General features: G+C 38.2%; 1 protein-coding gene across 1 annotated transcript; it reads left to right on the plus strand.

Annotated features, from left to right (window-relative positions):
• The first annotated feature begins 11337 nt into the window (after positions 1 to 11337).
• On the plus strand, positions 11338 to 81996 carry LOC149233051 (autophagy-related protein 18g-like). The gene is made up of 10 exons (XM_089379662.1): positions 11338 to 12185; positions 13978 to 14442; positions 14530 to 14976; positions 15233 to 15472; positions 15584 to 16435; positions 16518 to 16681; positions 80020 to 80046; positions 80132 to 80337; positions 80447 to 81166; positions 81280 to 81996. Exons 1-10 carry the CDS (start codon positions 11985 to 11987, stop codon positions 81282 to 81284), a joined length of 3327 nt encoding a protein of 1108 aa, XP_089235788.1. The 5' UTR covers positions 11338 to 11984; the 3' UTR covers positions 81285 to 81996.
• The last annotated feature ends 62183 nt before the right edge of the window (positions 81997 to 144179 follow it).

A 144179-nucleotide genomic window follows, 5' to 3' on the forward strand; every position in this document is an offset into this window, starting at 1 on the left:
TAGTCTCTTTCAAGGAACTTTGTATAGTATTGACTTCCTTGGAACTGTATATGTGGTATTTGTGGGACTTCGTGCATCGATGGAAATTCATGACTAGTAAAAACTTCGCCTTCTGGAGTCTTGGGACTTTGTGGCAATTCTTGAGTGATTAAGGGATTAAAAGATGGATTGACTCCTCCCATTAACTGGCTCATCATGTTCTCTGTTTTTTTTATTATTATTTGCCATTTGGTCTTGATTACTAATTATCCTTCTACTAATGATGTTGTCGGGTCTATTGCTGGGTAAATTGATCGTTCTGGTGCGTATGTATCTTGGCCTTTTCCAAATTCATCCTACTTCTTTTCGATATTGTCAAAGAGTTGCCGCATTCTATCGAGTTCTTCCTAAAATTTCCTTGAATTCACATTGTCATTGCTACTCCCCATTTTGTTCTTCTTTTTCTTAGTAGACCATTTTTATTTATTTTTAATAAATTTAATATAGTTATATTAACTATATAAAATAGTTAAATTATAACTTATGATTATAACTATATTTTTTGTTATAATTATTAATTTTATAATTTAAACAAGGAACCAACGTCAACCAATGGTCGAGTGACATCATATGATGGTTCGAACGATGCAATTGTTTTGGACGGCCCACGTACAATGATGATAAGACCGACATCAGATAACAATTTGATTGTGACAAGGATTGGTTGTCAAGAGTGTCGGTTTACGAGATGCGACAATAGGATACGAGAATATTTAAATTAATGGAAATACCTGTGAGCAATTTTGAAACCGACGTTTCGGACTAGCTAGGTGAGTCCATCATCAGGGTAATTTGATTGTGACAAGGATTGGTTGTCAAGAGTGTCGGTTTACGGGATGCGACAATAGGATACGAGAATGCCGGCAACAGGAATATGTGGATGCGACTATCATAAAGAAACAACAATGTATGGCTCGAGCAGGGAGAAAGAGGTGGGGTGTTGATCGATGGACATGGACAATGCTGGCATGATCGGGGTGGGTTTTGTCGGTTGTCAAACAAAAAGGAATGGCAGATCGGGTGAGAAACGAATGATGCAGGGAGAATGGTAGTTGTAAGACGATGTCCAAGATTTGTCGGGATGCAGATGAGAGACAATGAGCAACGAAGGGGTAAATAACGAACCAAAAGGGGATGAACATCGTCTTTGTACAACAACTTTCCCAGGAAGGAACAGTTTGGTACCACTAGAACAATTTAACTTTTGTTCACTAAAATTTACCAGTTGCAGACACATTAATGTGCACAAACAATTTACATATTTATTATTCAATATTCAGATGATGTGTTACAGGTCCTTGGGCAGTTCTACTTTATAGGAGTTGACTGGCCACAAGGGTTAAAGTACATGTCTTTTGGCATAAGTGCCCTTTCATAATTAATTGGGCAACTTAATTTAATTAATTATTAATATTTATTATTATATATATATATATATATATATATTTTTTTTTTTTTTTTTTTTTCATAACACAATATCTGTAGACATTGGATCTGTATTGACATATGAAGACCTCACTGGGCAAAGTGTTTCTAGATAGGCATGAGATTAAGGAGGAGATTCTTCTGATGCTTAATGAGCTCCAACCTTATATGAAGACCTTAGATCAATGAATGTAGAGGATTTAGGACATATGGGACTCCCATTAGACCCCATAAGCTCTCTTGGTAGCGACAAAGAGCCAATAGAGGTGGAGACCTCCAACTCATCTTGGTCCTCGTGAGTTGTTTATGTTTCTTGGATTTACTCTCTTGGTTTTTTTATTATTAAGATGTATTAGCTAATTGGTCAGATAGTATTGGTCTTTGGACTTGAACGTTAATATATATTGGTTTATCTTTTGAACACCTTGTTTGGATGACTAAGAGTTTATGGTTCTACCATTGGTATAGTTTCCTAGTTGCAGACCGGCGCTGACCAAGACCATATATTTTTGTACTACTTTAAATGCTAAATAGAATTTTTTTACCTTACAAAAAAGGAAAAGAAATAGAAGATACATTTTGTATAGTAATTATTTAATATATGTGACTATTCCAAATCTAAGGCATGCAAGTTATGATGACAAAAGGTATGCTTAATATAATAATTCCTTAATATAAGCATCAATTTCAAATCATTATTTTGTCCTAGTTATCATGTGGTAGAAATAAAGGAAAAAATAAGACACACAAGACTTGGATGAAAGCTCACCTCTTTTAGTGAGAATAGTGATTGATCTCATCACAAAGATTGTACATTTTATCTACAAATATACTTTGAGTGCATTTAGAAAATCTTTGTTGGTATCAAAGCTCGTATGGGCTCGGGTCTTTCCACCCTCATGCGAGGGACGGGGAAATAAGAATAGCATTGTGTGATGTTTTTTTTTTTGGCTTGTCCAACATCTTGTTGAACTTGTGGTTGATAGAACACTATGTTGATTGCGTATGGTGATCGAGTGTTGTGGGTGATCGAGCGACTGTTGTATTGAACGTGTGAATAATCCAATGCCTTGGGGATTGTGTTGACTATTGTTTGTGTGAATTTGGAGAGATTCGGTGAGAGCTCGTAAGGAAGTTGTATGTCGCCTGTGTGGAGGAGCATACCTCAGCTGAGATTTGTGTAAAGACCAATTTGTGGATAATAAGGGAGGATGAATTGTTTAGTGAGAGGTCGTTGTTTATGGATCAGATTCCAGAGGGTAAAGACCAAATTGTGGATAATAAGGGAGGATGAATTGTTTAGTGAGAGGTCGTTGTTTATGGATCGAATTCCAGAGGGTAAAGACCAAATTATGGATAATGAGGGAGGATGAATTGTTTAGTGAGAGGTTGTTGTTTATGGATCGAATTCTAGAGGTTCATTTTGTTGCCTGTATGATATTGTTGAGACTGATTTGTAGTTGTTATTGTTCGATTGAGGTTGATTGTGAAGGCTGAATTACTACTTAGAGGTTGTGTGAAGGTTGATTCCTACTCAGAGGTCATGAGAAGGTCAATTGTTGTGAAGTCACTGTAGTGCTGAGACATGACTGTAGGCTGATTTTCGAGCTCAAGGTACTAGGCTCATGAAATAAGTTGTGTCTGTGTGGCCTCTTTAAATTTTTGCGTTGTTGGACTGTTGGAGTGTTGTTGCATTGGCCCCAACATACACCTTCTTGAGTGTGGAAGGTAGTGCCAAGCATGGATTATATAAAATAGTGGAAGTGTATTTATGCTCCAAATATTTAAAGGACTTAGGATTGCGTGAAGAGAGTACTTGCATGCCACCATCACCACTAGAGAGTCGTGGATTGGTGAGGTGGAGGAGTGATTCCAGTCGTGATGGGTGGAGTCAACCATGTGGCTCACACTGTACATTCAACTGGTGATGCACGTGGGAGTGAAGATAAAGCAATGGAAATCTCACAAGCTTAGAGTCAAGGTCAACTGCAAGGGAGTCTTTGCTACAATTGATTCCCCGGTGAAGGGTACTACCTTTTATAGCAAAGCTGACTCAAATTTGAAATGCAAGTTTAAGGTCAGGATTAAGGTCTTGATATGGTATTTGTAAAGATTTAAAAAACATAGTTCTGTACTTTTAGATTTGACTGAGATCAATGATGAGCTAAAATTCATCTCCATATCGATCTAACTGGGTTTGATTTTGATCTCAAAGCCAATACTGAGGATGATTTGGTGCACAAGATCACAAACTCTACTACTGAGTTTGGGAGCTTTCAGCTGATAAACCATGCTTATTTCCTATGTTCGAAGCGTACACCAGTCATATCCAGTGCCTAAGTTAACAACAAATCATATTTTCTACAACTCGTCTTCCTTGTAGAAGAAGTACGACTCATATATCTTGGTTGTGTATTCGAATTTCGCTATAGATCTTATCAAATGGACTTATGTGATCAAGCTTTGGACATTCGTGGAAGTTTGGTAGAAAATAGTGTGATCTTTTTGTTCTTGATTTGTCTTTGACAAGGGATGATTTGGTTACCCTCGGAGACATAATGAAGGGAAGAGGACATAAGTTGTGGAATTGCGGTATAATAGCTCAAGCTATGTAGGAAACTATAACATACTAGATTGGAGTTGTTGAAGGGTTGTTGTGTTAGTGTCATTTGAATTCAAATTTGATTTCAGTGTTAAAAATATTGTCATGTCATTAATTTAAATTTGATTGAAGAATTGCATATTGTATTGTTGTGACATTTAATTTGGCCAACTATTGTCACAAGTATGAGTCTATGTTGGAACTGGCCACTCCAACAAGACATGACATTTATTTGCAAGATTTATTGACCACGAGATATGATAAAGACATGGCGGTGAAGATGACATCAAACCATAGTGGTTGGAGGAAGGATGTTGGACAATCAAGTTAAGTTTTAGAATAAACTCATGACCGTGATAAAGTATGAGTCACACATTGTAATTATAGCAAATCTACATGTCATATATTGCTTTGTAATGATCCTTTGTGGTCCTTGAGATGTTTTATGTATCTAGTAGCTTCTTAAGCTTGGAGTGTATTAAAAGAGCATATTGTTATAAGACCCAAAGAGGCATGCATACCCCTTTGTTATGTGTTTCCTCTGTTAGAGAGTTTTTAAAACCCTGAAAGAGTGTGTCATGTGGGATGGATACACTTGGGCAAACTGTATTGGTTGTAGACTCCACGATGTGAAACTTTTATATTCAGGGGGAGTTCATCGAGAGGTTGAATGGACCATGTATGTGAAGGAATTCTTAGTAGACTGGCGGTTGTAGCGGTTGGGCACCCATGCATTCTGGTAGCTGCTTGTTCCTTTATATGGACATTGGCAATTTGATGATGTCTGCATGAACAAGGTACAAGGTGTAATTGCTAGATTGGACCAGATGTAGATCTTGCTGATTGAGATCGAGACAAGTAGTCATTAAGGGGGTGGCTTGGAAATATAATTCCTACTTGTCTTTGATGTGATTCATTCTATGCATAGGAGTCTATTCCTGATGTTTAGGAGTTGTTGAGATCTAGATGTTTCCTAGATTGGTGTGTGGTTGAGATATTCTCTCAACAAAGTGATTGTGTGTCCAAAACAATTTTTCTATCTTGAAACAACACTTGTATATATATGTAATATTATTTAAAGCATTGAGCATAATTCTAAAAGTAAGGCCAAAAATACATGGAACATAGCTAGGCATACATGGAGCATGACAATTCTTTTAACGTAATAAGTGTTACATGTACAAATGCAATCAAGAAGATGAAGAGATAAGTACGTATAAAATATTTATCTCATAGTACATAAAATATTAAAGATCAAAAACAAACATTTTAAACTTAAAAATAATATTAAATTATTTTCTAACATGATTTGATTAAAAATATCGAACTTCGCAATAAATATCTATATTTAAATTAACTTAAGATGTTTATAAAAAAATATCATACTTCGCAATAAAACTAAATAAACATAATAAATAAAAATTTTAATTGATATATTTAAAATAAATTTAATTAATATATTAAAAATAATTTAATTTTTATTTAAAGAAATTCAAACTAATAGATCGAAGACATTGTAATTTTAATATAAAATTATTAAAATATAATAAACTGATTACTATTTATAACGCAAATGGCAATAACTAACAAAAATAAATAACCTTTTTCAAATATAATAATAAAGCCATACTCCCCCATGGTAAGCACACAACATTCGACATTACAAATGTGGTGGATATCACGCTAAATTTTTGTAAAGGTTTTACAATGTCTTAGTGATCAAAATTCACATTTTGTGACAATGATTTTTCATGTTGTCCCTAATACGGAGAGTATGATATCAAGGCGACTCTTATTTCGTAGAACATAACAATATTAATGCGGTCTGATATGGGGCCGATATAACACGATACAACACGCTGTGTGGTGATGAGAGAGAAAAAAAATAGTGGCGTGTTATATCGTCTTATATCGGCCCCATGTCAAACCGCATTAATATTGCTATGGTCTACGAAATAGGAGTCGCCATGATATCAACTAACAAAAAGGATAAGATAACAAAAATAATTCCTAGAAATATTGTAATCAGATTGGGAAGAGTCGGTGATTTTGTTTCATTGAATTTGTTTTTACCTTTCTACGTGCTTAAATTTTTAGAGTTTTGATAAAATTATTTTATCATGCAATGAAAATCATTATTGATGATGACAAATATTGGCAATTTATTTTTATAAAGGTTTTGGTAGTTATGATAACCGAATCATTTTGTTTTTTTTATTATATACATTGTTTATTATTATTTTTTTTTAATTTGTTTTTAAAATTAATATAGATCTATTTTAATATATGGATTTAATACGAGTGGAGAGGGATCTAATTTTTTCATATGTAATTTTTTTAATAATTTGATGTTATTTACATGTTTTGTATATATATATATATATATCTTTTTAGATTTTTTTTTTTAATTTCTATTTGGGCTGACAATTTTAACTTTGATGACGGACAGATACCATTACATATTAGGTTGTAGAATGAGTCTCTCGGCTTTAATTTGTTTTTTTTCAATAGTTGTCATTGCCTTATTACCATTTAAGATAGATTATGTAGTTTTACTTATTTCTTAAAGGTTTTTTTTTTTTTTTTTTTTTTTATAAACAAATAAAAGTTATAATTAATAACAATAATCATATATAATAGTTGAATCATTATGTTAATTTAGTTTAAGTTGGCAAAAAGGAAGGTACATGATGTAACTACATTTTAGATTCAAATTAAACAAGGCACGAGAAAGAGAAAAATGTACATTCGAATAATGAATTTGAAGATAATTAAACAAACAAGTGGATCACAAAAATTGTGGTATTGGAGAAGATCTTCTCCATACTAATATGTATTTGCCACAAAAACTGTCAAAAAAGAAAGCAAGGTATACATTAAACTATGACCCTTTGGAGTTACATAAAATAGAGTTAATTTATTTTATAATTTAAAAAGTAAAAGAGAAATTTAATAAATTGTAATATAGAGAGAAAAAACAAATAAAAAATTGTAAAATTTCCATGTAATTTTCAATTCATGCTCCTGAAAAGCCACTTTTCGATTTTGATATTCATTTTTTAAGATGATTTAGTAAGTGCAAATGACTAATTATAATTAATCACGTCTTTTTCCATCTTTAATTCAATAATTGTACATTTTTTAAAGATGAGCATTTTGTTATTGCACCTCCTATTTAGGAGCCTCAAGATGCAAGAAACTTTCAATTATTTTTCCATTTAATGAAGGGATTTAACATTTATAATGTAATAATTTACTGTCGAGTTTTCTTGATGCCTCTATTTTTTACGAGGACTTTATTTACTTTTCTAGATATTGATTATTACTCATGATACATCCTCCTTCTATGAGAGGTGTCTATAGTTGTAAATATGTTCATTGGAGGGAAAGACATCGAGGCCATATCTACTCCCAAAAGGAGGTTTTGCGTACTCAAGCTAACATTATTAGTCTAAAGATTTGATATTTGCATTGATGTGTTGCTTTCAATTGTTATACATGTAGTTTTACATTGTCTCTAGAGGTTTTTTCATTAGTGATTATCATCTTCTTGATTTACAGTTTTTAGAGTTTCTCCTCTTTGGAATCCCCCTTAGGAAGACACACATTGTTGCACATATTCCTTGCAAGAGCTTTATATGTTGTTAGGCCTTGCACTGGAAAGTTGTGTTGTCATAATCTAATCCTTGGACCCAATGTTGAAATTCAACGATCAACCTTGCTTGTCAAACACAAAATTCACAATGACTAAATATTTTCATTGCTCTTTAATTTATGTTCAACAAATTTATCAGGTGTCAATTTTACATGATGCTTATAAAGATTGTTTGGTCTATGGTTAAAAGTGGATACATTTGGTGAATTACTAACTTATATGCAACATTTAGTGATGTCGAAATTGAGGTGCTTGGTAGACCCAAAAATACAACACAACAATGATAATAATTGATAATATTGGACAAAAAGTTGAAAACATGGCAGAAAATTGGTACTTAGATGCCATTGAACATTAACATTGAGAAATAAATACAATGACGTAGTAGGTTGAAACTTTTGTCTCTTCTTCAAGTTCACATCATGTTTACTCTCTAATATTTTAACTTCTCATCCTTGAGCAAACAATGTCTTGTAATAGAATTAAAATTTTATGACATGCTAACAATTGAAACTATAGTGTTAGTGAAAACAAGAGACACAATGCTACTAGAGTTAAATCCTCAAAAAGGTGGTTGGCACACTTTGCAAGGGGGTTGTTGTGTGAATGGCATTGTCATGGTTGTTTATGTGAGGCTAGGTGGACATTTGACCATATAAGTAGCATCCCACCTCTTGATTGAAGACGAATGCTCACCATTGTAGTGCACTATAGAATCATTTTGAATATAAAAGAGAAAATGGAAGCATTACATTTTGGAGAAGTATATGGTATGCATAAGAGTTGGTGATAATCTCAGAACAACATGCTATTGATGCAATAAAGGTGATATCCCTATACATGTTATGGTTCAACATTTATAAGGGAAAATTATAAAACACAACTCATCTACAAAACAAAACGACTTCTTGCTCTCTTGTAAAATGACTGGGTAATTTGCTCCATGTTAATTTGACAACCACTTCCCTAAAAATACCTATACAAAAATTCAAATTGTGTGTAACATTTCACAATGATAAATCATAAAACACAATACATCTATACGACAAAACCTAGAAAAAAATTCAAATTAAAAGTACTCTTTCATCATTGTCTAAGTCGAAAGAAAATGGTTCAAACTCTAAAATAATGGTCCATACATCTACATTGAAATAAAGAACAACACAATGAGATTCTAGATGTAGCTCAATTGGTTTCCTAACCTTATTTGGTTTAGAAAACTTCAGGAGGTCACATGCTCAAACATGTTAGTATCCACAATGGGTGCCTTGTGTGCCTCGAGGGTGTGTGGTCTCACAAATTAACTATGACATGTCTCATTTTCGGTTATAAGTATAAAAACAATGGGTCTCCCAATCGGTAACTGATGTGTAATGTATCATTATTTAGGGGACTTGATTGTGAAGGTTAATTTTTTAACATGAAAAAATGGAAAGAAGAAGGAAAAGATTAACATAAAAATATTAAAATCAAATTATCTTATAAATTAAATGCTTTTGATCTCTCTGTATGAAAAGTGTATGAAAAGTTTGATAAACAAAATATGATGTTCTCTATATTTGATCTAGATAGATAAATTTTATTTATTTATTATTAGAATTTATCACAAAGACACACACATATTATAAACAAAACGGTTACATTTCCATTATATTATTTCTATTAGATTTTTATTATATAGGCTAGATTGCATGCACAAAACCATTTACATTTATGATTACAAAACTCGCTTATGTCATGTCTGCAACTTTAACAGTCTAATGTATCCATAACAAAGTCTTTTTGCCTTTACAGACTCTTTGCACTATAATTTTGCATTGAAACCTTTCATAGACTCTAAAAAACTGACCCCAAAACAAAACAAATCTGTGATACATTAACACACAAAAATTTAAACAGGGTTAGAAGGCTCGACTTCATACGCTCTAGTCCAAATTACCTTTTTTTCCTTGCTTGTTCCAACGTTCGAGGAAGTGCTACCCGCTTGCTCTCGTCGCTCCTCAACACCAGGTCTTGCTTTGCCTATCACTAGCTCCTAAACATCTGCAGAAAGGTCAAAGCTTAAAACCTCCATGTTGCCAGAAAGCAACTCTACCTCCAACCTTACAAATTTTATTTCAACTTTAGCTTCAAGCCCTTTAAACTTCCCCTCTGTTAGGTTAGCTCTTGCTTCCCTTTTGCTCTCCATGAGATCCAGTCTTCTGGAGAGTAGGTCACTTGACCTATGTACAATTTAAACAACAACTCCACAATTTTATTCCAACACACCATCTCAAGCTTTGAGACTTGAACCTCTTATGACGCCATAACCAAACGCTCCAAGCTTGAACAAATTTGATGAATGCACCAAGATAGATGAGAAGATAATGCTGAGACTCCAAAAACTACACACTTAAATAGCCCCTATCTCCATTAAAAAATCCACAATTATATTAAAAACTTAGTAACCATTAAACCAACATTCATTCCTCAACATAAAACCATCAAAATAAATAAATAAATAAATAAATAAATATATAATTGGTTTAAAACCACTCTATTTTTTATACACTTCATTTTTCCATATTATATTAATTTATCTATAAACAAAACTTCCAACTTCCGAGAACAAAGTTTTAAAATCCAACTTTTAATCAGTTAAGAAAAGTATAAAACACTTTGTTTACTTATTAATTTAAAAAAATGTTAAATTGATTTAATAAAAAACATATGTAAATTTATGATAAGATTAAAAAAAGTATAAAATTGTTTACATATTAATTAATATTATATTTAAGAAATTTTAATAAGGAACACTTTTAAACTGATTTAAAAGTATTAAAAACTTAGAAAACATTGTGAGAAAATCACTATTTTAAATGAAATTATTATTAATTATTAAATTATAATGATAAGATGGTTGAAAAATTACAATTTTAAAATAAATTTTAACAAAACACCAATTTAAAATTAAACGTATAAACTTAATCTTTTGTTCATAAAATTATTTTCTAATTTATTAAGGATGGTGTAAAAGCTATACTTGAACTTGTCTTGACGATGAACCACACTGATTGGTTCGAAACGCGTCGTCTTTCTATATGTGATTTAGGCCGAAGTTCTACTTGGTTCGAAACGCGTCGACAAAAGTCTTTCTATATGTGATTTAGGCCGAAGTTCTACTTATAACTATTATAGATCACAAAAGCCTCAATTCAACAACTGTTTTGATTTTTGATTTTTATATTGATTTGGGTTTAGCATCATTTTCAAAAATGATCTTGGAAATTTTAATATATTAATATCTATATATTTTAATTACTGGGAATTTTAATATTTATATATTTTAATAAATGGGAATTTTAATATCTATATGTTTAAATTTATTATTTATTTTAAAATCATTAATCTTGTAAAAAGTTTTTAATCATAATTTAATTAACATGTAATAAATCTCAAAAGAAAAAAACATAAAAATAAATTTATACACTTATCAAGTCACTCCATTAAAGTCCAACATAAAAGCAGCGCCACGTCAACTAATTGTTGAGCTTGCCACGTGTCAACGCCCAATGCAGATAAATTCTGTCCAAATTATTTGCTTCAGTAATTCAATGGAGAACCGTGTCTCTGCTCTGCGGAACTTTACGTCATACTGTTCCGGATTTACCGCAAGTCTCCACCCCCGGCGAACGACGGTGTCGGGTAACGGCGCTCCGGCGCCCTCGATTCTGCCGAAACTTCACCGTCACAACAGAACGGAGGAGAATAACATTGGGGTGAAAAAGCGTTTTTCACTATTCTAGGGGGCGGAATTACTGTGAAGCTCGCCGTAATTTTGACGACTGCTTAAGCAAAGAGGGAGAGAAGGCAGGCAGACAGGCAGCGTGCTCTATTAATTATCGTCCGATCCAGATCAAGGAAAGGACCAGCAGTATGTAGAAATCTTTCGGCCCTAAGGTCCCGGGTTCGAATTCCACTGCACTTAATTTTCCCTTAAAGGCTCCAGGCCGATATTTTTATTTCCAGGCTGTATGCTTTGTTTTGTGCGATTCATTTGTCACGAGGAACCTCAAGACCCTGGCGCTGATGGCCATAGTTTTGTTATTATGATTCTTTAACTCTGTTTTTTTTTTCCCCTGTTTATTTTCGGTGGATTTGGGATTTTTTCTTCTTCTTGAATGGAGGACGGAGCTGGGGTCTCTGTAAGGGCTGCTGTCCAAGGCCAATAATTCTAGGGCTGATATAAGCAGTCCTGGGGCACATGCGAGGGTTTCTGAGGGGATGAGGAACGATGGCAACAATAAATTGCAGGGCGGGCGAGGTCAGAGATCGAATCGCAGCAGCGGATTTTTTCCGACTTCGTTTAAGGCGATATCGAGTTATATAAAGAGCGCCACTAGCGTGGCCTCCACTCTTCGCTCTGCCGGAGCCTCCGTTGCCTCTTCCATATCCCATGCCGAAGACGACAGCCCTCGTGACCAGGTAGTTAATATTTATTAGCTCTATTTTGATGAGTTTTCTGGCCTTTGTTTTTCTCCTTAGAGGAATTGTTTACGAGGTCGTTGAATTTGTGCTTCTTTAGAATTAAGTCCACAAATTTAGGTCCTTGAGCAGGTTGCCGGTAAATTTGCAGCGGATTTGTGTAAAGATGTCTGAAGATTTAAGAAATTAGCCTGAATTTGAGCACGTAATCATTTACAGGGGTGCCAAACTTGTGTTTCTTTAAAATTAAGTCGAGGAATATTGGTCTGTGAACTGAATTTCAGTAAATTTGCGTCTGGTGTTGCTTTGACTGAATAATTAATAATTTAGCATGAATTTAAGCATGTAATGATTATGGGGTTGTCAAATTTGCGTTTCTTTAAAATCATGCGGAGGAATATAGGTCCGTGCACTGGATTTCAGTAAATTTGCAGCTAATTTGCGTTAACTGAAGAATTAATAGATTGCATAAACTTAAGCATGTAATTATTTATGAGGTTTAAAATTTGCGTTTTTAAAAAATTAAGTCGAAGAAGTTAGGTCTGTGAACTGGACTGCGGTCAATTTTTAGCGGATTGGTAGTGATAAACGACAAGATGACCAAAAAAATTGCATGAATTAAGTCCGTAATCATATATGAGATTGTTTAATTTATGTTTGTTTAAAATTGAGCGGAGGGATTTAGGTCCGGGAACTGTATTCTAATAAATTTCCAGCTGATCGGTGTTCATAAATGCGAAGATGTAATAAATTAGCTTGAAATTAAGCGCGTATTGAAATATGCAGTGATGCAATAGGTCATCTCAAAATCTCTCTGGTGAAATAGTTCAAGGTGCCTTTTAAGAAGTAGTAACGGTGATTAACCTGTTGAGTATGCATACAGCTGATTATTGTCAAATTAACTAAATTGGAATTTCCGACACCCAGGGAGCTTGGCCTACTATGGTTTCCTTTTTCATTCTTTTCTATTCTTATTATAATGAGCTTCTCACATTTCACCAGAATTTCAATCATATTTTTTGCTAGTGAAATCTCTTATTCCAACTATATGCCTGTGAACATTTAATATTCTGCGAGTGATCTTTAAAAAAAGAAAGTGAAAGGCGATTCAATTATCGGAAAAGGCACTCTTTCCTTTTTCTGGACTAATTGTTGTAAACATGGTTTTGAAAGTAGCAAGAGTTTATATGGCACTTTTGTGTTCCATTGGTTACGGTTGAACTTTCAATTCAAGCACCATTAAAGGTTTTGTCCTTGCAATGTAAAATATAGATTTGGACGATGGTGTCCAGTCTGATATGTTGGGTCTTCTAGCATGTATTGGCAGGGGATGTAATGTTGTATTGTATTTGATGTAATTTTTGCAATTCTGTGTGGTATCCGAATACCATGATTGACACTGTCAGAATTACTTTAATGTGAAGAAATCTGTAGTTTGCACTACTTTGAAAAATACTGTAATGGGTGTTGACTATGGCTTGCGTCATAAGCTTGAAATGGCCCTTAACATAATTGAAGGTGAAAAATAATATGCGGGAAAAGGAAGTACAAAGTAGAAATAAATCAATGTCTGTGCTTGATAAGGAATATAGATAGGTCAGGTCAGGATATTAAATTTAAGCTTTGGGTTTACCTGGAGCTGCCATTACCTTTTCTGTTCTCTTTCAAAATTTCTGTGGATATTTGAGAGTCTAATAGAGGTGGTGTTATGGGCACAAGGTTAGTTTAAGGCATGAAGTGCCGTGGTAGTTGAAAAAAACTGACATATATTTCAACTTATTTTGTGGCACAGGTTCAGTGGGCAGGATTCGATAAGCTAGAACTTGGCGAAAATATTTCCCATCATGTTCTCCTGCTTGGCTATGTGAATGGTTTCCAAGTTTGGGATGTTGAGGAAACTAATGATGTGAGGGAGCTGATCTCGAAGCAGGATGGTCCTGTTTCATTCCTGCAAATGCAACCAAGGCCAATCACCTCTGGGAGTGCGGATGAGGGTTTCAATGCTGTTCGGCCTCTATTGTTGGTTGTTACAGGAGATGGAACTCTCAATGGAGGTACTGTTCAAGGTGGATTTGGCTCTGGATATGGGGGAGTCGTTGGCAGCCCTCCTCAGTCAGGGAGCAGTGGTTTTGTTCCCATGGCTGTTCGATTTTACTCCTTAAGGTCACACAGTTATGTACATGTATTAAGGTTCAGGTCAGCTGTTTATACAGTTCGTTGCAGTTCTCGAATTATAGCTGTTGCCCTTGCTGCCCAAGTAAGCAATTTGTGTTCATTTACTGTTTTGTTTTTGTTTTTGTTAGTTCACATTCTATAATCTAACCTCCTCACTCTTATTTGGTAGATATACTGTTTTGATGCGGCTACTCTCCAGAACACTTTCAGTGTTCTCACTTACCCTATCCCTCAAGGGGGACAAGCTACAGGAAGCATAAATATAGGCTATGGTCCTTTGGCTGTAGGGTCAAGATGGCTGGCCTATGCTGCAAACCATGCTTTGGTTTCCAATAGCTTCCGAGCCAGTCCTCAACATCTGACTCCATCTCCAGGTGTTAGTCCATCTACATCACCTGCAAGTGGCAGTTTAGTTGCACATTATGCAAAAGAATCTAGCAGGCAAATTGCAGCTGGAATTGTAACCCTTGGAGACAAGGGATACAAGACATTGACAAAGTATTATTCGGAGCTTCTTCCTGATGGAACCAATTCTCCGAGATCAGGAAGCCCAAGCTGGAAAAACAATTGTAATGGTTCACCTGGACATACCTGTGAGCTGGAGCATGCAGGAACAGTATGTTCTTCCTATAGCACATTTTCTTAAAAAATGTATAAGAATATAGTTGTCTAAGTTATTATCTGTACACTGAGGAAGTATCATCCATTTTCCCTTGAAAACATTGATATCTGATCCTCCTTCTGATGCTTTTCTATCTTATTTTTCTGACTGATAAAGTATGCCACAGCTTAATGTTTGAGGAAAATGTAGGTATGCACATCATGTCATGATGGAGTTTTGAATTTTTGAAGAGGCGGATATGTTTTTGCAGGTGATTGTGAGGGATTTTGTTGGCAAATCAATTGTTGCACAATTTAGAGCACATACCAGCCCCCTCTCAGCATTATGCTTTGACCCCAGTGGTACTCTTCTTGTGACTGCATCTGTGCGTGGGCATAACCTCAATGTTTTTCGCATCATGCCAGGGAGAAATGGCTCCAGTTCTGCAGGATTGGAGGCAAATGCATCATATGTTCATCTGTACAAGCTCATTCGGGGGCTTACAAATGCGGTAAATAAGTAATTACATCTTGAGCATCTCTTGACCTCTGTCTTATGCATAATGTTCTGTTCTTTTCATACAGCAAGTTTCTTTAGCTCTAAATATTCTCATCACAAACAGGTGATACAGGATATAAGTTTTAGCAATGACAGTCATTGGATCGCCATTAGTTCATCTAGGGGAACTAGCCATTTGTTTGCAATCTCGCCTTTCGGTGGGGCTGTTGGCTTGCATACCCATGAGGGAACACTTATGGATGGAAGCAGGGTATCCTCCCATGTACGGAGTCCTACAGTATGTTGGTGGTCATGCTCCGGGCTGTTGAGGGCCAATCAGCAACCTCTTCCACCACCTTCACCTCCCATCACTCTATCTGTTGTGAGCAGGATAAAGAATGGTAATGTTGGTTGGCGGGGTACTGTGAGTGGTGCTGCAGCTGCTGCAACAGGCAGGACAAATTCTTCTGCTGGTGCTATTGCTGCTGTTTTCCGTAATGGGGGTGCCCAGACCATACAATCTGATCTTGGAAATTTCAGCTCAAAAAACCAGCTATGGGTTTTCTTTCCTTCTGGACATTTGGTACAATATTCTTTCCATGTGTATAATGGAGCGGACACTGTGTACTCTGGTAATGTTGCTTCCGGAATAGGTGGTGGCCCTTGTGAGCTGAGCCAAGAACAAGATTTGAGAGCTGTGGTTGAGACACATCAAAAGTGGGATGTTTGTCAAATTCCAAACAGGACAGAGAGCGAAGAGGACATAGATAATCTTTGTAAACAGGGAACCCGAAGTGGGAAGACAGGAAAACAGGCTTTGGGAGGCTATAGAAATGGAACTATTATTCCTCATTCTACTGGTAGTGGAGGGACAGGAAAAGAAGGGAATAACTCTGAAGAGAAGCGCCGCTGGTATCTTTCAAATGCTGAAGTGCAGATGTATCGTGCAAGGACCCCAATATGGGCAAAATCCGAGGTATGGTTGTAATCTTGAACCCATATGTTATTTTGTAATTTAGAATTTGATCTAAATTTAGATTATTCTAATGGAATCTCAGATCTATTTCCAAGTTATGATGCCTGATGTTATGAACACGGAACATTCAAATAAAGATACATCATCTGGAGAAATTGATACATCATTTGGGGAAATTGAAATTGAAAGAATTCCTGTGCCTGTATTTGATCATCTTCAGGATTTTAAAGAAGTCCAAGAGGCAAGGTATATATTTTCACTTATACAGCAAATACATATTTCTGGTTTTGCAATGCTGAGGTTGTGCTTTCCATGTGTGACACACTTATTAATTGAGGGCAAAACATCATACATTTTTCACATGCCACTTGTTGGGTGTTCACGATAATAAAATGCTAAAACTAAACAAATTAAGTTTGTCTTTATTTCCCCTGAAAAGCAGAGGGGACATGTATTGGATTTGATTATAGAAAGAAACTATTCCTAGGCATGTGGTAGAGTGCATTCCATTATATGCTGTTTGGTTAAATACTGCAGTCTTATGAGGTTGAAGGGATGATAATTGCTTCATTACTAGATTGAATTGTTTCATAAATATGCCTAAGTGTTTTTGAAGATGATTTGGCAGAAGAGAATGATGACACCTTAGGAATAGAAGAATTTTCAACTTCCATCTTCTTTTTTAACATCTTTACTGGTACAGTTGATGGCTTTAAAGTTTAATGCCATGAATGTTAGAATGTTTAACTAGCAAAACTATGGTTTAAGAATTTGAAAGGAATGCCTATTTTTTACTGAAATGGTTAGTTTCAAGTTCAGGCAATAGAAGATATAAAGCTGTCTTTAAAAGAATCCAGACAGTGGAGTTTTAAGCATATCTATCATAGGTTATGGCAATCATGCTGTACACAAATAATATTAACTTTGTTGCTTAGAGTAGTGCAACCATCTAGCATTGCGATTCTTTTGATCATAGATTCAGCTTATATCTTTCATTGAGAAATATACGAGTATTTGAAGATTGCTTTATGGATGCTATTTTACTAGAGACTAGAAATGGGAAATAATTACAAAACGAGAAACATAGGTCAACCGTCAGAGGGTTTAAACTTGAGTATAAGAAATGATATTCTGTAGAACCCGGGGCTGTCAAGCTTGTTGAATATAAAAGAAATAACTATATTCATATTATGCAATATTTCAATAAAAAGGTGGCATAGATAAAGAAGCTATAGTCATGATTCAAATCAACTCCACAAGAGATATACTATATATAGTATGTAGTTTACATTGTACACTCTACATTTTTCTTTTCCAGGTTAGATACATGGGGAAAACCTTCATTTCAAGGATGATACCCAGGGTAAACCCTAGAATCTTCAGGGTACAAGGCTGGTCAACAACAAGGCTTGAAGCCATTACAATGTATACTCTTTAAGAGCTCAACATGTCGCTTGTAGGAATTGAACCTGGGTGGGGAGGATAACAATCTTCCTCCCAACCACCCGGGCTAAACCCAAGTGGCACATTGTACCCTTTATATACTACAGGATATATCAGTTTTATCAAGGGTACTTGGGGTTTTTGGCAAGATATTGAGAAAGAGGAGAGATGCAGCTGAATTTTTTTTCCACATAATTCCCCTAAAGGGGAAAATCACCGCAGTCCAGCCCCAAACCAAGAATTTTACACTTTATTTGTTAGCAAATGAGGAATTGCAGGCTCCAAGCTTCAATCCCTCTTCAAAGGCCCTCTTGCTGGGAACTATTGTTTTCCTTACACCCTTTTTCAATTTCAAACCCTTATCTGAAATCACTTTATGCCCCTTCTGAGAATTATGCCTATATATGGCAACTTTAACCCTAAAATATTGCATTTTCACCTGCCGTTTTTTGCGATTTGGATGAAGGACACTCTTCTCGCAGGTTTTGAAGGGGCAAACGTGGATTTTTTTGCCATAAGCTACTCTTCTATGGAATGAACATCAATTTTCATTGGCAGTATCTAGACTCCCAGGTATGTTGAAATGTTTATTATCTTTTATTTTTGTTACCCTTTTTTCCTTCAATTAGATTAATGCAAAATTTTGCAATGAGTACAATCTTTGTCTCTTGTTTTTGTGTCCTTAGAGTTTTGCGGATTTCCATGGTTTGATATTTTTTTGCAATTTTTTTTAGTGTTGTTTTGTTTTTAGTTTTGGTCCCTGTTTCATTAGTTGGATACCAACATTCAATAGGCTTTGGATCAATTATGGGAATATGGGGAAATTTCTTACACAACATATCAACAAATTGCAAGCTTTGTTGAAATCTTATTGTTGGAGAAATTAACAGTTCAATACCACCTCGCAAGAATCACAGGGCATGAGGTTGACCTTATCCAGAGGTTAGCCTGGAAATCCAACATTAAGCTGTTATAGATATTTGTGACATGGTAGAGAAGAAGGAAGAAAATATTCCATGCAGCTTAAAATTGCAGTTGGAGGAATAAAAAGAACTACATGCCTACACCACTTGGGGGGAGTGAGAGGGGTTTTGTTGATTAACCTCTTCCAAGAACATCACTTTTCTTTGTTTCTAGATCAAGAGTTGCAGCATAGCATTCACTCAAATCAATAATCAAAAAAATAAAAAGGAAGATGCAGATAAGATTATGGGCAATGTGTTTCTTATCCTCATTTCCCTACTCATTGGCCAGAAGAGAGGTACTTCCCATGAGTCCCAGACTACATGGGTAGGATGTATCGGCAGGAGAAGGTGAACCACTCATCCTGCTCATATGCCATAGAAGGTGAACCACTCATCCTATGCATATATCGACCATCATGGGGTATCACAGGGGAAGGTGGACCACTCACCTTGTACACAACGCACCACTAGGGGAAGGTGAACCACTCATCCTATGGTCGCTTATCGCTCCAAGAAGTACCCAAGCCCTCCAGAGCTCCTAGAGCTCAATATCCAACTCAAACAGGACCCTCATAAGAGGGTCTCTTCGTGACTCCAAGTCGTTCACGGAAGGTTAAGAATTTGACCTTCCCCAGGGGCTTCGTAAGAATATCTGCGACCTATTCATCAGTCCCAATGTGATGAAGCTTTATTGCTCTCCGTTGTACCATATCTTGGATAAAGTGGCACCTGATATCAATATGCTTGGAGCGATCATGAAACACGAGATTCTCAGAAAGACAAATCTCACTTTGATTGTCGTAGTAGATTACAGTGGTATCTAACACATGTCCACACAACTCACTAAAGAGCTTGCTCAACCAAACAACTTCACATGAGGCCATAGTAGTAGCAATATATTTAGCCTCAACGGTGCTCAAGGCAACCGATTTCTACTTCGTGCTCATTGAGGATATCGAAGCAGAACCTAGTGAGAAGCAACATCCTGATGTGCTCTTACGATCCACCACACTGCTAGCCCAGTCAACATCAGAATAACTTGGAGCCTTAGTTCATAGGTGATTGTGCCCCGAAGATATCTCAGAAGATTCTTGGTAGCAATCCAATGTATGTGATGAGGCTCGACCATAAATTTATTCAACATATTTACTGCAAAGCATATGTTCGGACGAGAGTTCACCAAGAATATCAGGCCCCCCACAAGTTGACGATACTCTGAATGATTTCCGAGATCGGGCCCATCAACACTTCCACATAGCTTCTTGAATTTGAGTTCCATTGGAGTAGTCACGGACTTACAATCCACCATCCCAAATCTTTCAAGTAGCTTCACAATGTATTTTCCTTGGGAAAGGAAAATCTCATTTGGCTTTTGCCGGACCTCCAAGCTTAGGAAGTAGTGCATCAATCCTAGGTCCTTCATCTCGAATTTGGAAGCCAACTCCCTCTTGCATTAATAAATACGAGGGTCTGCATCTGTCAGAAAGAGATCGTCCACATAAAGTACCAAGATGAGAGGTCTATCATTTTCAACCTTGAAATAAAGGTTCAGATCAACGTCACTTCTTGTAAAACTCAACTTCATTAGATAGCTGTCGATCCTCTCATACCAAGCTCGAGGAGCTTGCTTCAACCCATAAAGGGCTTTCTTCAACCTGCATATATTTGTCTCCCGATCTTGAACTTCGAACCCCTTGGGTTTTTCTACATAGACTTCCTCCTTAAGTGAACCATGCAAGAAGGCGGTCTTGACATCCATTTGATGTAAATTCCATCCTTGAGAGGCAGTAGGGGCAATGATCGAATAGATGATGGTATATCAGGAAACTGGTGCAAATATCTCATCATAGTCCACTCCTTCCTTTTGAGAGAAGCCTCGAGCAACAAACCTGGCATTGAACTTTTCAGCACTTCCATCAACTCCATAGATTTGCCCTTGGGTCTAGGGACATCATTCTTCATAATCGACACATACTCTTTGTTCATAACATCCTTCCATACTTGGTGCTACACAGCTTCTTCAAATGTGCACGACTCAGTTTGAATGATGGTGCTCATGGCAACCCTTGGTACCTATTCAGCTTCTTACTTTCACGAAGTGTGTTGATTTGTGGTAGCATCGAATGTGCTCTAGCCATGAAAATTGGTGGAGAGGATAAAGCACATGAGATCTTCAAGACCCAGAAATGGTTTGGGGAAATTCCACCCATTTAGAGAGATATTAAAATAATTAATATTTTTAATGGAGTTCCTAAATCTAAACTTAGGAAAATTAAAATATTAATGGGTATTAATATAAATGTGGGTGAGAATGTTCTAAATGACATGGATCAAGCCAAATCTAATCTTAGTCGTTCATTAGAGACTTAATCTCGGCCGTTGAAGACTCAACAGGAAAAGTATAAGAGGAGGCTTGAGGGTTAGTTGGAGATACACCAAGATTGATCAATCAGTTCGATTTTCTGGAGTGGGGTTTGCTGAGAAAATTAGAACAAGTGATCTGAGTTGCAGCGAGGGGCAGTGAGTACATAGCGGAGAGGCAAAGATAGTGCCAGAGGGTCAGCGCAGTGTTTGAGGTGGCTACGTGGACTTCGAAGGCAGAAGGAGCCACGCATAGGCAACGAGAGGCTGTGTAGAGGCTGAGGGGCCTGCGTGGGTGACGCAGAAGGCCAGAGAGCTAACACAGAGAGGTAGAAGGCTGACGTAGAGGTTTTAGAGCTACACAGAGGCTAGCAGGGATGATGTACAACCTTGGAGAAGTGCCAGAAGGATTTTCGTGGGGCAGAGTAGTGCCGAGAAGCTGAATATCTGCTTCCGAGAAGAGGTATTATAGTCGTGTAAAATCCTCTGTTGGGTGAGCCAGTTTGGCACCCTAGTTGTACTCAAGAAATTTGCATAATAATCAAACCCTCATAACTGCTGCACTGATTTTCCTGCATTGGGTTTTTCCGGGGACGATTGTCCAAAAATAACGGTGTCCCTTGTGTGTTTGTCTAGTATTTCAGTTGTTGATCTGTATATGAGTTAAGGCTGCATTTGTGTTTATTTTCAGTATTTATATGAATAAATAACTTGTTAAGGAATAAACAAGTAGGTGAAATAAACCAGATAATGCAGTAGGGATTTCTAATGGGTAATATTTAGAAATTTCAACAAAATGTCCCCCTTGGTGCAATATGTCTCTCGGCATCTTTGGGAGCTCCCCTAAGCCATGAGGGTCTCCTTTTTGAGGAGGAGGGCTCATGAGGAGGTGGATCAATGGGATCCATTGGTCCTTCAACATCGGGCATTGACTCATCATGCGGTTCTCCCTGGTTTCCTGTATTTGCTTCTTTGTCCTTCCTTGGAATAGGAAGGTTCTTAATCTTCCCAAGGGCAGCATCTTCATTGAAGATGGCATCATGACTTATCTTCACTTCTCTTTGACTAGGAACATAGATTCTATATGCCTTAGAAGTTTCACTGTAGCCCACAAATCTTCCTTTCTTCCTAGATGCATCCAATTTGCTTATCTTTTCTTTCGGCACATGAAAATACACGGGGCTACCAAAAATTCTAAAATGAGAAACATCTGGTTTCTTATCGGTAAAAACTTCTTTGGGAGTTTTGGAGTCCAACGCTTGATGAGGGCATCTATTTTGAACGTACACGACAGTGTTGGTAGCTTCTTCCCATAGGAACTTCGGGAGGCTTTGATCATGTAGCATGGCACGAGTGGCTTCTATAATGGAACGGTTCTTCCTTTCGGTAACACCATTTTGCTTAGGAGTATATGCGGTAGTAGTTTCCTTCTTAATGCCAGCTTCTCTACAATAGTCATTGAACTCATTTGATTCATATTCGGTTCCATAATCGATCCTAAATATTTTAATCTTTTTCCTTGTTTGATTTTCGACCAAGGCTTTGAAAGAGCGGAACCATGTGAACACTTCGCACTTCTTCTTCAAGAAATAAATCCAAGTTTTGCGAGAGAAGTCATCCACAAAGATAGCATAATATAAATATCCTCCCAAATATGTCACGGGAAACATACTAGATAGATTAGAATGAACCAATTGCAAAATGTCGGTAGTCTTGCTATCACTTGATGGGAATGGTCCCCTTGTGTGTTTTCCTTCGGCACATCCCTGACAAACACCTTCATGTTCTACTTTAAATTTGGGCATACCTGTCACCATCTTCCTTGCATCCAGTAGGGCTTTATAATATAGATGAGCAAATGTCCAGTGCCATAATTCGGATTGAAGAGATGTGTCGCAAGACATAACTCCCAATGGACTTCCTCCAACTTGATATAGGTTGTCAACCTTGAATCCAAGAGTAATTGCTTCTTTGAAATTTCTTTTCCAAACAAGTACCTTTCCATCAATGAATGCCACCTTGAATCGTTTGTCCTCCATCGCCGAGATAGATACTAGGTTCTTCTTTAGATCAGGTACATATAGTACATCTTAAGAAAGAAAAGTCTGAAGTTACATCCCAGGTCTGTGATAAAGAAATTGTTTTTATAAAAAATCAGGATCATTAATCAAGCAGGAAAGGGTGGGTTTCCTTGTTTCTATTATGAAACATATTCCCTAGGATCCCATTCAGAAAAGGCATATGTACACCAGTTGAGTCAATATTTCCTCCATATTGCATTAAGGTGATGATCTGAACTAGTCCATTTCCTGTAGCAGATTTTATTGTGAATTCTGAGCAGTCTGTCCCAGATAAGTGACTTGTCGGTGATTTATAAAGAGCTTCCATTGCACCTCTCATACAGCCGTTGCGGAAGATACATGCAAAAAATCTCAGTATTGGTACACTCTTAAATGACGGCCACTGCATCAAATCTGAATAAGGGATGATAAATGGCAGCAAGGTATTTTAAATTTTTCAAGGCATTCCATGAGCCCTTAAAGTCTTATTTTGAGGAAACACCCAGCATGGAAAGAAGGAACGGATTATTTATAAAAAAGGGCCTCCTTGAAAATGGTCTTATATCTCCACTAGCTCTTAAAAAACCCAAGTATGAAGGCACCTGTTCAGTAACAGTACAGTCTACAAAATTTGAAGAAAAGTTCCAGGCTGACCTATTCCAAGCAAAAATATTGGGTCCGACTTTTCTCCAATTACAAAAAGAACAAAGAGGGCCGACTTATCTATAATTTATAAAAACATCAGTATTTAATACAAGTTGGGCTCATTTTTGTTCATTCACTGACAGAAATGTTTTTGGCGTTAAGTGTCTGAGTTTTTTTAAACTTCTAAGACAGCAGTAGGAGGGATATGGTGTGTTATCAATTGTAGCTATTAGAAGATTGTTAATCAACCAGCACACGGTTTGGATTTGAAGCACAATTTTTCTGATGTCTTTTGTACTTATGAAGAAATCCACTATGTCTAAATCAACTCAGAGTATAGCACCCATCTGCAAAACAATGAAATGACAAAGCAGCTGCGAAAAATTTCTGGGAAAAAGGGGTCCAATTTGGACTGCCTTTGTATTCTGGTAATTGGAAAAAACAGGGATTTGATTGCAAGCCGTTTGTGAGAAGATCCTCTGAAATCAATGTTGAATCTGAGCAAGGATTAAAATGAACCTGTCTGTTTGACTCCTCCAGGAATGATCTAACCATAAGCGTATTTCCAGAACATCTTGGCCTGCAGAATCCACATCCACAACCTTTGGAATCAGTTACAAACATGATGTGATACATAGATCGGGAAAACAAAGAAAGAGAAGAGATAAAATGACTACTTACACAAAGAATCTGTGGCAGGCATGTTGTTTTCTGTAGCTGCGGAAGGTCTTCTTCTAGTTTTGTGTCTTAGCATGGAGAAGACTACGATTTGCATCTTTGGGTGCTTGCGTGCGATGTGTAGGTGATTTTTTGATTTCTTGCCAAAGTTTAACTTAGGAAAAGTTCAATAATTAATTATTGGGAACTATTAAGCCAAAGTCTAATGATAAGTAACTTACTTTATTTAAGTGACTTAGACGATATAATCTCAACCGTTGATCTCAAATGATCTTAGGATTTAATCCTTGCCATTGATCACTTAGAAGATTAGGGCTAAGGATTTGGCCAAATGAAATCATTAAATAAGCCTAATGATGAGTTGAAACACATTAATTGATTGAGTGCTTGAGCTAGTGATTTTGCCCAAGAGGTTGGCTTGACTTCACTCAGGAGAGAGAAAGGAATTCAGAGGGCTGAGTTGGAGAGAGAGGGAGGCTGAGACAGCAAAGAGGAGGCTGAAAGGAGGCTGCGGCTCATATGTGCAACTGAGAGGAGGCTGCGGCTCACATGTGTGGCAACAGAGGTAGGCTGCAGCTCACACATGCGGCTGAGACAGTATGCACAACAGCGCAGGGGTCAAGTTTGGTCAGCAGGCCAATTTTTTTATTTCCAGCAGCAGGCTGAGTCTTCTGAGTGGATTTTTTTCCTTGGGAAACATGTGATAGGTTTGAAGAACAACTGATAATTTCTCTGTGTATTTCTCTGTGGGTCTTACCCAGTATTTTCCCATGTTGCATGTCATTGATTTCTCATTTTTATTCCACGGCAAATTAATTTACTGAGTTAGAATATCAGTGTTTTTTTTTTTACAACAATTTCAAAATTTGCATGCGAGAAATATTTTTTGGGTTTGTATTAGTTGTTGAGATAAAATAGATCAGGGTTGATATTAAGAATCTAATAAGGCACAAGGAACACTTTTTAACACATGGAGAATACTCCTGAAGAGAAAAATATGTTCTTATGAGTCCAAAAATATGACAGAGATGTCATGGATACATGGTCAATTGCTAAGACTAGAAGATATATGGTCAAGTGCTTTATATGGAATGTAAGGTCGAAATCTAAAGGGATGCTTATCTGTTATGGTTTACTGAGCACAAAGGAGTGCTACAAGAGAAAGGGGTATGGACACGGTCAACAACCAAATCTCAAAACAGGAAGAGGATAAATACATAACAACTATCACGAGAACGAAGGTTGATATGATCAAAGAGCTACATATTGAGACTTGATTCATACACTTGAAGGGATCCATCTGTCCATTTGGAGCTCTTATTGCAGAATCTATGGAGGTTAGTTACAACATATATCCTCCATCACATGAGTGCGCCACCTTTTATTGCATTTATTCACTGGAAAAAGACTATTAGCACTTGATCCTGTGCATTTATTTGGAGATGTCCAGCTAGGGACGTTGAGAAGTCGACTTATTCATGCTTTTAAGGATGAGCTTACCTTGGATGGTGTCTATTTGGTTCTCCAACACACCAATTACTTTGGACCATGTCACATGTGACACTTGGGCATCTATTAACCTTATTTACATGCCACATGTGTTTACGGATTTGTTACATCACTTGATTGAGGTTGTTACACCTCTTACACACTGATCGTACATGTGCGCATGCTTTTAGAAGGGTGCACTTGTCTATTTGCTATCTTTGGAAGTTTAGACTTGGTCTAGCCTCAAACCAAGGAGGCACCCTCATGCCTTTGCTCTATTTTTAGAGATTATTATATAACTAACTCCATTATTTATGCTTTGTTGACATATCTGTTGGAGTTAATTAGTTATGAGCTTCATTTTTTTTTCTAAGTAAGAGTAATCTATTGATAAAATAAAAAGGGTATTTACAGAGTGTCTTGGCCGGAAAGGGATTCGGCCTATATCAGCGTGTTGCCCATTAACAAAATCTGAGACTGCCCCAACAGAGGGGAAACTAGTCTGAAAGAGAGAAAGAGATACAAAAAGACACCGGATTTATCCACAGTTTTTTGAAGAGAACCAAAAAACAACATTGCAAACCCACCCAGAAACCAGCAATGCGTCCACACTGGACCGCCAACCTGGACAAAAACAAGACAGAATAGACCAAGAACTAGGTGAAGTGCCACCTGGTAGATGTGACGCACGCAACGAGTTCCTATGTGGTGGATTCCTCCACAATTGGGCAAGCCCAGTCATCTGGGTTGTCCGACTCAGCATTGCCCACCGCCTGCTGAGCTCCTTCACTGCTGTCGGCTTCCAGCTGCGGGCCCGACGTGTCCGCCATGCGGCTTTCCATTACCTGCGTGTCACTCTGCAGGCCCAAGTCCTCATGCGAGCTGCCAGCAACGACCTTCCCATGCCTTCTGTTCCGACCACCATTACCACCTTGTTCTTCGTCGTTGCCTCTGTTTCGACTTGGACCAGCTCTGTGCGTCTCCTCCATGGAAATTGTCATAGGGATGTTCTGCTCAGCTTCTTCAGTAATGGAGATGGAGATGGTGGCGACAATGACCGGGCAGTTCAGAGAGCTGCGGAACCGGAATTGCATGGTATGGGGGACCTGGTGCAGGGGCAGAGGGAAGGGAGCAGTGCGCATAGCCGCCTCATCGCGACCAGAGCAGTGGAGGCCTGCTCTGCCCCGGCTGCTTCTGGTGTTCGGATAGTGGGGATTTTCCGCCGAGGAAGTCGGGGAATCCGAAATACTTCGATGCCGAGCCTGAGACCGAGAGCTACCACCTCGCGTGCCACCACGTCTGCTAAGCATACGGTGGCGAACCATGGTGGAAAGAGGAGCAGAGAATGAGTCAGGGTAAGCGGAAGGGGAATAGACAGGGGAATTTTGCACAGAGGAATCAGAATGCTGGAGAACAGGAGCTGAATTGCAGAGAATTGTTTGGGAATGGTGGTAACCATTGCCCGAATCAAGGCAACAAACAATCCAGCAACGTCGCCCCGTGCTGGTTCTCTCAGTTGGCTCTGCCGCCTACGGAGGGCAAGCGCAATGGAACAGGGGTAGAATGCCTGGATTGTGATCGGGCGCCATGGTTAAACAGGGCATGGCTCTGCCTCGACTGTAGTGGGCATTTAATGCCGCCTGCGAGGTGCCCTGAGGATTATTAACTCTGGTCTTGGGAAGATTGCTGAGGGCCAAGTGGCCAGCCTATCCGTCGTCGTCCTGTCTCCTCACCATTAACGCATTAATGGTCACCCGCATCCGGGGAATTATGAGCTTCATTGAAAATTGTTTCCTAGATTATTTTCTTGTAAGCTCCAAGAAGATATTATAGATTTCAACAAACTTTTTCTACTTTTAGTAGAATGTTATTTTATCATTATTCTTAGGAGAAGTAATGGATTTAAGGAAACATTCATTGTTTATTATATGAGGGAGATGGAGCTAATATGTATATAAGGGTTTGCTCTCTCCATTTGTAACTTGGATTAGATCTTAATGATTAATGGAAGAAATTGTGAGCAAGCTTGTTCCAAGCTTTGGAGGATAAAGTGTTCTATATATGCAAGTGTTGATTTTTTTTTGGAGTCAATTTCTATGTTCGAGATATATGTTCTAGGCTGCCATTTAGAGGTTATATTTTGCAAGGTATGGATTACAAGGCAAATGAGGCCATAAGAGGAGCACCATGCCATTGGAGTAACATGTAATGGCGAGTTTTAAATTTTCACTATAACCATAGTCCTTCTTTTACATCTACCTTCAAGTCCACAACATTATACTTGTTATAATTGTTGATTAGGTTTGTTTGTGGACAGTCTCTGGTATGGGCCACCTCATTGTTGCTTTGAGTTGCGGATCTAGATAGATTGTCTCCCTCATATCTCTAAGTTGATTGTTGAAACTGTTGAATTTTGTAACTATGGCCAGTCTTCATAATGTATGTTCGTCATTTGTTAAGCATATTTTACGTGCTTTGTTCAAAAAGAATTTTATTGGAAGCATGGATTTCATGCTCAAGAAAAAGATACTATGTATATTTGCGAAAGGAAAGAAAATTGAATTTTTTAAAGTCTTTTTTTGTGTCTCCAAGTGACCAAGTTGGAGCTCCAAGAAGTCATGTCAATTTGCCTATATAGGCACCCATCCACCCTTGGTGGAGGCTATATATAGCACCCATTCGTCACCCTCCAAGATGACCTTGCAAGAACAATATATATTTCTATGGAACCATGTGAAGTCTGAGGCTATATCTCTGTGGAACTTTGTGAAGGTTTGAGGCACATTACTCTGTGGAACCATGCGAAGTCTAAGGTTATATCTCTGTGGAGTTGTGCGAAGGTCTGAGGCACATTACTGAGTGGAACCATAAAGTCCGAGGCTATATCTCTGTGGAACTGTGCGAAGCTCTGAGGTACATTACTTTGTGGAACCATGCGAAGTCTGAGGCTATATCTCTATGGAACTGTGCAAAGGTCCAAGGCACATTACTCTGTGGAACCATACAAAGTCTGAGGCTCATATTTTGCGGTATAATGTGAATCTCTATGGCATCATTTGACGCTGAGGCAAAAGGAAAAATTTGGCCCTCTTGGAGAACTGAAGCAGACCCCTTTGCAAACTTATTTGTGGATAGTTTGAGGCATCTTATCTTGGAAATCTTGGAGGGTTGGCTTGGCACATGGAGAATGGTCATCTTGGTACGATGTTGTTTAGTTTGTCTATGACTTTGGATTTCTCTCTTGTTGACTTGATTCTATAAGGAAAGGATTGTTGGGCTTTTCCCCCATGTGGGTTTTCCTAGGGTGAAATGTTGTGTTATTGTGTCTTTATGATCCTTATGACATTTTATTTTATTGTTGAGCTATTCTGTATAATTGCTTTATGATGAAAATAACACAAGAAATGGATTAACTTAATTAAATTCATAAGAAGTAATTATTATTTAGAGGATGCCCTTAAAATCAACATGGTATCAGAGCTATGGTGAAAGAGCAACCCTTGAAATAGAAGTCTTCTATGGTTCAAGACATCATCTAGGGCTTAATTTTTCAACTAGCCCTAGATGCCCTAGTTTCAATATCTCATCATATTAGAAGGGTCAAGGTTTAACTTCATGTTTGAAGGAAATTTATTCTACAAGTTTGAATGTCTGAGGCATGTTTTTATTTGTTGGAAGTGGACCGAAGTCCAATCTCAAATCCTCAATATACCAAATACCTCAAGAAGGCCGAAATTATCTGAGGATAGGCCTTAGATTGAATTGCCTTAGTAGCTTGAAAAAAAGCCTCCATGTAGTTTCAGGAGGACTGAGAGCCTTAGGAAAGCCATCAGGTCTTATGCCTTAGTCTTGAAAAAGAGATCAAAATTTTTTTGAGCCCTAATCCTAAATTGATAGTAGTGCGAATATCTTAGAGCAAATCAATCATAATGCATCCTTAAAACTGAAATTTTGCTGAAAAATGTTTTTTAATCTTGGTCAAGATTATGGAGTCTGAAGTTTGAATGAGACCTGATTAATGTCACTTATTATATTTTCAAGAAGGTCGAATTGTTGAAGCAGAAGATGCTATATGCCATCACAATATACTCAAATGAAATATGAGTTGAATTGATTAACTCATGAGATTTCAATTCTGATCGTACAAAGTCTGCAATGCTATATACTACCACATACCTTCTTGTGTAAAATATGGGTCATGTGTGAATATGATCCTGAGATAGGATATTGTTACAAAGTATTGCCACTAAGGTATGATTCATGATGTAATGGAGAAGCTAAATTTCCCTTTGAGGATGAGACCAAAAGGCCTCTCAAGAAATATGAGAGATTAGTAGAACTTGATCAACTAAATTGCTAACGATTTTGAAGCAATAATCAAGTATAGTTGGGAGCTGAAAAGGAGACCTAGTTTCTCAATACAAAATTGCTGCTACATGATTATAAGAAAGCAAAGTTACTTGGAGCCAAGGGGTTTGAAGGCAAAAGCCTAGGATTGGACGTTTCTGCTGAAAGAAGGAACCCTAGCTTTTGCAAGGAAGGAATGTCATTAGGATTATGGCATGGACAAAGTTGCAAATGGATGCAAGAAGTCTAAAGATCAAGAGGGAGCTCACCCCGCTCTCACATGATAAGTATTTTATCTCTCTTGTTTGATTATTGCTATTTCATTAGTGGATAGTCTCTTGTCTTTATATTTTGTGATTAGTCGTAATTATCCTTCCATGGCCTCCTAGTGAGAATTGCAGGTACATAGTGAAAGATACAGATGGAAAAAGTGGAAGAATGAAGTAAAGTGTGTGATAATAAGATTTTTCCTAAATCATGAGTTGAGTTGACAGATATTATTCGAGCTCAGAGGGAGCCAAAAGATCAACAAGGTTAAAGCATAACGAGAATTGAATAGAAGATTCCCCCAGTAGGAGGGAGAGGACCATGACAAGACATTTTCCAGTTGGAAGGTACACTTCTATTATTTTTGTTTTGGAAATTACATCAGGTTGATCCAGAGGTTGCTTCTCTCATTAAAAGGGAGGAAGTGTACATAAAGCTACCTCAAGATTTTGAGGTACATGAGAAGAAGTCTCATGATTAAAGAAGGATATCACAAAAAAACACGTTGGGCTTGGTTAATCTTATTTTATCTGTCTCTGATGGAGGATGAAGGAATTGTGTTAGAGAGAGCAGTGAGAGAGCCCTGTTTTAGCTTCAGAGGGAGTTGACCTCTAAGTTTGAGATGATGTACTATCTTTGGCATTGTCAAACTAGATAGTTGATATGATGAAAGACCATAGTGGCAGAGGGAGCAACCTGAGCAAGATATGTCTCAGCCTGAGAGGGAGAACCTAGTTAGGGTGTGACCCGAAAGCATCTGAGATCCAATGAAGGGAGAATAACTGTTTATGGCTGAGCTAAGATGTTTTGCTCAACATTTGTTAGAGTACTAGCATTGTGCAGTTGGTCATGGATGATTTGAGAAGTACAACTGTAGATTTAGTTTGGGCAGAGAGTGCTGAAGATAGAAAGAATTCATCAAGATGTTGCTTCAGTTTGGGCTTTGTTATAATTTCTTGGATGAGCATGAAGCAGTCATCTATTAAACTCAGTATGTCAGAGGCCGAGTATATTGCAGCTGGATTGGCAAGTTGAGAAGCAGTATGGCTTCAAAGGTTACTTGCAGGATTATCTTGATCGAGTGCTGGTGATGATCATGATGACAATACAAAAGCACATTGGGATCATATACCACTTCATTTGAGACATGGTGCTGAAGGGAGTTGTGAAACTCCTGTAAGTCTCCATTGATGAGCAAATCGTTGACATTCTTACAAAGCCTCTTTCTAGAGGGAAGTTTGTGTACTTTCGGGATAAGCTTGGGTTCATGGAGAATACCTCTCCTATTGAGAGGGAGAGCTAATGAGACACCATTATGAATGGACATTCTCCCTATGTCTTTACAACCCTGGTTGGAGAATGGTCCAATATTCTTTCTGTCATTATGACCTTGGTTGGAGAAGTTCCCCTTATGTCATTATGACCTTGGTTGGAGAATGGTTTGACAGATTAGATAACATCATGGATTGACATTCTTCTTATGTCATGTACTTTGACTTTATTAGGGAGGTTATCCCTATGTCAAGTACATAGACCTTGGTTGAAGAATGGTTTGACGGACTAACATTCTTCCTGTGTCACTTTGACCTTGGTTGGAGAATGATTTGGTAGAAGACATTCTCCTTGTGTCACTTTGACCTTGGTTTGAAGAATGGTCCGACAGAGGATATTCTCCCTGTGTCAGTTAGACCTTGGTTGGAGAATAGTCCTAGAGGCTGCTCATATCTCTTTCTAGAGTGAGCAGGAGCCTCCCAGCATCATGCTCAGATCTCTTTCTAAAGTGAGCTTGTTTTGGCATTCAGCTTGGGTTGAAGCCGTTTGGAGTTTCTCCTAAACTATGTGCACTAGTCGTGTGATGGTGAACAAAGACTTAGTTTGGATACCATGAGGTTGAGGCACCAAATGGATCATGGTGACTAGTTGATATTGATGTTGTACCATAGGTATTGAGTGGGTGCCATGATTGTTGTAGTTCAAGAGGCTTGACCTAGATGATAGTGATGATAGTGATGATGATGCTTATCTTAATCTTGATCCTTCCTTGTAGAATCTTTTGGCTTGAGAACATCGTGATAAGTCATTTTGAATACCTCCCTAGTTAAGGGGGAGTGCTGAATTTTGTAACTGTGGTTGGTCTTCATAATGTATATGTGTCATTTGTTAAGCATATTTTACATGCTTTGGTCAAAAAGAATTTTATTGGAAGCATGGATTTCATGCTCAAGAAAAATATATTATTTATATTTGCTAAAAGAAAGAAAACTGATTTTTTTAAAGTATATTTTTGTGTCTTTAAGTGACCAAGTCGGTCCTCCAAGAAGTCATGTCGTCCTACCTATATAAGCACCCATTTGCCCTTGGTGGAGTATATATATGTAGCCCATTCATCTCCCTCCAAGATGACCATGCAAGAACAATATATATCTCTGTGGAACCATGCGAAACCTGTGGCGATATCTTTGTGGAATTGTTCGAATGCTTGAGGCACATTACTCTGTGGAACCATGTGAGCTTTGAGGCTCTATCTCTGTGGAATTGTGTGAAGCTTCGAGGCACATTACGTTGTGGAACCATGCGAAGTTTGAGGCTATATCTCTGTGGAATTGTGCGAAGGTCCGAGGCACATTACTTTGTGGAACCATGCGAAGTTTGAGGCTCATGTTTTGTGGTATAATGCGAAGCTTTGTGGCATAATCTGAGGTTGAGGCAGAAGGAGAAATTTGACCCTCTTGAAGAACTGAAGCAAACCTCTTTGCATACTCATTTGTGGAGAGTTTGAGGCATCTTAGCTTGAAAATCTTGGAGGGTTGGCTTGGCACTCCGAGAATGGACATCTTGCTACTATGCTGGTCAGTTTGTCTATGACTCTGTATGTATCTTGTTGACTTGATTCTATAAGGAAAGGATTGCTACTTTTTTCCCCCATGTGGGTTTTCCCAGGGTAAAATGTTGTGTTCTTGTGTGATTGTCTCTTTGTGATTCTTTTGGCATTTTATTTTGCTGTCAAGCTCCTTTGTATAATTGCTTTATGATGAAAGAAACACAAGAAATGGATTAACTTAATTAATTTCATAAGAAGTAATTATCGGTTTAGAGGATGCCCTAAAAATCAATAAAAACAAGTAAAGGAATGCAATTTCATCTGAGCAAAAATATTGCAAAATTTGTAAAGATTATTTTGGGAGATCATGCTCTTGCTTCACCTTTGCTTTCAGGCTATGCAATTGCACTAGTTCATTGTCCACTATAATAGGATTAGAGGGAGAACCTTCATACATATGGCGAGATCAAAGATTCCATGGGGAAATTGGAGGGTTTGTTGGAGATGCAACTGAAAACTCAAAGTTGAAAAGTTCCTTACACATAATGTCAAACTTTAGTTCCATCCTAAGTAGCTTATCTTAGATGGTAGTTTGAAGTAGTTTATCCTAGATGGTAGTTTGAAGGCTGCCCTTTTCCTTGACAATTTGAGCAATGAAGGACTTGTTGAGCTAGTAGAGCTCACTAAGTTTGGCAATCTCAATATCCCTTTCTTGTGAGTAATTAGCGTGATAAATCCACTCTTTTAACTTCACCGATTGTTTCTCCTTAGGGAGTTGTTGTCGCTTTCATCTGGCTTTCTTTTCGATATCCTTAATTTCTCTTTTAGTTTCCTTAGGGAATCGGAGTTTGTTGAAATTTGGTACCGGAGGACAGGTGGTTCCCTTAGGCTTTGATCTTTGGCCTAGGGAAAAGTGTCCAAAAGAATTTAATTTTTCTCCTAAAGTGACTTTATAATTTTATAAAGTTAAATCTAATTTAAAAGTGACTTTAAGTGATAAAGTTATTAAGTCTAATTTTAAAGTGACTTTTATAAAGTCAATGAAAAATTAGAAAGGAAAAGTGACTTTGGAAATAAATGACTAAGTGGGTCTTTATTAAAGTGGGGTGAATTAAAAAATAGAAAGTGAGATTTAAATGAACATTTAATCTCAACCATTGATCTAAATCTATTTCAGCCATTGGATTTAGAGATCACCCAAAAGTCACTTGGATCACCCAAAAGTCACTTGGAGTTATATTAAAGGAGGAAAATGAGGAAAAGGTCATTCATTCTTTCATGAGCAGATTGGGAGAAGGAGAGCAAGAGAGCAAGAGAGATTTCTGAGCAGGGAGGAGAAGGAGACAGCAGCTTGGCACACATTCCAAGGCAGCAGTTGAGCAGATTTGTACAGCTGATTCAGCACATAGTGAAAGGCAGATTTTTGCACAAAAATCGAGGAGCAGTTTGCTGATTTTTCTGCACACAAAACGGAGGTCGTACAACATTTATTGCTGTCCTGTTTGCTGTAATTTCCAGATTGCTGTGAGGCACGGGAAAGGAGATAAGTTGTAAATTTGCTTGCTGATTTTTTGCTGAATAATTCTCATTGTAAAAAGGCAATTTTCAGAAATAAAGAAGAGCTCTCAAACTGGTTTTCCCCAAGAGTTGTAGGGGGTTTTTCCAGGGTCAAGTTGACCAAAAATATCAGTTTTTTAATGTGTTTTAATGGCTGTTTTTGATTGCTGATTTTTAATTCTGCAATTTCCAGCATTCTGAAAAATTTCCAGAATTGTGTTTTCAGCAATATTTATTTTTTTCAGTCTGTTAAATGTATGGTTATGGGAATGGGCATTTAACTACATGGGAGAAATAAGGAGAAACTGAAAACCGGGGTGGAAAAACAGAAATTTTTACATGGTATCAGAGCTTGAGTGCTGAAGGGCAGTTTGGGACAGCAAAAGGAAAAATTACAGTTGCTGATTTTTCACTCAGAAAATTCCAGCAAGCTGATTTTTTCATAAACAGCAGTTTTATCTTTACTACAACAGTGTTATTTTTCAGTTTTAGGACAGCAGGATGTCATTGGGATTGAGGGTGGAGGATAGGCTGGATGGGCATATAAATTACAGCGTTTGGAAGGAGAGAATGCAGAGTATCTTTGAGGAGGCAGAAGTCTGGGATATCATGGTGCATACCGCACAGAACCCTGTTGTTGTGCCCACTGATGTTACTCAGTTGGCTGAGTATAAAAAGAAGAACAATAAGGGTAAGAGGCTGATTCTAGACGGAATCAAAGACCATTGCATTCCTCATGTGAGAGGAAAGAGCAATGCCCATGAGATGTGGACAGCATTGTCCAATCTCTACCAGAGTACCAATGAGAACCGGAAGATGGTCCTGAAGGAGAAGCTGAAGAACATTAAGATGGGGAATGATAGTGCAGCTGGATATCTCACAAAGATTACCAATGTGAGAGATGAGTTGGCAGTGATTGGAGAGGCCATTCCACCCACTGAGTTGGTGCGGATTGCAGTGAATGGCCTCCCCCGTTCATGGTTGAATTTTGCTGATGGGGTTTGTGCACGTGAGACCCTTCCCACATGGGAGAGGTTTTGGGATGATTGCATTCAGACAGAGATCAGGAAAGGACAGCTTGGGGCAGCCAAGCCAGTTGAGCAGGATGAGGACGTAGCACTGGTGGCAGGAGGCAAGAAAGGCAAAGGGAAGAAGCAAGCTTCCACAAGCAGTGGTGGGGGCAAAGGCAAAGGTAAAGGTAAACAGGGGAACACACAGAAGGACTATTCCAAGGTGAAGTGTTGGAATTGTCAGAAGATGGGACACTATGCAGTTGTGTGTCCGGAGAAGAAGAAGAAGAAGGGGAAGAACCAGGACGTGGCAGCTTCAGCAGAGATTGAGGACTTTGCAGGTCGTTTTGACCGGGAGTTTGCGTTCACTATGTGTGAGTCCTCTAGTGCAGGATCACCTGCCACACAGGTTCAGAGGGAGCATGCTTTTTCCTCGATTAGCGGAGCATCTTCAGGTATCTGGTATGTGGACAGTGGGGCTTCACGTCATATGACAGGAGTCCGTGAGTACTTCTCAGAGCTTTCAGAGAGTGGCACTGATATTGAGGTAGTACTTGGTGATGACAGAGTTGTTAGAGCAGTCGGGGTGGGGACAGTGACATTTCAGAGGGAGTCCAAACCTCCCTTGAAGGTGTCAGAGGTTCTTTATGTGCCAGGGATGAGGAAGAACCTCATATCCGTCTCAGCTTTGGAGGACAGAGGATATGAGGTACTGTTCAGGGGAGGACAGGTGTTGATGTATCCCAGGGGCACTCCAGCTGATTCAGCTAGAGTGATAGGTGTACGCCATGCAAAGGTGTACAAGTTTGCATTCCAACCCCTTTTGGCATTGAGCAGTAGTACCGACAGCAGAGCTAGCAGTTCTGAGCTGTGTGAGATTTGGCACCGCAGGATGGGACATATGTATCATGGAGCCTTGAGGACATTGCGGGAGATCACTACAGGTGTGCCAGATTTCAGTACTGATCACTTTGATACTTGCAGAGGTTGTGCGATGGGCAAGTTTGCCAAATCCCCTTTTCCCAGCAGTGACAGCAGAGCGACGGGGATACTTGATTTGATTCATTCCGATGTGAGCGGTCGGATGTCTCATGTTTCCTTGAGTGGATATGAGTACTATGTTTTATTCATTGATGATCACTCCAGGAGGACCTGGATTTATTTTTTGAAGACCAAGAGTGAGGTCTTCAAGCGGTTTCAGGAGTTCAGAGCTCTTGTGGAGACTCAGACAGGTCGAAAGATCAAGTCCTTGAGGTCGGACAATGGAGGAGAGTACACCCTTGGAGAGTTTGTTGACTATTGTGCGGAGGCAGGCATTAGGAGGGAGTTCACTGTTCCTTACAACCCCCAGCAGAACGGGGTTGCGGAGAGGAAGAACAGATCCATCATAGAGGCTGCCAAAGCCATGATACATGATCAGGGGTTACCATTGTTCTTGTGGGCAGAGGCCTGCAACACAGCTGTTTACTTGCAGAACAGGAGTCCGCATCGTGCTTTGGGGCACATGACTCCGGAGGAGGCTTTCTCTGGGAAGAAGCCTGATATTGGTCATCTTCACATCTTTGGATGCATTACATACTCCTATATACCCAAAGAGAAGAGGACCAAACTAGAGCCCACCGCAGAGAAGGGTATCTTTGTGGGCTACAGTGAGACCTCAAAGGCCTTTCGGATTTACATTCCTGCACAGAGGAGAGTTGTTGTCAGACGGGATGTGAAGTTCGAGGAGGACAGGTCCTTTAGGAGGTCACGGGAGTTAGAGTATCTGGATCAGCCAGACCCTCAGCAGCAGTTGAGTCAGTCGCAAGGATCCAGTGGGCAGGGATCAGGAGGATCCGGAGGTACATCTATGAGGATGTCAGGTCCATCAGTGAGCAGTGGCTCGCCGAGCCAGAGGGGTGGTGCTCTGGGCAGCATGCAGAGCAGTTCACTAGGGAGTCCACTGATGGACAGTTCACACGGTACCTCAGCTTCTACAGGTTCAGGTGCAGGCAGGAGGACAGCAGACAAACAGTCAGGAGTTCAGGCTACTGATGGTGATGAGGAGGAGGAGTTTCATTCTCCTATGGGAGAAGCATGCTCAGGGAAGAGGAAGCCCAAGTGGCTTCAGGACACCTTGAGAGATGCCACATCTGTTGCTGAGCCGAAGAGGCCGGTCAGAGAGAGTAGACCACCTGAGAGGTTTTGTAGTTATATGGCGATGGTTACCAGCATCCTTGACTCTGAGCCTTCTAGCTATGAGGAGGCAGCTAGCCAGCAGGTCTGGAGAGAGGCCATGCAGGAGGAGTATTCTTCTATCATGAAGAATGATGTTTGGGAGGTGGTGCCGAGGCCTGAGGGCAAATCCGTGGTTACTTCCAGATGGCTTTACAAGGTAAAGCATGCTGCAGATGGCAGCATTGAGAAATTCAAAGCGAGGTTTGTGGCTAGAGGGTTCTCCCAGGTAGAGGGAGTTGATTATGAGGAGACCTTCGCTCCCGTGGCTCGATATACTTCGATCCGCTCCATTATATCGATAGCAGCAGAGATGGGTTGGAAGATCCACCAGATGGATGTGAAGACCGCATTTCTCAATGGCTTCATACAGGAGGAGGTGTACATTGAGCAGCCACAGGGCTTTGAGGTGCATGGGAAGGAGTCCCATGTGTGCAGATTGAAGAAGGCCCTTTATGGCCTGAAGCAAGCTCCCAGAGCTTGGTACTCCAGGATAGATGCATACTTGCAGGGGATGGGTTTCACAAAGAGTGAGGCAGATCCGAACCTTTACTTTATTGTGATTGGTGAGGAGCCTCTCATTCTGGTGCTGTATGTGGATGACTTGATCATTACAGGTGCAGAGAGACTCATAGAGCACTGCAAGAGAGATCTTGCGGCGGAGTTTGAGATGAAGGACATCGGCTTGATGCATTACTTTTTGGGTTTGGAGGTGTGGCAGGAGGAGGGGCATTTCTTCCTGGGGCAGGGGAAGTATATTGTGGACATCCTTAGCAGATTCCACATGGAGGATTGTAGACCCATGTCGACACCGATGATCACCAACTGGAAGAAGCTTCATGCTTCGGATTCCAAGTTGGTGGATCCCACATTGTACAGGCAGCTGATTGGTTCCTTGATGTATTTGGTCAACACTAGACCAGATATCTGTTTTGCAGTCAACACGATGAGTCAGTTTATGTGTGAGCCTAGGAAGGTTCACTGGGTGGCTGCAAAACACATTTTGCGGTACTTGCAGGGGACAATGGATTATGGTCTGGACTACAGGCAGGGAGATGGAGTGAGATTGGCAGGATACACTGATTCTGATTGGGCAGGTTGTGCTTCTGATAGGAAGAGCACTTCAGGGTGTTGTTTTGGGTTGGGTTCAGCAGTAGTGTCATGGTTCAGCCGGAAGCAGCAGTCAGTAGCACTGAGTTCAGCGGAAGCAGAGTATATGGCAGCCAGTCTAGCTAGTTGTGAGGCTATCTGGCTTCGCAAGATGTTGTTTGGCTTATTTGGTCAGCCGTTGAGACCTTCAGTGATTTACTGTGATAATCAGAGTTGCATTAAACTCACGGAGAATCCAGTATTTCATGACAGGTCAAAGCATATCGGGATCAGATATCATTTCATCAGAGACTATGTTCAGAAGGGAGCTGTGAAGCTTGAGTATATTTCCACTGATGAGCAGGTTGCAGATATCCTTACCAAAGCCTTACCACGGGGCAAGCATGTCTACTTCAGAGACAAGATGGGTGTGGTGAGGAACACCTTCCTCGGTAAGAGGGAGTGTTGAAATTTGGTACCGGAGGACAGGTGGTTCCCTTAGGCTTTGATCTTTGGCCTAGGGAAAAGTGTCCAAAAGAATTTAATTTTTCTCCTAAAGTGACTTTATAATTTTATAAAGTTAAATCTAATTTAAAAGTGACTTTAAGTGATAAAGTTATTAAGTCTAATTTTAAAGTGACTTTTATAAAGTCAATGAAAAATTAGAAAGGAAAAGTGACTTTGGAAATAAATGACTAAGTGGGTCTTTATTAAAGTGGGGTGAATTAAAAAATAGAAAGTGAGATTTAAATGAGCATTTAATCTCAACCATTGATCTAAATCTATTTCAGCCATTGGATTTAGAGATCACCCAAAAGTCACTTGGATCACCCAAAAGTCACTTGGAGTTATATTAAAGGAGGAAAATGAGGAAAAGGTCATTCATTCTTTCATGAGCAGATTGGGAGAAGGAGAGCAAGAGAGCAAGAGAGATTTCTGAGCAGGGAGGAGAAGGAGACAGCAGCTTGGCACACATTCCAAGGCAGCAGTTGAGCAGATTTGTACAGCTGATTCAGCACATAGTGAAAGGCAGATTTTTGCACAAAAATCGAGGAGCAGTTTGCTGATTTTTCTGCACACAAAACGGAGGTCGTACAACATTTATTGCTGTCCTGTTTGCTGTAATTTCCAGATTGCTGTGAGGCACGGGAAAGGAGATAAGTTGTAAATTTGCTTGCTGATTTTTTGCTGAATAATTCTCATTGTAAAAAGGCAATTTTCAGAAATAAAGAAGAGCTCTCAAACTGGTTTTTCCCAAGAGTTGTAGGGGGTTTTTCCAGGGTCAAGTTGACCAAAAATATCAGTTTTTTAATGTGTTTTAATGGCTGTTTTTGATTGCTGATTTTTAATTCTGCAATTTCCAGCATTCTGAAAAATTTCCAGAATTTGTGTTTTCAGCAATATTTATTTTTTTCAGTCTGTTAAATGTATGGTTATGGGAATGGGCATTTAACTACATGGGAGAAATAAGGAGAAACTGAAAACCGGGGTGGAAAAACAGAAATTTTTACAGAGTTGGAAGGCTGTGGTTGCTCAAAGAGCATCCATTTTGAGCATGAGTGGTGGTTTGCGCAAACGGGGCTAAAAGGGAGCGCTTGCACGTGTTCCTTTGTTTAAAAAGCATAGACACAGGGTGGGTTGCTCGTTTTCATTATCATACAATATAAGAGATCACGGTGAGCCACCCACTGGCACCCAAGTAAATGCGAATCGTGTAGGAGATGGAGCTTGTGAATCAAAGGCCATGACCTTGCCAGTTGAGATAAGAGGCAGGTTGTTAATGCCTTAAAGACGCAACCATGAAAGGAGAAAAATTCCCAATCCCCCTAGTCTAAGCCCCTTTACCATGTAGAGAAGAGGAGCACAACCCACATTAGAGAGAATTCGAGAACTATTTAGAGGACCTTGAAGCTAGAATAACCTGAAGAAAGGGCACCAAACCTTCTTCAAGCGAGAAATCCAAAGGAATTAAGCACTAGGATAGAAAGGGAGCAATGCTTCCTTGTTTAATTTTACCTTTGCCACCTAGTAGGCCCCCTGAAACCACCAAGAATAACAAAAAGATGAAAAATTGAACATGCCAAAATGAATTAACAATGGGAACTAAAATAGTTGACTAGAATCAACATGCTAGAACATGAAGATATGAGGCAATGCAACAATCTCGAACTTGGAAAGACTGAGTTAGCATCCAAATGATTTTGTTGTCTTGTCTCGATCTCACTTATAATCTCTTTGCCTTGTGCCTCATAATTCATAAAACTGCCACCTCGAGTGCTTGTTCGAGCCATAAATCCCGTTGCACTACCCCAATACCAGCCCATAATCCTGATGTGGATGTAGATGGTGCGTAAATTAGTCCTTATTCTACCACATGGTGGAGGAATTGCATTTGAGGAGTCATAGTTTGGAAGGAAACCAAAGTTAAGTATATTTAGTTTTGATGCTTATATGGTAGTTGCAAGGGGAAACAAGGGTAGATTTGATGTTACATGTGGTAAATCGTTGTTTGTTGTCTAATTTAACTAAGTAAATAAGTACATAAGCTTTTGGATTCTTGTACAAACCGTGTTGATGCGAGCGATACATAAGAAATCAATGCTGAATTAGATTTCAAATTGCGATATGGATGATAGGTTTTGGTTTCAAGTTTGAAATGGAATCACTCATTAAGGATAATAGTTGTAGGGTGAAAAGCAAACATCATTTGATGACATGCAGGTTGCAAGGGATGTGGGGAATGGTGTTGGTTTAGATGATATAGAAGAGGTTTGTATGCTTGAAGATATGAAGACCATTTGTGCCTTGTTGTAGTAAGATAAAATAAAATAATTATGTTAATGTTCGAGGAATGACCACAAAAGTAGGTCATTGGAACTAAAGAGTACAACCGGTATGGATACAATGTGGGGAGTGCAAGTGAAACTCCTAGAAATGCAAAAAAGAACATAAAGAAGGAAACCTGCATAAGTATAACATCATAACATATATATATAAAACTGTGACAAAGGCACAATATTACAAAACACTAAGTTAGTTTGGACAACTCAAGAACTCGTGAAGAGAGAGAGAGAGAGAGAGAGAGAGGGAGATCGCACAATGAGGTTGATGATGTCAAGGTCTCCTAAGTTTGATGGCTAAGGGCGAGGGGGGCGAAAAGGGCATTGGCTCGCCATTAGAGTCACGTGGAACCATCTAGTCTTTCAAGTTATACGTGCATTCGAGGTTGAAAGAAGGAAACTTTGAATGGATCTCTAGTTGCTCGTTTGGTTGCATCAAGTTTCCTTCTTTTGTTGTTTCATGGTTTGGACTCTTTTGTTAAAATTGGCAACTAGGGCCAAACTCCATGTGGGTCACCTTATTAATGACAACTGATATTTTTCTTGGACTCCTCGCATCGAGAGGTGTAGGATTGATCTAAAGATCATCCGATTCCGATAAGTATTCATGGAGATATGATTTTATTTGTGTTATGGGACAAATCGTCAAGGTCGGCTAGCAACTAATCTGCCCCCTCTTGTGCTCCACCTTTTACTATAAAAGGAGGAGGTCTTCAAGTCATTTAAACACTAAATTCTCCGAAGCTCTCTCTCCACTCGTTTGGGTTTAGTGGTTAGAGAGGTCAAGAGGGAGAGGCCCTAGACGCAGTGAAGAAAGGGTTCTATGTGCCCTAGACGCAGTTGAAGAACGCAGCCCTAGCCGCAGTCAAAGGGAGCTCAAATACACAGCCAAAAGGAGCCCTAACCGCTGTCTAAAGGAGGCCCTAATACACAGCCAAAAGGAGCCCTAACAACTATTTAAAGGAGGCCCTAATACATTAGCCAAAAGGAGCCCTAACAACTGTCTAAAGTAAGGCCCTAGTACACAGCCAAAAGGAGCCCTAACAACTATCTAAAGGAGGCCCTAATACGCAGCCGAAAGGAGCCCTAACAACTGTCTAAATGAGGCCTTGATACGCAGCGAAGAAGGAGCCATATACGTAGCCAAGTGGAGGCCCTAATCCGCAGCAAAGAAGGGAGATCTACCCACTGTTTAGCCAAACTTCTACACACAGCAAGGCAGCCCTAATCCGCAGACATGAGGAATCCTTAAAGGAGCCTTAACTGCATATCTAAGGAAAGGTTAAATGTGCCCTAGACGCAGTCTATACATGGCTGAACGCAGGCCTAAATGCAGTCACCTTAACACTATTCTAGGCTGCATTTGTGGAGGGTTTCATGTGCCCTTAGACTACTGTGAGAAGGGATTTGAATGGTTCCTTATATGTAGTCTCATGATTGCCCTAGCCACAGGAAAAGAGAAGGTTACAACAGTTCATTAGTGGGATGCTTTGGGAGGTCTACTATATCAAGGAGGACTGTTCCGATGTAGTGTGGAGGGCAACAACTCATTGGAGCACAACCACAATCATTAAGAGCAATTATGGGCCAGCTTAGATGGGCTGTTAGGGACTGTGGTCAGTACCCTAATTAGTCGTTGAATTGCAACATCACAACGTGTTCAAGAGTTGATATTTCTATAGACTAAATGTTGCTGGGTTAATAATGATTGGACACTATTTGGGATATGTTTGTTGCTATGTGCTAGGCCGCAGGCCATAGCACCATAGCAAGAGTTGTTATGGGCAGTGTATCAGGGTGTGCAACACAAGTGTATCAAGGTGCAACATAAGTGTATCAAGATGCAGCACAAGGGGATGCAGCATGATAGGCACAATAAGGTACAATTTGAAGATGCAGCACAAGGAGGTGCAACATGATGATATGGTGCAGCAGCATGATGTGTGCAACATGAAGATGAAGAGCAGCAAGATGGGTACAACATGATGAGGTACAACTCAGCAGTGATGCAGCATGGTGCAGGGCTGTGATGAGACATGGTATGATGGTGCAACATGGTGCAACACTGTGATAGGGTGATGGAATCCCCTGAGTCCATATCAGTTACCTCATGAGACATCTTCTTAGAGAATATCTATGTTCTTATCTTGTCAAGTCAAGGTGTTGACTTCTGATGTATATGTACTCTCTCTCTCTCTCTCTCTGCTGAACTATTGAAGAACATATAAGAAGAATTGATCAAGGGTTTCCCCACATTGGGGTTTGTCCCTGGCTAGCGTCACATCTTGTGTTCTCTTGTCTTGGCTTGTCTTTTGCGATTTATGTTTATGTTCTATCTACAGTTTACTTTAATGCTGATGTGATTGCGAAGAGATATTGAGCTAACTGTAATTGAAATAAATTGCTCTAAGCATAAAACATACCTAAAGTTAACATGGTATCGGAGCTGAGGTGAAGACAAAGCCCAAGCAAGAGTGAAAGAGAAATCATCCAAGACAGTTGGGAAAGGACAAAAGGATCAATGGATTCCTCATCCCTCTTCTAATTCACCAAGGGTGAAGTCGAAGCCGAGAATATTATCGGAATGGCGCAGCGGAAGTTTCTGATGGCCTACTTGAAGATCACTTCTATGGGAAAACTAGATCTAAGGGTGGAAGGAAAGGCAGATGCCTTGGTTGAAATAAGTTCGGCCATTATGCGAAGGAGTGTCTGACTGGCAAGGACACATCACTTGATGATGATAACAATCTTTCCGGGGGCATCTTCAATGATCAGAGGAATGATAGGTAGTGCAGGTCATCAAGGATACAACTGACTCTTCAGGGAAAGTAAGGAACCCCAGGTATGAAGAATCAAATGTTGTTTCTGATAAGATAAAGAAGTGTTATCTTGTATTGGCCCTCTCCTTCAGATTCTTTGGGAATCTGGCTTATTGATTGTAGTGCTTCAAGGCACTCCATCAGATAGAAGGGTGCTCTCTCTCTAATTTGGTAGAGATGGAAACATTCGTGGGATTATACTTGGAGCCGATGCCACCTATCCCGGAAAGGGTGTTACCCCTTAATTGAATGAGGGTAACTTGATTCATTTATAGAATCTCTTTTATGTACCTGATCGCAAGAAGAACTTGGTGTCCATTTCGGCAATGGAAGTCAAAGGTTTTAGGGTGGCATTCATCGATGGAAAGGTACGTGTTTGAAAATGAAATTTTCAAAGATGCTTTTACTCATGGGTTCAGGGTTGGCAATTTGTGTCAAGTTGCAGGATGGTCCATTGGGGATCGTGACATATATCATCTATAACACTTGAAATCTACTTTATGAGGCGCTAATCGATGTGAGTCAGATGGTGACTCGGATACGTGAATTCAAGAAGAGCATGAATGTACATGTCTGAGATGTACCGAAGGAAAATCTTACAAGGGGACCATTCCCCTCATGTAGCAGGTCCACAGGTTTGGAACAACCCGAGGGGATTGAGATTCATGATTGCGAATCTCATGTATACAGGTGGAAGAAAGCCCTCTATGGTTTGAAGTAAAACACCCCGGGATTAATATGAGAGGATTGATAACTGTTTGATGAAGCTGAGATTCACTAAAAGTGAAGCCGATCCAAACCATTGTTTGAAGGTTGTGGATGATAGACCTCTCATACCGACACCTTTTGAGAAACGACCTATTTCTGACAGGTGCAAACCCTCTCACTTGCAGAAGTAAGAGGGAGTTGGATTCTAGATATGGAATGGTAAATTGCAAGCCTGTGACTACCTCGAGGATCTTAACTTTCAGAAGTTATATGGTGGTGATGTTAGACCAGATTTGGGACATGCCTCTGAGTTTCATAAACTCATCTGCATTGATGTTCTCGGTGAACTTACGTCCGTATATATGCTTTGCAGTTAGCATGATGAGCTCATATTTGGTTGAGCCTCACTAGATTGGTGCCAAGAATCTTCTGAGATATCTTCAGGGCACAATCTCTCATGGATTGAGGTACACTACTGGAAATATGAAGCTGCATGATTATTCGAACGCTGATTGGGCAGACAGTGTGGAGGATCGCTAGAGCACTTCTCAGTGTTGGTTCCCTCTCCCAGTGTTGGTTCCCTCTAGATTTAGCTTCGACATCATGGATGAGCAGGAAGCAAAAGTCGGTTGCTATAAGCACTGCCGAGACCGAATACATAGCTACGAGTATGATCTCGTGTGAAGCTGCCTGGTTGTGGAAGCTCATCAGTGAGTTGTGTGTACACATGATGAATACCACTGTGATTCTTTGTGACAACCAGGGGGGATTCGATTATTGAGGAATCTCGTATTCAATGATTGTTCCAGCAGATAAACATCAGATACTACCTCATCTAGGATATGGTAAGTCAATGAGCGAGGAGGCTCCATCGCATTGAGACTGATGTACAGGTTGCAGACACTTTGTCAAAGCCCTGGGGAAAAGTCAAATCTGTGATTTTCTCGAATGACTTGGAGTCGTTGAGAGTATAAGGGAACTACATGTTGCATGCATTGAAGTCTGGGAGCTCTAAGGGGCTTGGAGTACTTACTGGAGTGACATACGACCACAGGGCGACTCACCCTCCCTTGGTGGTGCACTATGTACAGGATGACAGGTTCAACCTTTCCCTGTGATACCTTGTGGCGACTAGGAACAAGATGATTAGTTCTCCTGTGGGTCGGGATGATTAGTTCTCTTGTGGGTCGGGATGATTAGTTCTCCCGTGGCAACTGTGAAACAGGATGATTAGTTCTCCTGTGGCGACTTTGGGACAGGATGATTAGTTCTCCTGTTGAGGCATCCTACCCATACAATCTGGGACTCATGGGAGGTACCTCTCATCTGATCAATGAGCAGGGAAATGGGGTTAGGGACCATAATAGTACTATCGATGGACGCATCGTTGTATCTACCGTACTCCCTACGCTAGGATGACCTCCATTGATTTAGGATCAATGAAACTGATTTGGGATCAATGAGTGGTTTGAGACGCTTTCTTGTGATATTGATTTGGGATCAATAACACTGACTTCGGGTCAGTAAGAGTGACATGACACACTCTCTTCAGATGAAACTGACTTCGGGTCAGCAGAGAATGGTATGAGACATTCTCGATCAATTCTTCTTCTTCATGGTTCAGCAGAGCAGAGCTCAGCAGAGCAAAGCTCAGCGGAGCAAAGCTCAGCAGAGCAAAGCTCAGTAGAGCAGAGCAGTGCAGGGCATTGATGGTAGAGATAGTACAGTCAGACAGATGGATTAGCGGATGGAGTTCTCCCTAGTTGAGAGGGAGTGTTAAAATTGGCAACTAGGGCCAAACTCCATGTGGGTCATCTTATTAATGACAACTGATATTTTTCTTAGACTCCTCCCATCGAGAGGTGTAGGATTGATCTAAAGATCATCCGATTCTAATAAGTATTCATGGAGATATGATTTTATTTGTGTTATGGGACAATTCGTCAAGGTCGGCCAACAACTAATCTGCCCACTCTTGTGCTCCACGTTTTACTATAAAAGGAGGAGGTCAAGTCATTTAAACACTCACTTCTCCTAAGATCTCTCTCCACTTGTTTGGGTTTAGTGGCTAGAGAGGTCAAGAGGGAGAAGCCCTAGACGCAGTGAAGAAAGGGTTCTATGTGCCCTAGACGCAGTGAAGAAAGGGTTCTATGTGCCCTAGACGCAGTTGAAGAACGCAGCCCTAGCCGCAGTCAAAGGGAGCTCAAATACACAACCAAAAAGAGCGCTAACGCTGTCTAAAGGAGGTCCTAATACACAGCCAAAAGGAGCCCAAACAACTGTCTAAAGGAGGCCCTAATACGCAGCCAAAAGGAGCCCTAACAGATGTCTAAAGGAGGCCCTAATACGCAACCAAAAGGAGCCCTAACAACTGTCTAAGGGAGGCCCTAATTTGCAGCTGAAAGAAGCCCTAATAGCTGTCTAAAGGAGGCCCTGATACACAGCAAAGAAGGAGCCCTATACGCAGCCAAGTGGAGGCCCTAATTTGCGGCAAAGAAGGGAGATCTACCCACTGTTTAGGGGAACTTCGACATGCAGCGAGGCAGCCCTAATTCGCAGACATGAGGAAGCCTTAAAGGAGCCTTAGATGCATATCTAAGGAAGGGTTAAACGTGCCCCAGATGCAGTCTATACATGGTTGAATGCAGGCCTAAACGCAGTCACCTTAACACTATTCTAGGCCGCATTTGTGGAGGGTTTCATGTGCCCTTAGATCGCTGTGAGAAGGGATTTGAATGGTTCCTTATATGCAGTCTCATGATTGCCCTAGCCATAGGAAAAGAGAAGGTTACAACAGTTCATTAGTGGGACGATTTGGGAGGTCTACTATATCAAGGAGGACTGTTACGATGCAACGTGGAGGGCAACAACTCATTGGAGGACAACCATAGTCATTAAGAGCAATTATGGGCCAACTTAGATGGGCTGTTAGGGACTGTAGTCAGTGCCCTAATCAGTCCCTCAATTGCAACATCACAACATGTTCAAGAGTTGATATTTCTATAGACTAAATGTTGCTGCATTAATAATGATTGGACACTATCTGGGATACTTTTGTTGCTATGTGCTAGGCCGCAGGCCATAGCACCATAGCAAGAGTTGTTATGGGCAGTGTATTAGGGTGTGCAACACAAGTGTATCAAGGTGCAGCATAAGTGCATCAAGATGCAGCACAAGGGGATGAAACATGATAGGCACAATAAGGTACAGTTTGAAGATGCAACACAAGGAGGTGCAACATGATGATATGGTGTAGTAGCATGAAGATGAAGAGCAACAAGATGGGTACAACATGATGAGGTACAACTCAACAGTGATGTAGCATGGTGCAGCTCTGTGATGAGACATGGTATGATAGTGCAACATGGTGCAACACTGTGCTAGGGTGATGGAATCACGTGAGTCCATATCAGTTACCTCATGAGACATCTTCTTAGAGAAGATCTATGTTCTTATCTTGTCAAGTCAAAGTGTTGACTTCTGATGTATATGAACTATCTCTCTCTCTCTCTACTGAACTATTGAGGAACATATAAGAAGAATTGATCAAGGGTTTCCCCACATTGGGGTTTGTCCGTGGCTAGCGCCACGTCTTGTGTCCTCTTGTCTTGGCTTGTCTTCTGCGATTTATGTTTATGTTCTATCTGCAGTTTACTTTAATGCTGATGTGATTGCTAATCTGGAAGAGATATTGAGCTAACTGTGAAAATTGAAATAAATTGCTCTAAGCATAGAACATACCTAAAGTTAACGGTATAACATCATAACATATATATAAAACTGTGACAAAGGCACATTATTACAAAACACTAAGTTAGTTTGGACAACTCAGGAACTGGTGAAGAGAGAGAGAGAGAGATCGCACAATGAGGCTTATGATGTCAAGGTCTCCTGAGTTTGATGGCTAAGGGCGAGGGGGGCGAAAAGGGCATTGGCTCGCCATTAGAGTCACGCAGAACCATCTAGTCTTTCAAGTTATACGTGCATTCGAGGTTGAAAGAAGGAAACTTTGAATGGATCTCTAGTTGCTCGTTTGGTTGCATCAAGTTTCCTTCTTTTGTTGTTTCATGGTTTGGACTCTTTTGTACCCTAGTTTGATGGAAAATAAGGTGACAAGGAAGAATGTAAAAAAACACTCATGGAAGTTGAAGATAAAGTTGTTCCTACAACAAAGCTGGAAATATCTAGGTTAGTGCTAATGACATAAATATACTTTTGTTGGTGGATGGATGTAAATGGATTTTGCAAAATGTAGACACAGGGTTTGTGAATTGTAGGTGGGAAGAGTCTTGTGGACATAGCACCTTACGAGTTATGATATGCCTCAAATTTTTGTTTTTTTAAATATTGATATACGTTACTACTGAGACATGGAAAATATTCACTTGTTAGACCATCAATCGACTTCTCCATTTGTGGCTGATGCAATGAAGTTTTTGGAAAACAGTGAATCTAATTGGACTAACAATTTAATGATTAGCGAGTTGTTGGTGCCTATGCATATCTTGCATAAACCATGTCAATTACATGTTGTACAGTCTATTTTATCTCTTACTTTGTGGTAGGGTCAGAGTTGATTTGTGTGCCAACTCGAATTAGAGGTATATGTGGTACATGTGAAACACTTTATAATATGAAGTTATGAACAATAGATCGGAGAATTTCTAGTGTGGTGATATTCATTATCATTATTCGAGCTACATCATGACGCAATTTATGGGCAAACTATAGACATTTTTTGATGTAATCAATGTAGACAAGTTGGTATATTTTTGGCACATGTTTGTTTTCAATATGACCATTAAGGCGGGGTGATAGAGTTCGTGAAGTCTAAGGTGGAGTTGGTGAAGTCTAAGGTAGTGTTGCATGAACCATCCCCCTTCGCAAAGGTTCGGAGGCTGAAACTACGCACTATGCCCAATCTACCCTCGAAATCGCGTACCCAAATTTCGGAACCATAGTTCCTCAAATTTCCATGCTTACCGTCACACTTCATCAATTTTAGCCCAAATTTGAATGCTGCTAACTGTAAGACACCTCCAAAATGCAAAAACAATGAACTTATCCACCATTTTAGTCAAATAATATGCTACAATTGTACACAATCAAGCTCTGTAGCAGTTTCAACTCTTTTAAATGGCAAATACAAACCAAGCAAAGTTCCAAAACTAAAGCTCAGGTATATAGTAGTAAGACAACAAGTCACAACAACACCTGACAAGGTTTATTACTGGCACAATAGCACCCAAAAAGGTCAATTGCCCATTATCCATAGTCCGACAATGCCGAATGTCCACTATCCACTATCCACCAACACACAATAAAGTCAATTACTTTACTATCCATTGGCCAACAACAGTTGGCAAGGTTGAAAAGATTCTCTCAGCATCACATTGTTAACTCTTTTGAAGTTCTCATGGTGGACATAAACATAAGTTTATAATATATTGATGTCGCTTTAATGTTGTCTCTATCTTTATTTATTTACAAATATGCATGTTTCGTACATTCTATGACTAATTTGGCAATCTAGATGTTTTTTTTTAATATAAATGCAGTATATATATATATATATATATATATATATATATATATATATTGCATGAAGGGTTTGTGCTTTTAATGCTTAGAGGGTGATATTAATGACAAAGATCCCTATATAGATACAAAGGTAATGACAAAGATACCTTTGGATATTAATGCTTAGATGGTGATATTAATGACAAAGATCCTGATTTTCCAACAAGACTAAAAAATTAGACATTTCTCGTGGTGGCAAGAGGCCCAAGCATAAGCAATAGATAATAGATTTACTTGTCTTTCCTAGTTTCTAGTAGTTTTTATAACTATTGACTCTTTCATATTTATTATGATATTTTTTAAAATAATATATGACGATTGAAGTTTGAAGTTGGCAATTATAACTCATTAGTAATGAATTATGAATATGATGCTTCATGAAAGTTGAAAGATGTTTCATTTCATTTCATTTCATGTTAGATATTATTTATTGTAATGGTTACATTTAGCTTACAAGTACAACTTTGGCGATCAATGATGATAAATGCTATATATTGAATTTTGAAAGCTTGAAACTTTAAGATTGATGAATCATGAGACTCAATATGTTGTATGTTACTATGTTACTAACTTGTGGACGTGGTTGATGAAGATTATAACTTCTATATGTTTGTTGTTATATGGTTCAATCTATGTTTTTGTTGTTGTTGTTATGTTTTTTATATCTAATTCATCATTCTACATGTTTTTGTTGACATATATGTATCAAAATATATATATATATATATATATATATATATATATAAAACTCTCTGGGATTTGCTCCCAAACTGGGAGCTTTTGAAAATGTCGTTCCCGCTCCCCGCTTTTGCTCCCGCTCCCAAGTAACATTGGGACAAGTACTATTATTGGAGCTCACACATACATCAAAGAGCTATAACATTTAACACTCACTTGTCTTCATTATCTGATAACGTTTGTTAGTAAGCTCACCCATGGTTGATACCTATAAACTGCCTCTTACCACCTCCTTTACTTCCAACAAGTTGAATAGCATGGAAAACCAATGTTGGAAGTTGGGTGACAAAGTCGAGAAGCAAAATCAATAAAACTTGACGAACCTCGAAAAGATGTTGAATGAGAAGTTGCCAAGTATGCTATCTCAAGGCATATCAAAAGAACACCATTGAATTGCATAGCACATTGAGCCACACTAGAAGAAACTTCCAATTCGAAACTATGTAGCCACTCACAACCTTCATTAGGTTCATATATAAGTAGACTAATGGATAATGACACATGACATCAATCTTCTAAGGATGGGTCACGCAATTAGAACATTATTATGCCCTCCAGGGTATTATTTATGACATGGGAAACTTGGGGTGGGGGTCTTTATTTAGATGTAGAACGATGGTAATGGTGGGATGGCATAAAAAATCCTATGTGGTCTACATCCCCTAGAGTTAGTTTGCTAAAGCTATCCATTCTCCTTTTAAGAGAGATACACACTATTTGGGGCAAATCAAACTAGCTTAGTCACCAACTTTAAGCCAACCAACCAACTCAGTCACCAACATTATGACAACCTTTGAGCAATTAGTCATATGTATAGAGAACTTAATAGATTCTTTCTATAAAGAATGTTTCATTAGTGGCCTCAAGGAGGAGATATGAACCCAAGTTAAAATGCAACATCTTGCTACATGGTTGGAAGTGACTCAAAGGGCCTTAGAAGCAAAAATGATGATCAATCCATAAGCAAAAAATGCTAGCATTCATTTCCCGCACTTGTCCTCCCTAATGTAATTGTTGAAGGAAGCGTAATTAGTTTCGGTCTTCATAAATGTACTTTTGCTATTTGTACTTATTCAAGAAAAGAAATATTATTTTTATAATATATGACAATGAGTTTCTTTCTCATTGTAGTAGGTCTAGCACATGTCAAAGTGCTATAGGTGAATCAATAGTCAAGAGAAAATATTGAAGGCCTTAAGGGCATGTTACACTATGTATAAATATATATTAAAGTCAAAGGAAAACCTCCAAGCAAAGTCAAGTCTACTCCTAGGCGATGACACCTTCAACAAGCTCCTTCAAGCATGCTATAACACCATGGAAGCTATCCGAAGTCTGCCCAACAAGTCAGCCACCAAAATGCCCTCAAAGTCTGCTTACAATTAAGAAGACAAGTCGGCCTAAATGTAGTCAGTCAAATTGGCTTAAATGGAGGGACAAGCCTCTATTTATAGAGGCTGTCCACTCCAAAGACGATGCATCAATTGTGCTCTGAAATCCGCAAAAGAAAGAGATCAATAAGGTCGAAGGAAGCCAAGGTAAAAGGGGCTACTAGGGCAGCGAAGAGAAGAGGAGGAACAATGAAGAGTAAGGGACTGTTTCTAGGGTATACACAGTAACACGTGCGAGGGAATGAAGGACAGTCTGTGGCCATAACAACAATAAGATCACAGTTGGATATTTCAGTTTGTTTGGGGCTAAAACTAGGCACATAAAGGCCTCCTACTCCAGCGTGGAAGAGGGACATCAAGCGAAGTAAGAAAGAAGGAGACCGAAGTATAAAGGATTGTTTCTAGGGCTAGTAACAGTCACCCATGTGAGGTACAGTAAGGGTATGCTTGAGACATAACAACAACTAGTGAACAGATCATTGTTTGGATGAGAGATCAAGCCTGCAAGGATTCCCAAGCCTAGGGAAGGAGCCTATCTCTCTAATGTAAAAGGACTCTAATTAGAAGATGAAGTGCTAAAAGACAAAGTGCTGGAAGAAGTGCCAAGGTATATGGTGCAGAAAGGAGTAAAGACTTGACTTGTGCTTGGAGGATCTCTTAGTTAGGGGTCTAGGGTTAGGCATTGATCAATAGAAGCTTCAATAGGAGAAATTCAATAAAGGGTTTTCCTCTCAAGAGCAATGTTTTAAAACTTCGACTCGGACTCCGACTCGGCCAGGATCGACTCCAACTTTGTATCGACTCGGTTGGCTCGATTTCAATGACTCGGTCGTTGTAAAAAATACATTAAATATTTATTTTTTTTATAAAAAAAACATAATTTTAAAGATTTTCATTCGTGTTTCCAAACAGATAGCATTAGAATATAGATAGAAGACAACATATGATCAAAGTAGGCTCATGAATGTATCCATTATATCAAAATGGCACCCAATGCACTGTACTAAACTTTAAACAAGCAAATAATCATAATTTGACTAATAACCACAGACTTGCCATGTCCTTTGATCCTTGTATTGCATTGCGTTCAAAGATTCCAAGTGTCAAAATAATGCAAGGGAATGGTTGATTGTGTTCAACTAGATTGAATCAATCATTGCAAATTTAAAGATACTATAAGTTGAATTCCAAAGCATGATCTATGATGCTATACTGCTATGCTTCATGCTTGTTTATTTTTGATAATTATTCTCCATAGATTGCAGTTATTCTGGAGTGAATATTCATATAATCCTTCTATCATACTTTTTTCCTATTAATTATATGTGGAATAGTGGGGGTTTATATTTATCCGTGTACCTTTTATCATGTTTTTGAAGGCTGTAAAAGTACCACGTTGAAATGACAATCTATTTATCCTGGCCTTTTTGAGATCAGAATTCAGTTGAAAGTCACCTAAAATGTATCTTATTGACCAACAACACATGATAAAACTGTTTTCACATGTTTGAAAACTGAAAACAGAGAATGGAATGTCAAGTAAAAGACTGAAAGAGTGCTCATGAGAAGTTGTTGGACAACTTCCTAGATGCCCACCATGCTTGGACAAAGAATATTGTAGCAATATGTAGGACAAAGAAAAAGCTGCATTGCTCATAGCATGCCAAGGACCTGTTGTGCTCTGTTAACGAACCATCTATGCACATATTGTATATATTAGGAGTGTGTTAAGAGCCCAGTACGCAACCCGGCCGAGTTATTACGGACTCGGTGGAGTTGTTAGACAACCCGGCCGGCTTGGTATTAACCCGGTTGGCCGAATCGTTTCCTAGGCTGGGTCATAGTTGGGGGGTCTGGCTTGGACCAACTCGGCTGAGTCGGTTCCGAGCCGACTGTTTTTGAAAACATTGATCAAGAGAAGAGAGGTTTTGGCCCTGGGAGAGAGCCAACATCTTGTGTTCTTGTTTTTATGTTTTGGTAGCAATTTGATGAAATACACACATGTGCACTAATAAGAAGAAGAAAAAGAAGAATAAGCTAACAAGAAAAGTAAAATGACTCCACAAATTGTTATCAAGTAATGAAGAATCACACTGCACTACTTTGCCCTAGGTTCTTCAACAGTAATTCCCCATGCACAACTACTACTCACCCCTTGAAAGTACAAAGGTTGTTTCCAACAAAAATGGCAGTCTACCAAAGATGTGGACTCTGTTATGATTGTGATGAAAATTATGCCCCAGGTCATTGGTGTAAAGAACAAGAATTGTTCCAAATTGATATGACCACTTAGGCCCCGATCAAAGACATAACTATTGAAGAGACAATAGAGTTATAGGTTGAAGACACGAAAACCCAGACTTGAGTAGATACCAAACCTCCATTTCGTCACAGAGAACCACTAATCTCCATGCATGCAGTATCAGACATTTTGACTCCACAAACCTTGAAAATTACATGCTACATCAAGCAGTAGAAAGTCATCCTAGTTGACTATGGAAGTTCTCACAATTTCATTCACAAGATAGTGGTTTTGTACACTTGGTGCACAACTTTAAAAACATGATCACCAATGGAGGTATGATGAAATGTGGGAATAGATGTGAAAATGTTGAAGTTCAATGAGAAACTATTAGCTCAAAACCCATCTTTTTGTCATCGATATGGGTGGTTCTCCTTGGCCACTCCAAGATTCATCTAGTCATTCATGTGTCTTGTCTAAAGAAGGTTGTGAGTCAAATGTCAAAGTGTAGGTCTACTTACTAGAACTTGATGAAGAAGGAAGGTTCCATTAGGATGCAGCTAGAAGCAATATTGGATGCCATAGATTGTCAATTGCACCAAAACATGAGTAGTCAAGTATTGATCTAGTGGAGAGATATGCAACTAGAAGATGCCACATTTGAACCGACATTGTGTCTTCAACAATTTCCTCACATTCAACCTTGAGGATAATTCTATTTTTGAAAGGGGAGGGTATATTAGGGTCCTACCTTAACCCCCTTATGATACTTTATAAGTGTATGAGGCCGTCTTGCTTCAGTAAGGTCAATTAATTGAATGTAAAAGGGGTTCTCTTTATTTAATGAGTAGGGAAGTATTGATCTAGTGGAGAGAGATGCAACTAGAAGATGCCACATGCGAACTGACATTTTGTCTTCAACAATTTCCTCACATTCAACCTTGAGGATAATTCTATTTTTGAAAGGGGAGGTATATTAGGGTCCTACCTTAACCCCCTTATGATAGTTTATAAGTGTATGAGGCGATCTTGCTTGAGTAAGGTCAATTAATTGAATGTAAAAGGGGTTCTCTTTATTTAATAAGACCCAAATTAGTTAGTAGGCCTTTATTATGTGTGGGCCTATAGGTAGTTAAGATTCTTTATGAATAAATATATATAGAGTAGAATGTTATGTAATGTTCTTCTAAAGATTTGTTATTCTATTTGGAGCTTTTCTCTTGGAGGCCCTCCCCTTGAAGAGGTAAGTGAATATAGCTCTCTATTTTATTTATTTATTTAATTATTATTGTTTCTGTTTAATTATATAAAGGAACGGATAAGGGTTTATATATTAATAAAAATTGAGTTTTGGGCAAGAACCACTACAACATTCCTCAGACTTTTGACATACAACACTTTCACTTGTCCACAAAATGGATATTATGGTCCTATGGCATCTTTTCCTTCCTATTCTAAATACATATCTACTACATATTCGACAAAAAACCCGTAATATCAGAATGTACTTATACAACAACATAATTCACCAAAATTGACAGAGATACAGACAGAGAAACTATCAGTTTCAGATATTGAGGCCAACTATTTTGCTCCAACCTTACCCTGAGGTTCCAGACCTTTGCGTGTGACGAGTTTTTTTCCTTGCAGGGGCAGTGGTGGTCTCGACTGCCTCTGCGCTATGCTGATCACCACTATTCATCTGTTCCTCCAGAGAAGTCACCCTAATGCTCAAAGCTATAAGTTCTGCATGCACATCGTCCAAAAGCTGCTTGAGATCGCTCTGTTGACGTTCTTGCTTGGTTTCCATATAAATTTGAAACAATTTCCTTTGCTGCTCCACCATTTCCTTTTGCTGTTGCATTGTCGCCAACAGGCCTTCAACCGAATCCAGCAAACTCTGTAATAGCAAACTGACATTAACATTCTCCGAATTTGGCAGTGGGTCTACCATAGCAGGGAAGAACCACCCCACAGGATGAGCCAACGAACATGTGAGCTTCCGCCACACACCAAAACCCACATAGAACAATATCACACATTGAATCTGAGGGACCTAACAAGCTGGCCGAAGCATATATCTACATATATGACTAGATGGATTTCCTACTTTTATCCACTCTCGTTCAACTTGAGTAAGATCTTCTAACTCGTTAATTTTGAATCCACGAGAGGAGATTGCCTCAAATAACAAATTTAACGCTTTCTGAGCTGCTGATTGTGGATTGAGATACTCATTTTTAAATATAGCTCTATTCCTGGTTATCCAAATTGACCAACAAAGATACTTGGGAAGGGCTTCCCAACATATAACTGACAGAGAAGAAGCTTTTCACAGCCATGGATACTTGGATCTCTGCAATTCAAACATTTCTTCCCATGATGTGGGGATTGAATCTATGTATTGTATAGAAGCAAGCACAACTTACCAGGACTCCAAAGAAAATGGGCGAGACCAAAATAAATGGGGAATGTTTTCCTCTGATTCTCTGCATAGTACACATCTTGACGGACCATGTATGTTCCTTTTCCTGAGGTTTACAGTCGGGAGGATCTTTTGGTGAATGAGGATCCAACAAAAGGTGTTGAATTTGGGTATTCCATCCTTGTTCCATATTATTGACCACAGTCTACTCGGAGGAGGGTGGGGAAGCCACTTAACAAGATGGGCGTATCCCTCTTTTGCTGTATATTTTTAATGAGGACTCAAATTCCATTATCGAAGATCTTGCAAGGAGGAAGAGACGAGAGCCAGTGCTTTGAGATTCAGGATCAAACTTTCCCATTGTTGTGCAAGATGAAGTGGAAGATGTGGCCTCAGTCAACCTTTCCAATTACCATGATCATCCCTATGCGAAATATCTTTCAATTTGGAGCAATCGTTTTGTTGCATCCAATTGGCCAATTCTCTAACTTCCTCTCGCACTCCAAGGGGGCCATCGGAGGTAAAATTATCTTTCCATATGTTAATGCGCGCACCACTAGCGGAGCACCAACAAATGTGATTAGTGATTAAAGGGGCAACCTCTTTGCATAATTTCCAGATTTTGGATCCAGTGCCAGACCAGTTAATTGATTCAGCCTTGAGCAAGCGGGTTTTGTTAAAAATTAGAAGCATTGGACTTACCTCCTCGGGATTTGATGCTCTTGTGTTCTCTGTTAACCACATTCTTGAGGGCTTCTGTTATTTGGGGTTGGCTGCCTAACTTGATATTCTTCTCCGATTCCACTTCTCTTACACCTTTCTTGGAAGGTCTTCCTCCTTTTTAAGGGTTTTCCAGTTCACAGCTGGTGGACTCATTTCCCTAATTTAGTCTCTTCTCAGCACTTCTCGTTAACATCTTTCCTGCTCCCTCCTCTGTTCCTTGAAGTTTTGGTGACACACCTTATCCTCTCTTTGTCTTGCCTCTCAAGGTTTAATGGGTAGTCGTGCTATTTTGAGTCTGGGGCTGCACATTGCCAACTGGATATATCTCTCTTGTTCTTCCTCATGGATTTCCCCCTCTTCTTCTTCATCCTTTCTTTCTTCATGGCCTGAGACTTTATCATCATTCTTAGGATCCCCCTACTCATTCTCTCCCTGTGACAATACTTCATAGGGGTTGGTCGAGGTTGAGGCATCATTTTTACCTAGGGTATTTCTAAATGGATCCCCCTTTTCTCGATTTGCTCCACTCTATTGGGTTTGCCATTGATCTTCCTGCGATGAAGCTACTCCTCTGTTTCCAGACTGATATTTTTTGCAATCCCAAGCAAAATGTCTGTATTCGTGGCAAATTTTGCATTTAAACGGAAGTTGCTCATAATCAAGGGTCTGTCTGTGCCTCCAATCCCCTTGAGTCACTATGATCTCGGAAGGCAAACCTTTCTTGAGATCGATTTCCACGCATATTTTTGCACATGCGAATTGCTGTCCTTTAGGCTCAGCGCAGTCCAATACCTTCCAACTCCATTTCCAATTGCTTTCATACATTTGTTGCTACAGCAGGAAAGCAGAAGGCGTGGTAACTTGACCCAAACAGGGACGACAGCTGGAATGTCCTCATCTAGGTCAAAATCCAAAGACCAAGCATTCAAATATATCCCTCTGGAACTAAAAAAATACGGGCCATTTCCGAATACGATATCTCTGTCCTCCTTGTACTCGAAGAGAAAAGTAAAAAAGCCGTTGCCTACAGACTTTGGTGATGGTCACATACCCATAAATTTTCCTACATGGGCCCTGTCAGAAAAGGTCAGAGAAGTTTTCCAAAAACCCAGTGGAAGGGCGACTGCCAGGGTATCCTCTGATGTTTAATCAATCTGGACTGCAGCTCCTTAGTTCACGGCTTCTTTTCAAGAGAAGCAACCATTGCACTAAAGGTCGATGCTTCGTCACAAGGAGGGGAAGAGGCTCCCTCGGGCCATAAGCCTTTGTGACAGAACGAGAGAAATACCGAGAACAACAAGGTTAGGGTTAGGGTTTCGGAGGTTGTAGAGGGCTCAGGTATAACTCTCCATTTTTGATTAAAAGGATATCTTTCGTACGATTTATCTATTTTCTCCTGTGTTATTGGGTTTTGGAGTGCATTTTATGTGATTGCTCTAAAATTTTGGGTTAAGTACATTATATAAGACATGTGAAGTGCTAATTAGCCTTTAGTTATGTCTTAATCCAATGTTTTTTGGTTGTACAAGGCATAGGGGATTGTGTGGTTTTTTATTTCACTTTTACATTAATTGGTATGATCTGTTGGAAAAACTGAGAGGGGGGTGAATCAGTGTTTCTTTAATTTTTCAATTGGTTAGTTTAATTATTTAGAGCATCAACAAAAAGCATCATAAAACATCATCACATCAATAATCAATAGACCAGAAATGATGTGCAAACAAGTGCTGTGTTATGTATGATGTACGTACAACATTTACCAGAAGAATCTGGAAGGAAGTACTAGACTCCCGAAGGTTTTACCATCAAGTTGGAAGGAAGCAGATGCTCCCTAAATGGTTGGGCTCCTGTACCACGGATAATGGCCCAAGTACAATCAGCCTCTGCTGCTGTCCTCTGTCACTACTGCTGTCCACCACTGCTGCTACACACACTACTGCTGTTGTCCACTCTCTGCTGCTGCTGCTGCCACCGTCATTGCTGCCATCACCACTGCTACTGCTGCTGTCCACTCTCTGTTGCTACTGTTGCTGCTACCTCAGTCCACCTTCACACCTGTTGCACTGTTTCTACACTTCACTGCTACCTCTGTCGATGCCACCCCACAATTGTTTGCAATCTAAAGTTGATGTGATGCCTCTGCCCAACCTCTGATAGTCAGTACAAAAACTATAGCTGAAACACTAGCTGAACAACCTTAACACTGGTCAGCCCCTGGCATATGTCCTCTGCTTGTTTAGTTCTCTGTCATCACCAATTCTGTCTCTGTTCTCTGCTCACTTAATCAACTGTCATAAACTGTCCTGCCTTTGCTCAAAAATCTCAAACCCTTTTGCTGCCAAGCTATATTCAACTACCACTCATAAATCTTCACTACAACACTTCTTCAACTGAATAATAACTCAAGACTTCTTCAAACACTGCTGAAGGTTCATGCACTGGTTATACTGCACTGAGACTGTTGATATGTAAGATATTTATTCAGCTTTAGTCACATGCTGCCAATACATCAAGGATAACAATGCAACTGTAAATGTGTACATCAAGACTTCAAGACAGCATGTGCCACTCACTGCTGTAGATGAAGTTCCTTCCCTGGACATTGTGATAATAAGTTTGGTGTTATCTACAACTGTCTACATAAGTACACAAAAGGATATCCTTGCAGCTACAATCCGGTACTGTTCTCAACTCCTGTTCAGAATCTCTAAAATACTGTTTTCTGATGCATGAAGATGCTGCCAACAGTATGCAATGAAGATTCTCATTTGCTACTTGAGTAGGAGGATTGTGGTACTGGTTAGTGTATATGCTTCAGAATCTGGAAAGTGACTTGATACTTCCACTCACCAACACAGCTTGAATGTAGATCTAGAACAGTGCAAGATTACTCCTCCTTTGTCTATCTTCCAGAAGAGTAATGAGTCACTATCAAATAGAAATGCTTCAGTCTATCAGCTAGAGTTTGACTGATATAGGTTTCTCAATGATGCATTTAGATTAAATGATGGACTTATTCACAAGATCACTTCTTAAATTTTGGTTTCATAAAATTCGCTGATCCACTCACTGCTGTAGATGAAGTTCCTTCCCTGGACATTGTGATAATAAGTTTGGTGTTATCTACAACTGTCTACATAAGTACACAAAAGGATATCCTTGCAGCTACAATCTGGTACTGTTCTTAACTCCTGTTCAGAATCTCTAAAATACTGTTTTCTGATGCATGAAGATGCTGCCAACAGTATGCAATCAAGATTCTCATTTGCTACTTGAGTAGGAGGATTGTGGTACTGGTTAGTGTATTCGCTTCAGAATCTGGAAAGTGACTTGCTACTTCCACTCACAAACACAGTTTGAATGTAGATCTAGAACAGTGCAAGATTACTCCTCATTTGTCTATCTTCCAGAAGAGTAATGAGTCACTATCAAATAGAAATCCTTCAGTCTATCAGTTAGAGTTTGACTGATATAGGTTTTCTCAATGATGCATTTAGATTAAATGATGGACTTCTTCACAAGATCACTTCTTAAATTTTGGTTTCATAAAATACGCTGATTACGGCATTTATACCAGCAATGTTCCTCAGAGTTTTGTCACACGACTCAGTTATACAGGTCACATTGTTTGAGCTGCAAGACAGTCGATCTTTCTGTGAATTTGAGGGCCTAATCTGGTTCAGGTTCCGGAGCAATGTCAAATTCGATTCTTAGACTGTTTAGAATGTGCCCTAGGTTGGTATACAGAGGTGCCACAAATCTTTCAGTTTCATCCTTAAAATATGCCTTTAATAAGAAATCAAAGTGTCAACAAAACTCAAGAGTTTCACAGTTTCAATCAGGAGTTTGCCATTCAATCCTTCTGAAGTAACCTCGTCCTGTGTGAATCCACCAATTCTTGAGCAGTGAAAGTTTCAGAAATTAGTGATCTACGTTATAGAAATAGTTACAGGTCTGGTTGTAGAGGAATGAGAAAGTTTCAGAAATAGTTACAAGTCTGGTTGTAGAGGAATGAGAAAGTTTCAGAAATAGTTAGAAGTCTGGTTGTAGAGGAATGAGAAAGTTTCAGAAATAGTTACAAGTCTGGTTGTAGAGGAATGAGAAAGTTTCAGGACTTGGTCGCAGAAGATATAAGGACCATCCACCTGCAAACGTAATTGAAATATCCCAGCGAGTCCTTTAAGCCATAAACCAAAACAAATGTCCAGAATACCCAAATTCAGACTTCTATGAGATCAAATCTTATGTTCATAGAACCCACATAACATAACACCAATCCGTCATTCCTTTCAGCTGGTGATCAACGCATTATATTCCCTTTAATTCAGCAATCCATGGCTTCAGAAATGCCTTAATTTAAAGGCCGAAAATTTGCAGACTTCCAGTATACTGCTTCAGAAATTGTGAGCTATAAGGGATTATCTTCAGTGTGACCTGCAAAAGGTAATTCAAACAAGAATCCCACGGAGGCATCCAACCCAGCAAATCCCAATAGCCAAGCCAACAAAACCCTTCTGTGACTGGCAACAGATTCTTTGATTGCAGAGATGAATGGTGTTGGTCGAAAATCAAATAGGCCGCACAGAAAGATTCCAATGAAAACCAAAAGATCATTAACCCAATATGAATTTACTTCCTGGCTGCAGAAGAATGAAATTACTTCGCTTCACATCTTAGACGAACACATGTACTATATTTATAAGGGCCAAAGAATACCTTTGAAGAATAGGCCGACACAAGGCTTTGAGGTAATTCAAGTTTTTAAAATTTCATTTGTGGAGCCATAAAAATTGAAATTTATTAACTTCTCTTACACGATGCCAACTTTGGGTATCATAGAATCAAGAAGATCCTCTTATCTCCAAGAAGACAAAGGCTACATCATCATCTAGAAGAAAAGTGTCAAAACCCTATATTGATCAAAGAAGAAGCTTACACTAGAAGCATTCTTGGGATCTTCGCTCAACACATCATCACAAGGAAGGAGATCTCAAAAGACTCTTATCTCTACTCAAATAAATCGAATCATCTCGAAGTCTACTCATCCAAAGGAAGCAAGGAAAGAGTTGTTGGCATCATCAAAAGATTCAAGGTGATCTCCCTCTCTTTGGAGTCAAGGATCACTTTTGAAGAAAACCATCTTCATCAAGAAGAAGTTTTCTATCATCTATATCATCATCAAATTCAAGAAGGCAACAAGTTGAAGGAGCATCTTCACAAGTAAGTACATTTATGTCTACATTTGAATTTGTCAAAATGTCTTTTTGCAAGGAAAGCAACAAGTTGGTTGGGGCTTCAAACTTTCTAGCATGGAAGAAAAGGACAGATCTGAACCTCATAGAAAATGAGGTCATGGAACATTTTTAGGGCTCATTCATTAATCCTCCAAAGGAAGATGCTCAAGCACTTGCAAGGTGTATGAAAGGGGAAGTAAGGGCTCAAAGGATTCTCATAGAATCCATCAAGGATCCCCTCATTCCCTATGTATCTAAACTTGAAACATCAAAAGAAATATATGACAAACTTGTAGAGTTGTTTTCCGTAAGCACTGCAGGAGAAGTAATTTCGTAAAGACAAGAACTCTACAAGATGAGGATATCAAGAGAAGAAGGAATAGCCTAACACTTTATGGGGATATCTGAAATAAGGGACCAACTTCAAGATTTGGGAGAAATAATGTCTGACAAAGAGCTGACTACCATAATACTTATTGCACCACTAGAGGATTGGGGTAACTTTACATCAAGCATTTATGGGAAGAAGGAAGCTACTCCATTCAAGGATATATGGTCACTATGCAAAATTGAGGAAACCAAGTTGAAGGCAAAATCTGATGTAGGATCAAATGAGAAAAATCAAGCATATGATAATATGGAAAAAAGAAAAGGAAAGTTTCGAAAATTTGGTCCTCAGAAAAAAAAGAAGAATATGGCAAAGGTTCAGTGTTATGGATGTCAAGAAAATGGGCACTACAAAACAGATTGTCCTAAACTCAAGAAGGACAACAACAAAAAAGGAAGGGAAGAAGCCCATATTACTGAAGAAGTGGAGGAAGCTGAAAAGAAGAAATTTAAGAAAGAGGAAGTAAAAGATCTCTACTATGATTGAGATAGTCTTCCTCACTTAGTTCTTTTCAAGTTTCCTGTTGTAAAATATAGCTATCATGGTACAAATCACTAAGAAGCGTGATAGGATGCATCATGGCACAATAGAAGCATTCAATTGAAAGCAAGAGCTCATGACATCATATTAAGAGAAGCATGAAAGATAGGTGAAATAGAAGTTTATGGCAGTTACCTATAGAAGGATATAGCTATTGGTAACCTCATTAGAAGCATAAGTAGTATTGATGGGAAGAAGAAAGTCATCTAGGACAAAGCTCATCATACATAATTCAAGAGAGGCACTTGTAGGATGAGGATGATCATGATCCTCTACTGGAATCTTAATTAGAGGATTCACTGATTGAAAGAAGCAAGTGTTTCATCAAGAATTCCAATTTGTAGTGCATTCATGGAATGATGGTGTGATGACAAAGTGAAGTCGGTCAGCATGATTGATGTACATTCGATCAAGGAAGTTGCTGACAAAAGTCTAGATGACCAAAAGAAAGAAATGAGGCATGTATGCATATATTTAGATAAGCTTGAGTCATGTCATATGGTTGCAAGGATAAATGCTCTACCTTGTGAGCATGATCAAAAGAAAGGTTCTCCTCCTTTGGAAGAATGCATGAAGGCATGGTTCACACATCAACTAGATGAAATCAACATAATATGTCCTCATATGAAATATGAGGTGGTTGAAAAAGTTGAAGGAACTATGATTGGAAGTTCCTGGGAAGAAATGTGTGAATAAAGAAAGGAAGAGATCATGAAAATGCAACTATGGAGAGGTCAATCGACATCCAAGGACTAAAAGATTTTGACTATGATATCTCCATGAAAAAGATATGAAGATTCTAATAAAGTCTGGAAAAACAAAGAGACCCTTGACATTGTATATTTGTTAGATATGTGTCAATATATATGCAGGATGTTGATGCAAATAGGAATATGTAATGATGAAAAACCATGACAAAGGTAATCTTGATTTAATGATTCATTTTCTATTTTTGATCAGATATCTGGATGGGCTAATGTAGGGTTGCCAAGGAAAGAGCTCTAGATGTCATCTACAATTGATATTCGTGTTATAGGATGAAAGATCCGGAAGGAAGCATGCCATTAAGAAGGTAGCAAGGCATAAAGGAAGGCGAGATATGGACTAATGGATCACTTTCTGATGAAAAGAAAGATGACATGATTGACATGATTCATGAATGAAAGTGATGAATGGTCTGTGCCCTACAAGAAGTCCCAAAAGGATGTAGGCTCCATAACAAAGAAGAAATTCATGACATCGAAGTAGGGAGTCCTACAAGCAGCAATTACACTTTCTTCAACACAGTAAAGACAAAGAAATTTCGCGCCTCAGAGATCACAATGAAAAACTACTCTAACAACTCGAGAAAGCTAAAGCCACAAAGAAGGAACTCAAGAAGTGCTTGTCAGAACAAGAAGAGGAAAATTTACATTTAAAGAACCTTAATCAAACATTATTAGAACAAATCCAAAGTTTAAAAGATGAGGAGAATACTAAACATAAATTCAACAATCCAGAAGGTGAATAGCTTTTACGTCTAAGCAATTGTAACCAAAACCTTCTTACCAAAATAAAGAAGCTTAAATGTGACAAGAAGTCACTAAATGATAAGTTAAAACAACTTACTCAAGAAGTATTGAAGTCTCTAGTCATAATAGTCCAAGTCAAAGATAAAGGAACAAACACTGATCCAATCGATATCACATCTCAAGAAGAGGATAAATCACATCTCAAGAAGAGGATAAATCAGTTAAGGTGAAGACGTACTCAAAAGTTGTAGTCCAAGTCAAAGATAAAGGAACAAACACTAATCCAATCAATATCACTCTCAAGAAGAGGATAAATCAGTTAAGGTGAAGACATACTCAAAAGTTGTAGTCCAAACAACAAAAAATTCAAGTGAAGGTCTCACAATTAATCAAGCAATTTCTAAACATGAAAGAAATCAGAGGTCCCTAATAAAACAAGAAATCACCATGAACAGATTAGGGCAAAATCAAACCGCAAGAACTCCTTATCAACATCTGAATCACAAGAGTAGACAACCAAGTCAATCTACATATTTAAACCATTCTGAACGGAAACAACAGATTATTTTCCAAGGAAAATTGCAGTTTGCAGAATCCAATCCTATGATAGCAATTCATTACAAATTGCCAACGATCAAAAGATTCCACAAAAGATTAATCTAGGATGGTCATATCCATTCTTATTCCGACAATTTTGTTTATCAACGAAGATGATAAACGAAGATGAAAGTTCTGAGACAAAAAGATATTCAAAACAAAAAAATAGATCAAGCCCTTTCATCAGTAAGCTTTGAGGATAAAGCTTTTTGAAAAGACAATGTTATGAATATAATTCATATAAAAATAATATAATTAATGTAAACAATAATAATCATAATTAATGAAGAATTAGCTAGTAAATAGTTAATAAAGAGGCATGTTTTTGAAGACATGGCCCATCGTGAAAGGGTACCTGCCTAGGTATATATACATGACCCGCAGTTATAATCTCATTATCTCATATCAATTCTTTTATAATATTCAATATACACTTGTCCTACAGTGGATGTCTTTGTCTTTGAAGCATTTTGAAGCTTACTATGTTGCGTATACGAACCTTGTTCGTTACATTGGTATCAAAGTTGGAGTATATGAACCTTGTTCGTTATAAAATCATGCACAAAAATGGACACTAGATATTTACCCTAAAACCTCCTCTAGGAATAACAATCAATGTTTGACCTTATTGGAAATATGTTAGCCATGGTCGGTATATTCATCATGAAAAGTAAAAGGAAAATTTGAATTTAAATTTATGCCTCCAAATTACTCAAGTCGACCTCCTTTTGTTGAAGTCAGCTAGGCCCCTAAGAGGCACCCATTCAACCCCCTTCGAAGGCTATATAAAGGAGACCTCTTGTCCTCATTTACATTGAATTGTGTTTTGGTTATCTCTGATCCAACAAAGGAAGGAGGAGAAGAGAAGGGTCGAATTTGAGGAGGAGGGTTTGGCACTTATATTGTTCTTGGTTACTGGTTTCACTATTATCTTGATGTTGTTTCTGATGTATTGATGAATCTTGAACTCTCTCTCTCTCACAAGGAAAGGTTTCTGGGTGTTCCCCTTGTGGGTTTTGTCCTAGCCTCAGTCCTAATTCTTGTCTCTTATCTCATTGTTTCATGGTTATTTTCTACTGCTCTTTCATGTTTAATGGTAAAATTTTCTTTTGTATAACTGCTTAATGATATTGAATGAAAGCTATGCAAAACTAATGCTAATTGATCATTGGAAGTAGTTATTGTTGAAGGAAATTGTTTCTAGTCTGTTTTCCCTAGAAATATCAACATGGTATCAAAGCTGGTTGGTTGAGTAGTTGACAAAGACACCCAAGCCTCCTTCTTTGTGACTATTTTGAGCCTCCTTTCTGTGCATTTGTGGAACTTCAGGAAGGATGGATTTCTTTTGGCTAGAGACCAAATTTCTACACCAAAAAATTCTGTGTACTAATGCTGAAAATTTCCTTTGCAAAAGTGTCTAGATTTTGAGATTGAGGCTGAGGTCTCTTAATTCAAGATGGTGGTCCAAGCTCTCTAAAAATTAAATCTTCCTTCTCTGACATAATCTGAAGTCTATTGGTCACAAACAAGGTGATCTGAACCTCTGTAATCTCCAAGAAGTGATTGAGACCTAGACAATTCAAGCATGTAATAGTCTAAGCTCTTTTGGAGGCTTAATACTATTTTTTTGTGAGACCTAAGTCTGTAATAGCATTTATATTTTGGTATACGAATGTATTTTTTTGTGATTTATGCGAGCTCTTGTGGTATGTGAGTTTTCTGTGCAAGCATCTTTGTGGCACATATGTGAGTTTCCTATACAAGCTTAAATGCGACAGTATACTCTATTATGCGAGCTTCTGTTCTGCCATGATAAGCATGATATGGGAACTACCTAAGGTACCCACTCTCTTGATGTTATATGAGCTTCTATGTAGCATTTATACTTTGTTATGCGAGCATCTTTGTGGTATTATGCGAGCCTCTGTGGAAAGTCTAGTTAGCCAATTTGAGTTACATTCTAGTCATGATCTATGGATTCAATGTCATGGTGGTATTATGTATGAGGTTTTGACAAGTATACAATAAAGATGATTGTGACCTAGTTCAATTCTAAAAACTGAAGTTCAAAACTTCGCATTATGGGAGAAGCAGTCCGAGCAGAAATCAAGTCCAAAGTTTGTGCATTACTGTGGAAGGAGACTAACTCAAACCTCCTCAAGGCTTGTTCAAGATCATTGTTAAAAGACTAGTTTTGTGGTGAATCCGAATCTCCCTGTGTATCCTAGGCCGTGTTTTGTAATGGCTCATGTGAGCTCCTGAGGCTCTTACTCTCTATGGAATTCATGCGGACCTGAAGCACTTTACCACTATGGAATGGCACAAAATATGAGACCTCATACATATGACACCATATGAAGTCTTTGAAGCACATTACTTTGAGATATGGCCGAAAGTCCCAGTCCAAATCAAGTTCTATGACATCACATATGCAAGTCCAAGCTCCCTCATAAAATGATCAAACTCAAATAAGGTTTGGAAATTTTATCTCTTTTATGATAACAGTTCGAAGCATATGTCCTGATCTATGGTGTGACCATGGTACTGTTTGTGGGTCACTCTATTCTATACATAAAAGAAGAACAAATCTCTGAAAAAGGCTGACCTAATTGATCTAAAATCGACTGTTATAAGCTCCAGGATTCAAGACTGTGTCATGTGGAAAATTTATTATAGCCATGCTCCTCTATAAGTCTTCAATAATATGATTAGGATTATTGTAATTTTACTAATGATTTTCTTTGAGTTTAGGTGGCTCAGTATCTCAAGTTGCAAGTCTGCAAAATAAAGTCAAATCTCTCATAGTGTTGATATTGAAATAAAAAAAATAATGAAGTTTGAAAAGAATGCGAGGATGAATATTTCACATTTGAAGAGTTATTATGGTTTGGAGTCGAAACCCTAGCCAAACAATTGTTAACCCTATTTATTATAGTGGGGCAGCTTAATGATCAAGTCTAGGCCCTAGTATTGATATGCTATTCATGGTAATGTTAAATTCTTAAAGTAAAAGTGACATTCTCCTTAATCTTCATTTTCATTCTTTTACTTAAATTTTCAACATTACCATGAAATGACTCAGCATGTTTGAGAGTGGTTCCAGCCTCATTGGCAGTGTTGTTAAAATCGCGATAATATCGCTTTATCGCGATTTTTTCCCGAAGCCAATATTATCGCGAGTAATACTCGCGTTTTTTTTATTCGCGATTTTTTTGAAAAAATCACGATTTTTTCCCAATTTATCGCTGAGGGTCGAGGCAATGCGGTTTTATAAGGGATGCTAAATGTTCGAAATGCAATTTTTTTTGAAAGACAAATAATTTTTGCTCATTGGATTTCATATGGAGAAAGTAGAATTTTAGATTTCATTCAAAATCCAGCAGACTTATCAATTTTTCAGGATTTCAGGATTGGGAGATCGTAATGTTTCCAAGTGACACTCCCTGGCTGGGCTACCCCTGCCACCAGTAGAGGACGTGGTCTACCTCCTATAGCTCCTACTTCTAGTTCTTCAGCTTCTAGAGCACATCAGACTCCACTATCAACTCCATCAGCACCAACATCTACATCTAGAGGGAAAGGGAAAGCTGTGGCATTTTCTCGCAAGAGGGGTAGAGGAAATCAATAGGATTAGACTTTAGTTATTTTCTTCATTTTATTGTATATGACATTATGACATGATGAAATACATTATTATATTTTTTGTTGATATTTTGAGGCTGAGTTGGGACTCAGGAGTCAGGACTTACTATTCAGGACATGATTCATTGTTATGTGTGATTTTAGCACTAGAAATGATATTAAGTATCTTATATATTAGTTATTTTATCATATTTATGTGTCAATGTATTTATTTTATGTTGTAGATGGTTTAGATATTAAAAAAATTGAAAAAAAAAAGAATATTTTTGTACCAAACGATTTTTTCCCGATTTTTTTTCCGATTATTTACCGATAATTATGATTTTTTCCTTGCGCTGATATTATCTCGATAATGATTAATGCAACATTGCTATTTAGACAAAAAGGGTTGGAGGAGAAAGCCTTTGGCTTATGGATTGATCGCTTTTGCTTAAAAGAAATAAGAAACCCTAGCTTCTAGAAGATTTGACATCTTGATGATGAGGTTGATTTGCAGGTTGGATGCACGAATACTAAAGATTAAGAGGAGCTGTTTAAAAATCGTTACTGATGATGTGGACAAGGTTAATGTAGACTTATTGACGATGATATGGACTCCTTGATGATGTGGATTTCTTGATGATGATATGGACTCTTTGATGATGTGGACTTCTTGATGATGATATGGACTCCTTAGTGATGTGGATTCCTTGATGATGTGGACTCCTTGATGATGATGATGTGGACAAGATTAACTCCTTGATGAATTGAACGAGGTTGGCTAGACCCAAGAAGATTAAGATCAAGTGGGAGCTGACACATTCTCAAGAGATAAGTACTTTCTTGATTGTTTCTGTTGTTGTTTCATTACGAGTCTCTTGTCTTTGTATATCTTGCTTTTTTCTTCTTTCATGGCCTCCTAGCGAGTATTGTAGGTACATAATGAAGACTGCCAAGGTGTGGCAATCATTGGAAATGGATGGAAGAAGAATGTGACAAGAAGACTCATGATTGGATGAGCTTTGGACTTACAGAGAGCAAACAAGATCAAACCTAAATTGAAGCATGTTTTGATCTATGACGAAAAGAAGTTAGTTGACTTCTAAGGTGAAGTTGGCAAGATGTCTTAAAGAATGATGTTGGTCCAAATCTGTTGAAGATGAGCCTATGATTTTCTGCTATGTATTGATGATATGTTTCTGACAAGCATTGAGGTCCTCATTGTCCAATGTAAGAGGGAGTCAATTGAAGAATTTTAAGATTGAAGGTATGGCACGAGCCTAGTGAAATCCTTGTTGAGGTTGTGGCATAATGGACTGTGAGTCCATGGACACTTGCTTGAGGAAAATTTGAAGAAGCTGCGAGACTATGGATTTGATGAATCTCTCCGATTGGCTCGTTGAACCACCTGATGCATGGAATTGTTGACTCTATTTGGACGAGATGTATTAAAGAAAGAAAGAAAGAGCACTTTTGGGTGTTGTGTTGGTCTGAATGACACAAATGGTTCTATTACATTTAGCATGACTGAAGCTGAAAGTTTAGCTGATTTATGAAGTAGGTTGGCTTCGGAAGGTATTTGCTGATCTATTTGATCTTGTGCTGGAATCGATCATGGTATACGTTTGTTGATAAGCAGGTTGATGATGTCTGGTTCTGTAAGAAGCCTTGGCTAAAGTTGAATGAATAACTGGATGTTGTTGTCTACTAGATTCGACCATGGCACACTTTTTTGCTGATGGGCAGGTTGCTGATGTTTGCTTCTGTAAGAAACCACTTATTTCCTGCTAGATTCCACCATGGTTACTTTTTTGCTGTTAAGCAAGGTGCTGATGTTTGCTTCTATGAGAAGCCTGGAATGGCCGAGAGTCCCTTTGGAGATTGATAGCATCATGAGAATCTTTCTTAGGTTGCGACTGGGAGACCAATGGATTGGTCGGGAAGATTGTCACTCCCTTAGGTCAATTGACCAAGAGGCTAGTGAGTCTGGTCGGGGAGTTTGGTTTGAGGCCTGAAGTGATCCCTTAGGTTTTTACTAGGAGACTTGTTTGGTTGGGGACACTGATTTTGTGATCTCTCCCTTAGGTGTTGACCGGGAGACCTATGGTTTGGTCAGGGAGATTGATCTTGAGTTCCCTTATGCTGTGGCCGAGAGACCTATGGTTTGGTCGAGAAGGATGAGTTTTGTCCCTTAGGTCGTGGATCGAGAGACCTTGTTTGTGGTCAAGGAGATGCACCCTATGATTGGGTTGGCCTCATTGATTGATCCCACTTGGCAGTAGGGCACTGACCTTGATGCCATAGGGTTGTGGCTTATGGGATGTGTTGGATGCTATGTATCTTTCCTTATGATGAGATTGATGATCTCTCCCTTAGGCTGTGGCTGGGAGACCTATGGATTGGTCGGGGAGATTGATCTTGATAGAGAGAGAGACTTGTACTTGTGATCTCTCCCTTAGGTTGTGGCCGGGAGACCTATGGATTGGTTGGGGAGATTGATCCTAAGAGAGAATGAAAGGTACATCCTTGGCTAAGAGGGAGTGTTGAAAATATGGTAGCCATGGTCAGTATTTTCATCATGAAAAGAAAATGGGAATTTGAATTTAAATTTATGCCTCTAGAGTCCAAATTACTCAAGTCGGCCTCCTTTTGTTCAAGTCATCTGGGGCCCTAAGAGGCACCCATTCGACCCCCTTTGAAGACTATATAAAGGAGACCTCTCCTCATTTGTACATCGAATTGTGTCTTGGTTATCTCTGATAGCGAAGGAAGGAGGAGGAAAGAAGGGCCGAATTTCAGGAGGAGGGCTTGGCACTTATCTTTTTCTTGGTTACTGGTTTAGCTATTATCTTGATGTTGTTTCTGATGTATTGATGAATCTTGAACTCTCTCTCTCATAAGGAAAAAATTCTGGGTTTTCCCCTTGTGGGTTTTGCCCTGGCTCGAGGCTTAATTTCTGTGACTCTTGTCGCATTGTTTCATGGTTATTTTCTACTGCTTCCATGTTTAATGGTTGAATTTTATAATGTATAACTGCTTAATGATATTGAATGAATGTTATGTGAAACTAATGCTAACTGATCATTGGAAGTAGTTATCGTTGAAGAAAATTGTTTCTAGTCTGTTCGCCCTAGAAATATTAACAGACTCAAGGCTATCTTAAAATTCTATGATTGAGTCAAGATTAACCCAACTCTAAAGAGAACATAAAGAATGATTTGTCAGAGCCTTTTCCTTGATTGCATAAATATTTTTGAAGAATGGATAGAACTTGTGGATCTCCTTCCCATGTGACTCTCTTGAGTATTCGTATATGTATTGTGCATGTGCTGCAATGTAGTCCCTTGAATGCATGTGTAATCTGGAAGGTTACAACACCTATTTTGTGCACTCCTCACAGTGATTTTTGCACCAAATAATCTGAAATTTGAATCTGTAGCAGACTTGGATGTTTTCTTTCAGATGAGGCAGGTTGAACATAATTTAGATCAGGATACTAATATATATGCACAATTGACTGCAACATACTATGTTTGGTAGTTTTTCAGAATTGGATTTGAATCCCAACTTGTATGGACTGTATCACCTAGATTACCATGCAAATTTCTCTGAAATTTTGTCCAGAGATACTTTTGGATGTCTTCTTTCAACAAAAAAGCAATACTCAATTTGGATATCCTCATCAAAAGTTATAGTTCTGTCAGAAAATGGTACTCTTTAAAGGTGCTAGTTGAAGGATCACATGCTCTGCTATCGTGTGGCACTTGTTACAATCCAAATTTCCCAACACAGAATAATAAGTACCAAATTTCACTTGTAATGATATTTCAAACAATACCACTCCAAGAATATGCAAAAATAGTAAATGGGAATATTATTAATGACCCACTTTGAAGGGATAAACCTCCCAACTACAATTGAGAAATATATAATACAAGACAAAATTATCAATAAGTTTGCTTAACCTATATATGGAAGAAGAAGTTGGGGTTAGGTATTAATAGTCGTACTATTCCTCTAAAGACATGCATAGGAAAGAGGAGAGTGGGTGCCTGATCCTAAATGTGAGAACCCAAAGTGGAAGATTGAAGTAAGAGGAGGGAAGATGTGCCACTAGGAAGAAGACATGCATAGAAAAAAGGAGAGTGGGTGCCTGAGCCTAAATGTGAGAACCCAAAGTGGAAGATTGAGATAAGAGGAGGCAAGATGTGCCACTAGGAGCATAATGATGATAATAATAAGGGTTAGGGCCATATATTGTCTAAAAGTTAAAGAAGCCCAATCCAATTACAATTGAGAAATATATAATACAAGACAAAATTATCAATAAGTTTGCTTAACCTATACATGGAAGAAGAAGTTGGGGTTAGGTATTAATAGTCATACTATTCCTGTATAAAGACATGCATAGAAGAGGAGAGTGGGTGCCTGATCCTAATGTGAGAACCCAAAGTGGAAGATTGGGATAAGAGGAGGGAAGATGTACCACTAGGAGAATAATGATGATAATAATAAGGGTTAGGGACATATATTGTTGAAAAGTCATAGAAGTCCAATCCATGTCTTTTTTTGCTAGGTTCACTTTATGAAAGCTTCTTGGTGCAATGAGGACGTATGTAGTATGGTAGCTCCAGTGGTAACCAGTGTCAAATTCCATATTTCCTTGGTGGGCTTTGCAAAAACTCCTCTGTTCAATTAGTTATAATGTGCACCGAGCAATCTTTCTAGTTTTAGCCGGAAAAATGTTCATTCTTTGAAATGATTAAATAACTCACTGTCAGATTCAGTGCCATGGAGTTATAATTCTACAGACTCCTAAATGTAGTTGAATAATTCGTACTTTGTTCCTCCACTATAATTACAAGGTAGGTGAACGACTTATATTAGTTGGGTAGATATTCATGTACATTTTCACCAGCTACAGTTAAATGCAGTGCACAGTTATTGAGGATACATGAATATTCCTGTACTTAGTAAATCACCCCAGCAGAATGTATGGGTAAACTAAAAGCATACTTGAGTTTGGTCAAAGTTTTGATCACAGGTTCAAGAAATTCAAATATTTCTTTTCTCCAGGAAACCAGATTTGTGGTCACAATTTTGACCCATTTTCAAAATCTGAAATCATGTCTAAATTTTCATATGCTTTGGAATAGTTAAGTAACATTCAGTGTAACATCAAGCCGGTGTTTTACTAGGGATCATGTAGTCAATGTATGCACCACCTATTAATATTAGGTGATAATCAGAGACACATCTATGGTGTATGAGGAGTCACAACAAATTGGAATCTACACGTGCCTCTATTAATTAATCTATGTAATGACTCTTTGGATGTAGTTGTGGGTGTGATCCATTCTTTGTTTGGCATTTTCTTGTACAATTCTTTACTGAGTGACATTGTTAACCTGCAGGCATAAAATTGTGAAATTGAGTTCTGAAACTTGAAATCTGTCTGTTTCAAGTTCTAACGCGTCTCAAAGTTAGTCTTTAAAATCCAATTTATGATGAAATAAAATCCAATTTATTTCACTGATTTTTCATTTTTTTACATTTGCATGGGTTAGCATATTTACACTTGTTCTTGTATAAAAAAAAGTTGGTTCTTATTTCTTGTATTTTTTGAGTTCCTGTTCATCTTGTTGGAAATAGAGAGAGCGGGTGAATCAATATTTCTTATAAATTAGTAACTTATTAAAATATTTAGAGCATTAATAACATATAAAGTATCAACACATTAAAAGAACAGTGCACAAGAAGTTTTTAGTTGGAAATCCTTCCGGGAGAAAAGCCACCGAATACTTTTCTAATAATTTTGTGAGTACATAATATGCTTCAGTGCCAACTGAAAAGGGAAGACCCAATTCTCTAGTACTCTAGAAAAGTGTTCAATTTTCCAGCTCCAACTGAAAGGATGTTCCAACACCCTCACAAGCTCCAACTTGCCCTAGCACCACCCTGCCGCCTGGAAGTGTTATCAGGGTACAACCTGAAGGTGACTTCAACCACTTGCCAGGCACCACCGAACCACCCTGCAAATGATAATAAATTAGACTAACTATTGTGAGCTCCCGTACCAAGGACAATGACCCACTGACAATGAATAGACTGCTGCAAATGATATAACATTGAAACCCAAAACAATGAAACCCTTAGTGACAGAACTCTTATTGCAGATAAACTTGGGACACATAAACCAGTGTTCCACGGGGACTTCCCCCCCCCCCCCCTAGGGGTCTAGTTTCCTAGCTCCCTCGCGCTCCGGGGACTTGGGGACGAGAAGGGGTCGTTTCCCCATGCTCCCAAAAAACAGGGTATGCAGGGGGACGTGCCAGGGGGTCGTTTCCTTGTGCTGAGGGGTCGTTTCTGAAAAGGGGGTTGTGAGGGGTCGGGGGGGGGGGGGGTTGAGGGGGGACGTGGGGGGGTTGAGGGGCCTGATTTTTTTTAAAATAAACTTTTGTTTATAATTAAAATTTAACATTAGTTTTAATACTTCAGGGTTTCAATTCATTTTTTTATAAATTTAATTCATTATTCGCCCTAGCCCCTCACTCCATTCACAAGACGTTCCTAGTTCCTTTGCAGCAGAGAGGAATTGGTCCACATATAGCTTCATCGACTCGATCAAGAGGAACAAGCTTACCTTTAAAAGAGCGGCGAAGTTAGTTGCTGTGCACAGTGCCCTACATCTTGAGCATAGGAAGACACCTGAGTATTTGAAGGGACTAGCAACACGATGGGATGTTGATCCAGAGGATGATGCATAGGTAGATATGGAGGAGAGACTTGATGAGAGACAGATGGGGTTGGTTGGTGTGCCACTTAGCATGTTTGAGAATGCTAGTGATTCAGATTCATATGGTGATATGGTTGATCCTGATTTATTCATGCAGCAGTTGGATGCAGAGACTAGCGGGGCATTACCTTGAGGCTTGAGCAAAATTATGCTCGTTTATCTTTTGATATGTTGATGTTCTTATGTTATTCTGACTCTATAAAATTTTGACTGTTGATGTATCAGACTTGACTTTAGTCTTTTATAATTCTATAAAATTTTGACTCTTGATGTATGATGTATCAGACTTGACTTTTATAATTTTATGTCAATATTCACTGTTCAGTATTCAGTGTTCATAGTAGGAAGTGGAACATCAATATGGTTTAAACTTTATAAGTTTCTAAGACCCTGACGTCCCCCCACGTTTCCTAAAAATTGGTGGGGAGCTTTTGCATAGGCCGCTCCCGCGTATCCTCGCCCCCTCGTCCCGGAACCTTGGTAGAACATTGACATAAACCCTTACTGCCTTTTATTGCTGGACTCCTTCAATGGACTGTCAGCCTTCTTCAGAATGCACAGTACTGTTCAATTCCAGAATCTTAGTCCAAGGACACACAGCTGCTCCTGAACCTTATAGCTCCAAAAATATGTTAATGATGAAGCTGCCTTACTGTTGCAAGATGATGTGACACCCTTTCCAACTATTGTAAGTTATATGACAGTGAATCCCAACTGAACAATGACAAAAACTAGTGACAACATTGCTGAAGATGATACAAAGACAATAACACCCTTACTCCTGTAAGATTGAAGTGAAACCAGGGTATAGACAATGCAACCCTTGCACAATTTAAATTCCACCAATGAACCCATTTGTTCTTAAGGAATTCCTTCATAGGCTTAAGATATGATACGTCTCCACTTCATAGTTTCCAAGGATAATTCAAATACTTCTTAATCATCTGCACAGGCTAGGGCTTTTAAAAAATAATCCAACGTACCTTGGCAACAAGCACTGTATAGTTAATTTTTTTTTTTTTTTTTCAAAAGGTGGAAAAACCTATCAAACTCAGTTTGTCAAACCCCAACAGTGAGGACAGCCATCTCTGGCTGCTATCCGCGAATGTCAGTTGACACATCACTGTTATCAAGGAAAACCACGCCACCTGAAATAACCCGCTGGTGGTCCGTAAGGGAGCAGGCTTTCACTCCTGCCAGATGCCTCTGGGTCTTGGGCCGTTAACCTGTTTCCTTACGTCCAAGGAAGACGAGCTCTTAGCCAAGCAGAAGCAGTTTTAGGGCATACTCCAGGCCTGAAGCACTGTATAGTTAATTACTGTAATGCTTGTTTCATTTTTAGTTTATTTTAAACTTATTGCAGTGAAGTCACAATCCTGGAAACTAGAAATAATTTCATGCGTTCATGTTCAAAAATATCAAGAAGGGCAATTGCCCAATTTCTTGGATGACATCAAGCAATCTTCTTTGTGGTTTGGCACCATAACATAGGTGGTCATCTGAAAACCATATTTTCTCGAAGGTGCTTACTATCTTGACCTTGAAACTAATCAAGGCATACTCTTCGCTTTTTTCTTTCTCGGAATGCCATAGCATTTAATCCCATAATTATTCCCGCTATTAGCTTTTTACAGTGTCTTCATATAACATTAAATTGTCTATTTAATTGTTATGGACCACGAGATATGTCCTTTGATACAATAATTTTATTTATCTTGACCTTGAAACTAATCAAGGCATACTCTTCACCTTTTTCTTTCTCGGAATGCCATAGCATTTAATCCCATAATTATTGCCGCTATTAGCTTTTTACAGTGTCTTCATATAACATTAAATTGTCTATTTAATTATTATGGACCACGAGATACGTCCTTTGATACAATAGTTTTATTATTTGGCTGAAAGCTACATTATTTTCAGTTATTTTTGCATGTTCTTGGATGGCTTGGATCCAGGACAAAATTTTCATTTTCTTCCATTTTGAGCTACATCCTGCACCAGATTAACATGGCTGTGGGTACAGCTTTTCCTGTACTGTTGTTCTGTAGTTTAATACAACATGACCATGTGTCATTTGCTAGACTCATTTCTATTTAGAGAATTATTCAACTCTTTTGAAGGATTTTGGTTTTGGATTGAATACCCAGGAAAATCTGATACGAAAACATACAACATCCAATATACTTAGCAACATTGGCAAAACATGATTGAATCTTCTCTTCTTCTGTTCAGAAAAAGGCAATCTGTTGCATATGATGATAGCATTCTTCTTCTGATTGGGTCATGATGGTCTCTGGGAATTCTTATTTAATTGAAATGTCATGCCTAGAGAAACACAAATTTTACTTCGAGTTAGTTGGTTCCAGTTTGATTTAAATAAGAATCCACATATAAAGAGATGCGAAATAGGTTTCTTAGCAGGTTCTAGGTTAGTTGGAATTAATTTAGTGTTTTTTCTTATGTTCCTTGTTTCATGTTTGACACAGAGGTCTACGTGCTCAGAAATATCCCAGGTGCTTCTGCTAACAAATCCATCCACTTTAATCCTGTGCTTTAAGTGCATAATTGTGGTTTTTTATTTTGTCTTATTTTGTGCAGAGCTCCTTTTCCTGGAAGCATTCCAAGTGCGAAAGCTATGCACATCCATCAACTTAAAGATGAATACACACAAGATGGAGTTATTGGTATGAATCTGAATTGCGTACAAATACAACGTTCAAGCAGCAGTAGTAGCTGCAGTTCTCTTGGTCATTTTTCTGGGACACCATCAATGGTTGCAAATGGCTGTCATCAGGGTTATGAAGGTCTACTTTATCTGAGAACACAGAAATTTTACCACTATTTTGAATGGATGTTTTGTTTTATCACATGGTTGCTTGCTAATTTCTTATGTTGCTTGATGCACATCTTCAGATTCTCAGGAACAATTGGAGGGTGTGTTTTATTTTGATTCTTCAGCCACCTATGGTAACTCTACCCTGAGGCCAACATTATCTCAGAATGCAGCAGTAGCACCACTAGAGTCATCCTTAAAGAACTTAAAGGTAAATAATCAGGATTTCAATGGGAAGTCTACTTGTCAAGCAGAAAAGCATTTAAGCACAGGACCATCGCCAATGGATATTCCTGGATGGAGCAGAGTTGGTACTGGCAATATCCAGCTACATCAGAATTTAGTTCAGATAGATTGTGGCTCCCAGAGTCTTCTGTCGAATGATTGTGGCTCCAACCGGAGATATGTTAGCAAACATGATGCTTTGGACTCTGCAGGGGTAATTTTTGAAGGACACATTATAAATGGCATTGATTTGGACAACTGGAATGCAAGTCATAATGAAAATTCAAAATTTTCAGATTCAAATTTTTACCATAATGGTCAAGGGCGTCAAACTGGGTTACTAACTTCAGAATTGCATGTTACGGATATCTCAATGCAGCACTTGGTTGAAGACCATACACGCTGTGCGGATCTTGCAGTGAGTGGCCATCTTGAAGGAATTCTGCCGCAAGATGGGATTGAGGCTGCTGGAGATGCTTGTAACATTGAACGTCAGAGCAAGGAGGGGGCTCTGGAGAAAGTGGACCACGATGAGAATGCATGGGAAGGAGGCATGTTCCCTTTTTGTGATGAAGGTATGCCACTTTTATTTTGAAATTTAAGGTATGCTTTTATTAAAAAATGTTTTTCGATGTCAGTGTCGTTAAGAAGATTTCAGTAGAACTAATTGTATATCCTGATTTAACAGAGTGAGCACTGGCTCATCCCAATTGTTCTTCTGGTTTGTGTTGGTGTCACCCTGCACTTGACCTACTACAAGTGATCGATGCTTGATGGTTGTTTAAAACTGCAGTGTATTATTTGTTTCCAGGTGGCTCTATTCATTTCCTAATGAAGATTTTAACTTTTCAGTTGTAATTAACGAGGAATTTTTAATTGACTTCTCTATGTTATATGGATTTTGCAGGGAGTCCCGTAGGCTGTTGTTGATTTGTTGTATAAGTTGGAGTCTAGAAGAGGGCTCTCATATGTTTTGTGGGCATTTTCATCTGCTGGACAATTTCTTGTGGCAAATCAAACTGGAATCGACTAAATTGGCAGATTTTACTTATCACACGTGCAGCATTTGGGTTGTGATGTCAGCATTTGCTCGACAGGACCAATGGTCATACCATGGGTTTCAGTTGATTACTTGCAAGCCAGCGATCTTAGAAAGGGTATTGAGTGAAATTCAGATTATAGTGAAGAATAAGGCAAAGTGGCAATGTCCTGGCTTTGGGCTAGTACTTCAAAGGGGGGCCTTCATGTGATCCACTAGCTAAAATGGACAGTATTTTTTCCATTGATATGCTAGAATATTGTACATAATTTGTAAAGAAAGTTGTGCAGGCCCATACTTGGGTAAAATGGAAGTTGTTGCAGGGATCAAAATGATCCTCATTTATTAAGCTATTATTTATTTTCACTATGATTTCTTCCGTGTCTGATTTTTTTTTTCAACGAATAAAAGGCCACAAATAAAATCTGTTATATTCCATAAATTTCTTTCCATTTCATTCACTTGCTTCTCGCTGGGGAGTTTGATTTATTCATTCGAATATCCAACAGTAATATCTCAGCGATATTTTGACATCTCTGATTGCTTGTATCTCATTTCACTATAATGGCTTCACATATCCCCTATGTTTTGTAGTTTCCACAGGTACATAGAAAATCTAAAATCGGGTACATATTTCCATTATAAACGTAGGATTCTGCCAGTGTTGATTTAGTTATGTTTACTGTGGGTACTTTTGCCGGAGAAACTAATAGTTTCGGTCATAATCTAATTACCATCACTATAGTATTTTGCGAGTATTTGAGAACAAGACAGGCATAAATTGTATAGAGGGTTATTTAAAAGGATCAAGGTAGAGACATGGCTGGGCAAGAGCTATTACTGGGATGGTCTAATAATATCCAGAGCTAATCTACCCTGGAGACTGTACAACTTCTAATGCTTTGCTACATTATCAGATACAATGGGGCTGTTCCCTAGCACATTATTCAAGTACAGTTCATAAACCACCCATTCTAGTTCGAGACCGTTTTTGGACTGGTTTCACTTCTTCATGGGGTTTGGAAGACTATGGGGCATAATTACATCAGATATTTCAAATGTGATCCATGTGACTTGGAAGACTAGGGGGCATAATTACATCATTAGGGCAATGAGTGACATTCCCGGCAGGTACAATAGTATTAAATTAACTGGTAGTTTAGCCATCAGTGTTGAAAAAGCTAGCCATACTATATTATTAATTAAGGTTGCAGCCAAATTGAAAGATTGTAGCGAGAGAGCTAGGAGGAATGCTGGATGCCAAGAGCATAAAGGGAGTTACTACTATGGGTAGGTTCTCAAGGTTTCCAACATTTTGGTATAGATTGCTCGAATGAATGTTGATATGTTGTAATACTTTTTCCTCGACGCTTATTTGTTTTGGCAAGATGACTCTCTGAATTTACAATGAATTGTTCTCTAAGAAAATGAGGTGAGTTATATTTTCATGAGTATCTTTTGCGTGCTATTATGTTGTATAAGCGAAAATCTTCATTGGTCTCTCACTTTCATTTGAATATGCATTTTGTTTCAATTGCGAGGTTTTATGGTTTACTGTGTCAATTACGTAGTTCCTCCACTCAAATGTAACCAACACATCAACAATTACCAACATCCCAAGACAAAAGCGATGATATATAAGAATGGGAGGACGATGGGAATGATTGTATCAGAATGCAAACCCTATTCAGGGGAGGGTAAACTCTGGCACAATGCAAAGCACTCAAGATACAACAGTCCCTTTTGTTGAAGCTCGTCTTTTTATTTATAGGCTTATGTACCTTGCCATACATGCAACCTTGAAGCTAACTTTAATAAACACGACCAACCTCATTAATGCCCCGGGTCTTAGTTTACAAATAAGACACCTAATTTCACTAAGTCTGCCTCTTCAATGTCTTAGGGCTTATTTCATAATTAAGATACATTTAACCTCATTAAGGCCTTGAGCCTTATTTCACAATTAGGGCACACCTAACCCCACAAAATTGGCATTGTTATCGTCTTAGGCCATGCTACATAATTATGACACACTTAACCCTAACTAACAGAAGATTGACCTTATTAATGTATTAACCTTTATTACATAATTATGGCATCCGATTCCTAGTCGACACAAAGCCGTGCTTTGTTAATTTCGTAGGGTTTAATATATTATTAGAAAGGGTACATAAAATGCTTCCATCTTCATAACAGCTTTGCCCTCTAAGCTTAGGTATAGTTGGGTGTTACAGAAATATTGTTCACTCTCACATGTGGAATCCTTTGGGATCCTTCTATTTATTCAGTTATTCTTGACCTGCATCAAATTTTCTTTGTTCAGCCATTGTGAATGCCCTCTGGGTCCTTCATTGTCCTACCCTCTTCTTCAGACTTGGGTAGCTTTGTTTGCATAATGATATTCTAAACACATTTAATCGCAGAAATGGAAAAGGTTGAATCTTGGAAGTATATGGTAACTATAGGGTACATGTCACTTCCCCAATCTACTAGGATCTTTGTTGGGATCGTATAACCTTAAGCGATAACTTGCTCCTTCCTTTTTTAGAAAAATATGTCTGTTTAATTTCCTTCTTGAAAATTTTTGCTTGCTCCTTCCTTTCTTTTTTAGAAAAATATCTGTTTAATTTCCTTCTTGAAAATTTTTGCTTTCTCCTCCCTATGCTTGGTTGTTTCATCTTATTTGGTGTGTTGTACAAGCTTTCTTTTAAAACCCCTTGTGTTTGTTGAAAATGCTCTAGAACTGCCTAAATAATTCTTAATACTTTGTGGCACATATTGATTTTTTGTTTTGTTTTTTTTGGTTGGTTTAATTTTATTTATTTGTTCGAAAACCAAGATCAGCAATGTTGAGTACATTCTTTTACTTTCTAACAACTCTAGAGAATCAATCTCTCAGTTTCTGTCTTGTGGACCACTTAATCTCTAAGATGTAATCCCTTGTAGTTAACACCATATACTTTGTTAACATCATATACATTGTGATATCATTTACACACATTTTGCAAAAACTTTATAAATCAATCTCCCAATTTCTGTCTTTTGGTCAACTTATCTTTTTGGTCAACTTATCTGTTTGTTGTAATCCCTTGTAGTTAACAATTATTTTCTTCGCTGGCATGGATGGTATAGCACATTGGAATAATACTACTTCCCTTTTAGTGATTTTTCTCAATTTAGTGTGATATACTGATTTGCGAGGGTGAATGTATGAAACGAGTGAATTGGTATTCCTTATATGTTGACTTGAACATACGGTGAAATTATTGAGATTCATAGTAAATGTGTCTAATTTAAGAAGTGATTTGGTATTAATTATATGTTGACTTGAACATATGATGAGTTTATTGAGATTCATAGCAAATGTGCCTAATGTTCGAAGTGATCGTATGGCTAAGACCACGTCCACTTCTCCCTCCAATGGGTATTGTGTAATGTACATAAATTATAATAAAACATGATAAAGTTGCCTAATGTTCGAAGTGATCCTATGTCTGAGACCACATTCACTTCTCCCTCCAATGGGTAATGTGTAATGTACATAAATTATAATAAAACATGATAAATCAGCATACACAATGATGCATACACAATGTAAGTCAGATATAGATGGAGCACAACTACAAAGTACTTTAATGATGGTTTGCATGATACCTCAAAGATAATAGGATTCTATTGAACTTGTATATATACTAGTTCTCTTGATTGGCATTCAGGTTCGTTACTAAGCCACCTTGCCATTTACATATTCCTTTAACCCTTATACACCTTTTAGTGTCATTATACTGTTATACACCTTTCTGTCATTACAAACATTACATAGTACCTCGTTTATAAAGTTGCCTTCACCTCATTTATAAAGTTGTCTTCAGGCTCTATGGTAAGGGGTTTTACACATGATGGCATTAAGTGATTTCTTTAGTGTCATTCATGAGGTGTAGACTAGCTTCTTTGAGTGGGGTTTAGTCCCCATTAGGTCGAAAGTTCAAACTTCATGGGGAGGGGTTGAGGATGAAAGTCATTTTTGGGGGAATTAAACTATTCCAAGAGGCATTCAAGCTCTGCCAAGTTTTGCATAATCTTGGTGATAACATCCCACTGTGGGCAAATTCATTCTTCCATCGAATAGACTGGCTGGCCCCAACCTAGGCTCAATGTAGTTACAAATAACAAAAAAAACCTCTAGTGTTTTTATCTCCTTATTGTTAATTATCAATTGATCCATAATTAATTCTTGTTAGTGTTTCTCATTGATACTCGGATGTTGCATAGTTTCATTTCTTTGATTTCATGTTTTGTTGTTGGTCTATATCTTTCATTATGTGTATGGATACTCTATGGTCTCCTCTGTCATTTTTCTTGGAAAGGAGAATGTTGATATGATTTGCTTTTTAGATTGTTTGCTTTACTCCTTTGCACCCTTGTCAATCTTATCTTTTGGTACAATGACACACTAAACCTTGTGTGATTGGTTTTCAGTGACTCTTGTTTTTGAACTTTACATTCTCTTGAGGGGGCTCAATTGTTTAAAGTATTTTTCAGTGACCTTTTATCTTTTGTTCTACTTCTAACATTCAAGTATGATACCAAACATCTGTTGGACATACTAAGAGGGGGGCTAAATTAGTGTTTGTTTCATTACTTTTTACAATTTTTCACTTAGTTAATCTTGAATTTGAATTCACATCACATAATCAATCATTACAATGTATGAACATAGAGAGTAAAGAGAAAATCAAAATTTGAAGAAATACTTGAAAACAATATTTAATTTATCAAAATCGCTCATGAGGACACCAATTCTCTCCAAGTACCAGCTTAAGAAAATTGTAGGTGTTGAATGGTGTTGTCACTGATTTCAAGTCAGCCTTTCAACTATTTTAATCTACGTCAGTAAATTGCATTAATTAGAAGCTCCAATGGACAAGAAGCCCTAGAAGAAGAGAAGGAAGCCCAAATGATTAGAAGCCCATGTGCTATGGTCATGATGCCCTGCAGTTGACGAGGAAATTGAATGGGGAGATTGATGAATTTGCAAGCAAGACCATCATAGGATGATGGTACTTGTCATGTTTTTAACAGTAGGTGGCACACCACATAACTCCTCACGATTGAGGAGATACTCCTTAAAGATGAACCCCCGAAAGTGTGGTCATGGTGCCCTAATGGATGATAAAAGACAACTTTATGATTGGTTAATTTTTGGCATTGATAATTCAAGAAATTCTTGATTAATTTGTGTTGGCCTTGAGATCAAATTTGCCTTAATTAGAGAAAAATTTCATTGAAAAATCAGCTCCGCAAACGGAATTTAAGGTCAGCTCATTAAATATTTGAATTTATAACTTTAATTCAGCGTATCGTGTATCGTTAGGTTGGCCCCATGGTATTATGGACATGTTGGCCGCCCTCTAGAGTCCCCTCATTCAGTATACATGGGGGGCTCGGTTCCCCTCGGAATGTCATCAATTTGTCAAGCATTATCTTGTGATATTTGTTTGAGGCTAGGGTAGAATAATAATTTGAAAAGGAGGCCGTGTTTTTTGAGGATTTTTTTTGAGTTTACTTGATTATTCTTTTGTGGTAATTTGCTGCACTAGTTGAGGATTATTTCATGATAATCGTTGCTGATAAACGTTGAGGTCTTGAGGATCATCTGCGGCCTGTGCGAACTCTATTTAAGGTCTTTCTCGACCTAGCCTGAGGCCTTTTGGGCACTGCTTCAGCCACATCCTGAGGCCGAATTTCGGCCCCCCTTCTGAGTCACTGATTCGGGCTACCTGAGGCATATCCAGAACTTAATTTAGCCCATTTTCTGAGACATAATTCGGGCTACCTAATGCATATATTCGGTCATGTTTGAGGCTGCATTAAGGCTAAGTTGGGGCTGATTTTAAGGTGGTTTCAAAATCAGAGTAAAGCTTTGTTTTTGACCCTTCCTGAGGCAGAACTTCAGCCCACTCGAGGCTTGATCTCGAACCCCTGTTTAAAGGCTAAACCGACTTTTGTTGATATGTGAAGCAACATTCAAGGCAATGTTTTTGTTGCATCTTACTGTTGTATTTCTTGTTGGACATACTTTTTTCTGAGGTAGTTTCAAAGGCTATTTTAAAGCCTCTCTTGAAGAAAACTTCTGACTATTTTGGCTCGAATAAGGACTGATTAAGGGTCATTCCAATCTTGAGAAAGAACCCACATTAATTCTACTAAGTCGCAATGATTAAGGGCTTTCTTGGGTAAGTTTTTGGCTGCAAAGAGAATGGTTTAAGACCGAGGTTAATGATCATCTAAGAGCTGAGATTTGTCTTGTTGAGGCCTGTTTAGGTTAACTCTAAGACTGGCAGAAGTAACAAGGTCTTTTTGCGTTTACATTGAGACTTGTTAAGCAACCATTGAAGGGAAGATTAAGGGCTAATGTCAAAGTAAAATTAAAAAGAAGTTTTTACTTGAATTCAAGGATTTTATTGATGCAAATATGAGGTAGAACCTAAAGCAAACCTGTAGCAAATGAAGTGACATCTGGACAATTAATATATGAGAACAATCTGCTGTGCATCTAAACACACCTGTACTAGAGTATTGGTAGTATCATCCAATTTAAATGTTGTAAGGAGACGTGTTTATGAGTTTGCAAGTTGCAATGCTTTTATAATCTTATAAATTCAATTGCCACTGTAAAGCACTGACAATATTAAAGAAGTGTGTATATTGTTGGAAATACTAAGAGGGGGGTGAATTAGTTTTTCTCTTTAGTTAGTTAATTTTAAATTTTAAAGAGCATTAATTGTCATTGTCATAAGATAAACATAAATAGTCACCAACACCATTCAACAATGCACAATATTGAAGACAGTGAACACAAGATTTTTAGGTGGAAACCCTTATAGGAGAAAAACAACTGAATGTTTCTTAATATTTGTCTTCGATAGTTAACATCAATTGGGATGCTCCAAGTTCTTAAATTTTTAGTTCCAATTGAAGGAGGTTCCAACCCCTTGGTTTATAGGCTCCAACCTGAAGGATGCTCCAATGCCTTGGTTTATAGGTTCCAAGTTGAAGGATGCTCCAACTGGAAGGACAATCCAACACCTTGTGTAAGCTCCAACTTGAAGGATGCTCCAACACCCTGTGTAAGCTCCAACATGAAGGATGCTCCAACACCCTATTTACCAACTCCAACTTGAGGGACGCTCCAATGCCCTGTGCAGGCTCTAACTTGCTCTAGCACCACTTTGCCACCTTGATTAGTCAGTGAACCACGTTTCACAATTTTTAGACCAAATCCCCTTGTGCTCAACAATATACCATCATTTCTAAATCAATTTCATTGTATCATGTAAGCCATCAAATAATCTCATTGATAACAAACCCTCAATTCTAGTAGCATTAAATTCACTGCCCCAACAACGAATTTGTAGGCAAAATATCTCTGCGTCATAATCTTTTTTTCTCATCAACATGACAAACCCTAGAAATGTACACTGTCAAGTTCACAACCATAACACCACTGCTCAAGTTGCAATAATATTATCAAATATTAGCTTATGGCATATACTAGCAACAAACATGCACTCAATGGTTCTGACCGACAATATACCAAACCATACTCTCTCAGTTGTGTCAAACCCCAGCTGCAACAACAAATTTGCTCAACACATCTTGTGAAGCACACATCATCAACATTTCCAATAACAACAAACAAACCCTAGCAATCTAAGATGAAATCACAGTATGTAGTGCAACTTTTATCTAATTAGATCTCTGCGATACAAGCATCAAGCCTTACCAACAAACTCCGTCACATACAAAACATATAGCGTTCAATATTACATGACATAGAGGAACCTCTAATTGGGCATTCACTTAACCTCTCATCAATACTTCTGCAACAAGTAACCATCCTTGCACTCTATAGTATTAAAGAACAAATAAACAACTTTACATTCATTATGGGCACACTGACAATATCAGAGGGCAACCAACATGACATTCATCATTTTCATGAACTTTTGAACAAGCAAAACTCTGCATTTAAATACATCTCTGATCTAGAGATCAAAAATAGGCTCAAAAATGAAAGAGCTCAGAATCTTTTGAAACTAACGTCAAGTCGTAGTGTTCATCATCGTGATTCTAGTGACACTTGAATAACCTCCTCTGATGTCGTATGAAGAAGTTATGATGTTTTGAAGTTTTTGACCAATAGTTAAAAAAGTCAATGATATGGTTGACTAAGCTGCTGATTGGGCAATCCGTACAACTGATGTCATCAACTGACTATGCAAGGTATGGTTGGCAGTGGACCAATCAAATCTTGACACATGGCATGTTCGTTTGGGTGCTTTTGGCGCAGTGTGGTTGGTTTGCACGATTTGAGGTGGCTCAATTAGAGGTTGCCAAATGGCCCAATGAGAGGGCACCACTTGGTGCCACGAGATTGGTCAAATTTTTTATAGTAGGCCTGAAGGCCTTGACGGGTTTCGACCCCTCGACCTATAGTGCAACAACTCCACGCTCTACCATAAAGCCACCATGTTAGTTCTTAACTATCCATGGTGACAAGTTATATTTAAGTCACATAATTTATGCATTAGGAGGAGGGGCCGCACAGTGGCCCTCGACCCCTGGTCACAATGACACCCACTTGGCCCTAGCCACGGTCTCATCGACAACTATTACGACCAACGATGGACAGTTGAGGGGGCTTCGGTGGCGGGGGTGGGCGATTGGCCTCTACCCCTGACCATATTGACACCAATGTGATCACATCTCGACGGAAAAGAATCTAAATCAATGGGGGCAAGCAGTTGGCCCTAACCCTTGGCCCTATGGGCGCTATGTGGTCTTGATTCAACGCATAGGGTTATTGGCAAAATTAAGGAGGAAACAAATTGCACTTTTTGTGGCGAGAATCTTGTTGGTCTCGAGTGAAATAGTTGCTCGTTGAATTGAGAAAAGGGCGAAATTGTCACGTAGTTTGCAGGGTTTTGCCAATTTGCAAGACAATTAACATAGCTTGGCTGAGAGAAGCATATCTTGCTCAATTTTTATCCCTTTTTGAGCTCAAAAAGAACCTAGATGGGGGTTTTTGAGTGTCCTTGACTCCATATGGCAGCCTCAATTTTCTGATTTGAGCATTTTATGAAGGGATTTTTGCAGAATCAAGTCTTTTAGTGCTAGATGAAGAGTCAATTTTGACGCAGTATGGAGGCATATTTGAGCACAAAGAGAGCCTAATTAGAGGTTTCTAGCCTTCCAGTTTCATCTGCAACAACTGTTACTTCTATAGAGCAACTCTTTTAATCCTTAATGTATTAAGGAGAGAAGCCTTTTTTAACTCTTCATTGTGAAGGAGTTGCATGTTTATGTTTTTTTATTTCAGGGGAAATACAAGGACCTATTGTGTGGTGTCCTTTTTATGTTGATATTTTCATGACTTGCTATAGGGAGTCATCTTTTTGAGTGAGAATTCTTTGTAGGAGAAACAAACCACTCTACCGTCAGCGAGTTGTAATGTACTCATTTGCTGCTGAAATCAATATAGCGGTCTAGCTGTTGGAGCAGGTCCGAAGATGTAGCCCAGGACGGGGAATTCCGTCATCAAATGCTAGTTTTTCCTCTTCATGTTTATCATCTTGAGATGCATGTTAATTTGTTTCTCTTTTAAATTCATGTGAAAACTTAACTCGCATTCTTGAAGAGGTTGTGAAAGTTGTTTACCTTTAAAGACCCACTTTGTTAACTTCCAAAGTGTTAGAGGACGGTCGGTTTTTTATAGAAGCAGTTTTCCTCCAAAATTTTAGATCAGGTGGTATCTGAGCAACTTCTGACCAAGTTGCAAGTATGGGTAAGAAAATGAAGCGTGAAAGGCTCCAAGAGTTGGAGGAGATTAGTCTATTGGAGAATGTTGCGCTGAGGAGATTGCTTGAAATTGCAAAAGAGGAGGAAAGGAAAATGCGCCTACATTTGCAGCATGTAGTGGAGGAACAGACTAGTGAGAGTTCCATTCCGGAAGCAACAAAGAATCCCTCTAAGATGAAGCCAATTTGTGGGCATGGTTCGTACATAGGATATGGACCCTATGTTGAGAATGATGCTTGTGAGTTTTGTCAGCGTCTGAAAGATTCTCCTTATTTGCCAGTTGCTTGAAGTGGTTGGCTTGAGTCATCATCCAATTCTTCATCAACATCTGAAACAAAAAAGTGGGTGATAGGCCGAAGGAGGTAATTAACATTTCTGGTTCTACTCCTTCAGCTAATGTTGATAACACATCTTTTGTAGCTTTTGAAAAGCATACCAAAGGTATTGGTATGAAGCTTTTAACTCGGATGGGTTATGATGGAAGAGGCCTCATAATCAATGGCCAAGGTATCACTAATCCCATCGAGGTGAAAGAACGACCACGTTATGAAATATTGAGTTATGGTCATGGAGAAATTGGAGGGTGCTCTAAAGTTGTTGAGGCAAAGAAATCATCAAGTAATGATATGCCACACCATGATGGTAGTGATGATGGTGAATTGTGTTCAAAGAGAGATGGATGTTCCAAGCGACATGCAAAGTCCAATCTCCATCGTCAAAGTCACAACCCAAAGGATAGGTGTAAGTTTCATGAGGATTTTAGAAATGTTGGTGATTTTGATTATTTATGGGAAAAATTTCCTTGCACATTTTGTGATGCAACTGACCATTGTGTGGTGAATTGTAAGCAACGTAAGACGATGGTCAAAATAATGGATCAAATTTTTGGGACAAAGCATGAGGAATCTCTTCTTGTTATGAATATTTCATTTTCGATGGGTAAGCGAAAGCATTTTTGTACCCATTGTAGCATAAACGAACACATGATTGAAAAGTGTTGGAAACTCCATTTGGAACTTCGTCCCAAGAAGGACAAAGAGGTCATGCAATCCCTTGTAAGGAAAGTGACAGGGGACAAAGTGGAAATTGATGTAGTTCCTAAAGTAACCTTCGAAGTAGAGCGAGTGAAAAAAGGGAACCCATAAGCCTGGGATAGGCAAATAATGGGTAGATTATTTGTACAGTTTGCTTGATTTGTAAAATTGTAAATACATATTGTATATTCCCATTTGGAAACTTTGTAAAGTGAAATCATGTACAATCACTTATCTGCAACAAGTGTGTTTTCTTTGGCATGTTATGTTATCTTGTCTTGATGATAAGTCCATTTGTTTGGGGGATTTTGGGATGAGCATTTGTATTTTATTCAGTATGTCTACGATTGTGTCAAGCAGTGACTTATACAAGTGCTTTGATATGAAGCTTGTTTGTGAATTTAATCTTTGGTAAAGATTGCGCAGAAGATGGCCATGATTATGTGGACAAAGTTAAGCATGCCATTGAACAAATGCAACCAATGTACCTAAGAGTACAAGTGTAGCTTGAGGACGACAAAGCAAATTACGAATGAGTGCATGACAAGCATTGAGTTACTTATGATTTCCAAGTGGAAAATCAAGTTTGGGTTCAACAAGGATGACTTCAAGGTGAAGTTTGTTTGATCCAAAGAAAGATGGTTTTGGAGAGAATGTTCAAATTCCATCCATCGAAGTTCTTGTTCCTGCATGTTTAAGAGAATTGCAAGGAGCCACAATTCTTGACAGGAAGATAAAGAATTCACGTAGAGGCAAGGTAGAGTATCTTGATTGGGGGCTTTAAGGCACCAATTCAAATAGAGAAAGAAGGATTGATATCGAGAGAGTTAATGAGCTTTTTCTTCACTTATTTACTGATTCAAGATAAACTTTTGGAGGACCAAAAGTTCCTAGTGGGGTGGTATCATTTGGAGATAAAAAATACGCTCAGTGATTAAAGTGCTTGGAATCTCCCAAAATTGGTGTCAAGTCGTAGTGTTCGTCGTCTTGATTCGAACGATGCTTGAATCACCTCAATCTGACATCGTATGAAGAAGTTATGATGTTCTGAAGTTTTTGACCAATAATTAAAAAAGTCAACAACAGGGTTGACTGTGTTGCTGACTGGGAAGTCCATACAATTGATGTCATCAACTAACTGTGCAGGGTATGTTGGCATCAAACTAATCAAGTCTTAGCAAGTGGCATGTTCGTATGGGTACATTTGGCATAGTGAGGTTGGTTCGTGCGGTCTGAGGTGGCCCAATCATAGGCCGTCACATTTCCTAATGAGAGGGCACCATGTGGTGCCCCGAGATTGGTCAATTTTTTTATAGTAGGCCCGAAGGCCTTCGCAGGGATCGACCCCTCGACCTGTAGTGCAAAAACTTTGTGCTTTATCGTTACACCACCATGTTAGTTCTTAACTATCCATGGTCACAGGTTATATTTCAAGTCATAAAATTTATGTGTTGGGAGGAGGGGTCCGACGGTGGTCCTGGCCCTTGGTCACAATGGCACCCACGTGCCCATGGTAGAAGAAAGAGGCACGGGGATAAAGCCCCAACCCCTAGTTGCGTGCCGACCACACGACCACCGACAAAGCTTTGGCGGAAGGGGCAGGGCACTTGGCCCTGACCCTGGTCCCATGGGCAACCATTACGACCAACGATAGACAAGCGAGGGGGCTCCGGTGGCGGGGGAAGTTGGATGGCCCCAGACCCCGGTCATATTGACACCAATGTGACCATGCCCTGATGGAAAAGGAGCTAAACCGACGGGGGCAGGCAGTTGGCCTCAACCCCCGACCGTATGGGTGCCATGTGGCCCTGATCCAACGCATAGGGTTATTGGAAAAATTAACGAAGCAACAAATTGCACTTTTTGCAGCGAGAATATTGTCGGTCTCGAATGAAATTTTCGCTCAACGGACTGAGAAAAGGGTGAAATTGTTGCGTAGTTAGCAGGGTTTTGCCAATTTGCAAGACAGATAACAGAGCTTCGCTGGGAAAAGAATATCTTGCTCAATTTTTAACCTTTTTTAGCTCAATATGAGCCTAGATGGGGCTTTTTGATTGTCCTGGACTCAATGGAAACTTCAACTTTATGATTTGAGCACTTTATGATGGACTTTTTGCAGAATCAAGTGCTAGAGGCAGAGTTTGTTTTGAAGCAGTATAGAGGCGTCTTTAAGCATGGAGAGAGCCTAGTTAGAGGTTTTCTAGCCTTTAGTTTTATCTGCAACAACTGTTACTTCTACAAAGAAGCTCTTTTAACTCTTTTCTCAATGTGTTAAGGAGAAAATCCCCTTTTATCTCTTCATTGTGAAGGAGTTGCATGTTTATGCTTTTGATTTCAGGTGGAGTACAAGGACCTATTGTGTGAGAATCCTTTTTATGTTGACATTTTGATGACTTGTTGTAGGGAGTCATCTTTTTGAGCTTTGAGTGAGAATTCTTTGTAGGAGAAACAAACCACTCTACTGTCAACAAGTTGTAATGTACTCATTTGCTGCTGAAATCATTATAGCGGTCTAATGGTTGGAGTGGGTCCGAAGATGTAGCCCAGGAGGGATGAACTCCGTCATCAAATGCTGGTTTCTTCTCTTCATGTTTATCATCTTGAGATGCATGTGAATTTGTTTCTCTTTTAAATTCATGTGAAAAATTAACTCACATTCTCGAAGAGGTTGTGAAAGTTGTTTACCTTTAAAAACCCATTTTGTTAACTTGCAAAGTGTCAGAGGATGGTCAATTTTTTATAGAAGGAGTTTTCCTCCAAAATTTTAGATCAGGTGGTATTAGAGCAACTTCTGACCAAGTTGCAAGTATGGGTAAGAAAATGAACCATGAAAGACTCCAAGAGTTGGAGGAGATTAATCTATTGGATAATGTTGCGCTGAGGAGATTGCTTGAAATTGCAGAGGAGGAGAAAAGGAAAATGATCCTATATTTGCAGCATGTAGTGGAGGAACAGACTAGTGAGAGTTCCATTCCGGAAGCAACAAAGAATCCCTCTAAGATGAAGCCAATTTGTGGGCATGGTTCGTACACAGGATATGGACCCTATTTTGAGAATGATGCTTGTGAGTTTTGCCAGCGCCTGAAAGATTCTCCTTATGTGCCAGTTGGCAGTAGTGGTTGGCTTGAGTCATCATCTAATTCTTCATCAGCATCGGAAACACAAAAGTGGGTGATAGGCCAAAGGAGGTAATTAGCATTTCTAGTTCTACTCCTTCAGCTAATGTTGATAACACATCTTTTGCAGATTTTGAAAAGCATACCAAAGGTATTGGTACGAAGATTTTAACTCGGATGGGTTATGATGGAAGAGGCCTTATAATCAATGGCCAAGGTATCACTAATCCCATCGAGGTGAAAGAACGAACACGTTATGGAGGATTGAGTTATGATCATGGAGAAATTGGAGAGTGCTCTAAAGTTGTTGAGGCAAAGAAATCATCAAGGGATGATATGCCACACCATGATGGTAGGGATGATGGTGAATTGTCTTCAAAGAGAGATGGATGTTCCAAGGGACATGCAAAGTCCAATTCTCACCGTCAAAGTCACAACCCAAAGGAAAAGTGTAAATGTCATGAGGATTTTAGAAATGTTGGTGATTTTGATTATTTATGCGAAAAGTTTCCTTGCACATTTTGTGATGCAACTGACCATTGTGTGGCAGATTGTAAGCAACATAAGGCGATGGTCAAAAGAATGGATCAAATTTTTGGGACAAAGCATGAGCAATCTCTCCTTGTTATGAAGATTTCATTTTCGATGGATAAGCGAAAGAATTTTTGTACCCATTGTAGCATGAATGAACACATGATTGAAAAGTGTTGGAAACTCCATTTGGAACTTCATCCCAAGAAGGACAAAGAGGTCATGCAATCCATTGTAAGGAAAGCGAAAGGTGACAAAGTGGAAATTGATGTAGTTCCTAAAGCAACTTTCAAAGCAGAGCGGGTGCAAAAAGAGAACCCACAAGCATGGGATAGGCAAATAATGGGTAGACTATTTTGTACAATTTGCTTGCTTTGTAAAATTGTAAATACGTATTGTATATTCTCGTTTGGAAACTTTGTAAAGTGAAGTCATGTACACTCACTTATCTGCAACAAGTGTGTTTTCTTTGGCATGTTATGTTATCTTGTCTTGATGATAAGTCCATTTGTTTGGGGGATTTTGGGATGAGCATTTGTATTTTATTCAGTATGTCTACGGTTGTGTCATGTAGTCACTTATACAAGTTTTTTGATATGAAGCTTGTTTGTGAATTTAATCTTTGGTAAAGATTGCGCAGAAGATGGAAATGATTATGCGGACAAAGTTAAGCATGTTCAAATTTTTGGGACAAAGCATGAGCAATCTCTCCTTGTTATGAAGATTTCATTTTTGATGGGTAAGCGAAAGCATTTTTGTACCCATTGTAGCATGAATGAACACATGATTGAAAAGTGTTGGAAACTCCATTTGGAACTTCATCCCAAGAAGGACAAAGAGGTCATGCAATCCCTTGTAAGGAAAGCGAAAGGTGACAAAGTGGAAATTGATGTAGTTCCTAAAGCAACCTTCAAAGCAGAGCGGGTGCAAAAAGAGAACCCACAAGCATGGGATAGGCAAATAATGGGTAGACTATTTTGTACAGTTTTCTTGCTTTGTAAAATTGTAAATACGTATTGTATATTCTTGTTTGGAAACTTTGTAAAGTGAAGTCATGTACAATCACTTATCTGCAACAAGTGTGTTTTCTTTGGCATGTTATGTTATCTTGTCTTGATGATAAGTCCATTTGTTTGGGGGATTTTGGGATGAGCATTTGTATTTTATTCAGTATGTCTACGGTTGTGTCAAGTAATCACTTATACAAGTTTTTTTATATGAAGCTTGTTTGTGAATTTAATCTTTGGTAAAGATTGCGCAAAAGATGGCAATGATTATGCGGACAAAGTTAAGCATGTCATTGAAAAAATGCAGCCAATGTACCTAAGAGTACAAGTGTAGCTTGAGGACGATAAAGCAAAGTACGAATCAGTGCATGGCAAGCATTGAGTTGCTTATGATTTCCAGGTGGAAAATCAAGTTTGGGTTCAACAAGGAAGGACTTCAAGGTGAAGTTTGTTTGAGCCAAAGAAAGATGGTTTTGGAGAGAATGTTCAAATTCCATCCATCGAAGTTTTTGTTCCTGCATGTTTAAGAGAATTGCAGCAAGCCACAATTCTTGACAGGAAGATAAAGACTTCACACAGAGGCAAGGTGGAGTATCTTGATTGGGGGCTTTAAGGCACCAATTCAAATAGAACAAGAAGGATTAAGATCACGAAAGTTAATGAGACTTATTTATTGACACAAGATAAACTTTTGGAGGACCAAAAGTTCCTAGTGGGGAGGTATGATCTGGAGATAAAAAATAGGCTAAAAAATTAAAGTGCTCAGATTCTCCCAAAATTGGCATCAAGTCGTAGTGTTCGTCGTCTTGATTCGAATGACGCTTGAATCGCCTCAATCTGACATCGTATGAAGAAGTTATGACGTTCTAAAGTTTTTGACCAACAATTAAAAAAGTCAACAACAGGGTTGACTGTGTTGCTGACTGGGTAGTCCATACAGTTGATGTCATCAACTAATTGTGTAGGGTATGGTTGGCATCAGACTAATCAGTCCTTGGCAAGTGGCATGTTCGTATGGGTACATTTGGCGTAGTGAGGTTGGTTCGTGCGGTGTGAGGTGGCCCAATCAGAGGCCATCACATTTCCCAATGAGAGGGTGCCATGTGGTGCCCCGAGATTGGTCAAATTTTTTATAGTAGGCTTGAAGGCCTTGGTAGAGCTCGACCCGTAGACCTGTAGTGCAAAAGCTCCGCGTTGTACCGTCACACCATCATGTTAGTTCTTAACTATCCATGGTCACAGGTTGTATTTCAAGTCATAAAATTTATGAGTTGGGAGGAGGGGTTCGACGATGGTCCTGGCCCCTGGTCACGATGGCACCCATGTGCCCATGGTAGAAGGAAGATGGGTGGGGATGAAGCCCCAACCCCTGGTTGCATGCCCACCACACGACCACCGACGAAGCTTTGGTGGAAGGGGCAAAGTACTTGGCCCTAACCCTAGTGCCATGGGAAACCGTTACGACCAACGATAGACAAGCGAGGGGGCTTCGATGGCAAGGGAAGGTGGATGGTCCCGGACCCCGGTCATATTGACACCAATGTGACCATGTCCTGACAGAAAAGGAACTAACTGATAGGGGCAGGTAGTTGGCCTCGACCCCGGGCCGTATGGGTGCCATGTGGCCTTGATCCAACGCATAGGGTTATTGGAAAAATTAACGAGGCAAAAAATTGCACTTTTTGCAGTGGGAATCTCGTCGGTGTCAGATGAAATTGTCGCTCGATGGACTGAGAAAAGGGTGAAATTGTTGCATAGTTAGTAAGGTTTTGCCAATTTGCAAGACAAATAACAAAGCTTGGCTGAGAGAAGCATATCTTGCTCAATTTTTAACCTTTTTGAGCTCAAGAAGAGCCTAGATGGGGTTTTTGAGTGTCCTAGACTCAATGGAAACTTCAGTTTTATGATTTGAGCACTCTATGATGGACTTTTTATAGAATCAAGTGCTAGAGGCAGAGTTTGTTTTGAAGCAGTATATAGGCATATTTAAGCACGGAGAGAGCTTAGTTAGAGGTTTTCTAGCCTTCTAGTTTCATCTGAAACAACTGTTACTTCTACAAAGAAACTATTTTAACTCTTTTCTCAATGTATTAAGGAGAGAATCCCTTTTTATCTTTTCATTGTGAAGGAGTTGCATGTTTGTGCTTTTGATTTCAGGGGGGTACAAGGACCTATTGTGTGAGAATCCTTTTTATGTTGAGATTTTAATGACTTGTTGTAGGGAGTCATCTTTCCGAGTGAGAATTATTTGTAGGAGAAACAAACCACTCTATTGTCAATCAGTTGTAATGTACTTATTTGCTACTAAAATCAATATAGCGGTCTAGCTGTTGGAGCATGCCCGGAGATGTAGCCCAGGAGGGGTGAACTATGTCATCAAATGTTGGTTTCTTCTCTTCATGTTCATCATCTTGAGATGCATGTGAATTTGTTTCTCTTTTAAATTCATGTGAAAACTTAACTCACATTCTTGAAAAGGTTGTGAAAGTTGTTTACCTTTCAAGACCCATTTTGTTAACTTGCAAAGTGTCAGAGGACAGTCAATTTTTGATAGAAGGAGCTTTCCTCCAAAATTTTAGATCAATCTCCCATCCATCATCAATGGAGATCGTTCATCCATTATTCTATGAAAAAATGTTCATAATAGTCTTCAAGGAAAACATAAATCTCTATCAATCCAAATTAGGTCAAACGAGACCTATCTCTACAAAGAAACCAATGACAACTTCATAGGATAGATGTGTGATAAACCAGAATGACCCTCTACATAAATGGAACCTTAGGACATAACCAAAAACTATGGTCAATCAATTAGTTGTTTATTGATATGAAGATGAAGTCAACAAAAAATTACGGTATGCATAACAAAAACAAACCTCCAACATATTCCAGTAAATAAGATCTCTAGCAATCATTACCTTTAGTAGATCGATGAAGGACAAAGGTGTATACCACCTTTAGGATTTCTGTTCTAGAACAATATCAAAACAACTGCATGGACGATGATACTAAGGCCAATGCTGTAGAAATTATGGTGTAGATTTGCAATTGCTCATGAAATTTTAATCAAAATCACAAAACACAGACTTACTCAAATGCTCTAAGGAATTCAATTCAAAATTTAGAACATCAATCACAAACATGCAATGAGGAGTAACACATATGATGCACATAAAATTTTTCTAATGAAAGCAATATGCTAAAAACCCCTTTCCCTGCTTGCATTAATCTGATGAATAGAGATGTATTACAATTGCTTTGCTCAATTGAGCATAACCTGCAAGCGAATAACCTATCTCTTTGCTCACTAAGAAGCTCTGCCCCAAACTTAGTCAATTTATGCCTCTGCTTGAGCCCCTATTTCCTTGCACAATTCCTTGAGAAATTATGCCCCTATTATTTAGGAATTTCTCCAAAAATGATTGCACAATTCCCAAGGTTGATCATCTGATTGCATGCAACAGCTATACACTCAAGACTAATCTACAAATGATGTTACTCTGCCTTGGAATCTCCACCACAACTGGGGAACTCGAATTCTCTGCATGCAATAGCTATTTTGTGCTGATTATTAGTTAGTTGGATGATCAATGAGTTACACTGAAGTCTCACTACACCACTGACCTTCCATTAGTTCCTCTAACACTTGGAACTAGTTTAACTGAAAACATTAGGGGAATTTTGAGGTCTAAAATGGGCCTCCTAAGGAAATTATAAAATAATAGTGGAAATAATAAAATAAGATTAGATTACATCATCAAATTTTAGAGGGAAAAAAGAAAAAAATATTTTTTCAACTCGTATTTTCAACTTATATCCCTATGGATTTACTCAAATTTCGAGTGGAAACACTCATTGGATGCAAAATTTGATTCCTCATCCAAGGAGTACCCATGTTGTATACTTTTGATGGACCCCGCTACACGAAAAATGAGAAATACATGAAAAATGATTGCAATCACATTTTTCATGTATTTCTGATTTTTCGTGTAACAAGGTCCATCGAAAGTATGTAGCATGGGTACTTTTTGGATGAGGAATTAGATTTTTCATCCAACGAGTACTTCCATTCAAAATTTGAGTAAAACCTTATGGAGATAAGTTGAAAATACGAGTTGAAAAAATAGTTTTATTATTTTATTATTTTTTAATCTTTTTATTTTTTTAATCCAAAAATAGTGAATCATCCACCATGGTTGAAATCATCATCTTGAATCCTATTGGTTCTTATAAAGTTTATTTTGGTTGTACATTTTTCTTAGGAGACCTATTTTAGACCTCAAAATTCTCCTAAGGCAACTTGAAATCACTGACCTTGATTGTTGCTAATTAGAAATCACACATGCTTGACTAGACTCCAAGCCCTCTAACTCAAATTTACTAAGTAAACTGGGTGACACAAGCCATGTCACACAAGTTCGCTGCATACAAGTTATTTTTTGATGTGGAAATTCGATTTTTCTCAATTTAATCAAGGCAAAACCAAATTAAGAATTTCTCGCTGCATTTTTCGACACTTCCTCTCAACAAGAAAGATATTATGAACCACCCCTATCCTGCACCTGTGGAACTCGAACTTCCCTCTTGAAAAAACCTTTGTCAAAATGCCAACATCTTGTTCCTCTGTCAGAATGTATTGTAGCAACATTATTTGTCTATGCACGTAGTCCCCATAAATGGCGATATCAAATATCTATATGTCTGGATCGATCATGAAATAAAGGATACTTAAAGAGCTTGATGTAACTTTGATTATCACAGTAGATCACAATTGGATCCATCATCTGACCAAACTATCCTACAAGTATATTTCTCATCTAGATTGCCCTACATGCTGCTTGACTTGCAACCATGTATTCTGCTTCTGCCGAGCTGAGCACCACAGATCTCTACTTCCTGATGTACCAGGAAACAACTGCGGACCCAACATTGAAAATTCCACTTGATGTACTCTTTCAGTTGGATGGACTCCCTACCCAATCTACATCTGTGAAACCACACAACTTCACTCCCTCTGTTTGTCTGTACCATAGTTCAAAATATGCATGTTTGAAGTACCATAAAACATGCTTAGCTGCCCTCCAAATTTTTTTGGTTAGCCTAACCATAACTTGGTTAGTTGGTTGATTGCATATCACATATTTGGTTGTGTGTTCATAAGATACATCAGTGAACCCACTAGTTGCCGATAAATGGTAGCATTCACTTCTTCCCCTGAAGTGGCATCCTCCTTCCTCTAGTTGGTCGCTAAAGGTGTCTCCATGGGTTGACAACTCTCCATGAGAAATCTCTCTAGTATCTAATTTGCATACTTTCCTTGAGACACAAATAGTTCCCCATCGCCTTTCCATACATCCCACCGGAGGAAGTAGTGCATGAGACCCATGTCCTTCATTCAAATTCCCTTGTAAGATCTAATCAACTTCTCATCATCGGTCAATATTAAATCATCAACATACAAGACAATAATATGAAATTTACCTTCTACCAAGATATGATAGAGGTTTGCATTCACTTCACTTTTGGTGAAGCCAAACCGGTGAGATAATTGTTGATCCTGGTGTACCAAGCAGAGGGTGCTTATTTGAGACCATACGACACTCGCTTGAGTCTGCACACATGAGACTCTCGATCAAATGTCTCAAAACCTTCTGGTTGCTTGATGTACACCTCATCCTCAATAAACCCATTGAGAAATGTTGTTTTTGCATCCATCTGGTGGATCTTCCACTCCATCTGCGCAATCAATGCAAGAATGGATCTAATGAATGAGTACCTCGCTATAAGAGAAAATGTATCCTCATAGTCAATTCCCTCAACTTGAGAGTATCCCTTGGCCAAAAGTATGGCCTTATACTTCTCTATGTTTTCATCTACGACATGCTTAACCTTGAAGATCCATTTCGAACTCACAAATGATTTATCTGTCGGTCTTGGGACCACTTCCTAAACATTGTTCTTTACAATGGATTTGTATTCCGCCACCATTGCATCAACCCATACAGGTTTCTCTGCTGCTTTCTCAAAAGAGGATGGCTCAGTCTCTACAATCTTAATCATTATAGCCATGTAGCTAGTGTACCGTTCAGGTGACCTTCTCTGCCTATGCAAATTTGAAGGAGCTCCCACATTCTCCTTCGCATCCTTCAAAAGTATATCAACTTCCTTGGTCCTTTTTTTCTTCCTTCTCTAGATGGTTGTGCTTGAGTGGATGTCTCCACTCTTTGCTCCTCAATTTGTGGTTGCTCCACAACTTCCCGAGGCTCCTCCTTTGGTGGGAATTGAAGTTCAATCTCAAGAGAGCATCACATGGATTTATGCTCATTAAACTTTACATACCTTCACACAATTGTCATTTTAAGGGAAGGTAAGTACATATGGTAATTTTGAGGATTTTCTGGGTAACCCACAAATACCACCAACTCTATTTTCAGCTCAACCTTCTTCCTTGATTCTTTTGAGACATGGCAGTAAATAGAGGCCCCAAAAATCTTGAAGTGAGACACATTCGCCTTCTCCCTAAGAAGGCCTCTTCTGGTATAATCATGCCAAGAGTCCAATGAGGACTTCGATTCTACAAGTAGACTGCTGTGTTGTGTGCCTCAACCCGCAAATGCAGAGGTAGGCCATGGTCATGCAACATAGCTCTTACAATTCCCATAATGCTACGATTCTTTCTCTGAGCCACCCCATTTTGTTGTGGGTTGTGGGGCATTGTTAGCTCTCTTTGAATGCCTTCGTTCACATAGAAATTCTTGAATTCATTCAAAACATACTCACCTCCATTATCACCCCTGAGGGCCTCCACCTTCGTGCCGATTTCTTCCCCAACGTACATCCTTTGCATATATCCTGCTGCTCAAGTGCTCCTTTAGGGAGGCCATTCATGTTTTGCTGCATAATCTTCAAGGCGCCATGATGCAAATGGCCAAGTCTTCTGTGCCAAAGTTCACCGATATCACGACTCTACACTTTCTTCGTCTTAGTGCTTAATGCAACACAATCTTCCACATCTAGCTTATACAGGTTCTTTACACGAACCCGATCTGCTTCACCTATCCTGTGGCTATGTGTCTCGGACATGCTGTCCCTTTGCTGGAGATCATATCATAACCATGATCTTCCAAAAATTGCAACATAGATGAGATTCTTCTTTAGGCCTAGAATGAACATGACATCCTTGAGTTTGAGAGGGGAGCTCGACTTCCTCTAAAAGGTGATTTTACCAATCTCGGGCGCGCTGTACTTTTTGTCATCCCCCAGATTGATGTGAATCTAGAGATTTTTCTCCTCTAGGTCATTGAAAAAGTCTCTACACCCTATCATGTGGAACGATGCACCTAAGTCCAAGTACCACACACTCTCCATCGCTGTGCTTTCCATGCATGCGATAAGGGTGAAGTCAAACTCGAACTATGAAGCCAAAGCTTCCACTGCTCCTCCTCCTGAGGTCTTCTTGCTCGACTTTTTGTGTGGACACTTCGTGGCATAGTGCCCAAATTCATGACAGTTGAAGCATTTAATTTTGGACAAATCTTTCTTCTTGCCCCCTTGGCCGAATTCTAGTTTGGTTTGACATTTCTTCCCATTTTCCTTCTTTCCCTTTCCAACCAATGAAAATTTTTCTTCATCCTCACCCTTGGATGAAGTCCCATCTATGGTATTCCACCTTATTTCCTCCTCTACCAAATTAGATCATAAGCGTTCCCAATTCGATAATTTCTTCCTCCCGTTCACCGAATCTTGGTAGCTATTCCAACTCTTGGGAAGGCCTAGAAGGGTTAGGATTATCAAGTCATCGTTTGAAAAAGTAACACCAACTCCCACAAGTTCATCACGAAATTGTGTGAACCTGCTCAGATATTGCTAAATAGTGTCATTCTTCTGCATCTTGATATTTTGAAGTTTTTCCTTGAGCACCAATTTCCTATGGTCGCTGCTATTCTAGAACAAATTTGTCAATGCCTGCCACATTGCGTAAGGAGTTTCTTTCCCATGGAGATTTTGACGATGTGATCTTGTAGTCCTTCCAAGATTATTCTTCTCGCCTTAGCTACATCTTTATTCCATTGGGCTAGGTTCTGTGCATGAGATGCCCGTGGTTTTGTAACATCTGTCTTGATGTATTATAGCAATCGATCGTCGTCCAATACTACCACCATGCGATCCTTCCATGCAATGAAATTAGAGCTGCCTTGCAAGGCATACTCTAGTCTCAACCCGTTGAAGGTCATCTTCCCAACTATGTAGAGATCCTGCTACATTGAACTGCAAATTCAAATCATTTGAGAAACAACTTCGAAATTACTGCTCTAATGTGAATCTTTCTTTGATACTATGTAGAAATTATGGTGTAGATTTGCAACTGCTCATGAAGTTTTAATCAAAATCACGACACAAACCTACTCTACTACTCTGCGAAATTCAATTCACAATTTAGAACATCAATCACAAACATGTAATGATAAATAACACACATGGACACAATATGTTTCCAGGGGAAAGCAATCTGTTAAAAACCCCTTTGCCTGCTTGCATTAATCTGATGAGCAGAGATGTATTACAATTGCTTTGTTCAACTAAGCACAACTTGCAAGTGATTAACCTGTATATTTTTTCACTGAGAACTCTGACCCAAACTTAGTCAAATTTTGCCTTTGCTTGAGCCTCTATTTCCTTGCACAGTTCCTTGAGAAATGAAGACCCTATTATCTAGGAATTTTTCCAAAAATGATTGCGCAATTCCCAAAGTTGATCATTTGATTGTATGTAACACCTGTACACTAAAGACTAGTCTAGAATTGATGTTACACTGCCTTGGAATCTCCACCACCATTGGGGAACTCAAATTCGCTGCATGCACTAGCTATTTTGCACTGATTGATCATTGAGTTAGATTGAAGTCTCATTGCACCACTGATCTTCCACTAGTTCCTCCAACTGTTGGAACTAGTTTAATTGAAAACAACTTGAAATAAATGACCTTGATTGCTACAAATTAGCAATCACACATGCTTAACTGAACTCCAAGCCCGCTAACTCGAATTCACTGAGTAAACTGGGTGACACAAGCCATGTCACACAAATTAACTGCATTTAAGTTGTTCGCTGATGTGAAAATTTGAATTTCCCCAATTTAATCAAGACAAAATCAAATTGAGAATTTCTTGTTGCATTTTTCAACAAATGCTACATTTTCTTTGTGAACAAACACAAGTTTCAAGTGCGTAGTAGTTCTCTCTTGTTCACACTGAGTATAAGATATGCTTATGCACACACGAGTCTCAAATTCTGCGTTTACTTCACATGCATATTTAGACTCAAATTTTGTCAGTCACATCCTATAAACCTTACACACATTCGCCCATGTTCCATAGAAGTTCAGATTGATTTCCTCAGCGCTTAAAAAAGATCTATGCAACAATCATGTTTTCAAAGCATAGTCACAATTCCCATACATCAGAGTAGTAGGAACAAACTGCGTTTGCTTAGAGAATACACACGTACCGAACAATGACTAGCACTTTTGCACTTTGACATATTATATATTGTTAAAATTGGAAACTAGGGAAAAACTCCATGTGGGTCTTCTTATTTATGGCAGCTGATATTTTTATTAGATTCCTCTTGTCAAGAGGTGTAGGATTGATCTAAAGATCATCCGATTTCGACATGTATTCATGGAGATATGCATTTATTTGTATTATGTGACAATTCGTCAAGGTCGGCCAGCAACCAAATTATCCCATCTCAACCTCAACATTGCACTGCAAATAGAGATGGCCTTCAAGTCATTTTCACACACACTTCTCCTAATATCTCTCTCTACTCATTTGGTTTTGGTGGCTAGAGAGATCAAAAGGGAGAAGCCCTAGACGCAGTTGATGGAGGAAGCATATATGCTGTCTTAGCGGAGGTCAAGCCATGGCCTAGCCGCAGTCCTAGAGAGGAGCTCTAGGCCTAAACACAATCAAAGTGAGCTTCTATACACAGCGTAAAAAGAGCCCTAATCCACTGATCTAAGAGGCCCTAAATCCGCTATCATAATTTGCCATAACCGTAGTCAAAGAAGGAGGTTCGAGCCACAGTCAAGAGTGGCTCTTCTATGTAGCAAGGAGAGGCTTTCTATACGTTGTCTAAGGGAGGTTCAACACTGTCAAAGGAAGCCCTAAAAGATCCCTAGCCGCAAACAAGAGGAAGGATTCTATACATAGTAAGACGTAGTCAAGGGGAGGTTACTTTGTTGTATGAAGGAGGCCCAACCGAGATCTAAATGAAGGCCCTAATTTGCAGTTAGGAAAGGTCCTAATCTGTTGTCCTAAAGGAACTTATACATAGTCCAGAAGAAGCCTTTATATGCTATAAATAAAGGCTGTTATACGCTGCCTGAAGTAACCCTTAAATGCAGTCCTAAAGGAGCACTCATCCACTGTTAAAATAGTCCTTATTCACAACCACGTAAAGACTCTCATTCACAACAAAGGCAACCCTACAACGCAACAAGGAGATGTCTTATCACAATGTTACATGTTTGCTGTAGGTAACTGTATGATAAGGAAGTTGGTATGGGCATGTCATAAGATTTGTTTTCTAAGGTGAACACATTGAAAGAATACATTGAAGTCTGCTCCATAGATCAACATTCATACTCAGTTAAGATGATTGCAAGTGTTGGTGATGTTTTGAAGACATTCTCTTCAGTGTTGCTATGTGCTAGGCCACATGCCATAGCACCATAGCAAGGGTTACCTTGGGGCTGTTGTCTTAGGATTGTTTGGAGATTGTTCAGATCAGCCATTCATCATAGTCAAGGGAGTTTTGAGCTGCAACAAGAATTATTGGAGCAACTAGCAATTTGACGAACGCTGCATCAAGATATGCTTCAACATGATTGAAGACTATCATGATGATGTACCTTCTACTGCTGTCATAAAATCTCAGATTTATGTATTTGTACTATCTCTCTCTCTGCTGAACTATTGAAGAATATAAGAAGAATTGATCAAGGGTTTCCCCACATTGGGGTTTGTCCCTGGCTGGTGCCACATCTTGTGTTCTCTTGTCTTGACTTGTCTTCTGCTGTTTATGTTTATGTTCTATCTCCACTTTAATATCATGCTAATGTGATTGCTAATATGAATATTTTCATTGGGCTAATATGAAAAAATGAAGTAAATTGCTCTAAGCATAGAACATACCAAAAATTAACATGGTATCAGAGCTGAGGTGAAGACAAAGCCTAAGAAAGAGTGAAAGAGAAATCACTGAAGACAGTTGGACAAGGTCAAAGGCTCAATGGGTTCCTCATCCCACTTCTCGACTTAAGATAAGCTCTGTGAAAAGTTTGACTATCATGGATGAAAAATGTCTCTAGATATGACATTAGAAGAGCAAGAAGTGTTGGATTATGTGAAGGGTAAAATCCCTAAGCCTCCATCAAATGCATCAACTGCTACAAAGAAAAAGTACACCAAGGGTGAATTCAAAGCGAAGAAGATTATCAGAGATCCCATTGACAAGTGTCTGGTGGATTAAATCTCCGATCTAATCACCTCCAAGGAAATCTACGTCAGATTGGTAAGCATGTTCAAGGTTAGTGATGCAAATCAAATTTTTTTCCTCAAAAATAAATTGAAGGATATTAAGAAGGGCAAGGACGAGGATATTCATTCCTACTTCTTAAGGATCACCAAGATCAAGAATGATCTTCTATCGATTGGAGAAATCATATCTGAAAGGGAACTTACTATCACTACTCTTGGAGGGTTCCCACCTGAGTGGTATATATTTAGAACGACTATTCTCAGTAATGATCGAATTCTAGGGTTTGAAGAATTGATGTAGAGATGCATTCAAGAAGAAACCATGATGGTGGAGCAAGAGATACCTTCTAATAGAGGAAACCCTACTGCTTTCTCCGCTCATGCCAAAAGGAGAAATTATACAGGGTTTAAAGGTCATTTCAATGGAAAGCCTGGATCTAACGGAGGAAGGAAAGACAAATGATTTGCTTGCAATAAGTTTGGCCACTATGCAAGGGAGTGTCCAAATAGAAGGGACACATCACATGATGATAATCACAATCATTCCAGGGGAACTTCTACTTCAATGATTGAAGGAATGACATGTACAATGAAAAAGGAAAAAGGAATGCAGGTCATCAAGGAAAGGTCAACCCTCAAAGAAATATAGGAACTCCAGGTATGAAGAATCAAATTTTGTTTTTGATCAACAAAAGGAGTATTATCTTATATCGGTCCTCTCCACTACCTCTCCTCTAGAAACTTTGGGAAATTGGCTTGTTGATAGTGGTGCTTCAAGTCACTTCACTGGATTCAAGGAAGCTCTCTCTAATTTGATAGAGAAGGAGACAAACTTGGAGATTATTCTTGGAGATGATGCCTCCTATCTCGTAAAGGGTGTAGGGAATGTTACTCTTCAATTGGATTAGGGTAACTTGATTCATTTACAGAAGTTTTGTATGTACTGAATCTCAAGAAGAACCTGGTGTCCATTTCGGCAATGGAAGAAAAAGGTTACAAGGTGGCATTCATCGATGGAAGGGTACGTGTTTGGAAAAGGAATTTTAAAGATGCATTTACTCTTGGGTTTAGGATTGGCACTTTCTATCAAGTTGCAGGAAGTCCATTGGGGACCATGTTGTGTAACACATCTCTTCAATGCCACCAAAGGTCTGTCCATCTTCATTGTAAGGTCCTTCCCAATGTGAGACAGATGGTGACAGGGATGCCTGAACTCAAAGAAGAGCATGAAGGTACATGTCCGAGATGTACTGAAGGAAAACTTACAAGGGGACCATTCCCCTCTCATAATAATAAGACCGCAAATGTGGAACAACTAGAGGGGTTTGAGATTCATGATCGGGAATCTCATGTATGAAGGTTGAATAATCTCTCTATAGTTTGAAGCAAGCACCCCGAGCTTGGTATGAGAGGATTGATAACTATTTGATGAAGCTAATATTCACTAGGAGTGAAGCCGATCCAAACCATTACTTTAAGGTTGTGGATAATAGACCTCTCATATTGGTACCTTATGAGGATGACCTCTTTCTGACAGGTACATACCATCTCATTTACAAAAGTAAAAGGGAGTTGTATTTCGAATTTGGAATGGTGGACTACAAGGCTGTGATTACCTCGATGGAGCTTAACTTGAAGAAGTTATGCGTTAGTGTTGCCAGACCTGATTTGGGAAATGCCTCTGAGTTTTGTCAACTCATAGTAGCATTGATGTTCTTGGTGAACTCCCGTCCGGATATATGTTTGCAGTTAGCATGTTGAGCCAACATATGGCTAAGTATCATCACTCACATTGGATTGGTGCCAAGAATATTCTGAGATATATTTGGGGCACAACCACCCAGTCAAAGAAGGAGGTTCCAACCACAGTCAAGAGTGGATCTTCTATGCAACAAGGAGAGGCTTTCTATACACTGTCTAAGGGAGCTTCAACGCTATCAAAGGAAGCCCTAAAAGATCCCTAGCTATAGACAAGAGGAACACTTCTATACGCAGTAAGACGTAGTCAAGGGGAGGCTACTTTGTTGTATGAAGGAGGCCAAACCGAGATCTAAATGAAGGTCCTAGTCTGCAGTTAGGAAAGGTCCTAATTTGTTGTCCTAAAGGCACTTATACACAGTCCAGAAGAAGCCTTTAAATCATACATGGTTTCCCACGTAGAGGTTCTTCCATCTCTGCTTCATGTAGTATTAGTGAATAAAGGAGTCATTTTTGATTTCTTAGACGCGGCTACCTTGCCCCTCTTTTCCATTGCTCCCAATGATTCTCTCTGTGGTTTTTTCCTGAAAATGGAGCAAAACAATGTTGAAAATAGCAACAAGAAATGATAAAAATAGAAATTCTAAAAATGGCATTTCAGGGTATCATTTCAGGGTATACTCTAGCTTTGTTGGAAATAAAAAAAAATAGAAATGCTAAAAATAACATTGCTATATATAACATTTCAGGATATATTCCAAATTTAATTTGTCCTTGAATTAAAATTGAGAATTAAAATTCGAATTTAGTCTCACTAGCTATTTGAAAAATAATCAATTAATTCATCTTGAGTTAATTAGTTGGAGAAATTCAAACATGAAGTCTTTGTGAAGACATGCAACAGTTATCCCTTTGATTGAGGAAGTTATCCCTTAATTAAGGAGATAATGATGAGTTGTATTTGAGTTGTAATTAGTTAGCTCAATTAACTGAGTTATGTCTAGTTAAATTAGTTCCAAACAGTTTGAGGAACTTATTGTGAGTTTAGTTAGTTAATGCATGCATGCATCAAACTAGTGTACTCCAGATAACTGAGGATTTTCTCATAAATAACTCATGCATGTCAGTTCAGACAAAGACCCAGTTGAGATTAAAGACAAGGACATTATAGTATCAGTTGGAGGAATTTTCCTATGAAGGAAACTCATCCATGCAGAAGGAATAAGGTTCCTTGAGGATTGCGCAGTTTTACAGGGTGTGAGATCAGTGTTACACTTGGTAACAGGAGGATCACTAAGAGAAACTGCAAAAGGAAATAGGAGTCTTGGAGGACTGAAGGAAGGCATATGTTTTGTCTATTCTGTCTATGAGTAGCAGTGAGGGATTTTACTAAGAGATGGATAGCTTGAGAGCTAAGGCTTTGTTAATCCTGAAATATTTCCACTTGTATGATAATACAAATAGTGGGGTTTTTAGCTGAGGCTTTCCCCAGAGTGTTCTTCTGTGTTTCATGTGTATGATTTCTTCTCTGTTATATGTGTTCTATTTGATCTTGCTCAAAATCGATTAAGATTCTGCAAGTTTGTTTGTAGAAGTAGATCAAGTAATTTGCTTTAGTATATTGCATTATCAGGTGATCTACAGTGATAATTTTTACATGGTATCAGGGCAAAGGTTACGAAGAAGAGAATTTGATTAAAAAAAAAAAAATGGGCCGCGAGTTTGCAGAGAAGATATGAAAATTTTTGTGCAAAATTTTCAAAAACAAATAGCAGATTTGGATTCCTTGCTAAAAAATACCCAAATTCAAAAAAAAATCAGCTGAATCGGAGTTCGGATGAGAGAGATATCGCTGATTTAAAATCAGCTTTTTTTCCAAAAAATTTTGTGACGACAGGAAAGATGAAATAGATTGGTGTGCTAGCCAAGAACATGTATGCTCTTGAGGTTCAAGATGCATGCACAACCTTGAGGAGCAAGGCAAATGTTAGAGACTTGGTGTTTGAAATGGAGAGTAAATTACCTCTCAACATGCAGTCCCAGAAGAAGTCTCAGACAATTGTGGAGGAGCCACAATTGGAGATGCTGAGAGGAGACCGAGTGGAAGCATCCACTCTTGCAGAGACCTCCAGTAGGGGGAAATTTTGAGCCAGGTGGGCAGAGGGATCACATGTAGCCATACCTCTAGGTGTGAGGTGAGGCGATGTGAAGTGATAGTCTCAAGAAGGCTGAAATTGGGCAGGGTTCATTGAGAGGTTTTATCTCATGGATCGTACCTTGCTACGGGAGCCCAAAGTACATAGTAGCGGGAGGAATCAACGGGATTGATGCAGTCAGAGATCAAAGTGACAGAGGCTAGAGCGGTCAGATACTGAAGAGCGCAGAGAATGATTGACAATAATGCAGAAAGGCTGAGTCAGTAGAAGCGCAGAGTTTTCAGTTGATAAAGGCAATAACAGTCAGAGACTATGATGAAAGATGCATCATACTGATTTAGGTTGGATATTTTTTGTTTCTGGAGTTGCTGGAGCAACAACACTAGAGAGAAGTGTTGGATGCAGAACATTCCAAAGGTTTAGAATCGGGATCGAGTTGAATTCCTTTCTTGTTGAGAGGGAGTGTTGAAAATAGCAATAAGAAATGCTAAAAATAGCATTTCAAGATATACTCCAACTCTGTTGGAAATAACAAAAAATAGAAATGCTAAAAATAATATTGCTATAAATAACATTTCGGGATATATTCCAATTTTAACTTGTCCTTGAATTAAAATTCGAATTTAGTCTCACTAACTGTTTGAAAAATAATTAATTAATTCATCTTCAGTTAATTACTTGGAGAAATTCAAACATGAAGTCTTTGTGAAGACATGCAACAATTATCCCTTTGATTGAGGAAGTTATCCCTTAATTAAGGAGATAAGGATGAGTTGTATTTGAGTTGTAATTAGTTAGCTCAGTTAACTGAGTTATGTCCAGTTAAATTAGTTCCAAACAGTTTGAGGAACTAATTGTGAGTTTAGTCAGTTAATGCATGCATGCATCAAACTAGTGTACTCCAGATAACTGAGGATTCTCTCATAAATAACTCATGCATGTCAGTTCAAAAAAAGACCTAGTTGAGATTAAAGACAGGGACATTGTACTATCAGCTGGAGGAATTTTCCTATGAAGGAAACTCATCCATGCAAAAGGAATAAGGTTCCTTGAGGATTGCGTAGTTTTATAGGGTGTGAGATCAGTGTGAGTGATCAGTGTTACACTTGGTAACAAGAGGATCACCTAGAGAAACTGCACAAGGAAATAGGAGGCTTGGAGGACTGAAGGAAGGCATATGTGTTGTCTATTTTGTCTATGAGCAACAGTGAGGGATTGTACTGAGAGTTGGATAGCTTGAGAGCTAAAGCTTTGTGTAATCCTGAGATATTTCCACTTGTATGATAATACAGATAGCGGGGTTTTTAGCTGAGGCTTTCCCCAGAGTATTCTTCTATGTTTCATGTGTATGATTTCTTTTTCTTTGTTATATGTGTTCTATTTTATCTTGCTCAAAATTGATTAAGCTTCCGCAAATTTGTTTGTAGAAGTAGATCAAGTAATTTGCTTTAATATATTGCATTATCAGGTGATCTACAGTGAGAATTTCTACAAACATAAGCTATCGGATATATAGAGATAAGAATGAACATAAGAATGAATGATGCAGATAACTTCGAAAAGGTGACAAGAAATGAGTTTTTATTTGAACGTAGGTGAGAAGATATCGTATCACGTTGAACTTCCTTTCAAACGTAAATGCTATTAACCCTTACTAAATGCCCACTAATGGTTCCTTATCCCTAGCTTTATTTCTCATTAATGCTCTGCATTGTAAGTCGGGGAAGAAACTTTTTAGGGTGGTGTTGATGGCTCGAAAATCGCTGCCTCAACAAGGGGGATAACCACCCAGTTCGGACCTTGGGACAACTCCTTTTCCGTTTGGAATAGTGGCTCTGACTGGGGATGATGGGACCAGTTTCCCAATCTATTTTTATGCTTGTGCTAACAGGATGATGTTTTGAGATTTTGGAGTAATACTTATCCTCAAACTAATCTAATTTAACTAATAATCATGTGCAGTTTGTCCTAATCAAAAATATTTATCTAACTATAACTATCCCAGGAGTAACATGATATATGCGATCTAAAATGATGTCTGAAAGCAATTGATAATAAAGATCATTCAATTACGATAAGAAGTGAATCCGTTTAACAATGATCATTTCGTATAAAAAGTTAGCCGAAACAATATGAGAGATATATCGCATAAAAATCATTCATGTATTTAGCATAAACTATAGATCATCATCATACAATAGTGCAATAATGGCAATAAAAAATTCAAACTTTCATACATAAATAACTTGAAGATAATGTATTGCTTGACACATAAGTAAAAAGAATTAAGAGATAAAAGTACCATTTATAATACGTTCTACTCATGTGCTCCAACAATATTGATCTACTTTCAAATCATCCAACATCATCTAAGAGTACAAAAGTGCAATTTTAGTAGAAGATGTCAAATTCAAGTAGAAAATAAATCCTGTTCCATTAATTTCACTAGAACTTCCTCAAAGGGACAAAAGTGCATGTTCTGAAGAATGTTTCTGATAAAATTTCTGGACCCCTCTCTAAATGCATGAGAGGGGTTTAAATACTAACTTATGAAACTAAAAATAGATTATTACAAAAAAAGTTGAGGAGGTTTAAACGACCTGCCTTAATTTAAGCAAAATAAAACAAAAATAGAGATGTACATAATGACTAATCCTGGATTTGATCTTTTAGATCGCAAATATCTAGCATGGTCTTGAGGAGTGTAGGTTGGCAGACTTCAGCGTTTAGTTTTCCTGTAAACATGGCATTGATGAGCGCTGGCACCATTTTCTCAGTAGAAACAATTAGGCATTTTAAGGTCATCCACTGGCTGTGTGGTTTTACCGGATAATGCCAATATGCCTCACAGTTTAACCTGGTCACTTGCCTAATTGCTTCTGCTCTTTCTTTTGCTGCCTGTTTCCACTGTAATTCAAGTTGTTTTGCATTTGGAAGGAAACCAGGGGTGGTCTCTGCCACAAGATTAACACTATGCAAATTTTCATTTACACTTTCAATGACACTGTTTTCTGCTACTGCTGCATCCTCTGTTGCCTGTTCTGCCTCTTTGAGCCAAGAATCCCAACTTGCAAATAAGATCTCCTTATGTGATTCATCCAGTTTGGGCATGTCGGCTCTTCTCCCATTTTTCAGAATTTGCCAAGTTATGAAATCTGAAACCTTTTTAAGAATTTCATCATATTCAAGTCACATTTCCACAACTTGGCTTGTTAATTTGTCGCTTGTTTCGCAGTGAGAGTTCCACTGCGAGATTCTTTGGCATAGCAATTCTTTTTGGTGTGTGAGTTGGGAGTTGAGGCTGAGTGCTTCGGTGACAAATTGATCAATCTTTGGGTCGTCCTTATGTAGATTTGTTATGCTCTGTATCTGTGCCTCCTTACCTGCCAAGCTGCTTTGATGTTCTATTTGCATTTGTTGGAACTCTTGCTGTAACTTAGCCAATTGTATTTATGCTTGTTGGTTGGTTTTGGCTTGCTGTAACTGTTGTTTGAGTGACAAAATTTTGTCTTCTTTTTCTTTAAGCAACAATTGTACCTTTGTTGCTTTGTCAATGGTTGCCGTAGCGTATGCACCTGCGAACTGCGAGAGCCTGGTGAGGTTGGCCGATGGGTCGGTGGATGAGTCTTTCCAGAGGACATCCATCGGCTCATTGTTTGGAGTGGTAGCAGTTGTGGATTCCAATTTTCTTTTCTTTCTCTGTCTCTTAACAACGACCTTGTGCTGTGGGCTGTAAAATACATCAAGAGGGGGAATTTCTTCTATTCTCAAAACAATCTCAGAGGTGGGGGTAACAGGAATGTGTTCTATTTCTTGAGTATTCACAGTTCCCCCTGTTATAATTTCTGGAGTTGTTTCCTGATGTGTCATTTGCGTCTTCGGTGCTTGTTCCTCTGTGTTGAGTTTTTTGTTGAAATTATCCCACTCCTCTTCCAAATTAATTACCCGAGGCTTTATTAGATGTATAGAGGGAGTATGGGTTTCAGTCTGCTTGATGGTCAAAGTCTGTTCATCTGTCTTTGCTGCAGACTGGGCTGTATCCTTGATTGATTCCTTGCTCCTGCTTTTCCTATTTTCTGATGACTTCTTGGATCCCTTGGCAGATTTCTCTCGGGATTCCTCTCCAGAATTAGTTTTAGATTTTTCCTTAGAGTCACCATCTATGCTTACACTGGGAGTGGGCTCCCTTATTGGTTCAATTAACAATTGGTCCAATGGGACCTTTGATAATCTCTTTTCTCTGTAGCTATAAAATGCTTCAAGAGCTTCTTGATAAAGAAATATCTGTGCCATATGCTTCAATTATTTGAAGGTATTCTTCTCTAAGAAAACATCATCAAATGGGTCCTTCTCATTGATGCATATCTTTATTTTTACCATAGTGGTAAAATCCTTGACAATGCCGAATGAGTCGTATTGTCTTTCGGGGAACTTAGGTAATCATAGAGACAACATATTATCTACTTCCCTGAATGCATGTCCAAGGTCATGTAATGAAAACACTCCACATGTCATAGGAAATTGAGGCCAAATGGCCTTCTTTGACTTCTTCAATGATTTGCTCATCCCTCCTTCACTGCATGTCTGATAGGCTATCTCCCTAGCCATTAATTTATCTGGGACATAGAAAGGGAGAACATGGGGAGAGGCGATGCTGCCAAATACTTTGATATATGTAAATGTCTCTTCCCCGAACCATCGGGCTACTGGGAGGATGTCTACCTCGGCTTCTTGGGAGAATCTGGGGGCATCTCGGTTATAAATTCATTTATGGATAGGAAGCATAACCCCGTGACAAATCTTGAAAAAATGTGGTTCAAAATTGGATTCCCACATGTCTTTGTGGTGGATGTGAATAGGAAGTGGATCTTGAATAGTCCACTTCCATCCCATAAGAGGGAATTTAGAACCAAAACAAATAGCGTCCATTATATAAGCACTCATGAAAAATGGAGGGTAAACCCTCGAAGCAATGCTTCTTTTCCTTCTATACTATATAATTGCTTTAGCTAGATTATCAAACATGATTTGTGCCCAATCTATTATTGTTGCATTAACAACTGCATCTATTAAGGGCAACCATTATGAGGAGAATTTGTTACTGTCAGGTTTGCTAAATAGTCTACATAACATAGCCGCAACAAAATAGAAATGGGAACAAATAGATGCGGTGGCGTACATACCGTTTTTGCCTTTCTTGATTCTTTCATCATTATTTGACCAATTCTTTGTGTAGTTCACCAGGTCCTCATTTTCTTTGACGAATTTCTCAACAAATTGCCTGTTGTAGGTAACCTATGGCTATGGTAGGTGGTACATAAGCCTTAGGTTATCTAGAGTGAAAGATCCTATAACTTTCTGGCCTCCTGTTTTGAATTCTCTGTCTGATATATCAACGTCATCAATGATCCACTTAACCATGTCGGTAAAGGGGATTATTTTTGGTCATACGGCTATTCGGTGCAGAAATGAGCACGCAAGCTCAGTTATGGAAGCATCAGAGGAATCGTGCCCATCAACTGTAATCGTTGTCTCAAGAATCCTTGGTTGTTCTTCCTCCAGTAACTGATACATAGCCTCCCATGTAGACGTCCTTGCTTCCTTATTACATGTAGTATCCGTGAACAGAGGAGTCATTTCTGACTTCTCAGAGGCGACTGCTTTCCCTTTCTTCACCATTGCTTTCGACGTCCTGTTCTGCGGATTTTTCCTGAAAGTTTCAAGAGGAACAATTTATCGGATAAAAATGATACTGAATGTAGGAATGAATCAATGAAGAAAACCAGTAAAGGTGATAAAGGTGTTTTATTTGAAATCACGTAAGAAGATATCAAATCATGCTAAATGACCTTTCACACACAAATGAAATTAATTCTTCATAAATGCCCACTAATGATCCGTTATCTTTTAACTTGAATGTCCATAAATATTCACATCGTAAATCGGGAAACAATCTCCTAGGGTGGTGAGCCTTTAAACTGCGATACTAGTGATTTTTCAATTTGCAAAGCAATGTCGCTGATCGCTATATCACATAATTCGTTTACGTTTAACTTACCACTTTTTGAGTTTGTGAAAAATGCGAGCTGCGAGAAACAAGCGTCATCACTTGTCGGGCTTCTTTTCAACGAATAATGGACCTTCGCATGTGTTTGTGGAAAGATTAAGATGTGGGTCTAGGTTGAGATCACATTTCGCAATATCGACATATAATAGGTTGAGGCTTATGTTGTTTGACTGAAATGCGATACGAGAAGGCTATTATACCATCGCAATTTTGCAGATCGCAATCCTTTGGGGTAGCCTCTTAAGAGAAGTATTTTATAAACAACGATGTTGTGATGCGAGAATTTAGTTTTTTAAAGAAGCTTTAAGGACTTTCTGACATTATGACCGTTTTTCGAATATAGATTTGATTTTTTGATTGTTTCATCATAGATCGTGGTGGGTTAGAAAGGTATCGTTGTGATACTTTTCATGCCAAATATGAAAAAGTAGCATTTTAATGGTTTTATAGGTTTTGTTTGATATCTTGATTTATTCTAAAAATAAAAGAAATACCTACATGCTAGGATTGATTTTTTGGGTATATATATATTTTTGAAAGGGTCCCCATTTATTAAAGTAATATTTTACTACTAACGCTAATAAATGGGGGGGTTGTTGACAAGCACAACAGGTGGCGAGCCTTTAAACTGCGAAAATGCCGATTTTGTGATTGCGATGCAATATCGCAAATCGCATTATCGCATTGTGGTTATGCGCTTTCTTTAACGTTTCTTTAGTTTTTGCAGGATGCGAAATTCGGGCCGCTCATTATTGTTTTCAAAGCATAGCTTATTTGTTAGGATTTTCTATGTAAATCCCTTTTTCTTAAGCAATGGACTTGGGTGCTTGTTTATAACGTATTTCAGAATCGGGTCAAGGTCTTCAATCACATTTTGCAATCTTGCATGATGATAAGGGTTCGGGCTTCTCTTAAGTGTTCTTAATGCGATGCAATAAGGGAGATTGTGTCATCATAATCTTGCATATCACATGGTTTAGGATATTTTGTTAAGGCACGTCCCTTGTAAGTGGTGATTTACGATGCGAGCCTTATTTTAATAAGAAATGTTTTAGAAGTTAGTTCACATGGGAAACCTAATAGTTTCGAGGTTTAGAACGATGTTCTCTTTTGATCACTCTTCGCTAGGTTTGATGGATAACAAGGCTTTTGACACACTTGATCATGCGATATGCGAAAAGACGAACATTTGCTAGCTTTTTCAAAAGGTTTTACCTTGATATCTTGCTTTATTCTAAAAATTTAACATGAAAAATGCCTAAATGCTAAACTTATTTTTGGAAGGATTTTTTAAAGGGTCCCCATTTATTAATATAATATTGACTATCACTATTAATAAATGGGGGTTGTTGAATAGCACAACGAAGTGGTATGACACACTCTCTTTTGATTGGAACTGACTTCGGGTCAGTAAGAGTGGTATGAAACACTCTCCTTTGATTGGGACTGACTTCGGATCAGAATGGTATGATACATTCTCGATCACTTCTTCTTCTTCATAGTTCAACAAAGCAAAGTAGAGCTGAGTAGTGCATTGATGGCAGAGATAGTACAGATTGGCAGATGGATTAGCAGATGGAGTTCTCCCTAGTTGAGAGGGATTGTTAAAACTGGAAATTAGGGCCAAACTCCACACGGGTCATCTTATTTATTATAACTGATATTTTTCTTGGATTCCTCTCTCTGAGAAGTATAGGATTGATCCAAAGATCATCCAATTCCGACATGTACAAATGAAGTTATGAATTTATTTTGATTTTGGACAAATTGTCAAGGTCGATCAATAAACTTATGTAGGTTCAGAAGCCAAACAGTCACATCTATTCATCCTCAACGTTTTCTATAAATACATGATGCCTTAGCCTCATTTGGACACACTCATCTTCACACTTCTCTCTCTCTCTCCTCATTGTTTGGGTACAGATTTTTGGGCCTCTCTCTCTCCACACGTCCGAAATTTTAGGAGGCTGAAATTTCAGGAGAGAAAAATTTCAGGAGGTCGAAATTTCAGGAGACCAAATTTCTGGACAGTTTGACCAAGCGTTGACTAGCATGTGTTGACCTCCTTTGACTGTGTTTTGTGAGGGCTATCTCTGTTTTGGGCAGGTCACATTTATGGGCACAAAAATCGAGGCTAAACATTGACTGTTGACCAGCGTTGACTAGAGGTAGGGCTGACTGTAGGTGTGCTGTTTGACCAGAATTTGATAAGGCTGAATTTGACTATTTTGAGGGATGTTTTATCTTGTTGTTTGGAGGCTGAAGTTCACTGAAGTTAACTGATTTGTTGAGGATCAAATCTGCCTTGTTGACCAATGTTGACTTTTCTGGTTAGAGCTCTTTTGCTGCGGTTATAAATGATTAGATTTGTAAATTGTACTATCTCTCTCTGTTGAACTATTGAAGACTAAAAGAAGATTTGATCAAGGGTTTCCCCACATTGGGGTTTGTCCCTGGCTAGTGCCACATCTTATGTCCTCTTGTCTTGGTTTGTCTTCTACTATTTATTTTTATGTTCTATCTGCATTTTACTATCATGTTGATGTGATTGCTAATCTGAATTTTGATATTGGGCTAATAAAGAAATTGAAGTAAAATTGCTCTAAAGCATAGAACATACCATTGTTGCCTAAAATTAACAATAATAGACTAGCTTCCACTAGTCCTAAGAAAGTATTAGTAAGCAAGAACAAAAAATTTGGGCAACATAATTTAGGGTACAACTCTCCACCCAACCCATCCCTTAGAGATTGAGATCCTTTGAACCCTCAATCAACGACACCATACCAACTAGCACTCAATCTTCCTCTAAAGGCTCAAACTATCAATATACATACACTACAAATTCTCCTTAGATGTTAGGGGAAAACCAATTCAAGAAATTGGAATCCCCTCTACTGCTCCACCATCCTCCATATATCATCTAATTCTATCAAAAATTCAATAATAAATTGTTTGTTTGTTTGTTTTTTTTTTTTTTTTCTCATGCACATAACCACTCATTAATTTCATGAAATTTCTTTTCACAATATTGGGAAGCTTCTTTTAGCATGCAATTAATGTGTGTGTATGTGCATCCAAACACACATGTTGTAATACCTTTTTATCTTAAAATTGAAGTTCTCTAAGGCCAATACTCCATGGTAGTTTGCTCATCATGAAATCATCAAGTCTCATAGCCAACAACTCTCTCAATAGTCACACCCTTTATAACATTGATATTCTATTATTAATATATTAGAGTGTGCTATTTACTTTGCACCAATGGATTATCTAAGCAAATTAGAAATGATCATGCATTTGGTTTCCATCTTATTCATTTTTCATGCACACTCAGTGACAAGGAACACAACATTTCCAAATTAATCACATCATGTTAGTTTGAGTGTAATTCTCTTATACCTTTGGTCCTTAGTGCATCAATGGGGCATCCCTAGAGAATTTGCATAATATGAGATTTGACTTGTGTTGGACATAAGAAGATTACTCTAATAGTTGAAGTTAGAAGGGATCTTTGTAAGTGAGAATTTCCTATATTTATACCCTTCGTCTTTACCCATAATCCTTTGAGCTACCAATGGAGTGGGGGTTTATACCATTTTGATCTAGATGCAAGATAAGTGATCCAATGTAGAGGTTAAATAAACACATAGAAAGTATGAATACCATTAGATTAGGGCGCATTAGTTCCATTTTCATTTGTGACTACTGTCCTAGATTTGGTTGGGTATCAAATCCCTAAGTTTTTGGTTTGAATCCCAGTTTTGGTCAAATATTATTGGTAGCAATACTTAAATAGTACATCAAAGTATGAGTGAAATTGAGGTAAGTCTTGAGTCCCTTAACTTATTTTCATTGATATATGATCTTATTTTCATACTCGCAACATCAACATGGTGATTAGTATACATCAAGCACTTCCAACAGAGCAAAAATGCATTTTCCATAACACCTCCTTACCATATACAATTACAAATATCATAAACATGTATAAGGAAAAAGTTGTTATCCTATCCTAAGACCACCATAACGCCTCCTTATCATATACAATTACAAATATCATAAACATGTATGAGGAAAAAGTTGTTATCCTATACTAAGACCACCATACATTATAGGAAATATTAATTAAATAACTAAAAAAAATATCTATCGCTTTGTACATTAATAAAACAAAGTGAATTTGATGTCACAATGATAAGATCAATAGAGGCACATACATTCCTATATATTCTATCTGGAGAAAAGAAGAAAAATACAAATTATAGGTATTTGTATGCTACAAATATGCACATTTATCTCAACTATATTTTTTTCCATGAATTAAACGTCAAATTTATTGTGATCATCATTGATCTAGCTCGTGTTGAATTGTAGAGCATGAATTAACAAGTGGGTATATTTCATTATCCAACTAAATTATAACATGTCCTTTCCACTCAAGCTATCCATGTGTTTAGAATTAGAAGGGGTAAACCTAATTCCATAAATAGCGTATCTTCCAATTAGTGGTGATGTTATTTTCAAATTGCATACCACCTTCATGACCAATGTAAACCTACCCTACGGAAAAACATATCTAGTATTCATACATAATTTGATAGGATATGGAATATCCATTGTCACTAAAGGATTAATTACTTATAATGTTCCTACAATGAAAGAATACAAGGATTCAAAAGACCTTAAACATTTCTTTATACTAAATAAAAAATCTTGAGGGTCTAGGTTATCATTAAAATTCGGGTCAACAAATAGAAAATAAATTACTATAAGATTCCTCCCTTATGTTTATTAGATCCAAACCCCTCTTAGAGATCTAAAGAGATTATATGAAGGAACATTTACTAATGGATAGCCTTTAATCAAGGTTTTGGCCTCCCAAAAACTAAATATGTAGTATGTAGGTGGTATGTGTTAGATAAGAAGAGCTACATATGGATCTCCAACATGGAACTTGTTTGAAGACATATTTTTAGACCAATGGAAAGTATTAGCTTAACCTAGCCTAACCTACAATACACATATAGGGAGAAGGATCTTTACACCTGGAACGAAGATAAAATAATTGGCATAGTAAGTGGAGGCACATTGCTCAAAATACAATTGATGAATTATTGACACAAAATAAGTTAAAAGATTCAAGTCAAGATTGTCTAAGAAAGGCTATCATTGATCTAAAAGACAATACAAATATAATAGAAAATGTGGGTTATGTTATTGTTGCATATATTGATTGCACCGAGAGGCACTCTACAACCTAGTATGGTGGAGATGTTGTAGTCGCTGTAAATGAGTGTAAACATTTAAATGTCAACTCAATATGGGAAAGATGTAGTTTTTGTAAAATGAAGTATTAAATAAAAAAATAATAATAATAAAACATAATTTCAGCTCAATTAAAAAAGTAATGTTTGTAAATCAGTGTAAAATGCAAATTACATTGAAATTATTTGTCACTTGTTGTAAAATAACACATTAGCTCAAATAATAATAATAATAAAACATAATATCACATAAATATAAAAAGTAATAAAAAATATAAATAAATTCAATTCAATTTATTATATTTTAATTTTGTTTTTATTAATAAAATTACAAACAATTTCTTTGAACAAAAAATCATAATATACGTATGATATTAAAATAAAATTTAAAGATAAGGCTTCATATTGGTAACTATGATATTTTAGAACATAGAATTAAGAACCATATAGAAGGTTAATAAATTTAATTAATAAGCATATAAATATCTAACATTTACAATATTTTTTTTCTTTTTTCTAAGTTGTCTTTCTATATATTTATCTATAATCAATGTTACGCATATTATGTTAAAAAATTAAATTATAAAATTTATAAAATATTTTGAAGAAAAATGCCAACCTAATATATACATAAAGTTATATATTATCATGGTTTTAATAAAATAAAAAAATAAGAATATTTTTATATATAGAGACATGAAATTTATATAAATATAAATAATCTCATTAAGAAACATTTTAATTTTGGATCTATTAAGTGCTAGAGGAATCAAATTTTTGGAGGTGGAAACCTCTCCTCAAGTTTTGCACTCAAAAAACTGTTTGTATCTTGAAAAATTTGATTCCTATTAGAGCTTAGTAGATCAAGAGTTAAGATGAATCTATGTTGATAGAATAGAAAATGTTGTAAATATGTTTAGAGGAGACTTTAAAAAATTATATGATATATAAATAAAAAATAATTGAAATATTTGTTTAAAAAAAGATGCAAAATCTATCATTATTAATAGAAAAAATAAGAAAAACAAAAAGGTGAAGACATCAATTAAAAAAAATTAAAATAAAGCCAATTCCTAGTTCTTATACAATTTGGTCTACAAAATATTATCCTAAAACAAATACTAATGAAAATATAATGTTATCTCTCAACTTGCTTTTAAATTCTTATGAGCTATAAAAATGAGAATGGGTAAATCCCTTCCAACTTATCCAGGAAGATAATGACTTAAACATGATGAAATTATAGGGTAGCCATAGCTCAATTCAAAGAATTATTATTTTTTTAATAGATAAATTACCTGCCCACAAATGATAAGACAAGTAATATTTTAGTTGTTGGGAAGCAACTATTCTGTAAAGTCTACATAACACATGTTGGATTTTTAAGACAAACTCTCATAGCAACATTTGGGTTGTATTTAGAAATTTCACATGCCACTAATCCTAAAATGATAATAGAAACGAAACTAATCAATATCAAAGGGTTAAATGAATACATGATTGATTATGAAAATATAGTTTTTGGGATTAATCACATCATTAGGATTTGGTCGACGTTTCAAACCAAATAATGTGGTTCATCCTCAGGACAAGGTGAGAAATCGATCGATTGGAGTGAATAAATAGCAGGGATGTATCATTGCCCAGAGTTAGTCGCTCTGGGCAATGATACATCCCTGCTATTTATTCGCTCTGATCGATCGATTTCTCACATTGTCCTAAGGATGAACAACATTAGTTGGTTCAAAACGCCGACCAAATCCTAATGAACTGATTAATTCGAAAGATTAATATCTACATTATAGATCACAAAACTCTTAGAACTAACAATGATTATGAAAAATTAGCTTATTGTAATGAACATGTTGAAAATAAAACATAAAGTGGAACCTATTACCCAAATACCACATCCTATCCCTAAAAAAAGTTTATGCTAGTGTGAAAACAAATGTTACATATAATAGAGTAGAACCTATCAAATACAGGTGAATTGATTAGAATTTGTATAAAGTAATTTTGTATGGATAAGAAATCTATAAAATAATTGTTCGGGAGGTTGCGAAGGTAGGGTGCATGTCCGTGATGGTGGTGTTTTCGGTGGGTTAGGGTTTCCTATTGCGCACGATATCTGTAGTCATATGATTCCATTCTCTCTACCGAAGTCACTTTTTTATCCTTACATTTTTAATTGTTTAATGTCAGTGTTTTACCTGAATTTCGTTATAGTTTTCTGGTTTCCTCGTGTGTTTATTGTGGTGATAAAAATTTTAGTTTAAAATTTTTATAAATTAGTTTGAAAAATAATGGAAATTTTAGTAAGATTATGACGAAATTCGATATAAATTTTTGAAAATTTAAATTGTAGTTAGTCAAATTTCAAGATTTTGAGTGTCCTTAAAGTTATGAAGTTGTTAATGGTGCTGAATCCATTTCTACCATCAAAAAATAATTCAAACATTCCAACCTTCTAATTTTTTGATTTTTTTTACTGGATTTCAGAAAATTGACTTCATCAGACAATACCAAGCTAACAAATAGTTTACAGGTGGCCTGTTGTTGGGATCTATATTTCTAAATTGGCAAGGGTTGTCCACCAGGGGGACAATGAATCTCTTGATCATGAATATGACACCACTGATTTCCAGGCCATTTGGGCCCAATCGTCATTTTTTGGTCACAAGATTCGTGATGGGAAGGCACTTAACCTGGTTCGGATGGCCAGATCTATTTCTTCCAGTTTTTTTAGAACCCCGAAGTTCGATGCTACCTCCACCTTGCAGCGAGGTACCTATTTCATATGTTGACTTACCTTCGGTTGGGGTTTCGCTTTGACGGGGAGGTCCAGTTGCAGTTAAGGTTTACAAGGCATATTATTTCCTAGGGTGCTCAGTGACCTCTATGCTTCCCTTACTCTTTCTTCCAGTTTTTTTAGAACCCCGAAGTTTGGTGCTACCTCCACCTGGCAGTGAGTACCTATTTCATATGTTGACTTACCTTCGGTTAGGGTTTCACTTTGACAGGAGGTCAGGTTGCAGTTAAGGTTTTCCAAGGCATATTTTTTCCCCAAGGAGCTCAGGGACCTCTATTCTTCACTTACTCACTCGTAGTACAAGGAACCATGGGATTTAGGGTTTCGTCCTCAGTTGTTAGTGACATTCCCCCATGTTTCAGTGGGCCACGATTTTAGCAAGGGTCTCCTTTTCCTTGAGGTGTCCCTATCCTTTTTCCTAGCCCATATATCATCATACCTCTCTTCATCTAGCAACTTCTTGAAGGACTGGGTGGCTCAGGTGGATGATGGCAAGTCTCTAAATGAAGGACCTGAAGTGTGAAATATTGATAAGGTTTCCTTTTCGACATTGGTTGGCCAACATACTAGAAAGGATCAATGCATAGTTTAGGTTAAATGGAAAAATGAGCATTATATCAAGTAGATCAAAGTCTTACAAATGTTGTTGACCCTTGGAGCAAACGTATCTATCCAGTAGGCACAGGGCTTCATTTGAAACTTGGTGGTAGGTCAGATAAGAGAGAGCAATTTTCGGATTCCTTTTCTCACTGCCTGAGTGGAGTCTGAGGTGCGTCATTTGTTAAAAAACCCTCTGATTGTGAAGGTCCTAGCCAAAGGATGGGTACACCTAATATTCTAGGAAAAATAGTTTTGGGTTGTCTATGAAAAATAGACTCCTCACCGGTTATTTTCAAACCATGGACTCCCCTTTGTGATGCAAATTTCTAGTGGATTGATACAATTCTTCTATGGGTTAGAATTCCAAGCCTCACTGCACTCCCGTGGCATGAGCTATTTTTTTGGGATATTGGAAACTTGTTGGGGTCTATCTGGAGCATGACTCCTCCTATCTTGACTCTGATTATATGTTTCTGGCTCGAATTCTCGTAAATGTAGATTTCCGGGGTAGAGCTATAGTGCACAATCAACCTTGCAACACAATGTACACATTAGCCTTCAAATCAACCTTACACATAAAAAATATGCAAGCCTTAAACATAAAACATTCATTCTCCAATGCCATATCTTTGTTCTCTGCACATTCCATTTCAATAACATAGCCCTCTGCAACTAACCACAATAAGAAAACAAGTTGCCTCAATAACATGCCAACATACATCAATTGAAATCACAACACCACAAGCATAGCAAACCTAGCAACACAATATCACAACCTAGCCATAGCATCACAACATAGGATGAAAATATAAGTGAGCAACATCTATCAAAAAGATTCTTCATTTCTTTTCCTTCACAACAACATTTCCATAACAAATCAACCAACAATATATGCAACAACACAGTGCATCAACAGAAGTATACCTCAATGCATCAACATCTCCATAAGTTATTCTCTGACAAGCAACATGCTCAGTTGCACTTCTTCACACATGTATGGTGATCACACTTCTTGTTGCTCTTTTGTTGTTTCTCTATTGTTCCTTTGCCATCAATGACAACAATTCCAACACTTTAGCATTTATGGAAACACTGTGATCCTCCCTTTTTGTTCTATAAGTATCTTTCTTACCTCTACTTACCTCCCCTTATACTTACCTCCCCTTTGACATTAATGGAAATGGGTTCGAAGGACAATAAAATTTAGCAAGAACGCTCCAGTCTTTCATTGCAACAACTTTATGATCAACCCCACAATATTACCTGTTTTTGCTGAAATTGGATAACTTCCTCCATGTCATTACATGCACACCCAAGAGTGAAGTTGATTATTATAGACCAACATTTTAAAAAAATGGTAGAAAATCAAACGAGTTCACAGAGCTTCCAGAGTGAAGTTGACTCCCAACAACATGACAACAACCTTGTGCAGATAATTTATTTATTTTCGATAAGTACAGCCTCATACTCAGTAATAAGATAAACCATCATCTCAAACTCAACTAGGAGACTCGTCCTTTTTGTTGGTTTCACCATTTGCATTGTTTCCTTTTTATTGATTGAATAGAAATTCCAATCCCTTGCCCCGTGGATGCTTCCTTGACACCCTGTCAGGGTTTTATCACGTAAATCTTGAGTTTTTACTTGTGTGGTTGTATTCAGTTTCATTTTCTTTCTTGTTTAGTAACCTCTTGTAACTACAAATGGTATCAGAGCCTGTATGTAAGGAGGAGAAGCGTGGAAAGGAATATGCTCTCTGCGTGTAAAGAAAAAGGAGTCTACGCTACCAAACCAGAACCTGTCTCTGCTCTCTGCGTGTAAAATCCAAAACCATCAAGGAGCGAGGAGGAGTCTACGCTGCCAGACTAGAACTTGAGTCTCTGCATAGCAAAAACAGTGGCCAATGTGTGAAGACTCCAAGGTGAAATCTTGGTGCTGTGACTTCGCTGCAAGAGGTGATTGACCGAACCCCATGTGCTTGTAGCAAAATGGTGGCTAGTCTCTACGTAGCAAAAAGGTGGCTAGTGCATGAGGACTCCCTCCGTGAGTAAAGACCCTCTGCGTGATCATCTTTGGAGGCGAATGCAGAGGTGAAATCACGTTTCTGCGTGATCAAACTTTGGAGCCAATGCAGAGGTGAAATCGTTGGTGGAACGTTCTGTTCCGAGCTACCCATAATTGCATTGAGGCTGCTAGGAATTACGTTGAAGCTGCTGGCTTGTCCAGAGCCACAGAGAATTCATCGTTGGTGCCACAAAGCATTCATTGCTGGTCGAACGTTGTCCATCGTTGGAAGTTTAGTGTGCAAATACTGCGTGAAGAGGATTTCTGAAGGAAAACCAGTATTGTTTCTCACTGTGGAGGCCGGATGTTTTCCTTTTCAACAAAATTTGTGAATAAATTCAGGGTTTGTTAAAAGGTTTCTTTCAATTGAAGAACAAAGAATTTTTTTTTCCCAAGAAACTGAAATTAAACAAAAGGGAATTTGTAGGTTTTCTAAGTCAATTAAAAATAATAATTGGGAAAGTAAAAATTTGATTTTTTTTATTTGTTGGGGAATTTGGGAAATTTTTCGAGAAAATTGAAGTAGGAAAAATTAAAAACTTGGAAAATCCTTTGTTGGAAGAAGACAATCAAAATACTTTTTTTGAAAGAAACCCTAGTTGAAAGACCGAAACCCTAGGAGGAAAGAAATGGCCAAGATGACGAATGTAAATTTCAAGGTGGAGAAAATCACCGGCAAGAACAACTTTTCTGTTTGGAAACTGAAAGTTAGGGATTTGTTGGTGCAACAAGGGTTGCACAAAGCTTTGGACGGGGCAAATAAGAAACCTTCTAGCATGAAAGATTCGGACTGGGAGAACTTGGATGCTCGAGCTCTCAGTACCATCAAGTTATGCCTGGCGGATGAAGTTCTCTTCAGCATTGTTGAAGAGAGTACAACTTTAGGCTTATGGGAAAAACTGGAAAAACTATATATGACAAAGTCATTAACCAATAGAATTTATTTGAAAAGACAATTGTATAGCTTTCAAATGAAGGAGGGTTCAAAAGTTGCAGAGAATTTAAATGTTTTTAATACACTTATATGCCAATTATGAGATACGAAAGTTAAAATTTAGGAAGAAGACAAAGCTATAACCTTGTTGTGTTCTCTGCCTGAGTCATGGGACCACTTCGTAACTTTAATCAGTTTGAGCACTGCTGATTCTTTGAAATTTGAATAAGTTGTGGGAGCTCTCTTGTCTGAAGAAGTACGAAGGAAATCCAGTACTGAAACAGCTGCACCAGAAGCCATGATAGCTAGAGGACGGTCAAAGGAAAGAGGAGAAAAAACAAGGGGGTCTTCCAGATCTAAATCAAAGGGAAAGAAGTGTAAGGCAAAATGTTGGCACTGCAACAAAATTGGACACCTTAAGAAAGACTGTTGGAAATGAAAAGAGTCTGATAACCTGAAGAAGGAAGCAAATCAGGTTGATTCAGGTATGACAGACGAAGTTTTATCTACTGAAGAATTATGTATGATAGATGAAACTTTACCTGTATGTAATGTCTCTCAGGGTTTTGAAAGTTGGCTGTTAGACTCTGGTGCTTCTCATCACATGTGTCCACACAGAAATTGGTTTACTTCATATGAATATGTAAACGGTAGTTCTGTGTTTATGGGTAATAATGTATCATGTCAGACTATTGGGATGGGAAATATCAGGATTCAAATGTATGATAACACAGTTAGAATATTAACTAGTGTTAGACATGTATCTGAATTGAAGACAAAATTGATTTCTTTGGGAGTGTTGGATTTGGATGGTTATAAGCTTACAGGTTAGAATGGAGTGCTGAAAGTCTCTAAAGGCGCCCTAGTTGTTATGAAAGCAGAAAAGGTTGAAAATATTTACAAACTCAAAGGAAGTACTCAGGTCAGTGAAGTAGCGATTGTGTCAGAAAAAGAAGAAGAAGGTACTTGCCTATGGCATCAACGATTGGGTCACATGAGTGAGAAAGGTCTTCAGGTACTGATGAAACGTAAATCACTTCCTAATCTGAAATCTTTGAAGTTGGGTTTCTTTAAACATTGTGTATGGAAATCAATGTAAACAGAGATTTAAAACTGGAAATCATAATAGTAAAGATATTTTAGACTATATTCATTCTGATCTGTGGGGACCATCTCCTGTTGTATCATATGGACGTGCTCTATATTTTTTAACATTTATTGATGATTTCTCTCGTAAAGTTTGGGTCTTTCTACTGAAAAAGAAAGCTGATGTATTCAATATCTTTAAACAATTTAAAGCAATGGTAGAGAAAAGAATAGGCAAATCAATTAAATGTTTAATAACTGACAATGGTGGTCAATTTAATTCAATAGAATTTGAACAATACTGTAAGGATGAAGGAATTGTTAGACACAAAACCACTGTTTATACTCCTCAACAAAATGGTGTTGTTGAACGTATGAATTAGACTCTTATGGAAAGAGCCAGAAGCATGATCAGCAATGCTAACCTGCAAAAGGAGTTGTGGGCAGAAGCAATATCCACTGCTTGTTATTTAGTTAACAGATCACCTTCAGTAGCAATTAAATGTAAAATTCCTGAAGAAGTTTGGTCAGGTCAGTCTTGTGATTATTCACATTTAAGGATATTTGGTTGTGATGCTTATGCTCTTATTCCTAAAAATCAGCGTTCAAAATTAGATCCAAAATCAAAATGTTATGTCTTTGTTGGGTATGACTATGCGGTGAAAGGATATAGGCTGTGGGATCCTACATCGTGGAAGACAGTCATTAGTAGAGATGTAACATTTGATGAATCTTCTCTTTTAAAATCAAATGTTGAAAGAATTGAACAGGAACAGGTATTGCCAAATCAACAAATTCAGTTGGAGGCTAGACCTTTCGGTGACAGTCAAAAGGAAGAAGAGACTTCTGGAGAAAAAGGTGTTGAAGATACAAAGGAAGCTGTTGAAGTTTCTGAACCAGTTCAACAACCAGTCACTCTAAGAAGGTCTACAAGGGAAAGAAAAACTCCCAAAAGGTATGAAGATTCTGCTTCATCTTTTGCTTTGATTATTGAATATGGGGAACCTTCTTGTTATCAGGAAGCAGTAGATGATACAGATAGCAAAAAATGGAAAATGGCTATGGAAGAAGAAATGGATTCCTTAGCCAAGAACAATACCTGGGATCTTGTAGAACTTCCTGAAGGGAGAAGTGTTGTTGGATGCAAATGGGTCTTCAAACTGAAACAGAAAGTTGATGGAAGTATCGAAAGGTATAAGGCGAGACTGGTAGCAAAAGGGTATTCTCAGGTTGAAGGTATCGACTTTCATGAGATTTTTTCACCAGTTGTAAAACTTGTTTCTATTCGTACTGTGTTGGCACTAACTGCATTACTTAACCTTGAGTTAGAACAGTTAGATGTTAAAACAAATTTTCTACATGGTGATTTGAATGAAGAGTTATATATGGAACCAGAAGGTTTTGTACAAGGTCACAACAGAAGATTAGTTTGCAAGCTCAGGAAATCATTGTATGGTTTGAGGCAGTCTCCTAGACAATGGTACAAGAAGTTTGACTCCTTCATGGTGAGCCAGAACTTTATTAGAAGTGAGTATGATCATTGTGTATACTTCAAGAGTTTCAATGGCATATTCATTATCTTAGCTTTGTATGTTGACGATATGCTTATTGCAAGCAAAAGCATGGAAGAGATCAACAGGTTAAAGGCTCAGCTCTCTAGGATGTTTGATATGAAGGATCTTGGAGCAGAAAAACATATCTTGGGCATGGAGATACACAGAGACATGAAAAATGGTAAGCTTTGGTTATCACAACAGAAGTATGTGGAGAAAGTACTTTAAATGTTCTGTATGAACAATGTGAAACCTGTTAATGTTCCATTAGCTTCCCATTTTAAACTTTCTTCGGTTTTGAGTCCTAGAACTGATGAAGAAAAGTAGTATATGTCTCATGTACCATATGCAAATGTTGTAGGCAACTTAATGTATGTGATGGTATCTACAAGACCTGACATTTCACATGCAGTTGGAGTTGTCAGCAGGTTCATGACAAATCTAGGTGAAGAACATGGGCGAGCAGTGAAATGGGTGCTTCGATATCTAAGAGGCACAAGTGACCATTGCATCATCTTTAATGGTAGTGAAGGATCAGTCTGCGGATATGTAGATGCTGATTATGTAGGTGATTTCAACTAAAGAATATCTACTACAGGTTATGTCTTTACTCTTGCAGGTGGAGTAATAGTTGGATGTCAAAGCTTCAAGAAACAGTTGCGTTGTCCACTACCGAAGTAGAATATATAGCTGCTTCAGAGGCCAGTAAAGAAGCAATCTGGTTAAAGGGTCTACTTGATGAGATTGGAAGGATGCAAGAGAAAGTGAATGTACTTTATGACAGTCAGAGTGCTATTCACTTGGCTACAAATCCTGCTTATCATAGCAGAACCAAACACATTAATGTAAGGTATCATTTTCGAATTAACTAGTGTTGAATAGATAATGTTGTGACCTGCGCGTGCATCCTGACCTAGCCGCCACTGCTACCTCCTGTGGCTCCCCCACTTGGCAGCCACCTGCTGTTGAGCTCTCCTTGGTCCCCACAACAATCCTTTTCCTTTTGAACCGCTCATGTCTGCGAGCTGTTCCTCCTTCACCCTTTGTAGCCTCATGCTGTTCCTTAACTTGGCATCCTCCTGCTACTGAGTTTATATCCAAACGATGCATCCCGCAGTAGAAGGAGACTCATCCTCCCAACAAGGGAATGATGAAAATAAGCAGCATTTGCAACACTTATATTAGAAAACAGAGCTCCAAGAACCAGGCCATCGATTAGTAAATTTGTGAATAAACTAGCGGATATTCCAGAGATTTCACTACTGCCAACTCTCCCAAGAAGAGCTGCTATCTCCTTAGCAGAATGTGGTCTGGTAGGATAGTTCACAGGGCTCTGGCCTTCTCCAAGATCTGTTCAGAAATGGGTGGAAAGAAATTGGAGAACAAACACACAAGGCAAGATAGCCATTTGATTCTGTGGAAGGGGATATTACACTTTCCTATTTGAAGTTAAGGAAGACAAAGACTTAATATTCAAGAATGGACCTTATTGTATGGACTCAAGAGGATTATACCTGAATAGATGGATGCTAGACTTCGATCCAGAGATGGACATCCAAAGCGCAGTTCTGGTTTGGGTCAGATTGCCGTACCTACCCCTCCACTGTTGGGGTGACGATTTGGTAAGAGCCATTGGGAATGCGGTAGGCAAATACATTGACAGGTGCGGACCCAGAGACAATATGCATGTCTTCGCAAGAGTTTGTGTGGAAGTAGATCCGGGGAAAGGTCTACCCGAGGTGATAAGGATCAAGGTGGATCAATGGACCCACATTCAACATTGGAATACGAGCAAATCCCGTTTAAATGCAAGGTATGTCATGAATCTGGTCATTTTGCAAATAGATGTAGTAAAAAAAAGAAGCTGAAAATGATGAAGGTAACGAAGACACATAGGAACAAGTTAAAAGAAAGAAGCCTCTTAATAAGAAAAATGCAACAAACCCCCCACAGCCTCAGGAGACCAATGAATCAGCCCCTATACCACCAATAAATATCGCACCCTCAGTTCTTACTTCTGCAAATCCATTTGAACCTCTGGGAGATGACTTGCTCTCTCCAAAGTCTCCTTCCCCCTCCAACGCATTAGCTCTTATCACCTCCCCCATTCAGAGCCCATCCCCCCCTCCGCCTACAGTAGAACGAATACAAACTAGAAACAAAGCAAAAGAAAACAACCAAGTTTGGGAACAACCAAAAAAAGTGGGAAGAAAATCAAACAAAGAAATAAGGGATGAGGTAGCAGCTAAGGAAATGACAATAGGAACACAAAAACCAATGGACTCTTTCCTTGGTAAGCAGACGGGAAGTGGAGAAAAAAATCAGCACAAGGAAAAGGGAGGGGCACAACATAAAAACAGTAAGTAATGATTACGGTCTCTTGGAACAGCAAAGGTCTTGGAACTGCCTTTAAAATCAACGCAGTCAGGGATATAATAAATCATGAGCAACCAGACATCTTTATGATCCAAGAGACCAAAGTAAGTAAGCAAGAACTACAAAAAATGATTCAAAAACAAAAAGACTTTGAAGGAACAACAATAGATTCTAATGGGGCCTCAGGTGGAATATGCACAATGTGGAATAAAAGGAAGTGGGATCTAGTCAACCAAAAAACCAACAATCATTGGCTAAGAATAGATCTGAAAATAATAGTGCAAAGGAGGAGTATTGCATCATAAACATTTACTCCCCCAACCACTACAGAGACAAAGAACAATGCTGGAAGCCAGTGAAAGAAGAAGCAACAGAAAGGCAAAGAGGCAAACTAATATTGGGAGGAGATTTAAATCTGATTAGAAACATTGATGAGAAGCTGGGAGGAAACTACCCCAATGATCCTTCAAGAGCAGCGCTGGAAGAAATCATTGAAGAATATAAATTACTTGATATTCCCCTAATTAATGGCAAGTATACCTGGAGCAATAAAAGAATTGGAAAATATAACATAAAAGAAAGATTAGATAGAATTCTGATCAATGAAAATATAGCAGCAACCTTCACCACAGTGAGAAGTAAAATTGTTCATGCATTAGCTTTAGACCATAAGCCAGTGGTATTGATCTTGGGTAGGATGGAAAACCAAGGCCCACTCCCATTTAAATATAATAAAATATGGGACAACAAAGAGGACTTCAGCAAACAAATAAGAGAAAATTGGAAAATCAATGTCACAGGCTCTCCTCACTATGTGTGGGAATCTAAGTTAAAAAATTTAAGATTTTGCTTAAAAACATGGGCAAGAGAAAATGCACTCAAAGAAAAAAAAATAGATCTTCAAGGAAAACTGGACATCATGAGTAAAGAAAAAGAAAACAAGCAAGAGAGTGAACAAGATTATGCACAAGGAAAAGATATTTTTATGGAATTATACAAGCAAAATCGGCAAGGCAAAGAAGAGAGCAGGCAGAAATTAAGATGCTTACGGCTGAAAGTGGGAGATAAGAATACCGCCTTTTTTCATAATACAATGAAAACAAGGAGAGCTGGAAATCAGATCGAAAAAATTCAAGTAGAGGGGCAAGAAATCAGAGGAGTAGAAGAAATAAAAAAGGCAGCACACAACCACTATAAAAATCTTCTTTCAGCAAGGGAGCAGTAGGTGGACAACGAGGAATTCTTACAGTAAATTAAAAAAAATAAATCAGCGAGCAGCAAAACAGCGAACTAGGTAGAGAGGTCACTGAGGAGGAAATGAGAGACGCAGTGTGGAGTTTACACCCGGAAAAAGCCCCAGGACCGGACGGTTTCACAATTGCATTCTATAGGAACCATTGGGAAACTATAAAGAAAGGTTTGTTGAGAATGATCAAGACTGTCTTAAAAAAAAAATAAAGTTGGGGGAAACACAAAGGCCTCTTTCTTGGCTCTCATACCTAAAGAGACAAACCCAATATCCTTTGATAGATACAGGCCTATCTCCTTGTGTAACTCTTCATACAAAATAATCACAAAAATTCTGGCAAACCAAATTTTTTTTTTTTTGCCAAGCATCATCTCATAAAACCAAGGTGGTTTTGTCCCAAGAAGACAAATTACTGACAATGTAATAATTTTCCAGGAAGAAATACATAGTAGTATTTAGAGAAAGGAAAAAGGAATGGTCATCAAATTGGATATGGTCGATGCCTTTGACAGAGTGGACCACAAATTTCTTGCTGCTGTCCTCCAAAAGTTCGACATCTCTTCCAAGTTTATAAACATCATTATGACCTGCATCACCAACCCGTGGATAGCCCCTTTGATTAATGGAAGGCCAAGCAATTTCTTCCAAAGCTCAAGAGGATTGAGACAAGGCTGTCCTCTCTCTCCCTTCCTATATATTATTATGGCTGAATCACTAAGTGTTCATTTAGAAAATCAAAGGGAAAATAAAAAACTAACGGGCATCCGGATCTCAAGAGGAGTCAAAGAGATTAACCACTCCCTCTTTGCAGATGACACTCTCCTCATTGGGGGAGCCTCTTGCATCATTGGAAAACATTTTAAAAAAGTTTTAGATGACTTTCTTAATGTTTCAGGAGGACTCCTAAACAACAAAAAATGTAGAATTTACAGCTAGAATGTCTCAATAAACACAATGCATAGAATAGCCCATATTATGGAAATACCGGTTCAATTAAAATGGAACCATTTTACATACCTGGGACTACCATTAGCAAAAGAAGTGGTCAAGGCAGAGGTCTAGAATAAGCAAGTGGAAAAATGAGGGGGAAAATTCAGAGTTGGGGAATGATGTGGCTCAATCTTGCAGGAAGAACAATAATGATCAAGGCCCTCCTTTCAGCTCTGCCAATATATCAGTATGCCATAATAATGGCCCTGACAAGTGCTCATAAACAAATGGAATTAATTATCAGAAGCTTTCTCTGGCAAGGAGGAAAGCAAGAAAATAAAAAATTTAGCCTTGTTAGATGGGAACAAGTAACTCTCCCGTATGAGAAAGGAGGGATCTCTATCTGGATACCAAGATTGATGAACAGAGCACTTGGGATCAAGTTAGTATGGAGAATGACAAACGACAAAGAACAGTGGTGGGAAAAAGCTTTAACAAGAAAATATTGAAACTGTCAAAGGAAAAAAATGCTAACTGATCTAATTCCTGACCGGCCTTGCACTCAGGTTTGGAAATTGATCAAAAAAATTGTGCCACAAATAAGGGATCAAATCTCCAAAAATCTTGGGAATGGGAAAACAATCTCAATATGGGATGACAGAATAATGGGAGCAAATCCATTAAGACAACAGCAAAATCTCAGACTTAAAAGATTGGATGGAGGAGGCAAGCCTAACCACCTTATACTCTATCTCTAAATGGGAACAAAATAACTGGACAAATTGGAGAGTGCCGACACTTCCTTCTAGACTGAAAAGGCAATGGGAAGAACTGAAAACCTTCTTAGCTGGAGCAACGCCAATAAAAAAATAAGACCAAGATGAATTTATATGGGATCCAACAGGAGGAAAATTCACAGTGAAATCAGGCTACAATTACCTTCAAAATTATAACAGTCATGATCATTGGAATTTATGGACAGCAGTTTGGAAAAATGAGTGTATACCCAAAATTAAATTCTTTACTTGGATGCTACTGAAAGGCAAAATTATTACTACGAAAAACTTAAGAAAGAAAGGCTTCCAAGGCCCCTCCAAATGTGTCATGTGCCAAGGGGAAGAGGAAAACATACAACACTTATTTATGAAATGCACTATGGCACAAGAATGCTGGAAGCAATTAATCAACCCATTAGAGCTAAGTGTAGACACTACAGTTCAGCTGTTAATGCTATAAAAAAATTGGGCCCAAAGCTACCCCTACACCAAGAAGAAAAAAGCAGTCATAATCAGAATCTGGAAATGCTTGCCCTCGATTCTTTGCTAGCAATTATGGATAGCAAGAAATAAATGCATCTTTAAGGAAGAAAAGCCAAGCATAGGGAGTATTATTTTGAAGACTTGGGAACAAGTCTCGGAAATAATAATTATAAATGGAGCAACAAGAATTGATCAGAATAGCTTGCAGCAAGAGGAAAGAGAATGGTTTAGCAAAGTTCTAATTGAAGACAACTGTGGAGTTTGCAAAAAAATAAACAAAGGTAAGACAAAAAACACGGATTGGAAGCTTCGGATAAACAACATGGAAATAACAATGTAAACTTTGAAACGGGAGCTATAAACTCAAAACGGGAACTCTGGCCCAAAAACCCCAAAAAAACATCAAAAACAGTGCTAAAAACGAAAAGTGTGTATACTGGAACGATGTTTTTTTTTTTTAGGTGCCAATTTTGAACGTGTTTTAAAAATGGCGGTGACTACGAAATTTACTACGAAATTTTCTTGCAAAATATAGCTTCAAAACGAAAGTGATGCTACTGGAATAACGTTTTTTTTTTTTAGGGTCAATTTTCAAACTTTTAAAAAAATGCTAATTAAACCAATTTTTTATGTCTCAAACAAAGTTAATTTTTAAGGAAAAAACACATTAATGTTTCTGGTAGAATATCATTTTTCTTTCCTAAGTATAAATTTAACATGTTTTCAACTACACCATGGTAGATACAAAAGAAATTGAAATTTTTTCAACTATAAAATTAAAAAACCATGACATTATGAACAAAGTATATTAGTCAATGAAATCAAAAGTCTTTATTTGTATACTGAATAAAACAGACATTATATCTCTAATTTGATATTGCATTGTAGATATTTAAACAATAAAATTTATCATACTTAAGACATAATCCAACAACATAAAAATGCTTCATAACTTCTCATTTAACAACATATGGAAAACATTAATTTTATTTGAAGATATGATGCATACATCAATTATATAATCTGTCTTAAACAATTATTCAAAATCACTCATATTTTCTTGCACACCGTCACAATTCACATCTTCAGATGAGTGACTGGATGCTGACGAAGATGTTCCATATTCTTCTCTTTCATCAACTAGTGCCCCATATGAGTCCACATGCATGCCCAACATTCCAGGTTTCAAAAGTCTTCTAGATCTACGACTGGTTTCAGCAGACTCCCATGTCAACACTATTCCTTCTGGTAACAACCTTTTCAGAATCTCTATCATCTTGAAGCGAAGAGTTCCTCTCTTTGTTAAATTGAAGTCATAAACAAGTATGTCAACATCCTCCAATTGTAATATGTCTGTGCAGCGGCGATTTATATTTGTACCCTTTCTTTTTCTTTTTCCACCATTTTTTTTGTCAACTACCATCTCTGGCTTATACACACCATTGAATGGGTGTGTATTTGTGGCATACCAATGTACTTCAACACTTGTAACATCCTCATTTTCTGTAAAGACCTTTATAACTTTAGCAACCCAAAATGGATAGCCTTTGGGATCTCCATCTGCTAGCACTGCAATCATGCAACCCTCCTTAATATCATGTACTGAACCCCTATAAAGGTCTTCCATGGCTTCACGTTGTGCACGAGATCTTCTGGAACCAATATACATCTCTCTTTCCATTACCTGTGAAGAATTAATAATACCTTGAGTTTGTTGCTGTTCAACAATGTTTACTTCCTCTTGTTCATTCGACACATTTTGTGGCCAAATAAATGGATTTTTCAAAGATATATCTTCATTGGTTGTTGTTGAAATGATATCACTTTGATTATTGAAAAATGACTCCCACCAAACTGAATCAGCAATGTCAAAGTACTCATATGTATATCTAATACATTTTTTAATTTCTTCTAGGCAATCAGAATAATTTATATGTCTATTCTCTCTGCGTGCATTCTGAACTTCACCAATTGATTGTAATAACAATATTTTTGATGCAAATATTGGACGATCTGGAATGAACTTCAAAAATTGCAAACCTGATGACGGTGCCCATTCTGTAGTAGTTGAAAACTTCTTGCCCATATTAGTGTTTTCCCATCAATTTTTTTTATACGAAATTGATGTTGGAAGCTAATATCATTAATTTGTTCAATGCATTTCCCCTCACCATATGATCCTAGAATAAACCTTCGCATGTCAACAGTTTCTTCCAACACTTCAAAAGCAGGCTCTGGCATGTATGATTTCTTAATACATTCAATTAGTGATGGCAAGCTCCCAACTTCCTTCCTCCTCAATGTGACTGAAAAACGACTGAACATCTGATCAATATGGTCATGAGTGTGCCCAACAAGAAGGAAACCAACCTTTACCTTTTGAAAAATTCTCAATTCAACAAGCATGTTCAGATACCCAAAAACAACCTGATTTTTGTTTTCACGGCAAGTGTTGTCCAATTGTAGATACAAAACTTCAGGAAGATTACCAAACCAATGAGAAATCACATCATGAATTATGGTTATGGTCAGATTTGCATCATTATGAATATTTGGAGCTGTGAAGTACACCCTTGGCAACATTTTCCCATTGAAGACCATACAACCGACCAAGTGAAACTGAATAAAATTTTCCTCTTGTAGATTTTTGGGTGTGCAAACAAAATGTGGTAAAAGTGTTTTCTTTTGGTCCATACCATCAATTATCAAACCCAAATATTTATTTGGATTATCATAACACTTCTTTCGATGCTTGTACAACTTCTTTCTTTCATTTGTTTGTTGTTCGCGATGCTCCTGAAGTTCTTTGACAATTAAATCTACACAACATAAAAGAAATTCATTAAGAAATATGTTTTCATAGTTGATGACTATACAATTTTGAAAGTAAAAGTTATGAACACTTACCTCTTTCTGAGCCTTCACATTTGTCCCTTTTTGATTTAAGAGAAGCACATGTACTGCAAATCCCCATCCTTGTCTTCTTAGGAATGCGAACATTATTGAATTCTTTCTTCCATATCTTCACAAAATATTGATATGTAATAAATTGGCCCTGTCCCTCAGCACTTTCTGCATATTCTTTGTATAAGTTGTAGATTTCTCGTCTTGAAAAATTATCTGGAATATGTATTGTCTCTCTATTTGGCATACACTCTCCATGCTTTGAAAAGAAATCTTTCATCCATGACATTGCAGTATTTGATAATGGCCCAAACTGTCTTTTATAACGTACTTCTGAATAAAATGTGGGATCCTTTTCCAAATTTTCTTGAATTCTCGAGAGACGAAAATCCCCAAGTGAATGAAACATTTTGAAAGCTTTTCTACACAATAATAAATTCCTAATATGATAATCATAACCTGACAATGTAGATTGCATGCAGCCAACTAAATATGAGTTTTGCATGCTTTTATTCATTGACAAATATCTCTTCCTGCTTTCTAATGCAAATGTGAAATCCATACGTTTCAAGCAATTTTTTTGGCAACATTCACTTGAAATGAGAGCGCTGATAGAACTTCTTCTTGTCAGATATTCTGCTCTACCCCTTGTATAACTAGAATAGTTTGCATTGATATGAAAAGGTCTGCTCCTACTCCTCGATACAATATTTTTTGGCAACATCTCCATCATTGGATCATCACTGCTGCTCTCATCCTGTTCTTCATCACTGCTGCTCTCATAGTCCTTAGAATCAGGACTAAGAGGAGATTGTGATACTCCAATCTTTTGAAAATCATCATCCTGCGCTTCATCACTGCTGCTCTCATAGTCCTTAGAATCAGGACTAAGAGGAGATTGTGATACTCCAATCTTTTGAAAATCATCATCCCGCGCTTCATCACTGCTGCTCTCATAGTCCTTAGAATCAGGACTAAGAGGACATTGTGATACTCCAATCTTTTGAAAATCATCATCTCGCGCTTCATCACTGCTGCTCTCATAGTCCTTAGAATCAGGACTAAGAGGACATTGTGATACTCCAATCTTTTGAAAATCATCATCCCGCGCTTCATCACTGCTGCTCTCATAGTCCTTAGAATCAGGACTAACTGGACACTTTGACACTCCAATCTTTTGAAAATCATCATCCCGCGCTTCATCACTGCTGCTCTCATAGTCCTTAGAATCAGGACTAATTGGACACTTTGACACTCCAATCTTTTGAAAATCATCATCCCGCGCTTCATCATCGCTGCTCTCATAGTCCTTAGAATCAGGACTAACTGGACACTTTGACACTCCATTCTTTTGAAATTCATTATCACACTCATCATCACTGCTGCTCTCATAGTCCTTAGAATCAGGACTAACTGGACACTTTGACACTCCATTCTTTTGAAAATCATCATCCCGCGCTTCATCACCGCTGCTCTCATAGTCCTTAGAATTAGGACTAAGTGGACACCGTGACACTCCATTATTTTGAAATTCGCCATCATGCACATCAAAACTGCTGCTCTCATAGTCTTCAGAATTAGGACTGAGTGGACACCGTAACCCTCCATTCTTTTGAACTTGACCATCACGCTCTTCAAAACTGCTACTCTCATAGTCCTCAGAATTAGGACTAAGTGGACATCATGACACTCCATTCTTTTGAACTTCACCATCATGCTCTTCATCACCGCTGCTTTCATAGTCCTTAGAATCGGGACTAAGTGGAAGAATTGACTTTCTATTCATAGTGGAAGAATTCCCGCTATATTCATCAATATGAATAGAGTTGTTACGCGATGAAGATGTTGATGGTGTATAAACCGAAACTTCACCATCAGAACAATCCATCCCTTTCAAATAGAAGATGTTGAATGATACAAATGGAGTCTCCTAAGAATATTATATAGCTTAAAGAATGAAATATTCCCTCCAAAATTATTCCCTCCAAAAATTTTCGCGAAAATATTTCCCTCCAAAAATTTTCGCGAAAATATTTCCCTCCAAAAGTTTGTTAGATTTATTTACCTTTATTATTTTATTCTACAATTCATTGAAAAACATAAACTAAATTTTTTTATGAAATCAATCACTGAAATTCAAATTGTAAACAACAACTTCTGTATTAATTATTCTAATAGTTAAAGTATATAATATTTACTAAACAACTAATTTTTTTTTTTTTAAATTTTTATAATATATTCTAAAACAAATTAATCCCACATTCAATCCATTGTAAAATAACTCTACAATATTCGCTCTATAATAATTTAAAACAAATTATAGTTAAAGTATATAATATTTACTAAACAACTAATTTTTTTTTTTTAATTTTATAATATATTCTAAAACAAATTAATCCCACATTCAATCCATTGTAAAATAACTCTACAATATTCGCTCTATAATAATTTAAAACAAATTATCCCACATTAATCGTACAGAAAAACATCTTCGTATTTTCACTT

Source organism: Pinus tabuliformis, chromosome J (genome assembly GCF_031772625.1).
Source record: "Pinus tabuliformis cultivar Carrire ecotype Pingquan chromosome J, CPIR1, whole genome shotgun sequence".
Lineage (NCBI taxonomy): Eukaryota > Viridiplantae > Streptophyta > Pinopsida > Pinales > Pinaceae > Pinus > Pinus tabuliformis.

Coding starts and splice junctions, on each gene's coding strand:
- LOC149233051 (XM_089379662.1), top strand. CDS start 11,985: ATGAGGAACGATGGCAACAATAAATTGCAGGGCGGGCGAGGTCAGAGA. Junction 14,977..15,232: donor AGCTGGAGCATGCAGGAACA/GTATGTTCTTCC, acceptor ATGTTTTTGCAG/GTGATTGTGAGGGATTTTGT. Junction 80,047..80,131: donor CGTGCTCAGAAATATCCCAG/GTGCTTCTGCTA, acceptor TATTTTGTGCAG/AGCTCCTTTTCCTGGAAGCA.